Source organism: Somniosus microcephalus, unplaced genomic scaffold (genome assembly GCF_052327205.1).
Source record: "Somniosus microcephalus isolate GS21.2 unplaced genomic scaffold, FLI_Smic_1.0 unresolved_chr1, whole genome shotgun sequence".
NCBI classification, from domain to species: domain Eukaryota; kingdom Metazoa; phylum Chordata; class Chondrichthyes; order Squaliformes; family Somniosidae; genus Somniosus; species Somniosus microcephalus.
The window spans coordinates 60480542-60624720 of NW_028225179.1; the positions used below are offsets into that span (position 1 = coordinate 60480542).

Here is a 144179-nt window from a genome sequence, read left to right on the forward strand (position 1 = left end):
CAGTATTCCAGGTGCGGCCTCACCAATACCTTGTACAACTGCAGCAATACCTCCCTGTTTTTATATTCCAACCCCCTAGCAATAAAAGCCAACATTCCATTGGCCTTCTTAATCACTTGCTGCACCTGCATACTAACTTTTTGAGTTTCGTGCACCAGGACCCCCAGATCCCTTTGTACTACAGTACTTTCCAGTTTCTTGCCATTAAGATAATAACTTGCTCTATGATTTTTCCTGCCAAAGTGCATAACCTCACACTTTCCAGTATTGTATTCCATCTGCCAAATCTCTGCCCACTTACTTAGCCTGTCTATGTCCCTTTGCAGGTTTTTTATGTCCTCCTCACTCACTACTTTCCGTCCCATCTTTGTATCATCTGCAAAATTTGATATGTTACACTCGGTCCCCTCCTCCAAATCATTAATATAGATTGTAAAGAGTTGGGGACCCAGCACTGACCCCTGCGGAACACCACTAGTTACTGGTTGCCAATCTGAGAACGAACCATTTATCCCAACTCTCTGCTTTCTGTTAGAGAGCCAATCCTCCACCCACGCCAGAATATTACCCCCAATCCCGTGATTTTTTATCTTGAGCAATAATCTTTTGTGTGGCACCTTGTCAAATGCCTTTTGGAAGTCTAAATACACTACGTCCACTGGTTCCCCTTTATCCACCCTGTATGTTACTTCCTCAAAAAACTCAAGCAAATTTGTTAAACATGACTTCCCCTTCATGAAACCATGCTGAGTTTGCCCTATTAAATTATGTTTATCCAAATGTCCCGTTACTGTCTCCTTAATAATGGACTCTAACATTTTACCAACCACAGATGTTAGGCTAACAGGTCTATAGTTTCCAGCCTTCTGCCTACTACCCTTTTTAAATAAGGGTGTTACATTAGCAGTTTTCCAATCTGCCGGGACCTTTGCTGAGTCCAGTGAGTTTTGGAAAATTATTACCAATGCATCCACAATCCCTACCGCTACTTCCCTCAAGACCCTAGGATGCAAGCCATCAGGTCCAGGGGATTTATCCGCCTTGAGTCCCATTATTTTACCAAGTACCACTTCCTTAGTGATTTTAATTGTATTTAGTTCCTCCCCCCCCTAGAGCCCCCTGTTTGTCCAGTGTTGGGATATTCTTAGTGTCCTCTACTGTAAAGACTGATACAAAATAATTGTTCAGTGTTTTTGCCATCTCCATGTTTCCCACCATTAATTTCCCGGTCTCATCCTCTAAGGGACCAACATTTATTTCAGACGCAGCAACAAACCCATGAGTTTGTTTGCTGTTTCCCAGCTCCCGGATTGAGTGAGGCCGGGACAGCAGCGAATTTCAGTCCACCTGTCCGGCCCCTTTCTCTCAAAGCGCCCGCTGCCGGCGGAAAGCAGCGATTGCAGCCTCAGAGAGCATAAACTGCCCATCGCCGCGAAACAAAATATCACTGAAGCAGAGGAGGGCAGAGATTTTCATCTGCAGCGTGTATGTGAGGATGGTCGAGGTTGATATCGATCGACTCATTGTTGTTGAAACCGCTGAAATTGAATCTTTCTCCGGCACTTGTTTCAGGTTTACGTATGAAAAGTGCCCTCGAGGTGCAATCGAAAAATTTGGAGACGCGGTGTAGTGGGACAAGTTAAAGGATCAGCATCGTTAATGTCGAGAACAAATTAAACAGTAGCTCAAGCTGATGAGCATTGCATTGGTGAAAATGCCGGACGGAGATTTAGAGTAAGCGAAAGTGGGAAGGGCTGTACTGCAATTTTAACACTTCTCCAAGCACATTCCGGGCAAGTCATCGACAGTAAAAAGAGGGCTTGGAACGGGAATGTAACTGCGGGCACACGTGACAGAGCATTTTTATTGGGAATGTAAAACTGCTGTCTCCAATACTCTGACTACCTGAATCAGACAAATGCAATGGACAATACATGATAAATCCATTTTATTTTTGATAACCAGTTGATTCAGTCTGCATTCTAGACAGAATGTCTCTTACGTCTAGGGGTATGAATCTCGCTTTGGTGATTGTAGATTGAAATTTGCGACCGGTCTCGCGTGAGCCCCGTTTTAATGTCGACTTCTAACATTGGACTTGCGCTCAAAACTTGTTCTAATCCGCGTAACTAATAATCGGTCAGGACCCGAATCATTCTCCAACAATCTCCAGCGGCTTTGGAGGAAGGTCAATGCAAATTGCCATGTAAATATCATGGCTTTTAAGACAAACTATTAAAGTGTTTTTTAGCAATCTAACACTGTGATGGTTGTAACTATGTTTGGGTGTGTCCAGGTTGGATACTAATGTATTTGTGGGTTGCTATTGTGTTAGATGTAAATGCTTTTGCACCTCTGTTCGTTATAAATATAATTAGATTTATTTGTATTATTTATGACTGTATTGGGTGGGGGAATCTGTGACAGTTATAAATGTATTTCTGAGCGCTGCCAAATGTCCAGTCCGACCCCATTCTACCTTTTCATTTTCCCCACGTGTCATTCGGCATAACATCTGGTACATCCGGAATTAAGTTTTTCTTTTATTGATAGTTAGAAAATGTGAAGCTTAGAAAGTAATAACTCTGCGTCCATCAGCCTCTCTGATACCCCCTGAGCACCCGTTACCCTGTCTGATAGGCCCTGAGCGTCTCTTCCCCTATCTGGCATCTCTTGAGCATGCCTTATGCCTCTGACACATCAGGAACGTCTCTTACCATGTCTGATAGATCCATAGCATCTCTTACTCTGTCTGATACATTCGGAGCGTCCCTTACCCTGTCTGGTACATCCGGACCGTCCCTTACCCTGTCTGATGTATCCGAAGCGTCTCTTACCCTATCTGGTAATTCCCGAGCGTCCCTTACCCTATCCAATCCATCCGGACCGTCCCTTACCCTGTCTGATGTATCCGAAGAATACCTTACCCTGTCTGGTACCTCTGGGGCGTCCCTTACCCTGTCTGGTATATCCAGAGCGTCCTTTACCCTATCTGGTAAATCCCGAGCGTCCCTTACCCTATCCAATCCATCCGGACCGTCCCTTACCCTGTCTGGTACTACCGGAGCGTCCCTTGACCTGTCTGATCCATCCGGAGCGTCCGTTACCTTGTCTGGTACATCCGGAGCTTCCCTTGCCCTGTCTGATCCATCCAGAGCGTCCGTTACCTTGTCTGGTACATCCAGAGTCTCACTTACCCTGTCTGACCCATCCAGAGCGTCGCTTACCCTGTCTGGCACATCCGCAAAATCCCTTACCCTGTCTGCCACATCCGGAGCATCACTTACCTTGTCTGTTAGTTGCTGAGCGCTGCCTATCCTGCCTGATCCATCTGGAGCGTCCCTTACCCTGTCTGGAATATCCGGATCGACCCTTACCCTGTCTGGTACTTCCAGAGCGTCCCTTTCCCTGTCTGGAAAATCCGGAGCATCCCTTACCCTGTCTGAACCACGCACAGCATCCCTTACCTGGCCTGATCCATCCGGAGCGTCCCTTACCCTGTCTGACCCAGCCGGAGCGTCTCTTAACCTGTCTGCTGCATGCGGAGCGTCCCTTACCCTGTCTGCTAGATGCGGAGGGTCCCTTACTCTGTCTGCTACATCCGGAGCGTCCCTTACCCTGTCTGGTCCATCCGGAGCGTCCCTTACCCTTTCTGCTACATCCGGAGCGTCTGTTACACTGTCTGCTACATCCCGAGCGTCCTGTACCCTGTCTGCTACATCCCGAGCGTCCTTTACACTGTCTGCTACATCCGGAGCGTCTCTTACCCTGTCTGATGCATCCGGAGCGTCCCTTACCCTGTCTGATCCATCCAGAGTGGCCCTTAAACTGTCTGCTACATCCGTAGCGTCCCTTACACTGTCTGCTACATCCGGAGCGTCCCTTAACCTATCTGCTACATCAGGAGCGTCAGTTACCCTGACTGATCCATCCAGAGCGGCCCTTAAACTGTCTGCTACACCCGTAGCGTCCCTTACAGTGTCTGCTACATCCGGAGCGTCCCTTAACCTATCTGCTACATCAGGAGCGTCAGTTACACTGTCTGCCACATCCGGAGCGTCCCTTACCCTTTCTGCTACATCCCGAGCGTCCCTTACCCTGTCTGCTACAGCCGGAGCGTCAGTTACACTGTCTGCTACATCCGGAGCGTCCCTTACCCTGTCTGCTACACCCGGAGCATCCCTTACCCTGTCAGATCCATGCGGATGGTCTCTTACTCTCTTTGTTCCCTCCTACGAGTCCGTTATACTGTTTGATTACCATTTTGCCAAAATTGCATATTTCTCCCCTCATTTGCAGCTATGAACCACTTCCCGTCGCTCACGCTCATCAACTGTTCAGGGAAAAGTGCCAACTACCAGGTAAACAAAATCCAGTTCTTCAGTTAGCCTCCCCAGTTCACTTGATTTCCCAAGGACATTTCGTGTAAAATCGAGCTGCTTTGGTTCCAACCGTCGGCCCTGCTTTCGCAGCGCTTGTCTGTCGGGCGGTCCCGCAGGTCTAAATGTATCGACTGGTTTCAAATCACCAATTCAGTTTGGTGCGAATGGGACATGTAACAGGTTTTTAAGCACCATCATCCCTTTTGTCTCTGAATCCCTCCTGCCTTCCATCCTATCACAGACCTTCCCTTTTGTTCTTTCCTCTCCTCCCCCATTTCCTTGCCCCGACACTTGGTTAAAAACCTGTTACATCTCCAGCTTTTTCCAGTTCTGACTTAGGGTAATCGACCTGAAACGTTAACTCAGTTTCTCTCTCCACAGATGCTCCCTGAGCTGCAATGTATTTCGCGTTGCACTTCTAGTTAATGGTTGAAAAAGTCATTCAAAGTTTTTGGGTTCCATTTCCACCAGAGTCGCTGTTCAGTCCGATTTCGGTGATGAACGTTTGCAGCAAAACCACAACTCGTTCATTTGCGTCCTTCAAGGAATGGGAATCGGCAGCGAGGTCGCTTGAATTGTGAATAATTAAAATGTCAGCTTCAGTCTGCTCACCTCCTTGAAATGTTTGCTTTATTCCTCGTGTGTTGTGTCGACAAACCCTGTGCATTCTGCCCTCTGGAGCTCAAACATTCTCTGGAGAAACGTCAATCGTGCCTTCTGTAAAGAAATCATTTGAGCCGGGGAACCTCTCCCATATCAATCAATGAAATCCTCTAACTGCGGAGCCTGTGTCCAGGAGAACAAGGGGTTGACCATTTAGGACTGAGATGAGGAGAAATGTCTTCACTCAGAAGGTGGTGAATTTTTGGAATTCTCTATCCCAGAGGGCTGTGGAGGCTCATTCTTTGAGTCTGTTCAAGACAGAGAGCGATAGATTTTTGAATATTAAGGGAATCAAGTGATCTGGGGATAGTGCAGGAAAGTGGAGATGAGGTAGAAGATTAGCCATGATCTTATTGAATTGCGGAGCAAGCTAAAGGGTCCAAATGGCCTACTCCTGCTCCTATTTCTTATGTTCTTATGTACTTAAGTGAGAATCAAAACCCCGAGACCAACGAGCCGCTGGAAACGAAGCCGTAAGATTTCGCTGCCACGCACAGCTTTCAGACCGCTTCAGGCCATCCAATCCCGCTTTCTAATACAATGTTCAACGATATCAAGTGATACACGAAATATTTCAAGTCAACAATATTAGCCCCACTTCACCAGATTCGTCTTGAAAGTCCATTTTTAACTTTTCTGAATTACTTCCCCTGCCGTCTCAGTCAGTATTTCTTTCTCTACCCTTTTCTGCTGGTGTTGCAGGTTAGATCAGCCTCGGCCGTTCAAGGAAACCTGAGAAGTCCATCAGGGTAAAGCACAGAGAGACTAAGAAACAGAGACAGGGAGAGAGATGGAATCTATTGGTACGATTCTCGCGCAGAAAATTTCGATGTTTCAAATGCGAGAGACGAAGTTTCAAATCCCGGATGAGCCCCTCGCTTTTTAGTCAAAATCAACAATTCCCTCGGCTTGGCGATATTGCAGAAAACTTAAAATAAAAACTGCCACAAATACTGTGCAGAGCCTGTGTCCAGTTTATATCCAGAAACCCGCGATTTTATTATTAAAAGCGGGAATTCAGTCCCAAATGTGCCGAAACTGTGAGGTAAATATGTAAATCCATTTATTTCCAGAAGCCTGCTCCACATTTTCCACATTGTCAATCTGGGAGCGCGGGCAGGACATCTCTTGAAGCCCGCCGCTCACCCACAAAGCAGCACAAACTCACGGGTTCAAAAATCACCTTATTTTAGCCTCTTTACCAAAAATCCACCGTTTCTAAGCAGTGCCGTGTGTGACTTTATTGTGGTCAGAACAGAATTGCAGCAAATAATATGTGTCGCCGTGATCGTACAGTAGTTAGTACTCTCTGTTGTGGCCGCAGCAACCTCGGTTCGGAATCCGAATCATGGCACAGCTTGATTTATATCTCCTGTTCTCTGCGGCACCTGCTGATGGAACATCCCTTAATCAAAACGTTAACTTTTACTAAATGAAGAAAATATTTACTGATAGCGTTACGCACAAAACGTGGGATATGGGACAAAATAACCAGCACAAGCACGGTCGACCACATGGTTTCCTTATGCACTGTAAGTTTCTGCGTAGTTTTTGATGAGGTAACAGAGAGGGTTGATGAGGGCAATGAGGTTGATGTGCTGTACATGGACTTCCAAATAGTGCCACATAAAAGGCTTGCCAGCAAAGTTAAAGACCATGGTTAAAAGGGTCAGTGGCTGCATGGATACGGAATTGGCTAAGTGACAGTGAAACAGGGAGTAGTGGTGAATGGCTGTTTTTCAGACTGGAGGAAGGTACACAGTTGTGTTCCCCAGAGGTCGGGACTAGGACCACTGATTTTCTCGATATATAGTAATGACTTGGACTTGGGTGTACAGGGCACAATTTCAAAATTTGCAAATTACTTTCCCTGACTGAAATGCGAGAGATCCCAGACGAGCTTCTGGCTTTTTGGTCAAACATCACCAATTCCTTCCGCTTGGCGACATTGGAGAAGTCTTGAAATAATAACTGCCCAAAAATACTGTGCAGAGCCTGTGTCTAGTATATAACAAGAAACCCGCGATTTTATTATTAAAAGCGGTGATTCAGTCCCTGATGTGCCGAAACTGTGAGGTAAATATGTAAATCCGTTTGTTTCCAGAAGCCTGCTCCACATTTTCCACATTGTCAATCTGGGAGAGCGAGCAGGACATCTCTACAAGTCTGCCGCTCACCCACAAAGCAGCACAAACTCACGGATTCAGAAACAACTCATAGATGGAGAATCAAAGATAAGCGACAGCAGAGGGACTGGCAATTCCTGTAACCCAGGGAAAATGCTTTGGCTCCGTGGGTTAGTTGGTTAAAGTGCCTGTTTATAAACAGACGTTTCTGGCATGGACTCCCAGCTTTGTTGTATAGTTTGTGATATTAAGCAACAAAATAACACTGTATCTGGAAATCACGCTGACCAGAGCATGGAAATAACAATTTTAATAAAATTACCAGCATTTTTTTGAAATGATTGGTTTAAACCTTGGATCTGAGGAGAGCTCTTCGACCTGAAACATTAACCCTGTGTTTCCGTCTCCACAGATGATCCCGGACCTGCGGAGTGTTTACAGCATTTTCTGAATAATTTCATTTCCAGACTCTGTAGTATTTAGCATTGTCCTTTAGCCTTGCATTATCAGAAACAAGACGGTGACTGGACAATTGAAGCTCTAGATCCGGTACGCGTTGGTGGTTCAGGGGCAAAATTCGCGCTTGCATTGTGGGAAACAAGGTTTCGACTCCCGGCCAATGCAAGTGTGAGCTTCTTACCAAAATACAACAGCAAACTACTGCGGATACTGGAATTCAGACTAAAGTACTTCGGTTAACATTTTAAATTCAAGAAGTTTCATGAAACGCAGTACAAAAAAGACATTTGTATCAAACTTTCCCTCATTCTGCTTGCAAGGAAAAGAGTAATAATTTGAGTTAAGCATCCGTGGGACAAACCTCAGGGAAACAGCTCCGAGCTTCCACAAGGAGGGAGACGCTGAGACCCGAGCGAGAAAGGAGAAGGATTGGGAGGAAGGATTTTGTTAAAGGCGGTTAGAGCCCGAAGCTGCGGTAATATTTTGGTGTTTGTGGTGGGTTTGCATGGTGTTCTGAATTCGGCACCCGTGGGACCATTTCAAAAGTCAGCTTCTCACATCGTTTCAGCGGTAGACAAAGCAGCACTGTCTAATATTCCGGGCAGAAGGTGTTTCAAGAAGATTGACGCTGAATGTAAGTTTATCCCAATTCAGGCGAGCTCATGGGTGCAGAAAGCAAAATGTAAAGGTCCTGCATTGCCCAGAATCGAACACGGGTGTAAGACGTCCAATGAAACACAGAGACGGACCCTTTAACTTTACTCAGTTGATTGGTTTTCAGTTGCTCCTGTGAAGCTCTGGGATTTCGAAAGAAAGGGTAAAAACGACATGTTTTTAATGGAAAGTATTTATGATTTCTACAATGTCGATTGGCTGTAAGAAGCTGAGTTTTGACTAAAATCTAGTGGGGTTTGGCCAGAATTTGAAGCTGGGACCTATCGCAATTCAGCTGTGATACGCCTAAAGTGATAATAATACCCCTAGACCAACGAGCCGCCGACCTATAAGTGTGATACTCATTAAGTACTGGGAATCTCAGATTCTGACGGTACTGAAGTAAGCTGTCTCTGAGAGTACTATCTAATTGGTCCCACTCTCCATAGACTTACAAGTGTTTTCCCTTTAAAGTATATATTGGTAACTTGAGACATGACATAAGCTAAATTAAGCAGGCTTTGGAGCAAAAGGTGAATTTGGACATAATGTTAAAAGTGAATGTGAAAAGAACCGAAGGTGTCAAAACTTTAACACAAACGACGAGGATGGGATTCGAACCCACGCGTGCAAAGCACAATGGATGAGCAGTCCATCGCCTTAACCACTCGGCCACCTCGTCTACCATCAGCTCTATCATTTAATACTCTTTGTATCCAAACAGAACTACTCTGCAAGAAAGTCCGCTTCACCAATTGACCTGCCCGTGCACCCAGATCTACAATGTTGAAAATGTACAATCAGCCCTGTAAGCAAAAGGCCGTCCGTTAATTCAGGTGAGGGACTGTCAAAAATGGTCGGTTTGATGTCAAATTCAGAACAGAGAAGAAAAAGTTTGCCGTCGTCAAGAAGTTGTGGGGAGGATTGTGAGCAAATCCAGCGCAACACCTCATATAAAGGAGTGGATTTAGGAAAAGATTGGTATATTTCGAATTATGCGAGCTGGGTTCGCATCTGCGCAGGGAAACCCAATGCTACTTCGAACACAACACCTTAACATAGAAAAATACTGCAGATGCTGGAAATCCGAAATAACAACAGAAAATGCTGGAAAAACTCAGCAGGCCAGCCAACATCCGTGGAGAGAAATTAGAGTCGACGTTTCGGGTGATCCCTTTTTCAAAACTGGAAAGGAAATTAAATAGATGGAAGGCAGGGCTGCGATAGAACAAAAGAAGTAAAGAGACATTAAGAAGTATTCAAAACCAGACGAGATGGTCATAGGACAGTGGAGACAAAAGACGGCTCAGATTAGGTGTGAAGTGTACTGGCAGGATGAGAGACAGCTGCCATGTGGGAAAGAGAAAAAAAGGAAACGGGGGGAAGGGAAAACCCAAAACAAAGGGGTGGAAAAAAATATAAGTAAAAATGTAATAGGGGCCGAGGTTATGATCTGAAATTATTGGACTCGATATTGTGCCTAATCGGAACTGAGGTGCTGTTGCTAGAGTTTACATTGAGCTTCCGTGGAACAATGCAAGAGGCCACGGACAGTGAGGTCCGAGTGGGAATGAAGCAGTGAATTAAAATGACAGGCGACCGGAAGCTCGGGGTCACCCTTATGGACTGAATGGAGATGTTCCGCAAAGCAGTCACCCAATCTGCGTTTCGTCTCCCCAATGTAGAGGAGACCGCATCGGGAGAAGCGAATACAGTATACTAGATTGCAAGAAGTACAAGTAAATTGCTGTTTCACCTGGACAGGGTGTTTGGGGCCCTGGACAGTGGGAAGGGGGGGAGGTATAGGTGCAGGTGTTACATCTCCTGCGCTTGCACAGGAAGGTGCCAGGTGAAGGGGAAGGTCTGTTGGGGGTGATAGAGGAGTGGACTAGGGTGTCTCGGAGGGAACAGTCCCTACAGAATGCTGAAAGTGGAGGGGAAGATGCGTTTGGTGGTGGGATCACTTTGGAGGTAGTGGAAATGGCGGAGGATGATCAGTTGAATGTAGAGGCTGGTGGGGTGAAAGGTGAGGACAAGGGAACCCTATCGTGGTTCCGGGAGGGAGGGGCAGGGGTGAGGGCAGAAGTGCGGGAGATTGAACGGACACGGTCGTCGCAGCTGAAATCGCATTCCTTTAAAAAAGACTAACACACAGAATGATCCGGGGCTGTGAGCTCACCCATTTTAAATAGGCACAGAAGGATCCGTGACTGACAACAATCCCGATTACGATTAGCAGCGACATCAGATGCTTTATCCATTAGGCCAAGGAAATTCCGTGTGCAATCCGGCTATTTTGCTTCTGAAGGCCGGCCCTGCTTTCGCAATGCTTGTCTGTCGAGCGGTTCCGCAGGTTTCAATGTATCGACTGGTTTGAAAGCACCAATTGAGATTGGTGCAAATGGGACATGTCCCCCCAGGAACAACGATTGTCACAGAGCAAACTTAAGTTTGCTGAAGTTAAGCAGTTGAAAGTGAATGTTAGGTTAAGGTAATCCCTCAGGAAAGTGGTAAAGAAATGGAAGGAGGAAAGAAAAGGAGGGCTATTGATTGTGGAAGGAAAAAAATGCTGGGAGAAGAAGTGGGTTTGAAATATGGAGCATCAAGCTCAGGCATGTGAGAGCGCGGGGTTTTGAAGGAGTAAATAGGTTTTCACCGCCAACAAATAATATTTGTTTCATGTAGTAATGATTGATTTCTTGTTGCTTTCTATCAGCAGGTGCCACAGAGACCAAAATATATAAAGCGAGTTATACCGTGACTGGGATTCCAACCGAGGTTGCTGCGGGTACAACACAGCGTACTGACCACTATATGAACACGGCACCACACACCAGCTGCTGTTCTTCTGCTCTGTCCACAGCAAAGTAACGCACGGCACCGCTTAGAAAAGATGGATTTTTGGAGAAGGCCAAAATCAGCACTGCCAGAAATTATGACAGCGGTGGAATTCGACCCATGTCCCATAGCAACTGGAGCCTTTATCCAGAGTGGGAACTAATGCAGCCGCAGTCACATTTAAAAGATTGTAGCCCTTTCACACGAGAATAAACTCACCCCTGGAGAGTCATAAAGAAGAAAAAAAAGGCCCCGCTGGGAGTCAAACCCAGGATCGCCTGTTTACTAGACAGGCGCTTTGACCAGCTAAGCCATGGAGCCAAACTAGGCCTCCGTGGCTCATCTCCACTCACTGATATCTATCAGCTACCAGTCACCGACTGCTGGAGTCTGAGGCTGTTTTGTATTTATCCATCTCTCTTGTCCGCCTTGTGTCCCAATGCTGTCTGTATCTCTCGCTGCGTTTATCTCAGTGTCAATCTGTGAGTTGATTCTAAATGAATACCTGTGTTTGTGCCTTACATTAAATAAATGAGGAGATCAGACAATTGTTCCTCTGACATTGGGGAACAAATGAGCCAACATTCATAACAAGATATTATTTATTGTGATGCAGCAAATACAATATTCCATCTTGAATGATTTAGGTTCAATTCTGTGCAAAAAGAAACTTTGACCCCAAACGCCTTTCACGACCACCGGACGTCTCAAAGCGCTTTACAGTCAATGACGTACTTTTGGAGTGTAGTCACTGTTGCAATGTGGGAAACGCCGCAGCCATATTGTGCACAGCAAGCTCCCACAAACAGCATTGTGATAATGACTAGATAATCTGTTTTTGTTATGTTGATTGAAGGATAAATATTGGAGAGGACACCTTGAATAACTCCCTTGCTCTTACTTCGAAATAGTACCATGGGATCTTTTACGTCCACCTGAGAGAGCTGGCGAGGCCTCGATTTAACGTCAGATCCAAAATACGGCACCTCCGACAGTGCAGCACTCGCTCAGCACTACACTGGAGGGGCATCCCTGGATTTATATGCTCTAGTCCCTGCAGGAAGAATCTGAACCCACGGCCTTCTGGCATCAGAGGCCAGTGTGCTACCCAGTGAGCCACAGCTGACACTAAGTAGGTAAAAGTGAATGTCAGATTAAGGGAAAACCGCAGGAAAGTGACAATGAAATGAAAGGAGGAAAGTGAACAAGGGCTAGTGGTTGTGGAAGGAAGAAAAATCTGGAAGAGGCGAGTGTGAAATATGGAGAATAAGTCACAGGTATATGAGAGCGTGGGGTTTTGAAGGAATAAATAGGTTTCACCACAAACAAGACAGAGTTCTTCTTTTAATAAATAATGATGATTCTCTGAGTTTTATTAGCAGGTGCTGCAAGGGACAGAAGATGTAAAGCAAGTAGTGCCGTGACTCGGATTCCACCCGAGGTTGCTGAAAACACAACGCAGAGTACTGACCACTATACGATCATGGAGCCACTGATTATGCTTCTACCAATTACTTTAATCCATGCCCCTGGTTATTGATCCTTCTGCTAAGGGAAATAGGTCATTCCTATCCACTCTATCTCGGCCCCTCATAACTTTATACCCCTCAATTAAGTCTCCCGTCAGCCCCCTCTGTTCCAAAAAATCAACTCCGCCTATCTAATATTTCCTCATTAACAAAAGAACCAGAGGGAAGAAGGGGACATTTTGTTTTACGTTGCGAGTTGTTATGCTCTGTAATGCTCCGCCTGAAAGGGTGATGGAAGCAGATTCAATAGTTACTTTGAAAAGGGAATTGGAGAAATGCTTGAAGAGGAAATGTTTGCAGGGTATGTTGGGAAAGAGCTGGGACTGATTGGATATCACTTTCAAGAGCACGATGGGCCAAATGGCCTCCTTCTGTGATGTATGATTCAATGTTTCTGTCAAAGGTTTGATGAAAGTATTCATGCGAATGAGGCGGATCAGTTGCCCGCTCAACTATCCTGCTTTATTTTTGTGCATTTGTGGCTGTGCAATTTCAACCTAATTGAAACGATTCAGAATTCGCTACCCAGGAAGCTCGGTGTTGTACTCTACTGCTGGCGCGGTGGCCAAGTGGTAAGGTGTCGGTCTCGTAAACCGAAAATTATGGGTTCGACACCCGTCCGTGCCTGGTAGAGGTTTCATCACCTTTAATGTGACATTTTTTAAACTTTTCTCCTGATGAACTCTATCAAAATCGTTCATAATTTTCAATATTACTATCAAATCTCTTCTTGGCAATCTCTGCTCTAAAGAGAAAAATCCCAGCTTCTCCAGTCTCTTCACATAAATGAAGTCCCTCACCCCTGGTACCATTCTAGTAAATCTATTCTGCACTCTCTCCAAGGCCTTGACTTTCTTCCTAAAGCGTGGTGCCCAAAATTGAAGACAATACTCCTTATGAGGCCTGACCAGTGTTTTTAAAGTTTTAGCATAACTTCCTTGCTTTTGAAATCTATTAATAAAGCCAAGGATCCCACATGCTTTTTAACAGCCTTCTCAACGTGTCCTGACCGCTTCACAGATCTCTGTACGCACACCCCATGTCTCCCTGTTCTTGCGTCCACTTTAAAATTGTACCATTAGGAGGCGGTTAACAAAATGCAGGGGAGAGCTTTCTGACCAGTTTCGGGGCCAGTGATCTCCAGAGGGAGCCGATTAAAGTCAATTATTGTTCACGTTAAATTTGTACCATTTAATTCATTTTGCCTCTCCTCATTATTCCTACCAAAATATATCACTTCACACTTCTCTGCGTTAAATTTCATCTGTCACGTGTCTGCCCATTTAACCACTCTGCATATGTCCTCCTGTAGTCTGTTATTATCGTCTTCACTGTTTACTACATTACCGTCTTTCGTACTTTTTGCAAAATTTGAAATTATGCCCTCTATACCAAAGTTCATTAATCTTCATCAAAAAGAGCAGCGGTCCTACTTTCGACCCCTGGGGAACACCACTCTAAACTTCCTTCCAGTCTGAGCATCCAAAACCTCTCCCTGCAAAAACTTCCTGACCTGCGGAGCAATTCAAATAGACAGAGTGAGAAGCGAAAGCAGAGAAATGTCAAAACTAAGATCGATAGATTGCTGTTAGGCAAGGTTATTAAATGTTACGGCAACAATGGAGCTGTTCAACAGACCTGTTAAGATTAAAGCGGAATGCTTTCGATCTTACTGCACCCCACCAGCGGGCCAATATTTCACACTTAAACCCTCGATCACAGCGAGGTAGCGCTGCCCGTCACACACGCACCTCAACAGTTTTGGGAAAAGCGCCAACCAGCATGAAAAAGAACCCCAGTTCTTCAGTTAACAGGCACTGTATCACAAGATTCCCCAAGGAAATTTCGTGAACAATCGGGTCCCTGTCCTTCCAAAGGCCCCGCTTTCGCATTGCTTGTTTGTCGAGCAGTCCCACAGTATCGACTAGTTTCAAGGTACTAATGTGCATTGGTGCGAATGGGACATGTGCTCTCAGGAACAGCGGTGGCAGCAGAGAAAATTTAACGCCGTAAGTAAAGGAAAGACTTACATTTATATAGCGCCTTTCACGACCACCGGACGTCTCAAAGCGCTTTACAGCCAATGAAGTACTTTCGGAGTGTAGTCACTGTTGCAATGTGGGACACGCCGCAGCCATATTGTGCAAAGCAAGCTCCCACAAACAGCATTATGATAATGACCAGATAATCTGTTTTTGTTATGTTGATTGAGGGATAAATATTGGATAGGACACCGGGAATAACTCCCCTGCTCTTACTTCGAAATAGTCCCATGGGATCTTTTAGGTCCACCTGAGAGAGCAGGCGGGGCCTCGATTTAACGTCACATCCAGAATACGGCGCCTCCGACAGTGCAGCACTCGCTCAGTACTGCACTGCAGGGACAGCCTGGATTTATATGCTCTAGTCCCTGCAGGAGAAATCTGAACCCACGGCCTTCTGGCTCAAAGGCCAGTGTGCTACCCACTGAGCCACAGCTGACACTAAGTAGGTAAAATTGAATGTCAGATTAAGGGAAAACCGCAGGAAAGTGACAATGAAATGAAAGGAGGAAAGTGAAGAAGGGCTAGTGGTTGTGGAAGGAGGAAAAAGCTGGAAGAGGCGAGTGTGAATTATGGAGAATAAGGCACAGGTATGTGAGAGCGTGGGGTTTTGAAGGAATAAATAGGTTTCACCACAAACAAGACAGATTTCTTCTTTTAATAAATAATGATGATTCTCTGAGTTTTATTAGCAGGTGCCGCAAGGGACAGAAGATGTAAAGCAAGTTGTGTGGTGACTCGGATTCCAACCGAGGTTGCTGCAAACACAACGCAGAGTACTGAGCACTATACGATCATGGAGCCACAGATCATCCTTCTACCAATTACTTTAATCCATGCCCCTGGTTATTGATCCTTCTGCTAAGGGAAATAGGTCCTTCCTATCCACTCTATCTGGGCCCCTCATAACTTTATACCCCTCAATTAAGTCTCCCATCAGCCCCCTCTGTTCCAAAAAATCAACTCCGCCTATCCAATATCTCCTCATTAACAAAAGAACCAGAGGGAAGATGGGGAGATTTTGTTTTACGTTGCGAGTTGTTATGATCTGTAATGCTCTGCCTGAAAGGGTGGTGGAAGCAGATTCAATAGTTACTTTGAAAAGGGAATTGGATAAATGCTTGAAGAGGAAATGTTTGCAGGGTATGTTGGGAAAGAGCTGGGACTGATTGGATATCGCTTTCAAGAGCACGATGGTCCAAATGGCCTCCTTCTGTGATGTATGATTCAATGTTTCTGTGAAAGATTTTATGAAAGTATTCATGCGAATGAGGCGGATCAGTTGCCAGCTCCACTATCCTGCTTTATTTTTGTGCATTTGTGGCTGTGCTATTTCAACCTAATTGAAACGATTCAGAGCTCGCTACCCAGGAAGCTCGACGCTGGGTTCTACTGATGGCGCGGTGGCCAAGTGGTAAGGCGTCGGTCTCGTATAGAGGCGACGAGATCTGTGGGTTCAACCCCCGTCCATCCCTGGAGAAGTTTCATCACCTTTAATATGTCATTTTTTCAACTTTTCTCCTGATGAACTCTATCAAAATCGTTCATAATTTTCAATATTACTATCAAATCTCTTCTTGGCAATCTCTGCTCTAAAGAGAAAAACCCCAGCTTCTCCAGTCTCTTCACATAAATGAAGTCCCTCACCCCTGGTACCATTCTAGTAAATCTATTCTGCACTCTCTCCAAGGCCTTGACTTTCTTCCTAAAGCGTGGTGCCCAGAATTAAAGACAATACTCCTTATGAGGCCTGACCAGTGTTTTTAAAGTTTTAGCATAACTTCCTTGCTTTTGGACTCTATTAATAAAGCCAAGGATCCCACATGCTTTTTAACAGCCTTCTCAACGTGTCCTGACCGCTTCACAGATCTGTGTACGCACACCCCATGTCTCCCTGTTCTTGCGTCCACTTTCAAATTGTACCATTAGGAGGCGGTTAATAAAATGCAGGGGAGAGCTTTCTGACCAGTTTCGGGGCCAGTGATCTCCAGAGGGAGCCGATTAATGTCAATAATTGTTCGCGTTAAATTTGTACCATTTAATTCATTTTGCCTCTCCTCATTCTTCCTACCAAAATATATCAATTCACACTTCTCTGCGTTAAATTTCATCTGTCACGTGTCTGCCCATTTAACCACTCTGCATATGTCCTCCTGTAGTCTGTTACTATCGTCTTCACTGTTTACTACATTACCGTCTTTCGTATTATTTGCAAAATTTGAAATTATGCCCTCTATACCCAAGTTCATTAATCTTCATCAAAAAGAGCAGCGGTCCTACTATCGACCCCTGGAGAGCACCACTCTAAACTTCCTTCCAGTCTGAGCATCCAAAACCTCTCCCTGCAAAAACTTCCTGACCTGCGGAGCAATTCAAATAGACAGAGTGAGAAGCGAAAGCAGAGAAATTTCAAAACTAAGATCGATAGCTTGTTGTTAGGCAAGGTTATTAAATGTTACGGCAACAATGTAGTTGTTCAACAGACCTGTTAAGATTAAAGCGGAACGCTTTCGATCTTACTGCACCCCACCAGCGGGCCAATATTTCACACTTAAACCCTCGATCACAGCGAGGTAGCGCTGCCCATCACACACGCACCTCAACAGTTTTGGGAAAAGCGCCAACCAGCATGAAAAAAAACCCCAGTTCTTCAGTTAACAGGCACTGTATCACAAGATTCCCCAAGGAAATTTCGTGAACAATCGGGTCCCTGTCCTTCCAAAGGCCCCGCTTTCGCATTGCTTGTCTGTCGAGCAGTCCCACAGTATCGACTAGTTTCAAGGTACTAATGTGCATTGGTGCGAATGGGACATGTGCTCTCAGGAACAGCGGTGGTAGCAGAGAAAATTTAACGCCGTAAGTAAAGGAAAGACTTACATTTATATAGCGCCTTTCACGACCACCGAACGTCTCAAAGCGCTTTACAGCCAATGAAGTACTTTTGGAGTGTAGTCACTGTTGCAATGTGGGACACGCCGCAGCCATATTGTGCACAGCAAGCTCCCGCAAACAGCATTGTGATAATGACCAGATAATCTGTTTTTGTTATGTTGATTGAGGGATAAATATTGGACAGGACAACGGGAACAACTCCCCTGCTCTTACTTCGAAATAGTCCCATGGGATCTTTTACATCCACCTGAGAGAGCAGGCGGGGCCTCGATTTAACGTCAGATCCAAAACACGGCACCTCCGACAGTGCAGCACTCGCTCAGCACTACACTGGAGGGGCAGCACTGGATTTATATGCTCTAGTCCCATGCGGGAGGAATCTGAACCCACGGCCGTCTGGCTCAGAGGCCAGTGTGCTACCCACTGAGCCACAGCTGACACTAAGTAGGTAAAAGTGAATGTCAGATTGAGGGAAAACCGCAGGAAAGTGACAATACAGCATGGTGGCATAGTGGTTAGCACTGTTGCCTCACAGCACCAGGGATGCGGGTTCGAAGCCGGCCTCGGGCGACTGTCTGTGTGGAGTTTGCACATTCTCCCCGTGTTTGCGTGGGTTTTCTCCGGGTGCTCTGGTTTCCTCCCACAGTCCAAAGATGTGCAGGTTAGGTTGATTGGCTATGATAAATTGACCCTCAGTGTTAGGGGGATTAAATGCATGGGGTTACGGAGATAGAGTGGGATAGGGGTTACAGGGATCGGGTGGGATATGTGTCGGTGCAGGCTCGATGGGCTGATAATGGCCTCTATCTGCACTCTGTGATTTCTGTGAAATGAAAGGAGGAAAGTGAAGAAGGGCTAGTGGTTGTGGAAGGAAGGAAAAGCAGGAAGAGGCGAGTGTTAATTATGGAGAATAAGGCACAGGTATGTGAGAGCGTGGGGTTTTGAAGGAATAAATAGGTTTCACCACAATCAAGCCAGATTTCTTCTTTTAATAAATAATGCTGATTCTCTGAGTTTTATTAGCAGGTGCCGCAAGAGACAGAAGATGTAAACCAAGTTGTGCCGTGGCTCGGATTCCACCGAGGTTGCTGCAAACACAACGCAGAGTACTGACCACTGTACGATCATGGAGCCACTGATTATGCTTCTACCAATTACTTTAATCCATGCCCCTGGTTATCGATCCTTCTGCTAAGGGAAATAGGTCCTTCCTATCCACTCTATCTCGGCCCCTCATAACTTTATACCCCTCAAAAATCAACTCCGCCTATCCAATATTTCCTCATTAGCCAACGAACCAGAGGGAAGATGCGGAGATTTTGTTTTACGTTGCGAGTTGCTATGATCTGTAATGCTCTGCCTGAAAGGGTGGTGGAAGCAGATTCAATAGTTACTTTGAAAAGGGAATTGGATAAATGCTTCAAGAGGAAATGTTTGCAGGGTATGTTGGGAAAGAGCTGGGATTAATTGGATATCGTTTTCAAGAGCACGATGGGCCAAATGGCCTCCTTCTTTGATGTATGATTCAATGTTTCTGTGAAAGGTTTTATGAAAGTATTCATGCGAATGAGGCGGATCAGTTGCCCGCGCCACCATCCAGCTTTATTTTTGTGCATTTGTGGCTGTGCTATTTCAACCTAATTGAAACGATTCAGAATTCGCTACCCAGGAAGCTCGAAGTTCAACCCTACTGATGGCGCGGTGGCCAAGTGCGTAAGGCGTCCGTTCTCGTAAACTCGAGCTAAATCATGGGTTCGATCCCCATCCGTACCTGCAGAGGTTTCATCACCTTTAATGTGAGATTTTTAAATTTTTCTCCTGATGAACTCTATCAAAATCGTTCATAATTTTCAATGTTACTATCAAATCTCTTCTTGGCAATCTCTGCTCTAAAGAGAAAAATCCCAGCTTCTCCAGTCTCTTCACATAAATGAAGTCCCTCACCCCTGGTACCATTCTAGTAAATCTATTCCGCACTCTCTCCAAGGCCTTGACTTTCTTCCTAAATCGTGGTGCCCAGATTTGAAGACAATACTCCTTATGAGGCCTGACCAGTGTTTTTAAAGTTTTAGCATAACTTCCTTGCTTTTGGACTCTATTAATAAAGCCAAGGATCCCACATGCTTTTTAACAGCCTTCTCAACGTGTCCTGACCGCTTCACAGATCTCTGTACGCACACCCCATGTCTCCCTGTTCTTGCGTCCACTTTAAAATTGTACCATTAGGAGGCGGTTAACAAAATGCAGGGGAGAGCTTTCTGACCAGTTTCGGGGCCAGTGATCTCCAGAGGGAGCCGATTAAAGTCAATTATTGTTCACGTTAAATTTGTACCATTTAATTCATTTTGCCTCTCCTCATTCTGCCTACCAAAATATATCACTTCACACTTCTCTGCGTTAAATTTCATCTGTCACGTGTCTGCCCATTTAACCAATCTGCATATGTCCTCCTGTAGTCTGTTACTATCGTCTTCACTGTTTACTACATTACCGTCTTTCGTATTATTTGCAAAATTTGAAATTATGCCCTTTATACCAAAGTTCATTAATCTTCATCAAAAAGAGCAGCGGTCCTACTTTCGACCCCTGGGGAGCACCACTCTAAACTTCCTTCCAGTCTGAGCATTTAAAACCTCTCCCTGCAAAAACCTCCTGACCTGCGGAGCAATTCAAATAGACAGAGTGAGAAGCGAAAGCAGAGACATTTCAAAGCTAAGATCGATAGATTGTTGTTAGGCAAGGTTTTTAAAGGTTACGGCAACAATGGAGTTGAGATACAGATCAGCCAAGACCGCATTGAATAGCGGAACATTTTCGAGGGGCTGAATGGTCTGCTCCTGTTCATGTGTACAGAGATCCACACAGACAAAACCAAACACAGCTGCACACGCACGCAGAAATGGATAGATAGAGAAACAGAGATGGAGAGACAGGCACAGAGACAGGGAATGAATCTGAGTCAGATAGAAAGATAGTGAGAGAGAGAGAGAGCGAGACGGCAGGGAGAGAAACAGAATACGAGGCAGAAATAGGGACAGAGAGAGACAGAGAAGGAGGAACAGACAGAGAGTTACACAGAGAGGGAGAAACGAAGAAACAGGCGCAGAGCTAGTGAGTCATTGGAGTGCATAGCATAGCATCTCAAATAGAACATTATAAAATGTTAGAAATAACTGCGAATGAGGATGAGATGCCATTATTCACCGTTTCCACAGTGCGCGTGCCTGCCTCTCTCTCAGGGGAACCCATCTAAGGAGGAGACCTTACAGCGAGCCTGTGGTCCCAGTGATTCCCCATAGTAACTCACCTCGGGACAGGCTGCGATTACATGTCGCTGTTCAGTTATAAAGAAGGAGGGACACCGTCTGATAGAGATTCAGACAGAGAAAGAGAGAAACAAACAGACAGAGACAGCGAGAGAGAGGGAGAGAGAAATAGAGAGGGAGGGGAGAGAGAGAGAGAGGGAAAGACAGGAAGAAGCTGTTGCGAATTTGCTGTAGTTTCCCAAGTCCAGGGCGGGGACACCAAGTTCTAACACAATTGGCGGTAAAGCGCTTTGGGGCGTTCTGAAGTCGGGAAAAGCGATAAAATACAAGTCCTTCCGTTGATCAATTTACAAACTGCAGGGGCTAACAATTAAATAGATTGACAAAGATGTCTATATCTCTCTCCCGGTCTGTCCCTCTCGCTCTCTCTCTCTCTCTCTCCCTCTCTCATACCCGCAGAATAGCGAATCACAGGGTCAAAGAAGGAAACAGATGTGTGTCTCTGTCCTGTTTCAAAACCGCAAAATGAAAGAATCCCGCGATGACGGCTCGGGCAGAATTGTTTCTGTGGGGAGTTTGACCTTCCGCCAGAGGTGGCGAGAGACAAGGACGCGAGGCTATTAAGAGGCTTCGTGAAAATAATTGCATTAAAGTCTGGAGCCTAAAGCAGGTGCGGATCTATGAAACTTTCAGACACTTTACATCGAATGTACAGCACAGCAAAAGGCCATTCGGCACAACTGGTCTCTGCCGGCGTTTATGCTGCACACGAGCCAACTCCCAGCCCACATCATCTAACTTTCAGCATATCCTTCTATTGCTGTCTCCCTCGTGTACTTATCTAACTCCCCCTGACATGCAGCAATGCTATTTACCTCAACTATTCCTTATAGTAACGCGTACTTTAAGTAAAGATCTATCTCCTGAACTCCCTATTGGATTTATTGGTGACTATCTTATATTGATGACTTCTAGCTTTACTTAGTGTGACACAAGAGCGTTCCAATCCCCGCCAGCGCCTGGAGACAGAGAAATCCGTCAGGAACAGCATTCACCGCCAGACTTGAAATCTTGCTCGGTTTAACTGCCTGTTGTCAGCAGACTGCAACACATCCAATGGTGAAAATGAGCGACAATATCTGGAAACAGTTGACAGGTCAGTGTGTTACAGAGCGGAACCAACAGTAGCTTAACTATCTTAATTATATCACACCTTTATCTTCTATATCCAAAAGAATACAAGCCTAGTCTGTGCCGCTGTTCTTGACCTTTCAGCCCCGGTATCATTCTGGTGAATCTGCGTTGCACCCGCTCCAAGTCCAATATATCATTCCTGAGGTGCGGTACCCAGAACTGGATGCAGTTTTCCAGATGTGGTCTAAGCAGAACTTTATACAACATAGGAACAGGAGTGGGCCATTTAGCCCCTCCTGTCTGTTCCGCCATTCAATGGGAGCATGGCTGATCTGCGACCTAACTCCATATACCCCCCTTCGGCCCATATCCCTTAATATCATTGGTGAACAAACATCTATCAATCTCAGATGTAAAATTAAAATTTGATCCAGCATCAATTGTCGTTTCTGGAAGAGAGTTCCAAATTTCTACCACCCATTGCGTGTAGAAGTGTTTCCTAATTGCACTCCTGAAAGACCTGGCTCTAATTTTTAGACTATACCCCCTAGTCCTCGACTGCCCAACCAGTGGAAATACTTTCTCTCTATCTATACAATCTGTTCCCCTTAATATCTTGAAAACTTCGATCAACTCTTGCCTTAACCATTAAATTATCAGGAATACAACCGTAATTCGTGTAATCACTCCTCCTAATTTAACCCTTGGAGTCCGGTTTTCATTCTGGTAAACCTACACTGCGCTCCCTCCAAGGCCAATATATGTGTAGCTTTCAAAAACTCTTGTAATAATTTGTCCGTGACTACACAAACCACTCTGGGTACAGGTATATTGTGTATAATAAAACAGGTTTATTAAGCATTAAACTTCCAGTCAAAAGAAGTAATACTCAACAAGAAGGTAGTCACAGTCTGTTCGTTGAACCCTGGTGTTCCTTCTGAGTGACTGTGACACGGTCTCCTGATGTATCTTGTTGTGTTCTGTTGACTAAAGCTCGCTTCTTTGGGTTCTTGCTGTGTTCTGTTGACTGAAGCTCGCTTCTTTGGGTTCTTGCTGTGTTCTGTTGACTGAAGCTTCTATCAATCTCTGGTTACCCTGTGCGCGCTACTTTCGGTGTTCAAAACCTGTATCTTTATACCCGTTTTCCTCTCGAATTGCCTACAGGGTAGTAACTAACCCTCTGACACCTGGTAAAATTATTGCTTCCCTCGTTAGTCATCTTATGACCTTGTTAATCCCACTAGGTCTCTTTCTGTGCACAACAAAGTACCCTTATCCTAGAAGTTCACTTTTCACAGAACATTTCTTAAAATGTTTTCTAAACAGTCTGTCCATCCTATAGCTTTACCAATTATAGCTCACTCGAAATGGAGAGCGAAGAAATTGACTCAGAGACTAAGGTCCTGAATTTAAACAAGGGGAATTATGATGCCATGAGACGGGAACTGAGTAGGTCTGATTGGACAACGTTCCTGAGAGGACTGGAGGTAGATAAACAATGGCAAACATTTAAAGATAGAATGACAAAATTGCAAAAATTGTTTATACCAATCTGGCATAAAAGGAAATCTAAAAAGGTGACTCAACCGTGGATAACAGGGGAAATTAGAGACAGCATAAAATCCAAAGATAGGGCGTATAAAATAGCCAAAAAAAGCGCCAGAGCGGAAGATTGGGAACAGTTTAAGATAGAGCAAAGGAGGGCAAAGGGCATGATCAAGAGGGGCAAAATAGCTTACGAAAACAAGCTGGCGGAAAATATAAAAACTAACTCCAAAAGCTTTTATAAATATATCAAAAGGAAAAGACTGGTGAAAACCAAAGTTGGTCCATTGCAGTCAGATACGGGGGAATATATAATGGGAAATAAGGAAATGGCAGATCAACTAAATGCATACTTTGGGTCAGTCTTTACGAAGGAAGACACAAAAAACCTCCCTGGGATATCGGGAAAAATAGGGACATTGGCAAAGGAGGAACTGACGCAAATCAATATCTCTAAGGATATGGTGTTAAGGAAGCTAAAGGGATTGAAGGTGGACAAATCCCCAGGGCCTGATAACATGCATCCTAGGGTACTGAAGGAGGTGGCCCTAGAGATAGCGGATGCACTAAGGATGATTTTTCAGAATTCATTAGACTCGGGAACAGTGCCGATGGATTGGAGGGTAGCTAACGTTACCCCACTATTCAAAAAGGGGGGTAGGGAAAAAGCAGGTAATTACAGACCTGTAAGCCTTACATCAGTTGTGGGCAAAATGCTGGAGTCCATCATTAAGGATGAAATAGCGGAGCACTTAGCAAATGGGGACAGGATAGGACAGAGTCAACATGGATTTACAAAGGGTAAATCGTGCTTGACTAATCTATTGGAATTTTTTGAGGGAGTAACTGGTAGAATAGATGGGGGAGAGCCAGTAGATGTGGTGTACCTGGACTTCCAAAAGGCCTTCGATAAGGTCCCACATAAAAGATTAGCATGGAAAATTGAGGCTCATGGGATAAAGGGGAAAGTTTTGGCGTGGATAGGGAACTGGCTGTCAGATAGAAAACAGAGAGTTGGAATAAACGGCTCATTTTCTGAATGGCAGGCAGTAACAAGTGGGGTACCACAGGGATCTGTCCTGGGCCCCCAGCTGTTCACAATTTACATTAATGACCTGGATCAGGGAGTCGGATGCAGCATTTCCAAATTTGCAGACGACACTAAACTAGGAGGTGGGGTGGGCTCAGAGGAAGAGACCAGGAAGCTCCAGAGCGATTTGGACAGACTGGGCGATTGGGCGGATAAATGGCAGATGCACTATAATGTGGACAAGTGCGAAGTTATCCACCTTGGGTGCAGGAACGGGAGGGCAAATTATTATTTAAATGGCAATAGATTGGGAGAGGGGGAAGTACAGAGAGACCTGGGTGTTCTTGTACACCAGTCACTGAAGGCGAGCATGCAGGTGCAACAGGCGGTCAAGAAGGCAAACGGTATGCTGGCCTTCATAGCAAAAGGGTTAGAATACAGGAACAGGGATACCTTGCTGCAGCTGTACAGGGCACTGGTGAGACCACACCTCGAGTACTGTGTACAGTTTTGGTCGCCTCATCTGAGGAAGGATGTTCTTGCCATGGAGGGGGTGCAGCGGCGATTCACCAGGCTGATACCAGGAATGGCGGGAATGACCTATGAGGAGAGACTATGTAGTTTAGGGATGTACACACTGGAGTTTAGAAGATTGAGAGGGGACCTCATAGAAGTGTATAAAATTCTGACAGGTCTAGACAGACTGGATGCAGAAGGAATGTTTCCCTTGGCGGGTGAGAACAGAACTAGAGGACATAATTTAAGGATAAGGGCTAAACCATTTAGGACAGAGATGAGGGGGAATTTCTTCACTCAGAGAGTGGTGAACCTGTGGAACTCATTGCCACAGAGGGCAGTGTACGCCAGCTCATTAAATATATTTAAGAGGGAATTAGATATATTTCTACGGGCAAAAGGGGTTAAGGGTTACGGAGAGAAGGCGGGGACGGGATACTGAATTAAAGGATCAGCCATGATCTCATTAAATGGCGGAGCAGGCACGAAGGGCCGAATGGCCTACTCCTGCTCCTATCTTCTATGTATCTATGTATCTATGAAGGGTGTCTCCAACTCGTATCTCGTTCTCTAGTTCTTGTCTCTTTAAGCATAATATTACTGAATTCCATGTCACCACCAGTCTCCATAAACTTAGCACTACATTCCATTACTTCAGTAATTGAAAACACAGCAGTTTCAGTCAGGTTTGCATAATTTTCCATCCTGCTTTTCTCTCAGCCATTCGCCATTTTATACAGATTTTTAGGCTTTGAACATACAATTTCACATATTATAGTTCTTAATAGTGTTTAATAAAACCTACAGAAACACCCTATCCTACATATGGTTACTGAGGTGTTGTATCTCAGAACTGCTCACAGTGCTCTTGCTGTGGTCCAAAACCTCACCCAATCGATCCAGCAAAGTCCTGCTCACTTGCTTGTGCTCAAAGTGAGACAGCTGCCCACAGAGTAGTCAAGTAACAACCTGATATAGTCATACTCAAAGAGTCCTACTCAAAGAATCACAACTTTCAGCCAACGTCCCAGACTCCTCCATCACCATCCCTGGGTATGTCCGGTCCCACCGGCAGGACAGACCCACCAGAGATGGGGGTCACATGTCCCATTCGTACCAATAGTCATTGGTGCAAGAATTGAGGCGATACATTTAGATCTACCTGACCACAAATTCTCCAATCACTGAACCTGCACCGTGTGTTTTACCTCCGCAATCATTATTGGGCTGGTTTTGTGATATTCAATTTGTCGTGTAACCACAAGTCTCATCGCATCAGTCATTACAATAATGTTACGCCTCTGATATTTAACTGTAATAGAAGATGTTGAGAACAGCACGAGTACGCTGCAGGATAATGAATATAAACAGCAGGAATATTGCACTAAAAGTAGAAAATGTTGGAAACACTCAGCAGGGCGGGCAGCATCTGTGGAGAGAGACACAGAGTTATCATTGCAGATCGATGAGCTTTCATCAGAACTGGAACAAGTTAGAAATGTAGCAGGTTTTAAGCAAATACAATGGCAGGCAAAAGGGGAGCGGAGGAAAGACCAAGGGGAAGTTCTGTGATAGGGTGGAAGGCAGGAAAGATTAAATGACAAAAGGGGTGATGGTGCAAGGCGTTAGGGGTGGTATTGGGAGAAGCAAAGAAACAAAAGATGGATCCACAGGAGGTATAAATGGCAACAGCAGAGTCATTACCAACAGCTGCTGTCCACAAAATGGGAACAGTGGATATGAACTGAAATTGATGAACTGAAATTGATGAACTGAAATTGAGTCCAGATGAAAAGATGAGATGCTGTTCCTCTAGCTTCCGTTGAGCTTTATTAGAACAGTGTAGGAGGCCGAGGACAGAAGATCAGAGTCACGCTTGTGGTCTGGATGAAGTTGTTCCACAAAGTGATCACCCAATCTGCGTTTGGTCCCCTGAATGTAGAGGAGACCATGGTGTGAGCAGCGAATACCAATTACTACATTGAAAGAATTATAAGGACTTTGCTGTTTCACCTGGAGCGAGTGTTTGGGGCCCTGGACAGAGGGAAGGGAGGAGGTCAAAGGGCAGGTGCTACATCTCCTGCGCATGCACGGGAAGGTGCCGTGGCAAGAATCAGCCTCAGCATCTGCTCCCTGTTCACTGGCTGTTGAAAGTTTAAATATATCCACCCAGAGGCAGCGTTAAATCTCCTGTATTGCCCAAGTGCTTCAATATATCAATATGACAATAATTGTGGTTAAAATACAGTGGGGCATTTAAAGCAGATTCTGGGCCAGTGGTTTCCACGGTGATCTTACCTGTGTCTCTCTTGCCTCTCTCTCCCCTTCCTCCCACACGCTGCCAGTTTTTAAACCTTGTTTTAAATCTGCTACTCTGGGCCAGTGCATTCCACAGTCTCACAACCCTTTCTACAAGTACCGTTTCAATTCTAAGTTTATTGATTCCGGGTATAGAAGATCCAAAGAAAAAGTCCTGCATTTATCTAGGATGTCCCAAAAAGCTTTATGGCCAGTGAAGCACTTTTGCAGGTGTAGCCACTGTTGTGATGGTGGAAACGCAGCAGCAAAATTGTGCACAGCAAGCTCCCACAAACAGATATGAACAGATATCCTGTTTTAGTGATATTGTTTCAGGGACAAATATTAACCAGGACACCAGGGATAATTACCCTGCTCTTTATCGAAAAAGTGTTTGCTGTGTAGGATTCGCAAAATTGAATTTCATATTATAAGGATCAATGGGCAGCAGAGGCCATGATTTTAAAGACTGTTTTGAAAGAAGCCCAGAAAAGGGGGGCATACAAAATGGCCGCCGTATCATGTGACCAGCTTATTGGGACACATTAAAATGGTTCCTGCACAACCTCAGACATCTATGTGGATTGAACCCATAGCAAGTTCTGGAAGCTGTTTTCGGAGAGAGAAAAAAAGCCAGACCCACAGGCATGTATATGGATTAGATGCTTGGAGGCAGAGGCCATCTAAATGTTGACCCAGACGAAAGAGACAATAACATATTCATGAGGACAACACCAAGGGCTCGGTAACAGGATCAGCATGAAATTAACAACAATGAAAGCCATTTCAAACCAGAGATAGGCCTGTTACCAGCCGCTTAAAATGATTTAAAATATAATAACTGCCCCGCTGTGCTCAAAGCCCACCAAAAGTTAAAACAAAGACTCACCTGATTTTGGGCGGGAAGTGAAGCCTCAGGAAGAAAGGTACAACTGAAGAGACTTTTCAGCAGTTGAGACAAGCAGAAGCACCGGATTGGAAGCGACACTCGAGGCAAGCTGAACAAGCAGCTTGGAGGACACGGCAGTGGGACACGACTCGACAGAGGCAACGACCCCAGGGACAGCTTGGATGAGTTGAGACACAGGACCAGGACGCAGAACCCCGGAACGCAGCTTGAGGAGGAAGACACAGCGGGGGAGAAGAAGTTGGAGGAAGCTTGAATCAACAAGCTCGGACAGTCACAAAGAGAGCGGAGAAAAAGGACAGTTTATAATCGGACAGTCGTTGCAGCCCCAGCAGCCTCGTTTTCAAAACCTTGCACTTCCTAGTGGGGTTAGTGAGCATGTTTCTGGCTCTTCACAATCAGATCTAGTTAGGTTTAATAAGTGGGTGGATTTAAGGGTACAATTAACATGAGTTGTTGTCCCTCGATGTTCCATGTGTTTCTTTATTTCATGATGATCTTTGTAGAGTATAAGATGCCTATATTTGCCTTAGTTAGTATAATGTCGTTATGATTTGTTTGTATTTGTTTTTCCCTCCCATGTACCGTACTCTTGTCTTTGTTGCATTTGATTTGATATTTTTCCATTTGCAATAAAATTTCATTTTTATTCATCAAACTTGGTCTACAAGAGTCTTCTCTGCATTGCAGTTCCTGTGCCTAAGTCCAGATTATAGAGTCTAAGGGGTGAGTGGGTCAAACCACTCAAAGTTTTACTGTGCAAGAGAGAGAGACCTCTAGAGAGAGAAACCTCAGGGAAACCTCTCGAGGAAAACCCCTTACAGAAAATGGCGAGCCAGGCAGGAGTCTGGCAGCAGGATTGCAATGTAGTAGATCCAAGTTTGAATGGTCGAAATGCAATGGATGAGAGGATAGCGGATTATGTTTTTGGGAAGGTAAACCTTACAAAACAGTGGATATCTGACCTATTAAGAGATAGACGCCCGCTAGACGCAGCCATCAAGTGGACAGAAAGCAAAGAGCACAAAAGATCTGGAGAAAAAGCGGTCTGGCTGATGTGCTACAAGAAGCAAGTCCAGCTTTTGGACCAAGTTGTTGTAGCACAGGTGGCCCAGATCAAAGGGTTATTAGCAGAAGTAGAGGAAAAGGTTGTGGGAGGAAAGAGACTGATTGCATCGCTCAACGCGCTGAATCAGGAACGCCACTTCGTAACCAATCGCCATGAGGCCAAGATAGATTACTTGGAGTGTCAGGTCACTGAGGCCAAGTCCAGTGAAGGAAGAATAAGAGACAGGTGTGTCCGCCTAGCTCAGCAGGTAAAGGCACAGGAGGTGAGTATTCTGGGAGCTAGAGCAGCGTACAAGATGGCCATCGAGGATAGGTCTGAGAACGCCGACCATAGCGCTTGCCAAAGGGAGCTAGAGGACCTGAGAACGGCCCTAGCGAAGGCAAACGGCTTGGTGTGTCTCATAAACCCACCAGCGAGCCATCTACAGTTAGCCAGGGAATCCAAAAGACCGATTCTGCGAGAGGCAGTTGGGGTACCAACCACCGAGCCCTCGGCACCTCCCAGCTATAATGAGTCTTGGGTTGCGGGGGAAGAATCGGTGGAGTTAGTTGAAGAGATTCCTGAGGTAGAGCAGCCCCAGGTAGTAGGGTCGAAGCCGGCACCGATGTGTCCCGCTCGACACTGGAGGCTCGGTCCGGATGACGCCAATGGCGATGACGGACCCCTCGTGAATCAGATCATAATGCCCCACAGCGCACAGCAGCTAAGGGCAATGATAAGCAACATCCCAAAACTCTCTGAGTCAGGAGATCCCTCCGTCCATTTTAGGGACGTGGAGCAGACCACAGCAGTTAATGACTGCGACGGGGTAGAGCAGTCCAGAATGCTGCTGTTCTCCCTGGACAGCTCGATCCTCCAGTGTCTCTCTGACGAGAGCAAGAGAGGGCACAGGGAGTATGAGGTTTTACGGGACGAGGTCCTGGAGGCTATGGGGGAAGATGATGGAAGTCCATTCCTCTGATTGGGTAGAACGGCACAGCTAGAGGGAGAGCCCCCACGGGCTTTCGCCGGAAGGTAGTGGCCAGTGTATTGGCGCAGCTGCCTGGGCGGACCGGCCCAGGACGGGCTGGAAGCTGGTCAAAGGGCTCATTGGCTCCGGTGCCTGGTCACCAGTTGCTTGCCACAGGTGAGGGAGCAGGCCAAAACATGGTTTGACCCCAATAACCCCTGCACAACTGAGGAGATAGTACTAGATCAGCTCACGATAGGTTACAGGAACAGCAGGAGTAAGGAAGTGCCTCCCCCGAAGGGAAAGGTGCATGAGGCAAAACCCGCAGCTCCAAGCAAGAAGGAATGGAGGCAGGAAGGGAATCACCCTGTCCAAGCCAAGCTCAATTGCTACGGGTGCGGGAAGGATGGACATTGGCGCAAGGACTGTAGAAATCCGTGGAAGGATAATAGAGGGAAATTTCCCGCAGTCCAAGTCCAAGCCCAGACCGCCGCCTCAGCACCAGCCCAAAACCAAACCGTAGCTCCTGCCCCAGCAGCAGGAGCAGGTGCAGTTGTGGATCCCGCTGTGATTGAATCGATTTTAGAGACAATGCGGTCTCTGATGATTTCGCAGGGGAAAATAGCTGTCACCACCGGCCTTGTCATTCCCGTAACCCCGACAGTTGTGCCCAATTGACTAGAGCCAGCGCAGCCTGTCGACCTGTGTTCTCTAGAAAGACATGCACAGGAAGAGACCTCCTGTAAATTGGAGGAATACCTGCGTTGCCAGGTTGCGGAGGCTAAGTTAGTTGAGCAGGTTTTAAGGGAGGAGAACGCCAGGTTAACAGCGAGGGCTGGCAGTTTAGAGGGTCAGCTAAGGGTTTTTAAAATGGTTCATGACCAGTGTAAACTGTTTAAGCCAGGTGCAAAAAACCAGCAGGGAAAGCCAGGTCTGAGAGTAAAAGCAATAAGCCTGAGGCAAGTAAAGAGTCACAGACCACACAAGCTGGCGTTGCAGCCTGCTTGAGGGGAGGAGCCATCCCGCCCACCTGGGAGGCTTCCCCGATGGCCTGGGACTCGGACGAGGAGGGACCCGAACAGCAAGGTCCCGCCCTCGACACGATTCTGGAGGAGGAGGAGTCGGAGGACGGAGGTTCCGCACTCGACTCGAGCTTGGGGGAGGTAGAAATTGGGGGCAGAGATCCTCCACCTGTAAGGACAGGTGGGGAGGAGCCGTCTGCCACAGACCCAATTCCCGAAGGGGCGGAGCCTGAGGGGAGGGAGCCGAAGCCCACAGTCGTGGAAGAGCCACGGGCTGTGAGAGCCAAAGTCCCACCCAAAGGTCCACTCACCAAGGGAGCCTGCCCAAATCCCAAAGGGGCGGAGCCTGAGGGAAGGGAGCCGAAGCCTACTGTCGTGGAAGAGCCACGGGCTGCGAGAGCTGAGGTCCCACCCGAAGGCCCACTCGCTAAGGGAGCCACGCCCAAAGTACCTTCTCGCAGGTCGGGCTGAACGCCTCAGCCTGTAAAGTCTTGGCCCGAGTCACCTACTCCCAGTAGACACCAACTTCAGAAATCATTAAGAAAGCACAGTCCCCGTTTTAACAGCAAAAGGCTGCGGGGAACCAGAGATATAGGTCACTGCAGCCCCACCACAGGGAGCGGTGAGCTGCAGTCCAATCAGGGATTAGGCAAGCCGCCCGGGGACGGGCGGCGCTGTACATAAGTTTAGTTTAAGTTTTAAGGTGATTCATTGTTTGTACACTGTAAAAAAGTCAAACGTTCGCAAAAGTATGAGAATAGAGGGGAATGGAGGGAGCATTTTGTGCGGGTAGAAGAAGAGACACCCGTTTAGATTTTGCTGCTCTGTATAAAGGTAAAGTTTCCCTCCCTCCTCTGCATTATTTTTTTTGATGTGTATTCATGTGTTTTTGGATATTTCTTTGTATTTCATTTTATTATTGAAGTTTATTAGACGTGATTATTATTATTTTATAATGTGTATGTACTAGGTGATGTAGGGGTATAAGGCCCCCCTCCATGCCTGGAAGTAAGTTGTAAGATTTTTTAACTCCAAGGTAATGCCATCTATAGATGCTTAATGTACACTAGATTTTTCTGAAATGGGAAATGCATGTGTCATGGGGTCATGGATAGGTAAACACTAGGGATGGTTAGATTGTGGAAGGACAGAAAATTTTGCTCACCCGGAATGATGATACTCCAAGCAAGTTACAGTATCATCAGGGGGGAGTGTAGGATTCGCAAAATTGGATTTCATATTAATAAGGATCAATGGGCAGAAGAGGCCATGATTTTAAAGGCTGTTTTAAAAGAAGCCCAGAAAAGGAGGCATACAAAATGGCCGCCGTATCATGTGACCAGCTTATTGGGACACTTTAAAATGGTTCCTGCACAACCTCAGACAACTATGTGGATTGAACCCATAGCAAGTTCTGGAAGCTGTTTTCGGAGAGAGAAAAAAAGCCAGACCCACAGGCATGCATATGGATTAGATGCTTGGCGACAGAGGCCATCTAAATGTTGACCCAGACGAAAGAGACAATAACATATTCATGAGGACAACACCAAGGGCTCGGTAACAGGATCAGCACGAAATTAACAACAATGAAAGCCATTTCAAACCAGAGATAGGCCTGTTACCAGCCGCTTAAAATGATTTTAAATATAATAACTGCCCCACTGTGCTCAAAGCCCACCAAAAGTTAAAACAAAGACTCACCTGATTTTGGGCGGGAAGTGAAGCCTCAGGAAGAAAGGTATAACTGAAGAGACTTTTCAGCAGTTGAGACAAGCAGAAGCACCGGGTTGGAAGCGTCACTCGAGGCAAGCTGAACAAGCAGCTTGGAGGACACGGCAGTGGGACACGACTCGACAGGGGCAACGACCCCAGTGACAGCTTGGGTGAGTTGAGACACAGGACCAGGACGCAGCACCCCGGAATGCAGCTTGAGGAGGAAGACACAGCGGGGAGAAGAAGTTGGAGGAAGCTTGAATCAACAAGCTTGGACAGTCACAAAGAGAGCGGAGAAAAAGGACAGTTTAAAATCGGACAGTCGTTGCAGCCCCAGCAACCTCGTTTTCAAAACCTTGCACTTCCTAGTGGGATTGGTGAGCATGTTTCTGGCCCTTCACAATCAGATCTAGTTAGGTTTAATAAGGGGGTGGATTTAAGGGTACAATTAACATGAGTTGTTGTCCCTCGATGTTCCATGTGTTTCTTTATTTCATGATGATCTTTGTAGAGTATAAGATGCCTATATTTGCCTTAGTTAGTATAATGTCGTTATGATTTGTTTGTATTTGTTTTTCCCTCCCATGTACCGTACTCTTGTCTTTGTTGCATTTGATTTGATATTTTTCCATTTGCAATAAAATTTCATTTTTATTCATCAAACTTGGTCTACAAGAGTCTTCTCTGCATTGCAGTTCCTGTGCCTAAGTCCAGATTATAGAATCTAAGGGGTGAGTGGGTCGAACCACTCAAAGTTTTACTGTGCAAGAGAGAGAGGCCTCTAGAGAGAGAAACCTCAGGGAAACCTCTCGAGGAAAACCCTTTACAGCTGTCCAACTGAGAGGCCAGACAGGGCCTTGGTTTTTCGTCTCATCCAAAAGACAGCATCTCCGATAGTGCAGCACTCCCTCAGTATTGCACTGAACTGTCAGCCTAGATTTTTGTGCTCATGTCTTGGAATAGTTAGTGGATTTCAGGAGAGGGGAGGAATCTCTCCCAAACTCCACCTTAAACTCCGCACAGACATGTCCCATAAACACTTCATTTTCTTTGCATGTATCTCTCTATCTCTCCCTAAATGTTTTTTTTCTCAATCTTTTTCCCCTGATGGACTTCGCAGGCTTCCTTGAATGGCCACTGCTGATCTAACCTGTAACACCAGCAGAAAACGGTAAAGAAACAAATAATGACTGAGGCGGCAGGGAAAGTAATTCAGAAAAGTACAGTGGAATGAATAAAATATTTCAAGTAGGTGCGCAGATTGAAGCTGGACTGTTCTTCAATCACAATTCAGGCGATCTCATTGACCATTCCCATTCTCCGAAGGGCATCAATGAACCAGTTGTGGGTTTGCTGCAAAATTTCACCACCGGAACCTGGTTATATAACGACTCTGGTGGGACTCGAACCCACAACCTTTGAATGACTTTCACCGAATACATTAACTAGAAGTCCAATGCGCTATCCATTGCGCCACAGAGCCGATGACAGATGATAGTTTCACATTACTCATTACACTGATAGTCATTGTCGTCAAGTACAGATTTATCTCCTAATCTCTCTGCTGCGCTACTTGTCGCTCTCACTTTCAATCTTCCTGCCTATCGCTTTGTCTCATTCTCAATATCTCGCTCTCAATCTCTCTCTCTCTCTCTGTGCCTTGCTGTGTGTCTCTGTGCCTTTCTCTGTCTCTCGGTCTCTCTCCCTGCTTTTGTCTCTCTTCCGCTCCCAGTAGGGTTGTAAACACTTCAACCCAAGTCTACAGATATGTGGTACTGGTCGGGAAGACTCAAGGCTTGGAGACACCGAGTGTCTGTAGGGGCAGAACAGCAGTTTAATCAAGTAATGCCCCGCAGCCACCATCACACAGCTCAGGTAAACTTCCTCATTTCTTGTCAGGACAGGATGAGCCTTCCCCAGTAGGGGCTGAGCTTCTCTGATTACAGGCAGTTTAGTGGGGAAATGGTCGGCAGTTGGAGCTCCGGTTTTGGAAAGGTTGACATATATCAGATGCTTCCACTTGTGGGGTGTCCAAAACTAGGGGTCATCAATACTCGATAGTCACTGACAAATCCAATAGGCAATTCAGAATAAACTTCTTTCCTGAGAGAGTGGTTAGAATATGGAACTGGCGGCCACGTGGAGCGTTTGAGACAAATAGATGCATTTCAGGGGAAGCTGGATACACACAGGAGGGAGACCGGAACAGAAGGTTCTGCTGATCGGAGGAGATGAAGCAGCTCGGGAGGAGGCTGGTGTGGAGCAGAAACACCGACACACACCAGTTGGGCCCAATGGTCTGTTTGTGTTTTGTAAAAGTCAGCGTCATTCTACGTAATTCCCGCCTTCTGTTTGGCTTGGTTCTTTGAGGGAATGGGAATATCGACAATGTTGGAAATGTAGATTCAGCTTCTGTCAGCAAACTTCAGCGGAAGAGCAGCTCCCGCCACTGGATGCAGAGATACCGGAGAGACTGAGGACTCTGGGGGAGGGATGTCCGCGTGTTGCACAGACTCGGAACATTAGGAACAGCTATCGCCCAGTGTGTAAAACGGCCACGGACCGACTCGACCCTGCAAATTAATCGGGTAAGATTACGCGCAGCAGCGAAGATCAGTTGCCTTCTCCACTAGGTTGGGCGGGAGCTGCTAGCTTGAGAAATAGCAGTGGAGAGAATGCTGAGCAATTTCAGGGTCAGCGCTCTGAGAAAAGAGAGGATTAAATAACAAAAAGCAGATTTAGAACTTCTGAACAGATCCGCCGCGAGCAGGGTCCGAGCCTCAGTTAAACAAACCCCGGGACTTTCGAATCCAACATCTTAACCACTCGGCCGACGTATCTGAAATCGCCTCCCTTTTAAACAAACCCAGAATGATCCGGGACTGAATCACTTTTGTTCATGTTTCTGTCCTGGGACAAACAAGTGGATTGCAGCTGTCAATCATAACATGGTTTGGAGGGAACTTCCTGCATTAATCAAACCACCAACAGCCTCCAGCTGTCAATTAACTCTCCCCATCAGAGAGAGAGAGACAGAGAGAGAGACTGTCAGAGAGGTTCCTGCATCCAGCCCTGAGCCTGTTACACTCACCAGCTACTCACTCACACCCCGCTGTCAGAAACACTGAACATTTTTACCAAGACTCTTCAAATACAGTCTATAAAATGAGAAAAGATCAAAGTTCGTCAAAATTCGATTGAATGGAACAACGTTAATAAACTTTCCACCGTCACTCGGTTACCATTTTCGGCATTCCTTCAATCGGTAGAATAAATTATCGGCTGTTAGAATTTTCTTCACTGGGTTGAATAATTTTTATGTGAGGAATGTTCCAGCGTCATAAACCAGGGGAACGCGCCGACCGAGCTGTGCCTTGATCGCTTCTGGGCAGTCGGACAGTTCGCCCTTCATTCTGCTCTGATTCACTTTCCCAAAGCGGATCGACAGATCCTCAAATCTGCTGACTGGGTTTTCTGTTTTTGGTTGCTTTCGATTTGTCCCGCTCCCGACTGGCAATGTATTCCAGACCTCGGAGCAACCCTCCTCCTTGCATCGTGTCCCAGCCTCGATTGAAAGCGGCCCACAGCAACCCCAACCTCGTCACCTGCCCGCTGACAGACACACGGCGGTCACACTCTGCTTCAGTGAGATTAATGTCCAGAGCGGGTTCAAGGTCGAATGCAATCGCGAGCAGAGCAGATCACTTGAGAGCGAAACAACTTTGCCTTTTGTACCTGTCTTCTAAAGTCTTCACTGCTGCACTCAGACAGTTCATTAGGACGATAATGTATCCCAATAAGTTGATCCCAATTCAGCCGATCTCAGGGGTGCATAATGAAAAATGTGAAGGTCCTGCATTGGCTGGAATCAAACGCGGGTCTAACACGGCAGGCAGAAAGCTTCACCTGAACCAGGCAATGCCCGCACAGACCCGCGCTGCAGGTGTCCAGTTAGAAACGTGTCTGAAAGGACATGCAGTCTGACAGAGCTCCTGTGATGATCTGACCCAGTCTGATCTACAGCCGCAGCACCGGCTGCTTCCAGCTGCGATCACCGAATGTTTAAGGCGTTCGCCGTGAATTTGAGTGGGATATTTCTGCGCAGATGCGAATCCTGCCCCCAACGCTGCTGGTTCAAGCTCTCTTCCTGAACCGGTCTGAAAGGATGGCTGATCAGCTGTGGGAGGCGGTGCGGTCCGTCATTACTGTCAGTTAGACTGCATGTGTCCAGAGTGAAACCTGTCTGGACGCCCAGCAGACTGACTTTAGTTTGACCATCTTTTTAATTTGTTTTCCAAGAGTTGCCCTGAGCACGTGATGCGTTTCCTTCTGGAGAGCAGTTCGCCAATCCAGCTCCGAGGGAAAGTGCGTTGTGACTGAGTCACTTGTGTAACAGGAAGTGTCGATTCGGCAGTTTCCCTTCCTGAAGGACATTCATCAACAAGCTGAGGTTTTGCTGTAAAATCACCCGGTTGAGCCCCGGAATTCAAGGAGCCCTGACCTGAAACAGGACTCGAACCCACAACCTCTCAATGCTGCATCTTGATTCATTCATTCATTGTTCACAGATCCAATGAGACCTCCAGTGCGCCACAAAGCCGATTACATCACAAAGCCTTTTCAGTTACCCGGCTGGTTGGTTTTCACGTTGCTCCCGTGACGCTCGGACAATGTGGGGAAATCAGCGCAAAATCTGCTTTTCCCCTATTTAAAGGAATGTTGTTTTCTACAGTGTCGATAAGCTGTGAGAAGGTGAGTTTTTACTAACAATAAATGGAGCTCGGGTGGGATTTGAACACGAGACCTCCCACATTTACATCTAGAAAATATCCCAAACCAAAAGTCACACCCCTTAACCAACGAGGCGCCAACAAAGCAACTTGCCCCCCATGAAGCTTTACAATCTCAGAATCTGTCATTCCTGAAGAAAGCCATTCAACCCATCGTGCCTGCGCTGGCTCTCTGAAAGAGCTGTCCAATTAGTCCCACACCCCATAGTAGTACAAATGTTTCCCTCTTGAAGTATATATCAGTAATTTGAGACATGACATTAGCTGAGTGCAGCATGTTTCGGAGCAAAAGGTGAAATTGGACCTGACGTTTAAGATGATTGATATCAGACCAGAGGCGACAGGAGGAAACTCAGCGAGTTGTTGTGACCTGCAATGCACTGCCTGAAAGGGTGGTTGAAACAGATTCAATAGCAGCTTTAAGAAGAGCATTGGCTAAATACCCGAATGGAAATCATTTACAGATCTATGGGGAAAGAGCAGATGAGAGGGAATAATTGTGCAGGTCTTTCATAGACCAGTACAGGCACGATGGACCGAATGACCTCGTTCTGTGCTGTATTCCTGGCCCGCCTCACATCTTCCACCCTCCGTAAACTTCAGGTCTTCCCAAACTACTAACTCGCACCTGGTCCCCTTCACACATCACCCCTGAGCTCGCTGACTTACATTGGCTTCCGGTTAAGAGATGCCTCGATTTTAAAACGTTCATCCTTGTTTTCAAGTCCCTCCACAGCCTCGCCCCTCACTATCTCTGTAACCTCTTCCAGCCCCTCAACCCTCCGAGATCACTGCGCTCCTCCAATTCTGGCCTCTTGCGCCTCCCCAATTTAATCGCTTCACCATTGGCGGCCGTGCTTTCAGCTGCCTCGGCCCTAAAATCTGGAAATCCCTCCCTAAACCTCTCCGCCTCTCCCCCTCTCTCTCCTCCTTCAAGACGCTCCTTAAAACCCTCCTCTTTGACCAACCTTTTGGCCATCTGCCCTAATATCTCCTTATGTGGCTCGGTATCAAATGTTGTTTGAAAACGCTCCTGTGAAGCGACTTGGGTCATTTTACTCAGTTAAAGGCCCTACATAAATGCAAGTTGTTGTTGTATTATTGTATAATTCTATGACGAGGCTCTGTGTGGTTTTACTTTTAATCTCTTTACTCTTTAGGGTAATCAGAGGCAAGATGAACCAAGGCTTTAAACCTTTCTAATAATTGGTTTGATGAACATTATTACACAACTTTTACAGACAGAGATTCGGACAACATTTAAGTGAATTCTGCAGCTCGAAACTCATAACGGACAATTTTTCTGCTTCGGGAGACGGGGAGGTTTATTATTTATAAAAACTGAAAATACTGTAAATACTCAGCAGGTCAGGCAGCATCTGTGGAGAGTGAAACAGAGTTAACGATTTAGGTCGATGACCTTTCGTCAGAACACATTTCCTGAGCTGCCGAGAGTTTCCAGCATTTTCTGTTTTTATTTCCGATTTCCCGCATCCGCAGTATTTTGCTTTTGTCTGAGGTCAGTTATTTGTCAAACGTTTCAGCGGCTCAGGAAAGTGTCCCTGGAGCAGACTGAGCAGCATTCCCTGTGTCTCCGAGTTTCAGAGACAGATTCTAATGTGAAATAAAATCAAAATGCTTGTAATATTCAGCAGGTCTGTCCATCACAGGACTGTTCGGGATTCGATTCCCGATACAGTGACTCGTCTTTTAGAGACATCGAGAGAGAACAGGAACACAGGACAGAACAAACGGAGGACGGGATTCCAGTTCCGCTCCCGCAAGCTATTACTGAAAAAAACCACCAGGAAACAGGAACATAGAAACATAGAAGATAGGAGCAGGAGTAGACCATTTGGCCCCTCGAGCCTGCTCCGCCATTCAATGCGATCATGGCTGATCATCCAAATTCAGTACCCGGTCCCTGCTTTCTCCCCATTCCCCTTGATCCCTTTAGCCTTAAGAAATATATCCAAATCATTTCTGAATATATTTAATGCATTGGCCTCTACTGCCTTCTGTGGTAGAGAATTCCACAGGTTCACCACTCTCTGGGTGAAGAAATTCCTCTTCATTTCTGTCCTAAATGGCCTACCCCTTATCCTTAGACTGTGACCCCTGGTTCTGGTCTCCCCAACCATCGGGAACATCCTTCCTGCATCTAGTCTGTCCAGTCCTGTCAGAATTTTATAAGTTTCAATGAGATCCCCTCTCATTCTTCTAAACTCCAGCGAGTACAAGCCCAATCGAGCCAATCTCTCCCCATACATCATTCCTGCCATCCCAGGTATCAGCCTGGTGAATCTTTGCTGAACTCCTTCCATGGCAAGAACATCCTTCCTCAGATAAGGCGACCAAAACTGCAAACAATACTCAAGATGTGGTCTCACCAAGGCCCTGTACAACTGCAGCAAGACATCCTTGTTCCTGTACTCAAACCCTCTCGCTACAAAGGCCAACATGCCATTTGCCTTCTTAACTGCCTGTTGCACCTGCATGCTTACCTTCAGCGACTGGTGCACAAGGACACCCAGATCTCGTTGCACTTCCCCCTCTCCCAATCTATTGCCATTCAGATAATAATCTGCCTTCCTGTTTTTGCCACCAAAGTGGATAACCTCGCATTTATCCACGTTATATTGCATCTGCCATGCTTTTGGCCAATCACCCAACCTGTCCAAATCATCCTGGAGTTTCTTGGCATCCTCCTCACAGCACACAAGCCCACCCAGCTTTGTGTTGTCAGCAAATTTGAAGATATTACATCTACTTCCCTTGTCTAGATCATTAATATATATTGTGAATAGCTGGGGCCCAAGGACCGATTCCTGCGGTACCCCACTAGCCACTGCTTGCCATTCGGAAAAAGACCCATTTATTCCAACTCTTTGCTTTCTGTCTGCCAAGCAGTTCTCTATCCAAGTCAATACCTTGCCCCCAATCCCACGTGCCTTAACTTTACACGCTAATCTCTTATGCGGGACTTTATCAAAAGTCTTCTGAAAGTCCAAATACATCACATCCACTGGTTCTCCCTTATCTATTTTACCAGTTACATCCTCAAAAAATTCCAGTAGATTAGTCAAGCACGATTTACCTTTTGTAAATCCATGTTGACTTTGTCCAATCCTGTCACTGTTTTCCAAGTGCCCTGCTATTACATCTTTTATAATGGACTCTAGCATTTTCCCCACTAACGATTTCAGGCTTACTGGTCTATAATTGCCCATTTTCTCTCTACCACCTTTTTTGAATAGTGGGGTAACATTAGCTACCCACCAATCCACGGGTACTGTTCCAGATTCCATCGAATGCTGGAAGATGATCAGCATAGTATCAACTATTTCTAGGGCCACTTCCTTAAGTACCCTAGGATGTAGATTATCAGGTCCTGGGGATTTATCAGCCTTCAATCCCATCAAACTCCCTAACACCATTTCCCTACAAATACTGATTTTTTTCAGTTCCACCCTTTCATCAGACCCTAAGTTCCCCGACATCTCTTGGAGGTTATTTGTGTCCTCCTTTGTGAAGACCGAACCAAAATATGTATTTAATTGGTCTGTCATTTCTTTGTTCCCCATTATAAAATCTCCTGATTCTGACTGCAAGGGACCTACGCTTGACTTCACCAATCTTTTTCTCTTCACATATCTATAAAAGCTTTTACAGTCAGTTTTTATGTTCCCTGAAAGCTTACTCTCATATTCTATTTTCCCTTTCTTAATTAATCCCTTTGTCCTCCTTTGTTGAATCCTAAACTGCTCCCAATCCTCAGGTTTACTGCATTTTCTGGCCAATTTATAAGTCCTCTCCTTGGATCTTATGCTATCCCTAATTTCCCTTGTTAGCCACGGTTGAGTCACCTTTTTTGTTTTATTATTATGCCAAACTGGGATGAACATTTTCTGTAGTTCATCCATTCGGTCTTTGAATGTTTGCTATTGCCTATCCACCGTCAACCCTTTGAGTGACATTCCCCAATCAATCCTACCCAACTCGTGCCTCAGACCATTGTAGTTTCCTTTATTTAAATTTAGGACCCTAGTCTCTGAGTCGACTATTTCATACCCCATCTTAATCAAGAATTCCATCATATTATGATCGCTCTGACCCAAGGGGCCTCGTACACCAAAATTGCTAATTAATGCTTTCTCGTTGCATAATACCCAGTCTAAGATGGCCTGATCTCTGGTTGGTTCCTCGACATATTGGTCCAGGAAACCATCCCTTAAACACTCCAGGAATTCCTCCTCCACAGTATTATTACTAATTTGGTTAGCCCAATCTATATGTAGATTAAAGTTACCCATGATGAATGCTGTGCCCTTATTGCATGCTTCGCTAATTTCCCTTTTAATGGTTGATTTCTCCGGATTTAAATGGTCGGGATTGAAACAAAGGAGTTCTCCCCTGTTCCCATACACCCCTCGAAGAATTGGGCTCTTGTAAAATGCGGGAAATACAGGAGGGTCAGGATTGCTGAAATCTCTGTGGCAGTTACTGACCCCTGGGTTGGAATATTTTCCAGCCCGGGAGATTGTTAGCAGTGAAATAAATCTTGGGCTGGAAACAGAACTGGAGTTCATTTCAGTTCCTGCACATTAACTTTTAGTAACAGAGGATATTGAAGACCTCGAGTCTGCCCAGTGAACCTAAACCCACAATGCCCAGAGTCAGTGACCCTGTACTCTCAATGTCCATGGTCATTGAGACAAAACCCACAATGCTCAGGGGCAGTGACCCTGCACCCACAATGTCCAGGGTCAGTGACCCTGTACCCACACTGCCAAAGGTAAGTGTCCCTATACCCATAATGCCCAGGGTCAGTAACTCTGTACCCACAATGCCCAGGGTCAGTGACCCTGTACCCATAATGCCCAGGGCCAGTGACTCTGCACCCACAATGCCCAAGGTCAGTGTCCCTGTAACCACAAAGCCTAGGATCAGTGACTCGGTACCCACAATGCCCAGGTTCAGTTACCCTGTACCCAGAATGCCCAGGGTCAGTGACTCTGTACCCACAATGCCCAACGTCAGTAATCCTGTACCCATAATGCCCAGGCCCAGTGTAACTGTACCCAAAATGCGCAGGGACAGTGACCATGTACCCATAATGCCCAGGTTCTGTGACTCTGTACCCGCAATGCCCAGGGTCAGTCACCCTGTACCCACAATGCCCAGGGACAGTGAACCTGTACGCACAATGTCCAGGTTCAGTGACTCTGTACCCACAATGCCCAGGGACAGTGAACCTGTACGCACAATGTCCAGGTTCAGTGACCCTGTAACCACAATGCCCATGGTCAGTGAACGTGTACCTACAATGCCCAGTGTCACTGATGCTAAACCCACAATGCACATGGGCAGTGACCATGTACCCACAATGCTCAGGATCTGTGACCCTGTACCCACAATTCCCATGGTCAATGACCCTGTACCCACAATGCCAAGCGTCAGTCACCCTGTACCTACAATGCTGCGGGTCAGTGAAACTGTACCCACAATGCCCAGGATCAGTGACACGGCACCCACAGTGCCCAGGGTCAGTGACCCTGTTCCCACAATGCCCATGGTCTGTGATTCTGTACCCACAATGCCCAGGGTCAGTGACCCTGTACCCACAGTGCTCATGGTCAGTGAACCTGTACCCACAATACCCAGGGCCAGTGACACTGTATCCACAATGGCTAGTGTCAGTGACTCTGTAACCACAATGCCCATGGTCAGTGACTCTGTACCTACAATGCCCTTGGTAAGTAAACCAACATAGAAACATAGAAATATAGAAGATAGGAGCAGGAGAGGGCCATTCGGTCACTCGAGCCTGCTCCATCATTTAATGAGATCATGGCTGATCATCTAAATTCAGTACCCTGTCCATCCTATCTCCCCATTTCTCTTGATTCCTTTAGCCTTAAGAAATATATCTAACGCCTTCTTCAATATATTTAATGAATTGGCCTCAACTGCCTTCTATGGTAGAGAATTCCATCGGTTCACCACTCTCTGGGTGAATAAATTCCTCCTCATCTCAGTCCTAAATGGCTTACCCCTTATCCTTAGATTGTGACCCCTGGTTCTGGACTCCCCCACCATTGGAACATCCTTCCTGCATCTAGTCTGTCTAGTCCTGTTAGAATTTTATAAGTTTCAATGAGATCACCTCTCATCTTCTAAACTCTCACGAATATAAGCTTAATCGACCCAATCTCTCCTCATACATCATTGCTGCCATCCCAGGTATCAGTCTGGTGAATCTTCGCTGCACTCTCTCCATGGCAAGAACATCCTTCCTCAGGTAAGGCGACGAAAACTGCACACAATTTTCAAGGTTTGGTCTCACCAAGGCCCTGTACAACTGCAGCAAGACATCCTTGCTCTTGTACTGGAAACCTCTCGCTATGAAGGCCAACATACCATTTGCCTTCTTAACTGCCTGCTGCACCTTCAGCAACTGGAGCACAAGGACACCCAGGTCTCGTTGCCCTTCCCCTTTTCCCAATCTATTGCCATTCAGATAATAATCTGTCTTCCTATTTTTGCCACCGAAGTGGATAACCTCACATTTATCCACATTATACTGCATCTGCCCAATCACCGAACCTTTCCAAATCATACTGGAGTTTCTCTGCATCCTCCTCACAGCACACACGCCACCCAGATTTGTATCTCTGTACCTACAATGCCCAGCGTTAGTGACACTGTACCCACAATGCCCATGGTCAGTGACCCTGTTCTCACAATATCAAGGGTCAGTGATTCTAAACCCATAATGCCCAGGGTCAGTGACCCTGTACCCACAATGCCCAGTGTCTGTGTTTCTATACCCACAATGCCCAGGGTCAGTGACCTATACCCCCAATTCAGGATTAGGTACCGATTACCCACAATTCCCAGTGTCAGTGACCCTGTACCCACAATGCCCCGGGTCTGTGATTCTATACCCACAATGCCCAGGGTCAGTGACATATACCCACAATGCAGGGTCTGTGACATATTACCCACAATTCCCAGTATCAGCAACCCTTTATGCATAATGCCCAAGGTCAATGACCTTATTCCCAAAATGTCCAAGCTCAGTGACCCTATACACACAGTGCCCAAGGTCAGTGCCCTTACCCACAATGCCAAGGGTCAATGATCCTCTACCCACAATACCCAGGGCCAGTGACCTTGAACCCACAATCCCGTCTCCTACTGGTCACCTCGGAGATGAACTCCTTTGACCAATTGGCTTTGCTGTCTGTCTGTGATGTTGGTTCAGTGACCAGAAACGCCTCAGCCCAGGCTGGGGGACAGAAGGTACCAGATATTAGGGCCCGAATTACAGCAGGGCACAATTATTCACACTCGGCCTCTCGCTCCATGTCTCGCTCACGCGGTGAGGTACTGAGCCCAACACACAGAGCAGGAGATCCCAGGCTGCATGCCTGATCTATGCTGTGTTAGCTGCCCTCTCTCGCCTGGTGTAGTTCTGAGCCCCACACACTTATGCAGGAAGATCCCAGGCTCCATCCCTGGCCTGTGCTGTGTGAGCTGCCCTCTCTCACCCGATTGTCTACTGAGCCCCACACACTTATGCAGGAAGGTCCCAGCATCCATGCCCGGCCTGTGCTGAGTGAGCTGCACTCTCTCAAACTTTGTGGTACTGAGCTGCACACACGGAGTAGGAGAATCCAAGGCTCCATGACCGACCTGTGCTGAGTGAGCTGCCCCCTCTCACTGGGTGTGGTACTGAGCTGCACACACGGAGTAGGAGAATCCAAGGCTCCATGACCGACCTGTGCTGAGTGAGCTGCCCTCTCTCACTGGGTGTGGTACTGAGCCCCACACACAGAGCAGATAGATCCCAGGCTCCATGCCCGGCCTGTGTCCATTGGGCTGACCTCTCTCACCCGCTGAAAGGGGCTGGGCTCTCAGGCTGACACCAGGTGGTTTGAAGAGTTGCTACAACGCCGCCACTGGCAGGAGCGGTGATCTGCGGCGTGACTTCTTTAAATAGGAAGCTCCCATTGGAAACCCTGAGCCTGGGATTTACACCCGGGCCATGCAGGGATTTCCGGCTCCAAACTCTTTTCAACTCTCCGGAGTTCCCCCCCGCCCCCGCCACTGGATTAGGAGCTGGGTCCAGGGGGCAGGACATTGCCTACCGCTGCCGCCTAACACTGATCCACGACTAGCAGCTCACTGAGGCGGCCTTGCGGCCAATCTGAACGGCCGATATGTAAACAACAGCTGTCTCAGCCAATCACGTGAAACGCGATAGACCAATCATAGTGGGGTTTTACACAGTGCACCTTTCCACGGATTTGTGATGGACTGCTCTCTCAACCAGTCGCTGAGTGCCGCGCTATGACCAACCGGAGCACTAATGTAAGAAGTCACACAACACCAGGCTATAGTCCAACAGCTTTATTTGAAATCACAAGCTTTCGGAGCGCTGCTCCTTTCACCTGACGAAGGAGCAGCGATCCGAAAGCTTGTGATTTCAAATAAAGCTGTTGGACTATAACCTGGTGTTGTGTGACTTCTTACATTTGTCCACCCCAGTCCAACTCCGGCATCTCCACACCATCGGAGCACAGCCGGGCTGTTTCTCTCCGCCCAGCGACATTGCGTCATTCTGCTCCCAGCGTCATTGCGTCATTCCGCTGTGACAGATAGTGGAGTCCCGCTACTGGGTGCCGGAACCAATGAGAGAGCGGAGGCAGGACAGCGCTCTTAAAGCGGAGCTGTGCTTAGAACTACAATTGTTCAACTATATTTCGGTGATGGTTGTGAAAGCAGGAACCGGACTGCGGAAAGTCGGAGGGTGAAAGAGAAGACGAACGGGGGAAAGTTGAAGGGGTAAATAAATGGAGGGAAGGGGGAAGAAATAAAGAAACAGAGAGGTCTAGGGGGGGAATTCCATTGCTTAGGGGCTTGGCAGATGTTGGTACGGCTGCCAATGGTGGACCGATGAAAATCGAGGATGCGCAAGGGGCCATAATTAGAGTAGCGCAGAGATCTCGAAGTATTGTAGGTCTGGAGGCGGTTACAGAGATAGGGAGGGGCGAGGCCATGAAGAGATTTGAAAACAAGGATGAGAATTTTAAAATGAAGGGATCTGGACCGGGAGCCGATGTAGGTCAGCGAGCACAGGGGTGATGGGTGAACGGGATTTGGTGCGAGTTGGGACACGGGCAGCAGAGTTTCAGATGAGCTAAAGTTCATGGAGGATGGAAATTGGGAGGCTGGCCAGGAGAGCACTGGAACAGTCGAGACTAGGGGTGACAAAGGCATGGATGAGGTTGCAGCAGCGAATGCGGGTTACAGCAGTAGACGAGCTGAAGCAGGGGCAGAGTTGGGCGATGTTACATAGCTGGAAATAGGCGGTCTTGGTGATGGAGTGGATATGTGGTCGGAAGATCATCTCAGTGTCAAATGGGATACCAACGTTGTGAACGGTATTGTTCAGCCTCAGACAGGGACCAGGGAGAGGGAACGGAGTGTGTGGTTGGGACTGAAGAAAATGGCTTCGGTCTTCCCAATATTTAGTTGGACAAAATGTCTGCCTCATACAGTACTGGATGTCGGACAAGCAGTGTGACAATTTAGAGACAGTGGAGGGGTCGAGGGAAGTGGTGGAGAGGTAGAGCTGGGTGTCATCAGTGTACACGTGGAAACTGTTGCTGTGTTTTCAGATGGTGTCGCTGAGTGGCAGCATGATGATGAGAAATATGAGGGGGCCAAGGATAGATCCTTAGGGGACAGAGAGGTAACAGTGTGGGGGCAGGAATAGAAGCCATTGCAGGCGATTCTCTGGTTATGGTTAGATAGATAAGAATGGAACCAGGTGAGTGCAGCCACACTCGGCTGGATGACGGAGGAGAGCCGTTGGAGGAGGATGGAGTGGTCAACCATGTCAAAGGCTGCAGACAGGTCGAGAAGGATGAGGAGGGGTAGTTTTACATGGACAGTCATATATGTCATTTGTGACTTAAATATGGGCCATTAAGATGCTCCTCAAAACCTGCCTCTTTGAACAAGCTTCTGGTCACCTGTTCTAATATCTCAGTATGTGGCTTGGTGTTAAATTTTGTTTGATAATCGCTCCTGTGATGCATTTTTGATGTTTTACTACATTAAAGGTGCTATATAAATGCAAGCTGATGTTGTTGATAGGTATGTATACCAATGCAAGAGTTCAATTAAGTATCCACAGCATAACGTTTTATATGTATATACTTCAAATCAGCATTTATATAACTTAAAACATTGAGTATGAACAAATTGGCCTATCCATAACTCACAACATTAGAAATATAAATCCAAGCTACATGTATATAATCTAAGGCATAACATTAAACAGTGGATGAATAATTTTAAACCCTGTATCTATTAAAGCAGCTTGTGCCTATTTAAAGTAGCTTTCTTGTAATTGAAAGCTGCCCCATTTACACACCATATCCATCATTTCAACCAGCATGTGCCTATCGATCAATATCATCGCATTTCAAAATACTTGTTCCTGTGCTTCTTCCTCTTTATATGCCCAGGTTCAAGGTCACGGGACACTGACCGGTTCAATTGGAAAAGGATAGAACGGATGACTTTAAAATGGGGATTCAATCTTCACTCCCTCCAATAACAGGGAGATGATGAGAATTGTTTTTTATACAGCGGGTTAATATGATCTGGAATACACTATCTGAAAGGGCTGTGGAAGTAGATTCAATAGCAACTTACAAAAGGGAATTGGATAAATACTTGAAAGGGGAGAAACTTGCATGGCTCTGAAGAAATAACAGGGGAGTGGGACTAATTGGAGAGCTCTTTCAAAGAACCGGCACAGACACGATGGGCCGAATAGCCTCCTCCTGTGCTGTATCATTCTTGGAAGAGGTGTAATACTCCCTGCTACCAGGAGGTGGCACTATTACATAAAACATCCCCTCACACCCTGGAGGCCTGTTGCTGAAATGCAGCCAGCATTGACCCTCCCCATTTAACAGTAACTCTGGTAACATTACTGATTAATTTACATTGAGCTCCCCTTTCTTTCTCCCCCCTCACCCTCCGCAGGTACAGACTATCGTGGAGGGTCGGGATCCACAGACCCAGGCTGCATCACTGGAACCTCACCCCAAGGGTCTGATCTCCTGTGTCAGCCCAGACACTCAGTGTCAGCACCTACCAGCAGGGAGCACTGCTGACCAGGAGTGATAGAAAGAGACAGAGAGGGAGACAGAGAGAGAGTGGAGGAGTGAGAGACATAAAAACAGAGACAGATAAAGACAGAGAAAGAGACAGAGGAGAGAGATAGAGAGAAACTGGCAGACTACCTCACGACCATCAGAGACACAAAACAGAGACAGACCCTCACCAGGTACAGACTAAGCGACCACCAACTGGAAATTGAAAAAGGCAGATACAAGAAATCCTGGCAGCCTAGAGAGAATAGAATATGCGATCAATGTCTGGCTGGCGAGGTTGAAACAGAAATGCATTTCCTCCTAAAATGCGAAAAATTCAACACATCAAGAAACATATTATTCAACAAGCTAAGCCAAACAACCCCAGATTTCAAGGAATTGGATGATCTGTCAAAATTGAGATTAGTCCTAGGAGAAGGAGACAGACCATACCTTGGGGCCAAATATGTAACAACATGTCACAACCTGAGGACTGTTTAAAATTAAGACTGTTTAAAATTAATATTGAACGTACCAAATGAAGTACAAAGACTGTTTAAAATTAATATTGTTTAAAAGTAATATTGTATGTACCCAACAAATGTCAAATCGATTGACACCTACAGAATGTTGGAAAACTGTACCTTTTTGCTATGTAAGCTTTGGCAATATGGTTCTCTGTAAACTTTCATGCCAATAAAGCATTTTAATTGGAATTGGAATTGGAATTGGAGAGAAACAGAGACGGGGAGAGAGACCGAGGCAGTGAGTCAGAAAGAGAGAAATCAAGAGAATGTGAAAGAGAGTGAGACAGAGTGACATAAGGGGAGAGAAGAGAGAGAAACAAAGAGTTGGAGCAGAGATAGAATCAGAGAGCTGAGAGAGATGAGGGAGAGATAGTGGCAGAGACTTAGAGAGAGTGACAGAGGGTGGCAAAGACAGACAGTGATAGAGAAACAGGGTGAGAACAAAATAAGAGCAAGATAATGACGCAGATACAGAAGGAAAGAGACGAAGGGAGAGACAGAGGCAAGAGGGAGAGAAAGATAGACAAGATGAAGGGACAGAGGGACATTGGGATAATGAGAGAGAGACAAGATGGAGGGACAGAAGGATAGTGAGAGAGACAGAGACAAGAGGGAGAGAGAGAGGGAGAGTCAGAGATACACAAAGAGACACCGAGAAACAGAGATAGAGATCAGAGTGAGATGGAAGAAAGGGAGAGAGATGGGCAGAAAGACAGTGAGACAAACAGTAACAGTTACAGAAAAAGAGACAGAGACAGAGAAGGAATGCGAGAGGAAAATATAGAAAGGAGACAGAAAGGGGGAAGAAAGACAGAGATAAAGTGAGACAGAGAAAGAGAGTAAAGCAGAGGGACAGACAATGAGAGTGAGAGGGAAATATAAAGAGAGTGAGAAAGAGACAGAATGTAAGAAAGAGACAGTGAGAGAAAAGAGAGAAGGGGAGCAAGACAGAGAACAGAGAGAGAAACAGAGCGAGAGAAAGAATCACAGCAGAGAGAGAAAGGCAGGGAGAGATACAGAAAGAAATACAGAAGGAAAAAGAGCGAGAGACTGATGGGGTGAAAAATAGAGACAGATAGAAAGAGACACAGACAAGATGGAAAGAGCGAGGGATAGTGACAGAGAGACGGAGATTGGCGGGAGACAAAAAAAGAGAAACAGACACAGAAAGACAGAGATAGAGGACAGAGAAAGAATGAGTGGGTGAGAGAAAGGTGGGACAGAGAGAGAGAGGGGCAGGAAGAGAGAAAGTGAGATAGCTAAAGAGGGTGGTGAGAATGTGGAACTCGCTACCACAGGGAGTGGTTGAAGCGAATAGTATCGGTGTATTTAAGCGGAGGGTAGATAAGCCGATGAGAGAGAAGGGAATAGCGGGTTATGTTGATAGAGTTAGATGAGGAACAGCGGGAGGAGGCTCGAGTGCAGCATAAATGCCAGCACGGCTGGTTGGGTCGAATGGCCTGTTTCTGTGCTGTGTATCCTATGTAGAGAAAGTGAGACAGTGAGAGAGAGAGAGAGAGAGAGAGAGAAAAAGAGAAAAAGAGAGAAAGAAAGAGAGCTGTAGAGATTGATGTCGTTGGCCAGTCCCAGTAATAAATAGCACTCGGGGATGAAATGTACATTATAATGGTGCATTACTTGTGGCCATTCTCAAGTGAAAATCCACAAACTCTATCGGCGTCTTGGCTTTTCTCAGGAGTGATCGCACGTTGACAATGAACAAGCCCAATTTGAGGGCTGACCTGGGCCGCAATTTGTGGATTAAATCATTTTCTGAGTCACCTAATTATTTCTCTGCGAGGTTTCAAAATCATCAAAGTAGCACTTTCATGTGCAGTTTTTAAAGGTTGTATCAATGACTTTATCCTTGATTGGGCCTTATACCATGGTTATAATCGCCAGTGGAAGCAGAGTCGATCTCTCATTTGCCATTATAAGAATGAATTGAGACCATTTGGAATAAACAGACAGCACTTTTCAAAGTGGCTCGTGAACCTGCATCATGTTGGTTAGCCTGTTAATAAGTGTTGTTATTTAGTCAGTGTGCAAACGACATGAGTTTTTATACAATAAATGCCAGGAGGAATTTTAATGGTAGCTGTGGTGAACACAATTCATTTTATTTGTGCGGCAATGTTCCCTCTAATTATTTTTATGTGCGCAGTCCCTTTAAATTTGCCATTTCTCTTCCAGCGGCAGGAGCTGGTGAGCGGCCTGCACGTGGCCGCGCACCTTCGGGGGAACATTGGTGTGCGGCCCTCAACAGCTCAACAAAACTTGTTAACCGGCGCTCCAGCCCAAATAATAGCCCACCCCTGCTCTACACTGTCCCATCAAACACTCCCAGGGCAGGTATAGCACGGGTTAGATACAGAGTAAAGCTCCCTCTACACTGTCCCATCAAACACTCCCAGGGCAGGTATAGCACAGGTTAGATACAGAGTAAAGCTCCCTCTACACTGTCCCATCAAAGACTCCCAGGGCAGGTACAGTACACGTTAGATAGAGAGTAAAGCTCCCACTGCACTGTCCCCTCAGTCTGTGGGTCTGATGCAAAGTATGTCCACTTCCAATCTGCCTGAAGAAACCCATTCAACTGAGATATTCTGAACCCTGAACGGTCAGAGTGCTGACACTCGGGGCACCTGTCTTATTTGAGTAACTTTCGGAATGTGTTATTAGACACTTGCAGAGATTGCCTGCAGCGGTTTCCTCTTCCCATTTCCTGCAATTCCCAAATCTTCTCCCAGCCGCATTCCACCCCGAACCCCTTGTCCTCGGACACACTGATCATAAAGAGAAACAAGACACAGATGTGAAGCTGTGAACAATGCAGTAAGTTTTATTTATGAATGCAGCCCATTACTCTGACAGCAGTAATACAGGGTCAGGGGTTACAGGACCTAAACAATCAAACAGAGCCTGCTTCGCGTGAAGGAAGGTTTCATTCAGTGAGAACGTGGAGAGCTCGGGCTGGTGGGAATCCATCACTGGATCATTCAGTGTGGCGATACGCAGCATTGCCGAGGGAAGCAGATCATTATTGGGAAAGGCACCTCGCCTGTCCTACAGCTGCCCGCACGACACACTCCTCCAAGCTTGCTGCAGAACACTAAAATCCAAAATGAAGAATGAATTGATTGATGGTCCTGTACACAGAGGGAGGGAGAACAATGACGAAACATGAAGCTGAGTCTGTCAGTGTTACTAAGACTGACTCTGGACCACACATGAAACTTAACTCTTTTATACTTAATGAAACTCCACACCGCTCCCCCTCCCCCAACCTGTACAGACTCACTCTTTGTCCTGAAGGGCAGCCCATGGGGATTTCCTCAGAATGGAGCCCACCACACCTGCTATCTGAGACCAGAGACACAGAGGAAAGATCTGACATTGATGGATAACCTTTCCCGGCACCAGAAGGGCCCAAAGAGTTTCACAGACCATGGATTGTTTCTGAAGTGCCGACACTGTTTTGTAGGAAACGCGGCAGCCAATTAGCTCACAGCAAAGTCCCACAAACAGCAAATGAGATTGGACAGGATGGGGAGTCTCTGCTCATGTTGGTTGAGAGAGTGATGTCGGTCCAAGACACCGGGAAAACTCCCAGCTCTTCAAATAATGTCACCAGATGTTTCCTGCCCCATGGACAGGTAGACAGGGTCTCTGTTTAACGTTTCATCCACAACATGACACCTCCAACAGTGCAGCACTCCCCCAGTGCTGGGCTGTATGTACTGGACTGGGGCGTCAACCCACAACTTGTTCACTCAACTCCCAACTGGGCCAAACCGACACCCAGCTACTGACAATTGATCATTTCACCGCTTGCCTCCTCTACTTAGTCCGTGTGAAGGCTGCATAATTATTCCAATTAAATAAACCGGCTTTGAAACCATTTTGATCCCATTCCCTGCCCTCATGTTATGAAAACCCGACTCATGTCTAGGGACCGGTTCCACAGGCACCTCCAGCATCGCTCCCAATTCACCATTCTTCATCTGAGACTGGACAGTGAGTGTGGGGGAAAGGGACTGAAGGATCTCCCGCTCCTGTCCTCACAGGGTCCGCACTCGCACACTTTGCAGCGGGTAGCAGTGATCGGGAGCAACAACTGGGAGTTTCCCCTCCGCAGTACCTGGGTACTGAGGCCAATTACAGAATCTCCCAACCGGGTCAATGCTCTGGCTGAGATCCGCCCACTCGGCACCGGCCAGTAATTTGTGCTTTTATTGCTGGTCTGTTTGGATCAGCAAACACCCGCCATTCCCTCGACCCACTGAGGTACCCGCTGAACAATCGGGCGATTTACCTGAGGAAATGGTTCAGATTAAATTATTCAGACTTTCTTACAATCTCACAATAACCTTCACTCAAGCAATCAAACCATGACGTTCAAACAGAGAATACAATAGTTTAAAAAATAAAGCTGCCTGAACACTGGCTGCTGGAAGATCGGAGAAAATTACTTTGTCTAAGTGACCTGCGTTGAGAAGTTATAGCAGGGCTGGACTGAGTCAGCAGCAGGAATCCAACAACCAAGAGCAGAACTTTCAGCATCTTCTGCAGAATTCCTCAGTCAGGTTCAGGCGGCTGGAGTGGAAATGTTCTGAATCCAGACTCAGAATTTGCTGCATTTATAATCACACACACGGGGAGTGGCTCTGCTCTCTGGAGATATCCTGGGAAAAGGCATTTCCTTTCTGTGCGACGTGGATCAGTTGGCAGCTGGACCCAGTTGGCAGTTCTCTGTCTTTCAGAAGGCAAGGCTATGTGTTTGGGCCCAACTCCAGGTCTTAACGCATGAGCTCAGCTGTCATGATGCGTCAGGTACAGGAACAGGACATTTAACCCATTAAAAGTTCTCAGTATTATCATGCAATCATAGAAGTTTACGGCGCAGAAGGACACCATTCAGTACACTGTGTCCACGTCGGCTAAGAAAGAGCCATCCAGCCTAATCTCACTTTCCAGCTCTTGGTCTGAGGCCTTGTAGGTTACGGCACTTTATGTACATATCCAAGTACTTTTTAAATGTGATGAGGGTTTCTGCCTCTACCACCCTTTCAGGCAGTGAGTTGAAGACCCCAACCGCCCTCTGGGTTAAAAAAGTTCTCAGCTCCCCTCGAATTCTTATACCAATTACTTTAAATCTATGCCCCCTGGTTATTGACCATTCTGCTAAGAGAAATAGGTCCTTCCTATCCACTTTATCTAGGGCCCTCATAATTTTACACACCTCAATTAAATCTTCCCACAGCCTCCTCTGTTCCAACGTAAACAGCCCCAGCCTATCCAATCTTTCCTCATAGCTAAAATTATCCAGTCCTGGCAATATCCTCGTAAATCTCCTCTGTACCCTCTCTAGTGCAATCACATATTTCCTGTAATGTGACGACCAGAAATGCACGCAGTACTCTAGCTGTGGCCCAACTACTGTTTTATACAGTTCAAGCAGAACCCCCCTGCTCTCATATTGTCTGCCACGGCTAAAAGGAAAGTATCCCGTATGCCTTCTTAACGACCTTATCTGCTTGACCTGCCACCTTCAGGGATCTGTGGACATGCGCTCCAAGGACTTTCTGCTGCTCTACACTTCAGTATCCCACCATTTATTGATTATTCCCTTGCCTTGTTAAACCTCCCCAAATGCATTAGCTCACACTTCTCCAGAGTGATTTCCATTTCCCACTCTTCTGTCCTCCAGACCAATCCATTAATATCTTCCTGCTCTCTACAGCTTTCTTCCTCTCTATCAACCACACGGCCAATTTTTGTATCATCTGCAAACATCGGAATCATGCCTCTACATTGAATTCTAAATCATTGATATATACCACAAAAAACAAGGGACCCAGTACTGAGCCCTGTGGACCTCCACTGGAAACAGCTTCCAATCACAAAAACACCCGTCGACCATTACCTTTTGTTTCCTGCCTCTGAGCCAATTTTGGATCCAACTTGCCACTTTCCCTTCGATCCCATGGGCTTTTGCTTTTCTAACCGGTCTGCTTGTCAAAAACCTTGCTAAAAGCTCGATCTCCATATCTCTGATGCAATGGATGTCTATTACCAATCTGCCTGAAGAAAACGTTCAAGTGAGATATCTTGAACCCCGAACGGTCAGAGTGCTGACACTCTGGGACACCTGTCTATTCTCAGTACCTTTCTGAATGTGTTATTAGGCACTTACAGGTTCCCTGCAGCGGTTTTCTCTTCCCATTTCCTGCGATTTCCAAATCTTCTCCCAGCCTCATTCCACCACTGAATCCCTTGCCCTCGGACAGACTGATCCTAAAGAGAAACAAGACACGGATGTGAAGCTGTGATCAATGCAGTAAGTTTTATTTCTGAGTGCAGCCCATTATTCTGACAGCAGTAACACAGGGTCAGGGTTTACAGGACCCAAACAATCAAACAGAATCTGCTTCCCGTGAAGGAAGCTTTCATTCAGTGAGAACGTGGAGAGCTCGGGCTGGTGGGAATCCATCACTGGATCTTTCACTGTTTCGGTTTGCAACCTCCGAACCCACCGGGGAAGGATAATGGGGCAGACAGATACGTAGGGCGAAGTGGAGCAGCCGCCAGGACTGGTAAACTATTCCAAATAGAGATTCAGTTGCTGAGGGTTTGCAGGAGTTGTTTGCTGCTGTTAAATACCAGAATCAAATGAATCAGCTTGCAACAAATGAAACAGAAAATTCAGCACTTTCTACAGAGGTGAATGGCCCAGACACATTGGTACTGAATAGTATTTAGAAAGGAATAGACCAAGGGGAAGGGGGATCACAGCACACACCATACACACACAGACAGTAAACACAGACACACACATAAAAAAATGCAGAGACACACCCACAGAAACACAGACTCACACACAGGCCTTTAAACACAGACGTATAAAGAGCCAAACAGATCAACTGACAGACAGGCACACATTTGCAGACACATACACGGGTCTCTAAATGGTGAGAAGTTAGGAATTGTAGATGAAGAGTGAGATTTAGGACTCCAACAACAGAAATCACTAAAAGCTAGTGGATAGGTATACAAACTAATTTAAAATGCTAATGGGGTATGTTGGCCTTTATCTCGAGAGCTGGAATTCAAAGGGGATGAAGTGATGCTTCAGCTGGACAGAGCTCTGGTTAGACCGCACCTGGAGAACTGCATTCAGTTCTGGGCACCGCATCTCAGGAAGGATATATTGGCCTTGGAGTGGATGCAGCGCACATTCACCAGGCTGACACCGGAGCTAAAAGGGCTCAATAATTACGAGGACAGGTTGCAGACACGAGATAAGTATTCCCCTATATGTAAGGGATTAACTGGTGATATAATTGTGTTTAAGATCATAGAATCAAAGAATAGTACAGCACACAAGGAGGCCATTCGGCCCATGAATTCTGTGCCAGCTCTTTCGAAGAGCAAGCCAGTCAGTCCCATTCCCCGCTCTTTCCCCATATCCCTGCATTTTTTTCTCCCTTCAAGTATTTATCCAATTGCCTTTTGAAAGCTACTATTGAATCTGTGTCCAGCACCCCATCAGGCAGTGCATTCCAAATCCTAACCACTCGTTGCATAAACAAGTTTTTCCTCAAGTCGCCTCTGGTTCTTTTGCCAATCACCTTAAATCTGTGCCCTGTCGTTATCGACCCTTCAGAGATTGGAAACAGTTTCTCTGTATTTACTCTATCTGAACCCTTCATGATTTTAAACACCTCTATCAAATCTCCTCTTCACCTTCTCTGCTCGAAGGAGGACAACCTCAGCTTCTTCAGTCTGTCCGTGTAACTGTAATCCTTCAACCCTGGAACCATTCTAGTAAATCTCTTCTGTACCCTCTCCACAACCTTCACACCCTTCCTAAAGTGTGTTGCCCAGAATTGGACACAATACTCCAGCTGAGGCCAAACTAGTGTTTTATATTGGTTCAGCATAACTTCCTGACTGTTGTACTCTACGCCTCTAATTATAAAGCCCAGGATCCCATATGCTTTATTATCTGCTTTGTTAACCTGTCCTGCCCCCAAAGATTTGTGCACAAAAACCTCCAGGTCTCTCTGTTCTTGCACCCCCTTTAAATTTGTACCATTTAGCTTGGATTGTCCCTCCTCATTCCTCCTACCAAACTGTATAACCTCAGACTTTCTGCGTTGAATTTCACCTGCCATGTGCTGCCCAATCCACCAGCCTGTCTATGTCTTCCTGATGTCTATTACTATCTTCCTCACTGTGTTCTACACTTCTAAGTTTAGAGTCAGCTGGAAGTGTCAACATTGTGCCCTGCACCCCCAAGTCCAAGTCATTAATGTATATCAAAGACAGCAGTTGTCCCAGTACTGAACCCTGCGGGACACCACTGTATACCTCCCTCCAGTCTGAAAAACAGCCATTCACCACATCTCTGTTCACTATCCCTGCTGCTACTGCCCCTTTTATCCCACGGGCTTCAGTTTTGCTAACAAGCCTTTTACATGGTACTTCATCAAAGGACTTTATAAAGTCCATATACACAGCATCAACTGAACTGCCCTCATCCACCCTGTTACCTCGTTAGAAAACTCAATCCAGTCAGTCAAAATTTTAGAATGAAACTATTCCATCTAGTGGGGGAGTCCAGAACAAGAGGGCATAACCTTTACATTGAGAATAGTCAATTCAGGGGGTGAGGTCAGGAAGCACGTCTTCACACAAAGCCTGGTGGAAATCTTGAACTGTCACCCAAAAAAGCTGCTGAGGCTGGGGGTCATTTGAATAGTTGTAAACGAACATTGATAGATTATTATTAGGCAAGAGTGTTGTGTCTATACCTACACAGACACAAACAGACATCCAGACACAAATACACACACACAAAACACACAGACACTCTTACACAGACATTCAGACAGACACAGAAACACACAAATTACAGACAGACACACAGACTGAGCAGGAGGGAGAGGGTTACGGTTGTAGGTGGATGGAAATCAGTGTCAGAGATTTTAAACAGGATTCTGAAGGCACTTGTTCAGCACGTAACAGCTAGTCTGCTGATTTAGGACATCTCACCTTCCCAATAGTTTTTTTTTACTTTTATCCCAACCTCTTCCTATTTGCTTTTGTCATCCTCTCCTTTATTCACTGAAGTAGCCAAATTACTATTATACCTTAGTTTGTATGTTAGAATATGTATAATTTAGTTTGTATGTTAGAATATGTATAATGCAGCACCAATGTACAAGGTGGAGATAATAGGTTAATCCCTACCCTGAGTTAAGCGATATAGGAGGACTGTATATTGCATTTACCCAGCTAAGTTTTAAAACATAATTAAGTGACTTCAAATGCTGAGATTTTAAACTGCAGAACAACTCATGGGAAGATTAAGGAGGATGTCTGTTTGGCCAGGTGAGACAACACATATGCGAGATAACGCACCTAAGAATTCGTTTATTGTAAATCACAACAGGGTTCCATTCTTCAAAGTATGGTGGGGCTAATCAGAGTGTGCTCGCTTTGCAGAGGTAACCCGAGACGAGGCCACAGTCTGTGCTTTGCACGCCTTAACAAGGACTGTTATCTTAAAACATGTAACACGCAAAACCACCTGGCTACGGGCAAATGGATGGTTGTAGAGCAATTAAGATGAGGCCCCACAGCCAGGAGGTGACGGGACCAACCGATAACAGAAAATGTGGGATTTGTGGGTGGCAGATGATGAAATGTCACAGTTTATAATTGCCATTTAGCTATAACTCTGTATATGCTGAATAGCTTTATCCCCGCCCCTAGGGAGGGGGGTTTGATTTTTGTATAATTGTGATTGTTGCTAGGGAATATTGTGATTGTTGCTAGGGAATCGGTGGAGTCGGATCTGAGAGGGGTCTCAGAAGGTTCGCCCCAGGCCTGTGAATAAAGACCGTTTTGAACCATTCTTCACTCGAAGTCTGTCATCTGCACCAAAGCTAAGCGTCGACTTTGTATATCACTTAGTCCGCTGAGGGGGGAAAGGGTTAAGTGTTGACCTGGCACAACACCTGGTCCACTTTTCACGATACAACAACTGGCGTCACGAACAGGATCACAGACTCTGACCGGTCGACAGGGACGACAAGCTAAGAAGGGTGAGTACGTTTTAAATTAACACCCATAAATTAGAAAGCTCAGAACGTACTGTGAGATCCGGTAAGGCTGTGATTAAAAGAACTAAAGTTGGCAGAGACAGACTCGAGAAAGGGGCTGCGGTCTAGTGAGCTGGGAGGCAGCGAATCCTCAGAGCCGTTGAGACAGCAAGGCCTCTAGGATAAAGAGGTAGATAAGTGGGCGAGAAAGACCTACGAGTGAGCCGGGAGATGGCAAAGCCTCTAGAGCAGAGAGGCAGATAAGTGGGCTATAAAGATGTACGAGGAAGCCGGGAGGCGGCAAACCAAATCCTCAGAGCCGTTAAGACGGCAAGGCCTCTAGGGTAAAGAGGTGGTTAAGTGGGCGGTAACTCCTACGAATAGTGGATCCTTGGGAGTCACGGGGTGACCAACACGGACATGTGTGGTTGCCTATCCTAAACGCCTAGCCTGAGCCCGAATTAAGAGGACGTAGTCCCACGTGACAGCCAGGACCAAGTAGGTGTAGGGAACGAAACACCACAGGATCGTGACCCCGTGATGAGTGAGTGTGTGCAAAATAAGTGTGTGTGAGTGAGTGAGTGACAGGGTAATATAAGAACCATTGAGAAGTAAGTCGGAAGCTATATAGAATGCCTAAAAAGGATGCAGAGATAAAGAAGAAAAAAAATCTAATTTGCAGGCTAACCAATTTGAAAACTCAGCAAAGGAAGAAAAAAAACAAACAGGGATTTGGAAAGCTAGGGGAAGCTGTTGAGTCACCGATTTAAAAAGGAAAAAAGGTAAACTTAAAGCTTTACCAACATGAAAGTTATTAACATCTGTACCGAGACAAATAAAACACAAGATTTGCTTGAGTGAAAGGAACCTTAAAAGTATGCTGGATTTCAGGTTGTATGAAATTGTGTGTTAAAGTGTGAAGGTTTTCCTGACTATGAATATTTAAGAGGTTACAACATTACTTTGTCTGACAGTCCGTCCTTAAAAAAAAAAGAAACGTCTGCTGTGTGTTTTAGCTCCACCAACTTCTCTAAAAAAAAAAAAGAAGCATTTAAAACCCTTTTGTCTTGTCTTGGATTTTGGAAGTTTTAAGAATGTGCGAATAAGATTGTGGCCCCAGAATGAAAAAACCTACTACAATTTAAGTTAAGCTGAGAAGAGCAACAAAAAGTTTGTTTAGCAAAAGATTAAGTTTCAGTCTAAGATTTAACCTTGGAGTTATGAGGTAAATTAACCTATTAAAACCAGACTTTCATTGTGGCCACAGTGAATTTCTGGTTGGTGTAAATTGGTGCAGTCCGAATTGAATAAGATAACTCCACTCCGCAAGAACGTCCGGTAGTGGCAGGTCCCTCTACAATATTTAATTAACTACGGTACTGGGAGCCCTACAGAATGCGGGACTAAAGTTAAACCCTAGAAAGGTACAGGTAGGGAAGGACGAAGAAATCTACCTAGGATACCTAATGACACAAGGGAAGAGACAAATGCCCAAAAACAGATGGGAGGGGCATTAGGACTGGCTGCATGCTTTGATTACTTACAAGCAGCTAGAAATGGCAGCAGGAAGGGACAGCGCCAGAGAGGGGAAGGGGATCCAAGGATGTTTGTTAACGCATTGATAGGGGGCCGGCAGTGCAAAATGTTAATAGACACAGGAGCCACAATCTCTTTGACAGACTTACCCTTGCCCCGAACAAAACTTTCAATTAATGTAACAGGAATCGGTGGACGAAAAATCAGGGCTTACAAGAGCGAAACAGTTTTACTAGAAATAGGATGTTGTGACAGAGCCACCAAGGGACTCTGAACAACTGTACATAATTCCCTTTAACAATCTGTTAGCTACAGTCTGAACCTGTATCCTTCTTTGTATTGTTGGAATGTTTGGAGCGCGGGCCCTTTAAGAGCAAGCTCCAACGTGATGACGTCATGCCGTCGATCACGTGATCCCCGAACGGAACGTGATGACGTCATCCGTCGGGCTGGGCAGACAGTCCTCGTGGAATCTTGATAGTGAAAAGACCTGTATCTGAAGTTCTCCTGCTGCTGTTTGTTTTTACCCAGTTAACTTAACATTAAACATCGTTGGTTTAATTACCCGAGTCAAACTCAGTCTTTTAGATTAGGAATAAGTGCATTCCTACATTGGTGACCCCGAAGTCTGCGGACAGCATTCGCAGAAGAACAATGGAAGCCAACTCTGTTGCAATGAAGCTGCCACAGTTCTGGGAGCAACAGGCGACCTCCTGGTTTGTCCAAGCCGAAGCCCAGTTCGCACTCCGGAACGTTGTTGCGGATGAGACCCGTTACCTTTACGTGGTCTCTGCACTCGACAGCTCCACGGCATCACGGATCATCACTCTGCTAGAGAACCCACCGGCCGCCCGCAAGTATGAGACACTCAGGTCTTCAGCCTCACTAAGTCTGAGCGCGCCCACAAGCTGCTCGCTATGCCCGGGCTCGGGGACTCCAAACCATCCAAGTTAATGAGCCAGATGCTGGTGCTCCTGGGCGCCGAACTGGAATGCTTCCTCTTTAGGGAGTTATTCCTCAGCCAGTTACCGGAGCCAGTTCAAGCTGCGTTGGCCCGGTCAGAAGTCACTGATTGCGTAGATCTAGCTGCCGAAGCGGACAAGGTTTTTGCAGTCACACAGCAGTGCTGCGCAGCCACGAGGCGTCCCACCCCCACGGACACCGCCCCAGCCCCATAACCTACAGGCTTGTGCTTTTACCACGCCCGTTTTGGCGCGAAAGCAAGATGTTGCCGCCCTCCCTGCAGCTTCTCGCCCAAAAAAAACAACCGCAAATCTACAGCCACCCTGCCAAAAGCAGACCAGCTCTAATGGGCACCCCGCAGCTGCGATGGCGATCGGAGGGTCTGGAAAGCTTCTTTTCATCACCGACTCCCTATCAGGGCGGCGATTCCTATATGACACCGGGGCGCAGTGTAGCATCCTACCCGCATCAGCTCTGGATATACAAGTTGGGAGACACGGCCTTCCCCTCGAGGCGGCTAATGGCGGGGCTATTCGAACCTTTGGTAAACGCCGAGTCCAGGTGTGCTTCGGCGCTCAACGGTTTGAATGGGAATTCATCACGGCCAAGATCTCTCAGGCCATCCTCGGCGCAGATTTCCTGTGCGCCAACAGTCTTCTAGTGGATGTCAGGAACAGGCGGTTGGTAAATGCGGCCACGTTTCACTGTATTCCTTGCCACCGCAGTAGCGCCATGTCGCGCACCGTCTCCTGTGTGTTTCCAACGCCGAAAGAGTTCACTCGTCTGTTAGCAAATTTTCCAGACCTGTCCAGGCCCACTTTTTCTTCAGCAGTCATAAAACATGGTGTCGAACGCCACATCACCACTACCGCCCCCCCCGGGCTCGGCACCTCGAACCGGTTAAACTCGCGGCTGCAAAGGTGGAGTTCGCTGCAATGGAACGGCTTGGGATTATTCGCAGATCCAATAGTCCCTGGTCTTCACCTCTTCACATTGTCCCGAAACCTGGCGGCGGATGGCGGCCATGCGGCGACTACCGACGCCTGAATGACGCCACTACTCCTGATCGTTACCCGATCCCTCATATTCAGGATTTTTCCGCCCACTTGGCGGGTAATTCCATATTTTCCAAAGTTGACCTTGTTCGTGGTTATCACCAGGTTCCTGTGCACCCGCAGGATGTCCCGAAAACTGCCGTTATCACGCCATTCGGCCTTTTTTGAATTTCTTCGGATGCCGTTTGGTCTGAAGAATGCCGCGCAGGCTTTCCAACGCTTGATGGACTCTGTACTTCGGGACCTCAACTTTGTATTCGTCTACCTCGACGATATTCTCATCGCCAGTACCAACAAGGAGGAACACGTTGGTCATCTGCGCACTATTTCGTCGCCTCAGCCAACACGGCCTGATCATCAACCCGGCCAAGTGCCAGTTCGGCCTACAACAGATCGATTTCTTGGGACACCGCGTAACATCAGAGGGCGCAATTCTTTGCACACCAAGGTGGAAGCATTAACAGCTTTTCCTCAACCGCAGACGGTTAAGGCCCTGCAGGAATTTCTGGGCATGGTAAATTTCTATCACTGGTTCGTTCCTAAAGCAGCCATGTTAATGCAGCCCTTATAAGAGTCCCTCAAAGGCAAGTCGGGTAAAGACCCCATAAGCTGGACGGGTGAAATGGACCGCGCCTTCAAACACACCAAAAGCGCTTTAGCCAATGCGACCATGCTGGCACACCCGCTGCCAGGAGCCACCATCGCCCTTACTACAGATGCTTCAGACTACGCCATTGGCGCAGTGCAGGAAGAGTGGGTGAATGGAACGTGGCAGCCCCTAGCATTTTTCAGCCGCCAAATGCGGCGAAACGAGCGAGCCTACAGTACCTTCGGCCGGGAGTTGCTGGCTCTTTTCCTGGCCATCCACCATTTCCGGTTTTTGTTAGAAGGACGTCCCTTCACCGCGTTTGTAGACGATAAACCATTAATGTTCGCCATGGCCAAGACCGCCGAACCGTGGTCAGCTCATCAACGACGTGACTTGACGTTCATTTCCGAATTTACTACCGACATCCAACACGTAGCTGGTAAAGACAACTTGGTGGCAGACTGCCTCTCCCGCGCGACCGTTCACGCTGTCCAGCTCGGCATCGACTATGCCCTCATGGCCGCCGATCAAGCCTCTGACCCTGAAGTGCAAGTTTTCCGCACCGGCAGCTCTAGCTTCCAGCCGGCTGACATCGAATTTCACACGGCAGGAACTACGCTGCTTTGTGATGTCTCCATCGGTACTCCTCGCCCTATAGTGCCGGGCGCCTGGCACCGTAAAGTCTTCGACGCCATACATGGCTTGTCACATCCTGGCATGAAGGCCTCGCAAAGGTTAATGTCATCCAAAATCGTCTGAAAAGGAATGGACAAAGACGTCCGCGACTGGGCCAACACTTGTGTCGTTTGCCAAAAGGCCAAGGTGCAATGTCACGTCAAAGCCCCTTTGGCCACTTTTGCAGTACCAGAACGACGGTTTGCCCAATTAAACGTAGACCTCGTTGGGCCTTTTCCACCGTCGCAGGGGTTTACGCACATCCTCACCATGGTGGACCGCACCACTAGATGGCCAGAAGCGGTTCCCCTTTCTTCCACTTCAGCAGACGTGGCCAGAGCTTTCATCTCTTCTTGGGTCGCCCGTTTCGGTGTACCAGCGGACATCTCTTCAGACCGTGGACCACAGCTCTCGAGCTTGGGAACGCTCTGGCTAATGTTCTCAGCATCAAACTTCACCGTACCACAGTTTATCATCCGCAGGCGAACGGTCTGTGTGAGCGCTTTCACAGGTCGCTCAAAGCAGCACTGAGGGCCAGTCTCCAAGGTGCAGGATGGGTAGACAAGCTACCGTGGGTCAAGTTGGGTCTTCACACAGCACCCAAGGAGGATCTTCGTTCGTCTTCGGCCGAGTTAGTCTACGGTCAGCCGCTCCGCGTGCCAGAAGATTTTCTTCCAATTCCTTCAGAGCCATGATCCGCAGCCGATCAACTCATCAGCCACCAGGAGACAGCCAAGTTTTTCACGCCGGTGCCAAATTCTCACCATGGTTTCCAAACTTCCCGCGTTCCAGCAGATCTAAAGAACGCTGAATATTTCTTCATCCGGCACGACTGTTCTGTCCTCCTCACGACTATGATTCGACAGACAGTTAAACCATCACCAAACAGGAGGCGTTGTTACTTTTAATCCAGTTTAATGACACAGGGTGAAACTACAAAGAGAGCAAGAAATTACAACATCAAATAAGGCCGATTGGTATTACAATCACGATCTGAATACACAAAATAAACCTAGGATAGTAGAATGAAACGTTACCACTATAACTCAACGGTTCTATTACAATTTGAGGTAAATCTGATACAACAATCAAAGGTCTAACACATGAATGCCAGGGGAAAGACTAATAGCCAGCCACATGGAAACTCCACAAAGTGCAATATTTTAACTCATCTGGCCGCAAATATCAAGAAATGGTGACATAGATCAAACATAAAGACATCTGATAAAAAGCTACTTACAGACAATGCCAATCAAAGGGGGAAACTGGAAAGGATGGCGTAAGATGCTGCAGAATCACCAGCCATGATTTCTGGCTCCCTCGTGATTGTGTTTTACTTTCACTTTCTCATCATGTCACATGACATAAATCAACAATAAGGAGGCAAGTAGTAAAAACACTAGGGGGAGACAAAACACAATACTAAAAGTCTCATAAGGGACATAACACTCCCCGTCTGGTATCTCTAAGATGCCACATAATAGAGAAAATACAACTTATCAGGGAGCAACCGTCTGGTCATCCTTGGAGAGAAGAAGCACAATCTCTGTGATTGGCCTGTAGAAGAGCTTTGTCCCATCACCGATTGGGATCCTGACCTCTACCTTCCGAACTCTACCACCTTTGCTGGGGAAAACCTTTGAGATGATCCCCATCGGCCATTCACTTCTTTTGTTCTGACTGTCCTTCATTAAAACTATGTTCCCCGTCTGGATGTTGGTCTTTGATGACTGCCATTTGCTACGTGCTTGGAGAGTTGACAGGTACTCGCGTCGCCAACGGCTCCAGAAGGTGTTGGCCAGACTCTGTACCTGCTTCCACTGACGTCTGTAGAGGTCCTTGCTGCCGAACTCTCCTGGAGGTGTAGGAATGGCTTCTCCTTTCTGAGTGAGGAGGGTGGCCGGCGTCAGGATGAGTGGGAACTCTGCATCTGATGACGGAGTGACGAGTGGTCTTGCATTGTTGATGGCTACCACTTCAGCCATGAATGTGGTGAGGACTTCATGAGTGAGTCTGGAAAATCCATGTTCCAGAAGCATTGCATCCAATATGCGGCGTGTGATGCCGATCATTCGTTCCCATGAACCTCCCATATGTGAGGAATGTGGCGGATTGAAGATCCAGGTGCAACCTTGGTCTGCGAGGTATCTCTTAACAGTGTTGTCATCGTTAGAAGAAGGAATGTCGAGCTCCTTGCAGGCTCCGATGAAGTTGGTACCACAGTCAGATCAAAGCTGCTTGGCCGGTCCACGTATGGAGAAGAATGACACTTCTGTGACTTTCTGCTGGGGACGACACAGGAATTCAGGTCCTATAAGCCATGTGGTATCCCTTAAGCGAGCTGCAGTGACAGATCTGGTGGCGTGATCTGCTGGATTCAGGTGAGTAGGCACGTAGTGCCATTGTTCAGGTTGTGTTGACCTTCTGCTGCGTTGGACTCTGTTATTGACGTACACATAAAACCTTCTAGTCTGGTTGCATATGTAGCCCAGCACCACCTTACTGTCTGTGTAGAACTGGATAGAGTCAGGCTTGAGATCAATCTCGGAGGTGATCAGTTCTGCCATCTCTACAGCCAGAACAGCAGCACAGCGCTCCAGTCGTGGAATGCTGTGTTCGGGACGTGGTGTTAACCTTGCCTTGCCGAGGAGGAAGCCTGCTTCACAATCTCCATTGGGGTTTGTGACCTTGAGGTAGGCAACTGCAGCTATGGCATTGTTTGAAGCATCAGAAAAGACACATATTTCTTTGTGTTGAGCTTCAGAGGGAGAGATGAGAGTATAGGGTCTTGGAATTTGAAGCTTTGAGGTCTTGGAGAGAGTTTCTCCAAGTGTGCCAAGATCCCTCCTTTTCTCGAGGTAGTGGTGAATCCCAATCGTTTGTGTCTGCCGTGAGGTCTCTAAGCAGAGCCTTTCCTTGGATGATGACTGGTGCCACAAACCTAAGGGGGTCGAACAGGCCATTCACTGTAGAAAGGACACCACGACGAGTGAAGGGCTTTTCGCTGTCTTCAACTTGGAAAGTAAAGGTATCCGTATTCAGGTCCCAACTGAGCCCAAGGCTGCGCTGTAGAGGAGGTAAGTCAACTCCAAGGTCCAGGTCCTTTAGGTCATTGGCGTGGTCTTCTGAGGCAAAGGCTTTCTGCATGAATGAAATGAAGTGGTCCTTTGTATCCGGCTTTCTTTCCAGCGTGCGGCGGAGAGATGAGTCGATTGAGTGCCTGTCCTCGGTTGTTAGGAAGCCGTTGTCTTGGAGTTCTGAACGGTAGAGGAGCGACCCAGCTATTGCTACTGTCCATGAAGACCTCTTCATCCATGTTCTTTATAAGGAGTTTGTCCTCAATGGAGGGAGCTAACTTGTCATCGTCACTCGTCCCTTTGAAGACTGCCTGGCCAAGACGAGCCCCTTGCTTTCCGTGTTCTGGTTGCTCAGTAGGATCATGAGAGAGAGAGCTTGGAACCTGTATGCCGTATCTTTCTTTCACTTGAAAGCTGTTGGGGCATGGATCAAAGAGTGAGGGGCGACCATTCTCCAGCACATTTGTATGGAATGTGTTCACTTTGGCAGGTCTGTGAGCGTTTCCCAGACAAACATCACCGTTGATGACCCACCCTAGGTCGAGTCTCTGAGCATAAGGTGAGTCGTGTGGACTATATCTATTCACGTACCTTGTGGATTCTCAATATGTCTCTGCCTAGTAGAAGCAGGATGGGAGCTTGAGGGTTCAACGGTGGAATCTGGTAAGCCACTGGTTTGAGATGAGCATGATGAAGAGCTGCTTCAGGTGTAGGGATCTCTGGCCTGTTATTAGGCACCTGGTTACACTCTATTAGTGTGGGCAGAGGCAGGCTCGTCTTTCCATCAAGGGTCTCCACTACGAAACCACTGGCCCTTCTTCCTGATGTCTCCACTAGGCCGGCACAAGTTTTCAAGTGAATATGGGGAGCTGTTTCCTTCTATGTTAAAGTGGTCAAAGAACTGAGACTTGGCGAGTGATCTGTTACTCTGATCATCCAGGATGGCGTATATCTTTATGGCTTTCTCTTGCTGTCCTTCAGAGTAGACCGTCACAAGACAGATTTTGGAACAGGATTTGCCGCTGATGTGTGCTCCGCAGACCTTGGTGCAATGTGAGGCTACTTCAGGTGTCAGAATGTCTTCCTCTTCCTCCCCGCCGTGCTCTGCTGCGGCGGTAGAGGCCGTTGAGACCCAGGGGGCTGGACCTGGGTGGAGTGCTGTGTTGTGGCCTTCGCTATTGCATTCTGCACATTTGACGGCCGTGATACAGTCCCGTGCCAGGTGAGTTGAAGAGGAACAGCATTTATAACAGATGCCACGTTCCTTTAAGAACGATTTGCGATCCTCCAAAGTCCGTTCTCTGAAGCTCCGACACCTCCTGAGCGGGTGCGGCTTGTTGTGAATGGGGCATCGCTTGACGGGTCGTCCGTTTTCCCATCTGCATCGTCGCTGGAGGAGGTGGTGGACAGTGACATTTCAGTTTTATGAACTGACACTGGAGTTCTCTGGTTGTAGCTTGTAGCAGACTGTGCTGTCTTCGATGGCCCAGGGCTTTGAGTGGAGAAGAAGCTTGGGTCGTTTCATATTTTAGCCTGCTGGCAGATAAACTTGGCAAAAAAGGAGAAAGGTGGGAAGGGAACGTTGTGATCTTCCTTATACTTTGATCCCCGAGTTATCCATCTTTCCTGCAAGTTGAATGGTAACTTTTCAACAATGGGATTTATCCCATGTGCCGTGTCAAGGTACAGAAGACCTGGCAGACATCCCTCAGTTTTGGCTGAGTCAATTTCCATTAGGACGTCACCTAACTCTCTGAGCTTCAGGCGGTCTCGACTGAGGATCTTGGGAAAGTTCTCCAGCTTCTCAAACAGTGCATTCTCAACCACCTCCGGGGAGCCATAGCTCTCGTCCAGACGATCCCATATCATCTTCAACCCCTTTTCCGGGAGGTTAATGTGCACAGCTCGAATTCTCTTGGCGTGCTCAGAGGATTCCTTACCCAGCCATTTAGCGAGTAGGTCGATTTCTTCGCTTGCTGACAGGTCGAACCCTCTTACGGTGTTCCGAAAAGTAGACCTCCATGCTCTGTAGTCTTCAGGTTGGTCGTTGAACTGTAGCAACACGGTGGTGATGAGTTCACGACGTGCGAAGAACCTCACGAAATCTGACATGCCTTGGGTCTGTTCGTAGTGAGGTAGAGCAGCTGGACTGTGATACGTCTGCAGATATTGTGAACGATAATGATGGGTTAGCCTTTGGTCTTCTGGTTGGAACTTGTGTTCATCCTCTTCCACAGTGTTTTTGTTGAGCTCACAACGGCACCGAGATGCATGGCCAGACTCCTCCTGTTCGTGTATTAACTCGGGAACAGGCTCTATGTCAGGCATTGAAGAGTTAACAGTTTGTGACCTGGAGTGGTTTTGTATGTATTCTGTGGTGCGTTGCACTGGATCTTGGTGAGGGAGATGAAGGTTAAGGTTGCTGCCTGTTGCTTCACCTTCAACAGCTGCTTCAAGGACATCTGCCTCTGCTAGAGCTGCTGCTGCCTCTTTTTACATAAGAACATAAGAAATAGGAGCAGGAATAGGCCAATCGGCCCCTCGAGCCTGCTCCGCCATTCAATAAGATCATGGCTGATCTGATCCTAACCGCCAATCTACTATCACAGAACCATCTCCTGAATCTAACAGAATTAGACACACGAACTAGGAGCAGGATCAGGCTACATGGCCCCTGGGCCCGCTCCGCTACCCACAGGGCCATGAAAGATCTGAACCTAGACTCATGTCCGAATTCCTGCCCGCTCCCCATAACCCTTTATTCCCTTTACTTCTAGGAAACTGTCTATTTCTGTTTTAAATTTATGTAATGATGTAGCTTCTACAGCTTTTTGGGGCAGCATATTCCATGGACCTACCACCCTCTGAGTTAAGTAGTTCCTCCTCATCTCAGTTTTGAAAGAGCAGCCCCTTATTCTAAGACTATGCCCCCTAGTTCTAGTTTCACCCATCATCGGGAACATCCTCCCCGCATCCACCTGATCCAACCCCTTCACAATCTTATATGTTTCAATAAGATCGCCTCTCATTCTTCTGAACTCCAATGAGTAGAGTCCCAATCTACTCAACCTCTCCTCATATGTCCATCCCCTCATCCCTGGGATTAACCGAGTGAACCTTCTTTGTACTGACTCGAGAGCAAGTATGTCTTTTCTTAAGTATGAACACCAAAACTGTATGCAGTATTCCAGGTGCGGTCTCACCAACACCTTGTACAACTGAAGCAATACCTCCCTATTTTTATATTCTATCCCCATAGCAATGAAAGCCAACATTCCATTGGCCTTCTTAATCACTTGCTGCACCTGCATACTAACCTTTTGAGTTTCGTGCACCAGGGCCCCCTGATCCCTTTGTACTTCAGTACTTTCCAATTTCTTGCCATTCAGATAATAACTTGCTCTACGATTTTTCCTGCCAAAGTGCATAACCTCACACTTTCCAGTATTGTATTCCATCTGCCAAATCTCTGCCCACTTACTTAGCCTGTCTATGTCCCCTTGCAGGTTTTTTATGTCCTCCTCACTCACTACTTTCCCTCCCATCTTAGTATCATCTGCAAATTTTGATATGTTACACTCGGTCCCCTCCTCCAAATCGTTAATATGGATTGCAAAGAGTTGCGGACCCAGCACTGACCCCTGTGGAACACCACTAGTTACTGATTGCCAGTCCGAGAATGAACCATTTATCCCAACTCTCTGCCTTCTGTTAGATAGCCAATCCTCTATGCATGCCAGAATATTACCCCCAATCCCGTGATTTTTTATCTTAAGCAATAATCTTGTGTGGCACCTTGTCAAATGCCTTTTGGATGTCTAAATACACTACGTCCACTGGTTCCCCTTTATCCACCCTATATGTTACTTCCTCAAAGAATTCCAGCAAATTTGTCAAACATGACTTCCCCTTCATAAAACCATGCTGACTTTGTCCTATTAAATTATGATTATCCAAATGTCCTGTTACTGTCTCCTTAATAATGGACTCCAATATTTTACCTACCACAGATGTTAGGCTAACTGGTCTATAGTTTCCAGCCATCTGTCTACTGCCCTTTTTAAATAAGGGCGTTACATTAGCAGTTTTCCAGTCTGCCGGGACCTTTGCTGAATCCAGGGAGTTTTGGAAAATTATTACCAATGCATCCACAATCCCAACCGCCACTTCCCTCAAGACCCTAGGATGTAAGACATCAGGTCCAGGTGATTTATCCGCTTTGAGTCCCATTATTTTACCGAGTACCACTTCCTTTGTGATTTTGATCGTGTTTAGCACCTCCCCGCTATAGCCCCCTGTTTGTCCAGTGTTGGGATATTCTTAGTGTCCTCTACTGTAAAGACTGATACAAAATATTCATTCAGTGTTTTTGCCATCTCCATATTTCCCACCATTAATTTCCCGGTCTCATCCTCTAAGGGACCAACATTTACTTTAGCCACCCTTTTTCTTTTTATATAACTATAAAAACTCTTACTATCTGTTTTTATATTTTTTGCTAATTTACTTTCATAATCTATCTTCCCTTTCTTAATCATTTTGTTATTTTTTGCTGTCTTTTAAAGTTTTCCCAATCCTCTATCCTCCCACTAGATTTGGCTACCTTATATGCTCTTGTTTTTAGTCGAATACTATCCTTAATTTCTTTACTTAGCCACGGATGGCTGTCTTTTCTTTTACACCCCTTTCTTCTCAGTGGAATATATATTTTTTGGAAGTTGTAAAATAACTCCTTAAATGTACACCACTGATCATGTATCGTCTTACCCTTTAAACTATTTCCCAATCCACTCTACTCAATATCGCTCTGATACCTTCATAGAGTTGAGCGGATTTCCATATCCAATACGGCTAATGTTGCTTCAATACGTGCCTTTTCCATTTTTATGTCCATTTCCCTTTGAGCAAAGGATATCTTTGCTTTGGCTGCTTCGGCCTTGGCTCTGGCCATCGCTGCTGCTGCACCAGTAACAGACCTACTTGAATGCCTGGAGGAGCCAGAACAGTGAGATCTGGTCTCCTCTGCTTGTTTCAATGCTGACTGTTCCTCCATTTCAGCTTTTGTGACTGGTGTCTGGAATGTGTGGCTTCGGAGATGCATTGAATCGTGTTGGTGTCGAGTGTCTGTACCTTTAGTAGATTCGCCCATGGGAAAGGTGTCTTTTCACTGGATTAAAAGTAACAACGCCTCCTGTTTGGTGATGAGGGTTTAGCGGTCTGTCGAATCATAGTCGTGAGGAGGACAGAACAGTGACCCCTCACGACTATGATTCGACAGACAGTTAAACCCTCATCACCAAACAGGAGGCGTTTTTACTTTTAATCCAGTTTAATGACACAGGGTGAAACTACAAAGAGAGCAAGAAATTACAACATCAAATAAGGCCGATTGGTATTACAATCACGATCTGAATACACAAAATAAACCTAGGATAGTAGAATGAAACGTTACCACTATAACTCAACGGTTCTATTACAATTTGAGGTAAATCTGATACAACAATCAAAGGTCTAACACATGAATGCCAGGGGAAAGACTAATAGCCAGCCACATGGAAACTCCACAAAGTGCAATATTTTAACTCATCTGGCCGCAAATATCAAGAAATGGTGACATAGATCAAACATAAAGACATCTGATAAAAAGCTACTTACAGACAATGCCAATCAAAGGGGGAAACTGGAAAGGATAGCGTAAGATGCTGCAGAATCACCAGCCATGATTTCTGGCTCCCTCGTGGTTGTGTTTTACTTTCACTTTCTCATCATGTCACATGACATAAATCAACAATAAGGAGGTAAGTAGTAAAAACACTAGGGGGAGACAAAACACAATACTAAAAGTCTCATAAGGGACATAACAACGACGCTCATCGAGACCCCCTCAAGGCCCCTTACACCGGTCCTTTTCGTGTGCTTGAACCAGGAGACAAAAGCTTCCTGGTGGATCTCGGGGGTAAACGGGACCATGTGTCCATTGATCGCCTGAAACCGGCTCACCTCAACCTCGACCGCCCTGTCGAGACCGCGCAACCGCCAAGACGTGGTCGTCCGCCTGCTGTTGTCACGGCAGAACAAGCACAACCACCAGTCAGCTCGCCCGCCATCCCACAACTTCCACTCCAGGAGTACCGAAGTCGCTCTGACAGGCTTGTGCGACCTCCTCGCCGGTTGACTTTTTCTGTTAAAGACAATTCTGGGGGGGGGGGGGGGGGGGGCGCATGTGGCAGAGCCACCAAGGGACTCTGAACAACTGTACATAATTCCCTTTAACAATCTGTTAGCTACAGTCCGAACCTGTATCCTTCTTTGTATTGTTGGAATGTATGGAGCGAGGGCCCTTCAAGAGCAAGCTCCAACGCGATGACATCATGCCGTCGATCACGTGATCCCCGAACGGCGGGAGGAACGTGATGACGTCATGACGTCGACCGTCGGGCTGGGCAGCCAGTCCTCGTGGAATCTTGATAGTGAAAAGACCTGTATCTGAAGTTCTCCTGCTGCTGTTTGTTTTTACCCAGTTAACTTAACATTAAACATCGTTGGTTTAATTACCCGAGTCAAACTCAGTCTTTTAGATTAGGAATAAGTGCATTCCTACAATGTATAATACCTACACAGTTGTGTGTATGCGAGAATACCGAAGGAACAATCCTAGGGATAGACATACTGCGAGAAGTAGGAGCTTTAGTCGCCCCTAAAGCGAATGAAGTGCACTGGCCACCAGATTATAAGTCAAGCAAACAGACATCCTCCTTACAGGCAGCCCCGGGAAACAAAGCAGATCAGGTAGGGGCAATTAAAGTTATCGACCCAGAATGGGATAAGAAGGGACCATGGGCAATCCCATGCAAAGAGTATATTGGGGTGTGGGCAACACATAAACATGATTGTGGTTTAGTCCAACCCCCCCCTGGTGAAAATACCAGGGCCAATGCATCGCCCACATAAACAATATCCTGTAAAGGAGGAAGCCAAAGCAGCAGTACGGGACATAGTGCTGGAATTAACCAAACAGGGAATCTTACGAGAAACTATATCTGAAACGAATTCCCCGGTATGGCCAGTAAGGAAACCAGATGCATCGTTTCGACTGACAATAGATTATACCGAACTAAATAAGGTGACCCCAAAGGAATACCCAAGAGTAGCAAGCCCTGCTACAATTTTTAATGGACTAAAGCCTGAACACAAAATTTTTACAGTATTAGACATTGCGAACGGATTCTGGTCCATACCATTGGACAAAGAATTGCAAGAGAAATTTGCTTTCACACTAGATGGGAAACAATATACTTGGACGAGGATCCCTCAAGGGTTCCATAATAGTCCAGCTATATTCCACCGACACATGGCCAAGGCCCTGGAGGAAGTAGAATTAGAGGAGGACGGCAGCACTGTGTTGCAGTATGTCGACGATCTACTGATAGCTTCCACAAGCACTCAGGGGCATGTTAAAGCCTTGTCTAAAATTCTGAAAGCTCTTCGGGATGCAGGCTTTAAAGTAAACCCCACCAAAGCTCAAGTAGGGAGATCAGAGGTAACCTATCTGGGATATAACATCAGCATGGGCAAGAGAGCCATGCCAGAGGATCAAAAGTGGGCTATAAACGATACGCCCAAACCTGTGAATATAAGGGGAGTGTGACAAGTAATGGGACTATTTAATTATAGCAGAAATTTTATTGAAGGATTCTCACAACTAGCTGCACCTCTCTATGAATTGACCAAAGGGGGAAAAGCTGCAGACGAACCCATTGAATGGACAGAGTTACTGGCGGATGCCTTCACTAAATTAAAACAGGCACTGACTGCCGCACCAGCCTTAGGATTACCCGATATGGGGAGGCCATATCCATATCTTCTGCCACAATCACAGGGGACATTACAGTGCAATGGTAGCACAAAAGCATGGGGATTACATGAGACCTGTGGCCTACTATTCGACACGAAGATCCCTGATAGTCGCCGGTATGCCAAGATGCGTTGCCGCGATTGATTGCGCACAGTGGGCAAAGTGAGTGAACCTGTAGTAATGGCAGGGGATATTGTGTTACATACACAACACACCCTAGTGGAATTGTTAAACACCGGACGATTAAAAACCGTCTCAAACCGCCGGAAGGCTGCTTGAGAGGCTGTCCTGTTACCTAAAGATAAATCCATACAGATAGTTAGAGATATGAGCCAGAACCCCGCAGTTATGATGGGAATGGAGGGAGAGGAACACTGTTGCACCAGTGAATAAGAATCAAAATATGTAGACAGAATCAGGGAATTGCCTTTGACACAGGCAGACCTAGAGCTATATGTGGACAGGTTCCATAAATATGTTAACGGAACACCACGAACAGGTTGGGCCGTGGTGACCGGAGATGGCACCGTCCAGAGGGAAGGAAGATTGCCAGGGGGTAGTTCAGCACAGGTTGCCGAGTTAACAGCATTGACAGAAGCATTAAAATTGGCAACAGGATAACGGGTGGATATCTATACCGATAGTCGCTATGCCTTTGTACATGATTATATGGCAGCTTGGAGTAGAAGGGGGTATATTGCCTCAGGTGGCAAACCCATACAGCATGAGGAATTAGTAAAGGAATTGGTAGCTGCCTCAGGGTTACCCACTGAAACAGCTGTAGTGAAGGTAAAAGCCCACCAGAGGGGGAACTCCCCCACAGAAAGGGGAAACAGAGCCGCCGATCGTGCAGCCAGAAAAGTGGTAGAGCAACAGATTGCAGCAGCAAACAAGAGCAACACAGAACCAGAAACACAGATAGACATAACTGCATTGCCAGAAGATATAGATATATCCAAATTACATACGGAAGTATCCCAGGAGGAGAAACAGCTATGGGAACGAGGGGTAGCAGGAGAAAGGATGGGGGAATATGGAGGAAAGAGCAGCAGATATGTGCACCAGGCTGTATACAACAGGAATTAATGAAAATGTACCATGGTAGGCAACACACAGGTATATCCAATATGTTAAACAACCTCCAGCGATGCTGGTGGTGGCCCGGAATGAAACAAGCTGTGGACAGATTCTGTAGACACTGCCCCATATGTGCGCAGTATAACATAGGGAAACCTGTCAAGGTAAAGTGGGGACATCAGCCGAGACCAAGAGGCCCATGGGAGAAGTTGCAGATAGACTTTACTGGACCTCTACCGAAATCAAAGGGAAAATGTACGGTTTGGTAATAATAGATCAATTTACTAGATGGGTTGAAGCATTCGCCACTAGAGATTGCACGGCAACAACCGTAGCACGAATAATGGCAGAGGAGGTCGTACCACGATGGGGGGTCCCGCTGCAAATTGATTCAGACCAGGGAACACATTTTACAGGGAAGGTTATAAAGGAAACATGCGCATTATTAGGTATCAGACAAAGGTTCCACATACCATACCACCCTCAGAGTTCAGGGATGGTGGAAAGGATGAACCGGACTTTGAAATTATCCTTAGCTAAAGCAATAGAAGACACGGGGAAGGGATGGGCAGAGTTACTCCCGAGTATACTGATGAGACTTAGAGCAACTCCGAATAGAACCACGGGGCTGACACCTTTCGATCTAATGACCGGACGAGCAATGACACTGCCGGAAGGAGTCACTACCGGGGGTGAGGATGTAGAGCCCCTGAAGGATAGAATTAGGAGATTTATTAAACAATTGTGTACGCAATTACACGCTCTCAGACATGAGGCCAAAGACCAACAGATTATACGGGATCTAGAACAGGTTGCACAGGACGACCAGGAGGTCCCAGCTGTAGGTAGCAAGGTGATGGCAAAAATAATACCAGCCAAACCAGGGCTAGCACCCAGATGGTCAGGGCCTTACGTAGTATTAATGAACAGTGACACATGCACTTGTATAGATGAGTCCGGAACAGGTAAAGGAAGGTGGAAGCACTGGACTCAGTTAAAAATATATAACAAAGACAATGAGTAAGCCAGAGATGGTGCCTTTTGAGGAGAGTGAGGAGTATGCTAGAAGGTATAAAGAATGGGAAGGGGAGTTTCTACATATATTAATGCGAGGGCTGTGCGGGATGTTAATATTATACGTCGTGGTTTGCATCTTCAAGTATATCTGGAGAGAAAGCCACAGACCAAGAAATGAACAAGATGTACAGCAATTTGAACTGATAGAATTATTCTATTCTTATCCGTTCTAATTGGCTGGTGATGACCAGCCCCCTTTTTGTAATTACAGGAACACTGGACATCCGGAATGAGGTGCAGCGTCCTCGCCTTGATTCTAGGGATGAACATAAGTATTGCCGTTGTCGAGGGGGATTAGTAATAAGGAAAACACAAGGTGAGGTGTACTTTAGTGTAACCCATAGAATTATTAAGGTTGCCATTAATATGAGTACTCTAGAGATATCCGCGATGTGTAACAATCATACAAAACAAATATGGAACATCTTGTGGGTAAAACAATTAGAGGGGCCACAGGGAAAATCTCTCTTACAAAGACGTAAGAAACGGGGAGTATTGGAAATGGCCGGAGCAGGGTATGCGGCCGGGTTAGCAACAGTTAATAGGTTGGACATAGAAGGAGTAGAGGAACTAAAGAAGTTACTAAAACAAACCACTGGAAATAGCCAGCAATTGGCACTGGCAGGAAAACAAACAATAATGCAATTGTTGGGGGTGGAAGAGGTCGTAGCCCCCCATGCAGAAACAATCAATACAATTATTGATCGACTTGACAATGCTTCTGGCCAAACCCATAAGGAACTAGTATGTGCCATGTATAGTCAAATGCTCAGCATAACATGAGGCAAATAAATAATGGACAGATCCCTGACTGGATTACTAATGAGGATCTGGAACCTTGGATTGACACAAATAAAAGCCTATGTAAGGGGCGTAAAATGGGACAAGTATACCGGGCAGGCAATTGTCTGGCCCCATGGACTAAGGTGATTGGCTTTGTACCAGCAAACCCACAACTCCCAGAAGAGGGACAGCCCCTATACGACGTGATTAACATAGGAGAGATACAAAGGGAAAGTTGGGTTAAATATCATGATGTCCCTACCAAGGCACTTTGGGAAGGGGATGAAGATAATAAACAGAAGAATGGAACCTTAAGGGGGGTGGTAATGGACGGGTGCCACCACAAGGGAAGGACATGGGCGTGCACACACACCACCCCCCCCCCCCCCCCCCCCCCCCCCCACTGAGGGAGACACATCCGAGTGCGGATTCACAAAAACCACCAATTGCACCCTTGAGGTACACCCAAGGGGGATACACCGGACAAGGGTAGCACCAAGGAACAACGGGACATTTTGTGTCACCACAACTGAACAGAAATATGAATATCAAGATATGATTCGTCCCATTCCCCAACCAAACTTTTGTTTTGATCCAAAGATATCTACACAGATAGGACATCAATATATACACCCACCAAGTCCACAGGAAACAAAAACATGGTCACTTGATAGTATGGTACTTAATAAAGAGGTTGAAGCTTATGTCATGCCAGAGCCCAAGGCAATTCCTAAGTTAGAGGAAGAGGAGGGTTGGAAGAAATTACGGCAGGAAACAAAGGAAATTTTAAAGTATTATCATAAAATAGAGGAAGACTTAAAGAAACAACAAAAAGACATTGGTACAACATTAGCGGAAACTCCTTGGTACAATAAGATCTGGAATTGGGGGCTAAATGTCGATATACACCCCTGGATCAGGATCATGTCACACGTGCTGGTAGTTGTGCAAGGCGCCGTATTAATGATCATTTTGTTCTTACTTTGTGGATATTGCCGATGGCGAAAGAACCACAACCTCGCACAGGCCATAACCAAACGAATAATGAAGGAAGAAGAGAAAGAAACACTGTTGCTAACCACCAACAAGCAAGGGGTAGGGCGTGAGGAGAATCATTATGAAGACTGCGTTTAGGATTGCGGAAGTATGAGTATTAGACACCCTGGCTTGGTACCACTAGGGCGACGGTCCTCATAGCAAACAATCTTAAACTGCAGCATATGGGCCATATTGGGACAAAATGACCAATGGGCCATAAGGGGGGACTGAAGTAGCCAAATTACTATAGTTTGTATGTTAGAATATGTATAATGCAGCACCAATGTACAAGGTGGAGATAATGGGTTAATCCCTACCCTGAGTTAAACGATATAGAGGACTGTATATTGCATTTACCCAGCTAAGTTTTAAAACATAATTAAGTGACTTCAAATGCTGAGATTTTAAACTGCAGAACAACTCATGGGAAGATTAAGGAGGGTGTCCGTTTGGCCAGGCGAGACAACATATGCGAGATAACACACCTAAGAATTCGTTTATTGTAAATCACAACAGGGTTCCATTCTTCAAAGTATGGTGGGACTAATCAGAGTGTGCTTGCTTTGCAGAGGTAACCCGAAATGAGGCCAAAGTCTGTGCTTTGCACGCCTTAACGAGGACTGTTATCTTAAGAAAACATGTAACAAGCAAAACCACCTGGCTACGGGCAAATGGATGGTTGTAGAGCAATTAAGGTGAGGCCTCAGAGCCAGGAGGTGACGGGACCAGCCGATAACAGAAAATGTGGGATTTGTGGGCGGCAGAAGATGAAATGTCATTTAGCTATAACTCTGTAGATGCTGATAAGCTTTATCCCCGCCCCTAGGGAGGGGGGTTTGATTTTTGTATAATTGTGATTGCTGCTAGTGAATCGGTGGTCGGATCGGAGAGGGGTCTCAGAAGGTTCTCCCCAGGCCTGTGAATAAAGACTGTTTTGAACCATCCTTCACTCGAAGTCTGTCATCTGTACCAAAGCTAAGCGTCGACTTTGTATATCACTTAACCCTTTCCCCCTTAGAGCGGACGAAGTGTCGACCTGGCACAACACCGGGTCCACTTTTCAGGATACAACAGTCACTGTACGCCTTTTTCTTTAGTTTCAATTTTGCCCTCATCTCTTTATTCATTCCTGAAGTTTCATTATTGGCTAGTTTGTTCGTTTTTAGTGGAATATAATTCTCCTGAACTCTATTGATCATCTTTTTAAATATTTCCCGCTGCTATTCTCTTTGTTTGTCAATATTCTCTTCCAGTTTATCTTCAGTAGTTCCATTTACATCATCTCAAAATCAGATTTTTCCAATCAATTACTTTTGTTTTTTGCAATCATTATCTTAAACCTTTTCCCCTTTCCCTACCTCCTCTTGCCAGATTATTTGGTGCAGTTAAAATCTCCCATGATTATATGTATTTTACTCATTTTATCCCAGAGATGTCAGGGAACATAGGCCTAGAAATTCAGTGGGCCTTGCGCCCACTTAGCGCCTAAAGAGGTCTTTTGCGCCGGCGGGGTGGTAGCGCGGAAATTGAGTGCAGCGGTATTGGCGGCGGTAGCCGTTAGCGCTGCGCCGGGACCGATGACGTCATCGGTGTGTGCGGTGGCCCGTAACGCCCCGAAACCGCGCCGATCCCCATATTTATTTGCGCCCGTCTCCTCCGAAGCGGGCGCAAACAGCGAACAGAAAACGGGGCCGTCCTGCTGCCATAGTGGGGTGCTTTAAAGCTGAAGGTGCGGCCGGCCGCTTTTTCGGCGGCCGCCTGCCCGCACCTCCTTCCCCGGCCTCCTCCACCACCCCCCGCGGCATTGCCGGCTGGTTTCCGTGGAGCCCGGCACATCTCCGTTGTGCCGGGCTCTTTTGCCGGCATTCGCGATCGGGGCTCCAGCCGTTGCAGGCACCTCCCCCTTAAGAGGAGGAGCCCTGCAGTACCGCAGCCTGCCGCACCGGGTGGCGCTGCGGCAACTAGCGCGCCGATATTCAGTTGCAGCGCCCCAAACGGAGGCGGGCACACCCTGGTATAGCGCCCGCTTCCGAATTGGGGTGCAGAAGACGAATATACGGCGTGCGCTAATGCCTCCCCGCCCAGCGCTAACTTTTGGGCGCGAGCGAGCTGCCCGCGCCCAAGTGAATTTCTAGGCCATAGGGTCTAATGAGAGGGAGGAACTGAATGAAATCAGTATTTGTGGGGAAATGGTGTTAGGGAAATTGACGGGATTGAAGGCCGATAATTCCCCAGGGCCTGATAATCTACATCCTAGGGTACTTAAGGAAGTGGCCCTAGAAATAGTAGATGCATTGCTGGTCATCTTCCGAAATTCTAGAGACTCTGGAACAGTTCCCATGGATTGGAGGGTAGCTAATGTAACCCCACTATTTAAAAAAGGTGGTAGAGAGAAAACGTGGAATTATAGCCTGACATCGGTAGTGGGAAAAATGCTAGAGTCCATTGTAAAAGATGTAATAGCAGTGCACTTGGAAAACAGTGACAGGATCGGACAAAGTCAACGTGGATTTACAAAAGGTAAATCATGTTTGACTAATCTACTGGAATTTTTTGAGGATGTAACTGGTAGAATAGATAATGGCGAACCAGTGGATGTGGTGTATTTGGGCTTTCAGAAGGCTTTCAATAAGGTCCCGCATAAGAGATTAGCGTGCAAAGTTAAAGCACATGGGATTGGGGGTAAGGGATTGACTTGGATAGAGATCTGGTTGGCAGACAGGAAGCAAAGAGTTGGAATAAACGGGTCTTTTTCCGAGTGTCAGGCAGTGACTAGTGGGGTACCGCAGGGATCGGTGCTAGGACGCCAGCTATTCACAATATATATTAATGATCTAGAAGAGGGAACTTGATGTAATATCTCCAAGTTTGCAGATGACACAAAGCTGGGTGGGCGTGTGCGCTGTGAGGAGGATGCAGAGAAACTCCAGTATGATCTGGACAGGTTGGGTGATTGGGCAGATGCATGGCAGATGCAGTACAATGCGGATAAATGCAAGGTTATCCACTTTGGTGGCAAAAACAGGAAAACAGATTACCTGAACGGCAATAGACTGGGAAAAGGGGAAGTGCAACGAGACCTGGGTGTCCTTGTGCACCAGTCGCAGAAGGTAAGCATGCAGGTGCAGCAGGCGGTTAAGAAGGCAAATGGTATGTTGGTCTTCATAGCGAGAGTGTAAGAATTCGCAATAATTTACAGTTCTGAAGATTCATGTTTCTTGATTAAAGTATCCCTGGGCAATGTGCTTTTTAAATTTCCAGGGATAAAATGGCTGTCACACCACATGGCCGAATGACAAGAGAGGTTTGGAATGCAGCTTTCTGTGTCTGGAAGTAAGGTTCAATGAAGACAAAGGACATTGCTTTGTTTATAAAGCAATTGAATGCTATTAGCATTTGTTTGTATATCGAGTGGATACACCTAAACTGCAGAAGAGACTCTTTGTATCTTGAATGGGTTTCCAATCACCCAGTACTGGACTATAGAGCAGATGTATCTCCCTTTTGTTTCAGCAAAGGGAGCTCTGAAAATCACATTAACTCAATCTAACCACTTGGAGTTAGCCTATCACAGCTTTGGGGTTAATTTTGCACACAGCCCTTGTAAGGCAGGATGTGAGGGGCTCACCAGGTATAAAAAAGGCTGAGCAGCCAGCTCGCTCTCTTGACTTCCTGGTACCATAGGTGAGCTCCCTCTCTCTCTCTTCGCTGGACCACATGTCGACAGAGTTTCTGACTCCACACAAGGCAACCTAGCAGGAGTTAAGGGGGGGATGGTGATTTAAGGGAGTTGCTAAGATTGTTTAAATACATTGTAGCCATTGTATCCCTCGTTTTTGCCGTGTGTACCCCCTTGATATATAGTTTTACAATTTTACTGTGTTCGTGTGGGATAGTTTGATATTGTGATTGTAGTTTCTTTTAGTTAATAAAGCTTGATTTTTTTCTCTCATCCAAACCACGTGTTCCGTTTTAATATCATTAATTATAAGTTCCTCCACTCAGAACTAAATGAGGGGGAGCGATTAGAAACCGCTGTTTGTAAATTGGTTTTATTGGAATTGGTCTGATGTGCAGGCAAAGGCTGCAAGACCAGGAAAATTACTTTAAACCAGTTTAAACGAAACCCCCGAAATCCTTACAATGGCGAGCCAGGTAGGAGTGGAGGCAGTTTTTGATTTAATAAGTGGTCTGGATCTGGTGAAAGCATCCGCTCTTGTTTCTCTCGTTTTCAGTATGTGGGTAGCCCTGCGAATGTTAGCAGCAGCGTGTAGGCTCACCTATCGGGATATAGGTGGCTGGGTTAGGAAGGGTGTGATGGGAGAGCTGGAGGAGTTTAAAGAGGCCAGAGCTAGTGGTAGGAGGGTGCGGGAAGAGAATGCACGCCTCACACTAGAGGTCACGAAATGCCAGGCATTTATAGAGCGCCTTGTGCAGGAAGTCACAGAGGCGAGGGATAGTGAGATGAGACTGCGGGAAGAGAATGCCAGGTTTGGTGAAGCAGATCATGGCCCCTGTAGGTCAGAGATAGAAAGTCTTAACGTGGCTTTAAAGGCAGCAAGGGGAATGATTTGCATGATCAACCCGAAGGCAGGTCAGCTGGATTTTACTGGCAGCCCAAATCAAACCGCCCCACAGGCAACACCCAGGGAAAGGCTGGCTAGGGAATTAGAGATCCCAAGTCAGCAGCCCACAGCTCCGGGTTTTGAGGAGCTCTGGCAGCAAGGAGGGGTGGACAATGGGGTGGTAGGAGAACGCCAGCAGGTCCCGCTAGGCAGGCGGGAACCAGGACCAGTGTACCCCCTCCAACAACGGAGGTACGGTCAGCCCGTGAATAATAATGACCCAGGGGCTGTTCAGAATACCTATCTGGTCCCTTATGATACCCCACAGCTCAGGGGTATGGTGAAACATATTCCCATGCTCTCTGAAAAGGGAGACCCCTCACTGCACTTCCAACAAGTAGACCAGGCAGCCGGTGTTAACGGCTGTGATGATGAAGAGAAAGCCAGAATGTTGCTTTTCTCTGTGGATAGTAAGCTCTATCAGACCCTTTCGGCTGAGGCCAAGAGAGGAGAGAAGGGTTTTGAGGACCTGAAGGAGGAAATACTGGAAGCCATGGGTGCGAACGACGGCAATCCGTTCGATCGCGTAGGGAGAACCCTGCAGCAGGAAGGGGAGACTCCACAGGCATTTGCAGACAGGCTGTGGCCAGTCTACAACCGTGCATGTACAGGGGGACAAGATAGGGCACAGCTGAACCAGCAGCAGCAGACCCAATGGCTTCGTTGCCTGGTGTACAATTGCCTGCCCCAGATAAGAGCAAAGGCCAACGCATGGTTTGACCCCCGAGACCCCCTAGTAACCGAAGAGACTGTAATCCGGCAGCTCATGGTGACATTTAGGAATGGGAGGAATGGTGAGAGCCCCCAGCAGAAGGGTAAAGTCCACGAGGTTGAACCTGGGGCTCAGTATAAGAAAGAGTGGCACCAGGAGGGGAACAGTCCCTCCCAGGCTCGGTTAAATTGCTATGGGTGTGGGAAAGACGGTCACTGGAGAAAAGACTAAGAATTCCTGGAAGAATAGCAAGGGAAAGAATCCCCCAGCCCCAGCCCAAAGAGCAGAGACAGGAATCTCCCCCACCTCAGTCGAGTCGCTACTGGAAGCAATGCGGTCTCTCCTGACCAACCAGGGAAAGGTAGCAGCCATCAATGGTGCTGCAACCCCCTCGCCCACCTCTGCCTCCCCACAATGACTGGCCGGTATGCTGGTCAAAGAGAGTGCACGTGCAGGCACTTTCTGGGACCCATATGGGTCCGGGCCAGTGGCAGTGATGGGGCACAGAGAAATTCAGACAAATTGTACAAGGCAAGTTCAAGTTCACCACCTGTAAAGACAGGCACTGTGGCCTGTTTAAAGGGGCCAGCTTCCCAGCCCGCTTCTAGAGTGGTCCCCCCCATGATGTGGGACCCTGCGGGGGCAGAGATAGCAATCCCCCTTGCAGGAGACATAGGGAGGGAGCTGACACCAGGTTTTAAACATGGGGAGGAAAATTTCCAGCCACCAGCAGCGGGTGGTGAGAGCATACCTGCCCCCAGCACGGGAGTGGGCAGGAAAGAGCAGACAAACCCAAGAGAGAGATTTGCACTGGCAGGCTGCCAGGTACATTATACAGTGCGGGCTATTTGGACATGGGGGAGCAGGTTCCCAGCCAGCTGGGGCTGTGACCCAAGCTCAGGGTCCGCCAGCCAAAGTTTCCCCTGTAGAGACACCCCTCAGAAGGTCTCAGCGGGTGCCCCAGCCTAAGAAAGCATGGTCACCCACTTTACAGTGGAGTAGGGCGGTCTCCCGAGCCAGGGAAAAGCCAGAGAACAGAGGCCCCCACTCAACAGCCATAAGCTGCGAGGGACCAGAGACAGGAGGCAGTCCAGCTTCGCTGCAGTCAGCAGCAATCTGCGACAGTGCCAGAGATTAGACTGGCCGTCCGGAGACGGGCGGCATTTGTATTATAGCTATGTGTGTGTATATAGCGTGCTTTTAAGGTATTTTAAGTTTTGTTGATTTAACTAGTCTTAAGTTTAAGTTTAAAGAGTTTAAATTTACAGGTGTGCCAAATGTTTCTGTTTTGGTCCGAGGTCGAGGGACCCGACCATGTCTCCATCTAAGGCAGCAGGTCAGTGAGACCTGGCTGCATGTCCTTTTAAGTTTTTGCAGGAGATTGGAAAATGAAGCAGCCATGTTCGCCCAGCCCGAGCTGGACATCGAATGAAGATACAGAATGTTGGGGATCACCTCGCCACTGGACGAATCCAGGAGACCCCGCAGCGATCTTCGGGAAAATCCGGACAGAGTCTGGAGGAACTTGCCTACTCCTCCTACGGGGAGGAGATGGCCCCAGCTGGGTGGGGCATGGCCCCCAACCCAGCACTATCCTGACCGAAGTTCACGTGCGGGAGACCTCGCTGTTGAGGAGTCACGATGGGGAAGCGCGGGTGCCTGGTCATAGGGACGCGTTCCCCAGGGGTGGGTGGTGATGGCCCGGGAATGATTGTATAGAGGAGGGGGCGACCCAAGAGTCGCGTGGGTGCGGTCGGGGGAGGGAGGAACTCACCCGGGAGCCCACGGGCAAGAGGATAAGTGTGGCTGGGAAGGATGAGTGGGTGGCCGGATCAGTGTGGGGCCAGAGAGTGCCGCCACACAGGCACCCATCATTTTCTGCAGCCAGTCGAGGGAAGACGGGAGGGGGAGGGACTGGGAGTCATGAGATCCCATACTCCCCGGTCTCGGTCTGTGGAAGGTAATTTTAAACGTGAGGGGTACCCCGCCTCCACAAAAGGACAAGGGAACGGCTCGGGGCTGTCGGAGCAGGCTGGTCGCTAAATCCATTCTGCCTGTTTTAAAGTTTAAGCCGATCAAAGGGGGGTGGAAGGTACTTTTACTGCCCGAGTGGGAGGAGCAATACCCACTCGAATTTCGCGACCCATCATCGGCCCGTGATGATCGGGGTTCATAAGCATGTTGTTTAATGATTTTTTGTATTTTGTGTTGCAGCCCCAAGTTGAGCAGAGGCGTAGGACCCTCTCCGTGCTTGCGATAATTTTTGAGTACATTGTGTAACTAAGATTGCAACATTTTGTAATAACTTATGATAAAAAAAGGTGATGTGTAAACCCAAATTTACATGTATAATTTTACAAGCGTGTAGGGGTATGAGACCCCTTAGTGAAAACTGAAGTATCTGTAAGATGCCTACCGTACCATGGATTTTTTCTTGAATTTAAGGGGAATAGACGGGACGGGGATCAGTGGCAGATAGCTATTAGGTAAATACAGGGGATGGTTGTTTGTGGGGGGTCAGAAATTATTGCTCATTTCTTCAAGAGGATACTGCAAGCAAGCTGGAAGTATCCAAGGGCGGACTGTAAGAATTCGCAATAATTTACAGTTCTGAAGATTCATGTTTTTTGATTAAAGTATCCCTGGGCAATGTGCTTTTTAAATTTCCAGGGATAAAATGGCTGTCTCACCACATGGCCGAATGACAAAAGAGGTTTGGAATGCAGCTTTCTGTGTCTGGAAGTAAGGTTCAACGAAGACAAAGGACATTGCTTTGTTTATAAAGCAATTGAATGCTATTAGCATTTGTTTGTATATCGAGTGGATACACCTAAACTGCAGAAGAGACTCTTTGTATCTTGAATGGGTTTCCAATCACCCAGTACTGGACTATAGAGCAGGTGTATCTCCCTTTTGTTTCAGCAAAGGGAGCTTTGAAAATCACATTAACTCAATCTAACCACTTGGAGTTAGCCTATCACAGCTTTGGGGTTAATTTTGCACACAGCCCTTGTAAGGCAGGATGTGAGGGGCTCACCAGGTATAAAAAAGGCTGAGCAGCCAGCTCGCCCTCTTGACTTCCTGGTACCATAGGTGAGCTCCCTCTCTCTCTCTCTCTCTTTCTCCCTCTCTCTTCGCTGGACCACATGTCGACAGAGTTTATGACTCCACACAAGGCAACCTAGCAGGAGTTAAGGGGGGGGATGGTGATTTAAGGGAGTTGCTAAGATTGTTTAAATACATTGTAGCCATTGTATCCCTCGTTTTTGCCGTGTGTACCCCCTTGATATATAGTTTTACAATTTTACTGTGTTCGTGTGGGATAGTTTGATATTGTGATTGTAGTTTCTTTTAGTTAATAAAGCTTGATTTTTTTCTCTCATCCAAACCACTTGTTCCATTTTAATATCATTAATTATAAGTTCCTCCACTCAGAACTAAAGGAGGGGGAGCGATTAGAAACCGCTGTTTGTAAATTGGTTTTATTGGAATTGGTCTGATGCGCAGGCAAAGGCTGCAAGACCAGGAAAATTACTTTAAACCAGTTTAAAAGAAACCCCCGAAATCCTTACAAGAGGATTCGAGTACAGGAACAAGGATGTCTTGCTGCAGTTGTACAGGGCCTTGGTGAGACCACACCTTGAGTATTGTGTGCAGTTTTGGTCGCCTTATCTGAGGAAGGATGTTCTTGCCATGGAGGGAGTGCAGCGAAGATTCACCAGACTGAAACCTGGGGTGACAAGAATGACGTATGAGGAGAGATTGGGTCGATTGGGCTTATATTCGCTAAAGTTCAGAAGAATGAGAGGGGATCTCACTGAAACTTATAAAATTCTAACAGGACTAGACAGACTAGATGCAGGAAGGATGTTCCGATGACGGGGGAGTCCAGAACCAGGGGTCACAGTCTAAGGATAAGGGGTCAGCCATTTAGGACTGATGAGGAGGAATTTCTTCACCCAGAGTGTGGTGAACCTGTGGAATTCTCTACCACACAAGGCAGTTGAGGCCAATTCATTAAATATATTCAAGAAGGAGTTGGATATATTTCTTAAGGCTAAAGGGATCAAGGGATATGGGGAGAAAGCAGGAACAGAGTAATGAATTTGGATGATCAGCCATGATCTCATTAAATGGCGGAGCAGGCTCGAGGGGCCGAATGGCCTACTCCTGCTCCTATCTTCTATGTTTATAGATTTGCGGACATCTTTTCCCTCCAGTTTCCTTCCGCTGCTAGACGGTGTGTAGAATAACATTTTAGTGTTATTTTAACGTGACTGGGGTACCTGCTCCACCGAGACATGTGTCCTATATGGAAATTCCGCAGATCAGCAGGAATCGCTTCCCAATTCTTCAAAAATTTACAAAATGGCCAAACAGATTAAATTCAAGAAACAGGCTGTCAAAAATAAGAAACAAGACCCATTAGATTTACAGAGAGGAGCACATCGGAGGCATGTATACAAAGGGAGGCGGGATATGTAACTGGACGATGAAATGTAATAAAATGAGTTCAGGATTGGGGCTGGATGCGATGTGGAGGCAAGCTTCCCTCTAGATTAACAGCAAAATCTTGCAGGGCTCCAATCCCCAGGTGGGGTCTGTACATCGCGGACAGCTCATTTTAAAACTCGGGGTGTAGAAGCTGTGATCAGCTCATGCAATGTGTTCAAAGTACGGGTTGGGCTTGTGTTGTGTTGGGGCAGGCCTGTTACATCAGGAATATTGACAGAGAGAGAGAGAGAGAGAGAAAGGGAGAGAGACAGGGGCAGAGAGAGGGGAAACACAGAGGGGAGAAAGAGTGTGATAGTGTGAGAAAAGAAAGTGCGACAAAAAGGGGGAGACAGAGAAATGGGCAGAGAGGAAGCCAACTGTAAAATAAGTGATTAACACAGAGAGAGACTGAAAGGAAAAGAGGGAATGAGAGGGGAGAGAGAGAATGAGGCAGAAATAGAAAGAGGGAAAGATGAGATAGTGGCTGAGATGGCGAGCGAGAGAAGGGGGAGGAGAGAAGACAGAGGGTCGATACATGCAGAGAGAGGGGGACTGAGAGTGAGGCAGAAGGGACTGAGGCAGAGAAGAGAAAGGCAGAAAGCGTGAGACACAGCGAGGAAGAGAGATAGAGAGAAGAGAGAGAAAACGTGGCGAAGAGAGATAGAGACATTGAGAAAGAAATAGAGACGAGAGTGAGGCAGAGTAAGTTGAGGCAAAGAGAGAAATTAAATGAGGCAGATAGTGAAAGAGAAAAAACAAGATAGAGGATGGACGGGTTAGATTGAGTGTAAATCTCCCTCTACACTGTCCCATCAAACGATCTGTGGGTCTGATGCAATAGATGTCCATTTCCAATCTGCCTGAAGATACCGTTTCAAGTTAAACAGCTTAAACCCCAAACGGTCAGAGTGCAGACGCGCTGGGACACCCGTCTTATCTCAGTACCTTTCTGAATGTGTTATTAGACACGGAGAGATTCCCTGTGCCAGTTTCCTCTTCCCATTTCCTGCGATTCCCAAATCTTCTCCCAGTCTCATTTCATCCCCGGACACCTTGTCCTCCAGCACACTGATCCTAAAGAGAAACAAGACACGGATGTGAAGCTGTGATCAATGCAGTCAGTTTTATTTCTGAGTACAGCCCTTTATTCAGAGAGCAGTAATACAGGGTCAGGGGTTACGGGGCCTAAACAATCAAACAGAATCTGCTTCCCGTGAAGGAAGGTTTCATTCAGTGAGAACGTGGAGAGCTCGGGCTGGTGGGAATCCATCACTTGATCTTTCACTGTTTCGGTCTGCAACATCCAAACACACAGGGGAAGGATAGTGGGACACACAGATACGTAGGGTGAGTTGGAGCAGTCACCGGGACTGGTGAATGAATCCAAATAGAGATTCAGTTGCTGAGGGTTTGCAGGAGTTGTTTGTTGCTGTTAAATACCAGAATCAAATGAAACCGAATGCACCAATTTAAACAGAAAATACACACACCCCACACTTACTCTTACTGGCGAGATTTAGGGGTCAAAGTACTTAAATCAGTAAAAGCTCGTGGACAGGTACTAAAATAATTAAAGAGGCTAATGGAATGTTGGTACCTCAGCTGTAGAGAGCTCTGGAAAGGCCCCATCTGGAGAATTGCATTCAGTTCTGGGCCCCGCACCTCAGGAAGGATATACTGGCCTTGGAGAGAGTGCAGCACAGATAGACCAGAATGTAACCAGGGTACCAAGGGTTAAATTATTATTTGTTCCTGGGATGTGGGCATCGCTGGCAAGGTCAGCATTTATTGTCCATCCCTAATTGTCCTCGAGAAGATATTGCTGAGCCGCCTTCTTGAACCGCTGCAGTCCATGTGGTGAAGGTACTCCCACAGTGCTGTTAGGGAGGGAGTTCCAGGATTGTGTGAGGAGAGATTACATAAATTGGGCTTGTATTCCATGGAATATAGAAGGTTAAGGGGCGATTTCATTTGATTGAGGATTTTAGGATGTTAAAAGGAATTGTCAAGGTAGAGAGAGAGAAACTATTTCCACTGGTTGAGGAGTCTAGGTCAAGGGGACATAATCTCAAAATCAAAGCCAGGCCATTCAGGAAAGAAGTTTGGAAACACTACTTCACGCAAAGGGAGGTAAAAGTATGGAACTCTCCCACAAAAAGCAGTAGATGCTCGCGTAATTAATAATTTAATTCCCAGATCAATAGATTTTTGCCAGGCAAGGGTGGAGAAAGGATACAGAGCCAAGGCAGGTGGATGGAGTTATGATAGATCAGCCATGATCTCACTGAATGGGGGAACAGGCTCGAGGGGCTGAATAGCCGACTCCTGTTCCTACCTCCACTTTATAGTGTCAGCATCGAGCCCTCAAAGGCAGGTAAAATACTGAGCTCCCTCTTCATTACCTAGACATTACCACTGTTACTCTGTTCCCCTCCCCGCTCCATACCATTTCTGTTCCTGAATTTATAAACTTGAATACAGAAAATTAAGGATGCGATCATTGAGGTTTTATGATGATCGAGAGATACTATTTCATCTGGTGGGAGTGTCCAGAACAAGGGGCAAAAGCTTAAAGTTAAAGCTAGGCTGTTCAGGTGTGATGTCAGGAAGCACTTCTTCACACAAAGGGTAGTAGAAATCTGGAACTCTCCCCAAAAAGCTGTTCATGCTGGAGCTCAATTGAAAAATTCAAGCCTAAAATTGATATATTTTCATTAGCTAGGTTTCTGTTTATAGACACACACACCAGCACAAGAGACACATGCAGAAACACCTACACAGACATACCCACATATACACACACACATAAAAACACACGTATAGTGGGACACAGAAACACACGCTCGTAGAGACACAAACAGACTGAGCAGCAGAGAACGGGTTAAGGTTGTAGGTGGATTGAGATCAGTGACGGAGAGAGGTTTTAAACAGGATTTGAAGGCACTAACAGCCAGTCTGCCGATTTACAGCCCAGTGTGGTATAAATCTGACCTCTCACCAAGGACTGTGTTTGAACTCCCCACATTCATTGTACACAAGACCTTCAGATCGGATGGGGTGAAAGGTCAGAGTTTTGATGCTCTGTGACCCTCAGCCCCTTGCTGAAGATTGTTTCGAGTGCTGTACCATGTCTCTTCAGAATTCAGCGTAGAATTACATAGTATTTACAGCACAGAAACAGGCCATTCAGCCCAACAGGTCCAGCCGGTGTTTATGTTCCACACGAGCCTCCACCACCTTACTTTACCTCATCCTATCATCATATCCGTCTATATCTTTCTACCTCGTACTTATCCAGCTTCCCCTTAAAGGCACTCTGCGATTCACCTCAACTACTCCATGTGCCAGCAAGTTCTACATTCTAACCACTCTCTGGGTAAAGAGGTTTCTCCTGAGCTCCTTATTGGATTTATTGGTGACTATCTTATGTTTTTGACCCCCAGTTTTGGATTCCCCACAAGTGGCAACATCTTCATCATCTACCCTATCAAACCACTTCATAATTATACAGATCTCTAATAAATAACCCCTCGGACTTCACTTTTCTAGAGAAAAGAGCCCCAGCACGGTCAGTCATTCTGGATACTTAGAACCTCTCAGTTCTGGTATCATTCTCGTCAATCTTTGTTTCACCTTCTCCAGTGTCTCTCTATCCTTTTCATAATATGGAGACTACAACTGTACAGAGTGCACCAAGTGTGGTCTAACCAAGGCTCTAACAGAATCTACAAGTTGAACATAACTTCGCTGCTTTGCAATTCGATCTCTCTAGAAATGAACCCCAGTGCTGTGTTTACATTTTATACAGGTTTACCATCGATTCCTGGCTTTTGTACTCTACGCCTCGATTTATAAAGCCCAGGATCCCATTGGCTTTATTAACTACAATTGCTTTGTTAACCTGTCTTGCCACCAAAGATTTGTGCACAAACATCCCCCCAGGTCTGTGTTCGTGCACCCCTTTTAAAATTGTACCATTTCGCTTGCATTGTCTCTTCTCATTCTTCCTCCCAAACTGTATAACCTCATACTTTTCTGTGTTGTAATTCATCTGCCATGTGTCCGTCCAATCCACCAGCCTGTCTACATCCTCTTGAAGTCTATTACTAACTTCCTCACTGTTTTAAACACTTCCAAGTTGAGTCAGCCGCAAATTTCAAAATTGTGCCCTTTATCCTAATCCAGGTCATGAATATGTGTCAAAAACAGCAGTTATCCTGGTACTGATCCCTGGGGACCACCACTGAATACCTCCCCCTCCAGTCCAAAAAACAGCATTCACCACAACTCTCTGTTTTCTATCCCTTAGACAATTTTGTATCCCTGCTGCTGCTGCTTCTTTTATCCCACAGGCTTCAATTTTGCCAACAAGCCTATTACATGGTACTTCATGAAACACCTTTTTAAAGTCCATATACACAGCATCAACTGAACAGCCCTCATCCACCCTCGGTTACCTAGTCAAAAGCTTCAAATCAAGTCTGTCAAAATGACAGAGAAACTCTTTCCTCTAGTGGGGGAGTCCAGAACAAGAGGGCACAATATTTACATTATAAATAGTCCATTCAGGGGTGCGGTCAGGAAGCACGTCTTCACACAAAGCCCAGTGGAAATCTTGAACTGTCAAACGGCCTAGTTTGGCACAAATCTGACCTCTCACCAAGGACTGTGTTTGAAATCCCCACATTCATTTTACACAAGACCTTCAGATTGGTAGGGGTGAAAGGTCGGAGTTTTGACCCTCTGACACCCAGCCCCTTGCTGAAGATTGTTTCGAGTGCTGTACCATGTTGTTTCAGAATTCACCACAGAATTACATAACGGTAATCCAAGAGGTCTTCTTTAGGCATATTAACAGAAAAAGGGTCGTCAGAGGAGCGGTGGGGCCTATTGGGGACCAAAATGGAGAACTACTGGTGGAGGCAGAAGGCATGGCTGAGGTACTAAATGAGTACGTTGCATCGGCGTTAACTAAGGAAGAGGATTTGTCAAAGTTATGGTAAACGAGGAGATTGCTGGGATACTGGATGAGATAAAATAGATAAAGAGGACGTACCAGACAGGCTGGCGGTAATTAAAGTGAATAGGTCACCCGGTCCGGATGGGAAGCACCCGAGGTTACTGTGGGGAGTAAGGGTAGAAATTGCGTTGGTGCTGGCCACAATCTTCCAATCCTCCTTAGATTACAGGGGTGGTGCCAAAGGACTGGAGGATTGCAAATGTTACACCCTGGTTCAAACAAGGAGAGAAGGATAAACCTGGCAATTACAGGCCAGTCAGCTTAACCTTGGTGGTGGGAAAGCTTTTAGAACTCCCTGTGTGGTCTAACCAAGGTTCTATACATGTTTAAAATACCTGCTCTGCTTTGCAATTCTCTTACACTAGAAATGAACCCCAGTGCTTTGTCTGCATTTTCATGGCCTGGTTAACCTGCTTTTAATGATTTGTGCATCTGTCCCTCTGGATCCCTTTGCTCCTCTACCCCATTTAGACACTAACTTTACAAGGAGTATGTTTCCTTATTCCTCTTACCAAAATTGCAGCATCTCTCATCTATCTATATTGAAATTAATTTGCCATTTACACACCAACCTGCCAGTTTAATAACATCTTGTATTTTGTCACAGTGCTCCTCAGTATTAACTATACACCAGAATTTGGTGTCATCTGTAAATTTGGAAATTACACTAACTTTTCCCGAGTATATATAAAGGTGCCTCTGCTCTCTCGCTCTCTCCCCCTTGCTTCTTTTAGTATCGGGGTTTTATCCTCTAACTTTTGCTAGTTTATTAAAGAAACGTTGTAGTGGTAGGGGATAGTATCATTAGGGGGATAGAGTTCTTTGCAGCCGAGAGCGAGAGTCCCGAAGGCTGTGTTGCCTGCCCAGTGCCAGGGTTAAGGACATCTCCTCTGGGCTGGAGAGAAACTTGGAGTGGGAGGGGGAGGATCCAGTTGTCGTGGTCCATGTTGGTACCAACGACATAGATAGGACAAGGAAGGAGGTTCTGCTGAGGGAGTTTGAGCAGCTAGGGGTCAAATTAAAAAGCAGAACCACAAGGGTAATAATCTCTGGATTACTAACTGAGCCACATGCAAATTTGGCTAGGGTAAATAAAATTAGAGAGTTAAATGCGTGGCTCAAAGCCTGGTGTGGGAGAAATGGGTTTTGCTTCCTGGGACACTGGCATCAGTACTGGGACAGGAGAGAGCTGTTCCGTTGGGACGGACTTCACTTGGCAAGTGCTGGGACTAGAGCCCCGGCGAATCGAATAACTAGGGCTGTAGAGAGGGCTTTAAACTAATTAGTGGGGGGGGAGGTTTTAAGAGAGCGAAAAATAAAAATGACAGCGGAGAAGGCAATAGAGCAAGGTAGCAGTGGGGGAATTGAAAACCAGAGCGTGTAAGGAAGGGACAGAATGTATAATGATAAAGGTAAAGTAGTAAAAGGGGTAAAAGCAGGAATAAATGGTCAGAAAACATATTTGAAAGTTCTTTATCTGAATGCTCGCAGCATTCGTAACAAAATTGACGAGTTGATGGTATAAATAACTACACATGGGTATGATCTGGTGGCCATTACGGAAACATGGCTGCAAGATAATCATGACTGGTGTGGAAGTACAGTTTCTCACTTAGACACAAAATGGCTTCCTGGGCATAGAATAAAAAAACTGAAATGGCCGACAGCATGATTCACTAACCAGTCTCTAGGGAATAAGACAAGTTAGGAATGCTACATACGTACTCATCTATGATAAGCTTACAAAGAGCCTCATTCACCAAACAATTAGCCAAGGACATGATAAGGTAAACATCGGCCTACAGGTCCAGCTGGTATAGTGAGAGAACAGAACGAACAGAGGGATCCCATAATAAAGGATTAGTTAATCTTATCCCGAGGTATTTCTGTTTGCTATTCTAACGCAGCCCGGAATACGTTGTTTCAATAGTTCGCAAGGTCTGTGCCTTTGTAATCAGGTATGATTCCATACTATGTCATGTGGCATAGAAAGCTTGGTTTGTTTCTATACTGTATAAATATGAACTTCTTTATTTTTTTGAAGAGGTCTGATGTAGCCCTTGACTACATAACTCTTCCCTTGCAAGCAAATAAAGCCTGTCTATAACGATACTTTGTGTTTAAAGAGTCTTACTTGGGAGTCGAGACTTCGACAGTTCACTTGGAGGTTCCACCGAGATCGCTTGCTGCCTTTCGGTAAGTCACGGACAAGGACATCGTGAATCTCTAATGACACGGAGGCACGGTGGCATAGTGGTTAGCACTGTTGCCTCACAGCGCCAGGGACCCGGGTTCAAATCTGGCCTCGGGCGACTGTCTGTGTGGAGTTTGCACATTCTCCGTGTCTGCGTGGGTTTCCTCCGGGTGCTCCGGTTTCCTCCCACAGTCCAAAGATGTGCAGGTTAGGTTGATTTGGCTATGATAAATTGACCCTTAGTGTTAGGGGATTAAATACGTGGGGTACGGGGATAGGGTGGGATATGTGTCGGTGCAGGCTCGATGGGCCGAAATGGCCTCTATCTGCACTGTAGATTCTGTGATTCTGTGTGACAGATCCTGACTGGCCACAGTGATTTTTTCACATAAAAGGATTTCTCATTAGATATTAAGTTGGTGTGGTCTGTTTCTTCCGACGGGAGTACTGCGATCTAGTTAAGACTCATGTTTCAGACTGGAGTTGAATTCTGTAACTTTTGCTTCTTTTATTGTTGACCACTGAAGGGAGGAGAATACTGACAACTCAAGCCTTTAAAGAAAAAGTATCGGGCAAAGGCGGCAAAAGGAAAGTCGACAGGGCTGAGTCCCAGACAGATAAGGTACCGAGTTAAAACTGCAGTATCAAGGGTGGGTCCCTTGATCAAGGGGCTGAGTCCCGCGGCAGAAAGTATCGTTTGAGAATTGTTTTCCATTTTTGTTGACTATTGACCTCATTAAGACAGAAAACTCTCACATAAGGTATAAGTTAAACATTAAGGACTCAGCTTGTAGTGGCGTATAACGCAAACTGAGAATTGACTATTTGTTTAGTTTAAAGTATAAGATAAATGTCTGAATATTTGGTCTGTTTGCCTGTTTGGGCAGTTGCATTACTTGTCATTTCTTTGACTGTTGTCACTACGTGTTATTTTTCATCACTTATGGTCCTTTGGACAGTCAGTAATAGTCGTAAGGGGGCAAGGGGTGAAACTTGCGATCTAGAAGAAGAGAGCCTAGTTTAAAAAAAAACACCAAACAAACTAAGATGGGAGCTGCACAGAGCAAGATCCCAGAAAAGGGAACTCCCGCTTCTTATGTCTTTACCTACTATGGTCAGATATCTACAAATGATTTACCTAAGTGGGCTAAATGGACAAGGAAAGACAGACACCCTTTCCCCTTGGATGGTACATTCAATCTCGATAGAATCACGTGTCTAGAAAACTGCCTAGCAGGCAGAGACCCACGTAGAAGGGGTGCAAAGTCAGTAAATTGGTCTGCCTTCTCAGACTGGAAAAGGGAAGCAGAAAAACGTAAAGAGCGCAGCATATTAACTAGCAAAATTGAGAACAAAAATAAGAGAGATCTAATGAATAAATTGACTAAACAAGAAGAGATTACACTAATGCCTTTAAGACAAATTCCGAAGCCCACAGCCTCTCCTTGTGAATATCCTCCCATTCCCACAACTCATTCCAGTAATGACGAGGATGAGGGATGGTTCAGAAGACCAGCCCCGCCTCCTGACTACGAAGCACAACAACCAGCCGCAGCAGCTGCTGAACCACCTGACCCCGGTGCTGCAAGGCAGGAGAACAGACCCAACACTAGGTCTGTGACTGCCAGTCAATCAAACCAAGGAGGAGCTGAATGAATTAATGCTTTTCCACTCAGACGTTTCCCCAATGTCCACAATGCTGACGGAGCACCAGTCGCTGTCCACCGCTCATGGACAGCTGGTGAGCTTAGGACAATAATTCATGAATTACCCGATCCCACAGAGAACTTAGAAAAGGCAATTAATGAGCTTAAAAGTATTATCTGCCACCAGCCCACCATTGTGGATGTTGACCAGCTATTTAGAGCTTGGTTAAAAGATACCAAATACCGCCTTTTGACAGAAGGCGCAGGCGTGGATAGGTTTCAGCTTTTCGAAAACCATAGAACAAATCAAGGCTGGAATCCAGAAACCTTACCTGATGATGCATTCTGGACTGAATTATATAGAGTAATGCATGTCAAATTCCCTAAAAGGATGAATTGGACAAAGATAATTGAGACAACTCAGAAAAGGGATGAAGACGTTGAGGATTATATGGAAAGAATGGAAGCGGTTATGGGACAGCATTCGGGTATGACAAAAGAAAATGATCAAATCCCTTTAATTAATGCCCTTGTAAACGGCCTCAGGACAGAACTTAAGGAACCGTTGACTTTAGTTTGCCTTGACTGGAGACATAAAACCATTCCTGAATTAGAACATAAGAACATAAGAAATAGGAGCAGGAGTAGGCCAATCGGCCCCTCGAGCCTGCTCCACCATTCAATAAGATCATGGCTGATCTGATCCTAACCTCAAATCTTCTATCACTCTGCATCCACCCGAACCCATGTGATCTCCCGGGAGAGGCGAAAAACCAGATAAAGACCCAATGGCCAATTTGGGAGAAAAAAATCTGGGAAATTCCTCTCCGACCCATCTAGGCGATCGAAATTCTTCCAGGAGATCACTCTGTCCCTATATTTTCTACAGTACTTACCTTCTGTAAAGGCGATCTCCACCCCAGCCAGGAACAGGAATAAAACCATCTCCTGAAATCTAACAGAATTAGAACACAGTAGGAGCAGAACAAGGCTACACGGCCCCTGGGCCCACTCCACTACCCACAGGGCCATGACCATTCCGAACCCAGACTCATGTCCAATTTCCTGCCCGCTCCCCGTAACCCTTAATTCCCTTTACTTCTAGGAAACTATCTATTTCTGTTTTAAATTTATTTAATGATGTAGCTTCCACAGCTTTCTGGGGCAGCAAATTCCACAAACCTACCACCCTCTGAGTGAAGAAGTTTCTCCTCATCTCAGTTTTGAATGAGCAGCCCCTTATTTTAAGATTATGCCCCCTAGTTCTAGTTTCACCCATCATTGGGAACATCCTCACCGAATTGACACAAATCTTGAAAGGAATACAGGAAAGGAATAAAGATCAAAAGAATAAAGTTTCTTTGTTAATGGAGCAAACAGCTTCTCCAGCCCCGACCGCCCAGACTACTATTTACTACCAGGGTCAGAACAGGGGACGAGGTAGAGGGTATAACAGAGGTAGATTCAGAGGCAGGGGTAGAGGTGGTGGTGGCAGGGGCCAGTGGAACGGAGGAGGAAATACAAGCACATGTTTTAATTGTGGTCTGATTGGCCACTGGAAAGCCAATTGCCCTTACCCAAAACCGCACAACCAAGGTTGGGAAGGTACACCCGACAATATGAATACCCAAGCCCAGTTTCACAATCGTCCACAGGCAAATTTCACAACAGGAAATCCCTGGGAAACTCAAAATACGGGAGGTGGGAACTAAACATACAAGGGTATTTGACAATTAGGAAGGACAGACAGGAAGGAAAGGGAGGTGGGGTTGCTATGTTAATCAAGGATGGGATCACTGCAATAGTCAGAAATGATATTGGGTCAAAGGGTCAGGATAGTGAAATAGTTTGGGTGGAGAGAAGGAATAAGAAGGGGAAAAACTTAGTCTATAGGCCTCCTAACAGTGGCAACTCTGTTGGTCGGAGTATAAATCAGGAAATAGTTGGGGCTTGTAATAAGGGAACAGCTATAATCATAGGGGATTTTAACTTTCATATTGACTGGACTAATCAAATTGGGCATGGCAGCCTTGAGGAAGAGTTCATTGAGTGTATTAGGGATGGGTTCCTTGAGCAGTATGTAACTGAACCAACCAGGGGGCGGGCAATCTTAGATCTGGTCCTGTGTAATGAAACAGGATTAATAAAAAATGTCCTAGTAAAGGATCCCCTTGGAATGAGTGACCATAATATGGTTGAATTCCAAATTCAGTTTGAGGGTGAGAGAGTTGGATCTCAAACCAGCATACTGAGCTTAAATAAAGGAGCCTATGAAGGTATGAGAGTAGAATTGACTAAAGTGGACTGGGAAAACAGATTAAAGTGTAAGACGGTACAAGAGCAGTGGTCGACATTCAATGAGATATTTCACATCTTTCAAGTTAAATATATTCCACTGAGGAAAAAGGGGAGTAAAAGAAAAAAGACAGCCATCCGTGGCTTAGTAAAGTAATAAAGGATAGTATCCGACTGAAAACAAGGGCATATAAAGTAGCCAAATCTACTGGGAGGATAGAAGATTGGGAAGCATTTAAAAGTCAGCAAACAATAACTAAAAGATTAAATTAAGAAAGGGAAGATTATGAAAGTAAACTAGCAAAAAATATAAAAACAGATAGCAAGAGTTTCTACAGCTATATAAAAAGAAAAAGGGTGGCTAAAGTGAACGTTGGTCCCTTAAGAGGATGGGACCGGGAAACTAGTGGTGGGGAACATGGAGATGACAAAGACGCTGAACAAATAGTTTGTATCAGTCTTTACAGTAGAGGACACTAAAAATATCCCAACACTGGACAAACAGGGGGCAAGGTGGGGCGGGGGGGAGAAGCTAAAGACGATTAAAATCACTAAGGAGAAGGTACTCAGTAAAATAATGGGACTTAAGGCGGATAAATCCCCCGGACCTGATGGCCTACACCCTAGGGTCTTGAGAGAAGTGGCGGTAGGGATTGTGGATGCATTGGTGATTATTTTCCAGAACTCCCTGGACTCAGGAAAGGTCCCGGCAGATTGGAAAACTGCTAATGTAACACCCTTATTTAAGAAGGGAAGTAGACAAAAAGCTGGAAACTACAGACCAGTTAGCCTAACATCTGTGGTTGGCAAAATGTTAGAGTCCATTATTAAGGAAACAGTAACAGAGCATTTGGATAAACATAATTTAATAGGACAGAGTCAGCATGGTTTTATGAAGGGGAAGTCATGTTTGACAAATTTGCTCGAATTCTTTGAGGATGTAACATACAGGGTGGATAAAGGGGAACCAGTGGATGTAGTGTATTTGGACTTCCAAAAGGCATTTGACAAGGTTCCACACAAAAGATTACTGATCAAGATAACAAACCACGGGGTTGGGGGTAATATACTGGCATGGGTGGAGGATTGGCTATCTAACAGAAAACAAAGAGTTGGGATAAATGGTTCATTCTCGGGCTGGCAATCAGTAACTAGTGGTGTTCCGCAGGGGTCAGTGCTGGGACCCCAACTCTTTACAATCTATATTAACGATTTGGAGGAAGGGACCGAGTGCAACATATCCAAGTTTGCCGACGATACAAAGATGGGAGGGAAAGCAATGAGTGAGGAGGACATAAAAAACCTGCAAAAGGACATAGACAGGCTAAGTAAGTGGGCAGAGATTTGGCAGATGCAATATAATGTTGGAAAGTGTGAGGTTATGCACTTTGGCAGAAAAAATCTAAGAGCAAGTTATTATCTAAATGGAGAGAAACTGCAAAGTGCTACAGTACAAAGGGATCTGGGGGTCCTGGTGCATGAAACACAAAAAGTTAGTATGCAGGTGCAGCAGGTGATCAGGAAGGCCAATGGAATCGTGACTTTTATTGCAAGGGGGATGGAGTATAAAAACAGGGAAGTCTTGCTGCAGTTACACAGGGTATTGGCGAGGCCACACCTGGAATACTGCGTGCAGTTTTGGTTTCCATATTTAAGAAAAGATATACTTGCTCTCGAGGCGGCTCAGAGAAGGTTCACTCGGTTGATTCCGGAGATGAGGGGGTTGACGTTTGAGGAAAGGTTGAGTAGGTTGGGACTCTACTCATTGGAGTTCAGAAGAAAGAGAGGCGATCTTATCGAATCATATAAGATTGTGAGGGGGCTTGATCGGGTGGATGCGGGGAGGATGTTTCCACTGATGGGTGAGACTAGAACTAGGGGGCATAATCTAAGAATAAGGGGCTGCGCTTTCAAAACTGAGATGAGGAGAAACTTCTTCACTCAGAGGGTAGTAAATCTATGGAATTTGCTTCCCCAGAGAGCTGTGGAAGCTGCAACATTAAATAAATTTAAAATGGAGAGACAGACAGTTTCCTAGCAGATAAGGGAATTAGGGGTTACGGGGAGAGGACAGGGGAGTGGACGTAAGTCTAGATTCGGATCAGCCATGATCCTATTGAATGGCGGAGCAGGCCCGAGGGGCCGTATAGCCTACTCCTGCTCCTACTTCTTATGTTCTTATTATGTTATGATCTCTCTTCTCATCCCTTCTTCCAATGTCATGTTCACCTTTTTCATCTACCTAGTAAAAACTGAGGCGAAGTAACTGTACAATATTTCTGAAACAGAAACAAAAAATGCTGGAAATACTCAGCCAGTCAGGCGCTGCAAATACTCAGGTCAGGCTTTTGTATCCAATATTTCTGCCATTTCGCTGTCATTACCTGTTGGTTTATCTTGTGATCCTTTAGTGGCTCTGTCCCTATCCTGAATTTCCTATTATTTATGTGCCTGTACAATACTTTACTATTTATTTTTATATTCCTTGATAATGTAATTTTGCAGTTCCTTTTCATCTTCCTAATTGTTTTTCTTATTCTTTCCCAGCTTCTTCCAATTACCTTTTGTCATCCTCTCCTTTATTTTCACTATACTCAGCATTTTTCTTCAGTATCCATTTTACCCTCATCTCTTTATTCAGCCCTGGTGTTTTATTATTGGCTAGTTTGTTCTTGTTTTGTAGTGGAATATAATTCTCCTGAACTCTACTGATCACCTTTTTAAATATTTCCCACTGCTGTTCTCTCTGTGTCTCTTCTGTTCCATGTTTATCTTCCCTATTTCCATTGTCATCACCTCAAAATCAGCTTTTTCACAATCTTATTACTACTCCTGTCTTTCTCAATCATTATTATGTTGTGATCGATAGTGTAGATTTTCATCTAAGCTTACTTCTCTTAACCGCTCTGGTTCATTTCCCATTATAGATCCGTCAGTGATTGCTCTCTCGTTGGGCTTCTTACGTACTGGGTAAGAAAGGAGTCCTGAACACACTGTAAATACTCCATTCCCTTTTCCGCTTTCCCTACCTCTTCTCGACAGATCACTTGGTGTAGTTAAAATCTCCCATGACCAGGATACGTATTTTACACTTTTTATAGTTTTGCTGACATAGTTTCCTTCCACTGCTAGGCGGTCTCTACAATAACAAGTTTAGCATTAATTCAACATGACCGAGAGCTCTGCTCCCCCGAATCATCTGTGTCCTATATGGAAATACACGCAGATCAGCAGGAATCGCTTGTCAATTGCTCTAAAATTTCAGATAAAATTACGAAATAACCACTCTGCTTCAATTACAGAGACAGGGGGGAGGGAGAGAGAGAGAGAGAGGGTACACTGTACAGTGTAGAACTGTCCCATCAACCACTCCCGGGGCGGGCGGAGAGGACAAGAGTCCGGCCGCTGTGCTGAGCCTGGATCAAACTGCTTCAGTCCCAGCTGGAGTCTGGGGGCCGAGTCTGGGCCCTGCACTTTAGGGAGGATGAGGGTCCGGCTCACTCTCAGCCCCGCTTATCCCCTCCCCGACTGCGCCCGCAGCGACTCAGTCCCGGGACACTCACCCTCAGCCGCCGAGGCTGCGGGTCCAGGCGGTGACGATCCTCCGGCCAATCCATTCCGGCTCCCCTCTCTCGGAGTCACCACTTCACTTTCCGCCATTTTGTTTTCCTTCAATAACCGCCTTCATCCGGGGACCCGGGACATGCGCAGTGCGGCCTCAGAGCGCGCTCAGCATCAGTGTTATCCGCCGCTGCTATTGGCTGAAGACAGCTGATTGACAGCGCAACCATCAATCGGGGCACGGCGCAGCGACCCACGCCCCGCCCAATTTCGCTGTCGGAGGCGGGGTACTCTTTTTGGTTGGTGCTTAAACAAATTGACTGTAAATTAACAGAAGTTCAAATAAAACTTAAACAAAGCAAATCAAAATCGCATTGTCCGGGTTGATGATGCACTCCAGTCCCCGCGGCGCCCACTCGGAGGCGGGGTAGTGTTGCTCCGGATTTAAATCTCGCGGCCGTTAAACCGCCTCAGCGGCAGTGACGTCATGTACCCGGCAACGCGGGCTTTGTGACGTCAATAACCCGGCAACGGGGTCTGTGTGACGTCAGTAACCTGGCACCAGGTGCAGGGAGGGCACTGACCCCACAGGATGGCCGTGCACACAGTAACACCACCTGAAAATCATCGCACCGTTCACAGCGGGGAGAAACCCTACTGTTGGGGTCGCTAGAAATCAACAGGCTCTGAGACTTTTGTTGCAGAAAAGGCAAGTGTGTTACTTTATTCACTCTCCATGAGGACTGAGGGTCTCAGCCTCGTTGCAGGGCTATGACTTCATCACGCTACCGACGCATGACGTCATCACGCTACCGACGCTCTTAAAGGGACCCTGCCCCGATAACCCAACCCAGTACGTACATATAACAACATTGGCTATACGTTGTGAATTGTGTTATTGTCCCTATGTGGTCTCCGCCACATACGTCCCCCCAGAATTCACTAGCACTGGCAATGTCAGTCGTTGGGGGGGCGGATCACATGGTCGGAATGGCTCCTCAATTCCGGGGCGGGGACCGGGGGGGTCGGAGGAGGAGGAGGGACCTCGGGCGCTCGGTGGTGGACTGAGGGTGCAGAAACCGGAGGTCCGCCCTGCCTAGGGGGCTGTGCCAACTCAACGGCTCGGTCCAGATCCAGGTGAGCCATGGAAATGCAGTCCGGCTTACCGCTGACATCCACTACGAAGGTCTTGTACCCGGTTTCCAGGACGTGGAATGGTCCATCGTAGGGTGGTTGAAGAGGTCCCCGGTGGGTGTCGTGGCGGACGAAAACGTACTCCGCCGCACGAAGGTTGAGCGGAACGTGGGACTGCGGGAGGCCGTGCTGCGATGTGGGCACCGGTGCGAAAACCTTGGCATTGTCCAGAAAGTCGGACCAATGCCGGGCTCCGGACCAAGGTTCGTTGCGTTGCGGACGAAATCCCCGGGAATCCGCAACGGCTGTCTGTAGACGAGCTCGGTGGACGAGGACTGGAGGTCCTCCTTGGGGGCGGTCCTGAGTCCCAGCATGACCCACGGGAGTCTGTCGATCCAACTGTCGTCCCGGAGTCTGGCCCGGAGCACGGCTTTCATGGAGCGATGAAACCATTCGCACAGTCCGTTAGCCTGATGGTGGTATGCTGTGGTGTGGTGGAGTCTCAAGCCAAGGCCTCGGGCGACAGCGTTCCAGAGCTCTGACGTGAACTGTGGCCCCCGGTCAGAGGAAATGTCAGATGGAGCGCCGAACCGGGCAACCCAAGTGCTGATGAATGCCCGAGCCACATCGGCGGACGTCGTTGAAGACAGCGGGATGGCTTCCGGCCATCAGTTGGTACTGTCGACTATTGTGAGGAGGTGGATGAACCCGCGGGAGGGTGGCAGGGGTCCCTCCAGGTCCACGATAACATGGTCGAACCGTCTCTCGGGCACCGTGAAAGGCGCCAACGGGGCCTTAGTACGGCGATGCACTTTCGAGCGTTGGCTTACCACGCATGTGCTGGCCCAGTCACGAACGTCTTTCCTGAGCCCGTGCCAGATGAACTTAGCCGCCACCAGCTTCTGTGATGGCTTCCTGCCCGGGTGGGAAAGATTATGGACGGCGTCAACAACTTGTCGTCTCCACTCGTCGGGGACGACGGGATGTGGCTGCCCAACGGAGACGTCGCACAGGAGTGTGGTGCTGGCATCGTCGAACGCGATGTCCGCTAGTTGAAGGCCCGTGACCGCCGTCCTGCAGGCCTGGACGTCCGCATCGGACTCCTGGTCGGCCGCCATGCAGGTGTAGTCGATGTCGAGGTGTACGGCGCTGGCGACGGCTCGGGAGAGACAGTCGGCGATGGGGTTGTCTTTCCCAGCCACATGCTGGATGTCCATTGTAAACTCTGAGATGAAGGCCAGCTGGTGTTGCTGACGGGCCGACCACGGCTCGGAAGCTTTGGCCATGGCGAAGGTCAACGGTTTGTGGTCCAGGAATGCTGTGAACGGGCGAGCCTCCAGTAGGAAAGGGAAGTGTCGGATGGCGAGGTAGAGGCCAAGAAGCTCGCGATCGAAGGTGCTGTACTTCCGCTCGTTGGGGCGGAGCTGCTGGCTGAAGAAGGCGAGCGGCTGCCAGGTGCCGTTGACCCACTGTTCGTGGACGGCGCCGACCGCATAGTCCGAGGCGTCGGTGGTGAGAGCGATCGGCGCATCAGGTAACGGATGCGCCAGCATGGTCACGTTAGCCAGGGCCCTTTTCGTGTCCATGAATGAATTGGCCATCTCCTCGGACCAGTCGACGGCGAGCTTGTCGGGCTTGCCTTTGAGAGCCTCGTAAAGGGGCCACATAAGCTGGGCTGCTCGGGGAACGAAGCGATGGTAAAAGTTCACCATGCCCAAAAACTCCTGCAGGGCTTTCACGGTGAGGGGTCGCGGGAAGTCCACCACGGCCTCCACTTTCGATGGCAGTGGCACCGCCCCGTCCTTTGTGATGTGGTGCCTGAGAAAGTCAATCGAGGACAGCCCGAACTGGCACTTGGCCGGGTTGACGATTAGGCCGTGCTGGCTGAGGCGTTGGAAGAGAGTCCGAAGATGCGACACATGCTCCGTCCTGGAGGCGCTGGCGATGAGGATGTCATCCAGGTGTACGAACAGGAATGTCAGGTCCCGTAACACGGTGTCCATTAGGCGTTGAAAAGCCTGGGCGGTGTTTTTGAGGCCGAATGGCATGCGGAGGAATTTGAACAGCCCGAACGGGGTGATCACCGCGGTTTTCGGGACGTCCTGCGGCCGGACAGGGACCTGGTGGTAACCCCGGACGAGGTCCACTTTCGAGAATACCACTTTCCCAGCCAGGCGGGCGGAAAAGTCCTGGATATGTGGAATCGGGTAGCGGTCGGGGGTCGTAGCATCGTTGAGGCGCCGGTAATCGCCGCACGGGCGCCACCCACCACCTGGTTTCGGAGCGATGTAGAGGGGCGAGGCCCACGGACTGTTCAACTGGCGGATGATGCCGAGGCGCTCCATGGTGTCGAACTCCGCTTTAGCGATGGCGAGTTTCCCCGGGTTGAGGCGCCGAGCGCGGGCGTAGACGGGCGGACCGGTGGTCGAGATGTGGTGTCCTACCCCGTGTTTGGTGGCGGCGGACGAGAACGTGGGCTTCTTGAGGTCCGGGAACTCGGCGAGGAGGCGGGAAAACTCGTCGGAGGCCGAGAGTGCGCTGGACAACTTCGTCGTGCTGGACCCGCTGAGGGAACACGGGAGCGAGCTGAAAGACTCAGCATTGATGAGACGTCGGTTCTTAATGTCCACCAAAAGGTAATTGGTGCAGAGGAAGTCAGCGCCGAGAAGGGTGGTGGACACTTTTGCCGTGACAAAGTCCCAGGTGAACCGCTGCCCGCCAAAACAAAGCGCCACGCTCCGTTTCCCGAAGGTGCGGATGGAACTGCCATTGGCGGCTTCAAGGATGGGGCCTTGGTTCCCCCCTTGCATGTCTATGGTTGTTGCGGGCAGGACGCTCACCTGGGCACCCATGTCGCAAAGAAAATGACGTCCGGCGTTGGTGTCCATAATAAATAACAAACTGCCCGAACGGCCGACAGCCATAGCGGCCGATGAGTGGTCTTTCGTTTGTTTCGATGCGGGAAAACTGCACGGGGGCCGGCACTTCCTGGCTTTGGGGCCGAACTGCCCGTGGTAGAAGTATCCAAAGCAGTATACCTGGTTGAAAGGGGGATGGCCACAGGGGTCCCCTGCACTACCTGCCTGCTTCTATTGTTCCGCCTGGTGGTCACCCATTTCCCTTCTGCCTTTGCAGCCCTACCCTGCGGTGTGACCAACTCACTGTACGAGTAATTCGCAACCCTCTCAGCATCGTGAATGCTCCACAACCCATCCACCCACAGCTCCAGCGCCCCAAGACGGCCCGTTAGTAGCTGCAGCTGGATGCATTTCTGGCACACGTGTTGGTCAGGGACACTGGCAGCGTCCCTGAATTCCCACATAGAGCAAGAGGAGCATATCATGGGGCTGGGCTCTCCTGGCATGACCTACCCCTTTAATCAATTTAAATTAAATTAATTCAATACCACCAGTAGAGTAAGCCTTACCTGGTCTCTGGAGCCCTTTGTAGGCCCGCTCTACCGCTGAAGCACCCGCCGAAGCTCTGAGGCCTTGCCTCACCTAACTCCCTGACTCACCCAACTCTCAGCACTCTGTTGAAAACCGCACTCAGTGCAAAATCGCACTTCAAAGCCTGTTTTTATAGGCCCTGAAACAAAGACTTGCTGAGCCCAGCTACAGGAGAACCAGGTTAACCAGATTACTCCAGTTTCCCTTGTTAACTGCCTTCAGCTGCTCTGAGTTGTAAGACTTGTTTATCCCTTTTTAACCCTGCTTAAAGCTGGGAAATTTAGATTTTAAACAGTAAACAGTACACAGTAAATGTGAAACAAACAAAAGTTTGATTTCAGCAACCAGTTAAGACTCCCTGACTCACCCAACTCTCAGCACTCTGTTGAAAACCGCACTTTTTTTGTTATGTTGATTAAGGAATAAATAATATCCAGGATGATTGACGACCCAGTCTTAATCAGCTTGCAGACTGTCATTTACGTAAATAATGATGGAGACTGGGAATGACATAAAATTGACACCTACCCGCACTGATCTCAAGATCCTTACTCGTGAGGGAGGCCATTCAGCCCATTCTAATTCCGCCCTCCAGAACAGCCCTAGTCTTCACCCCATTGCTTAATTCAGTTGTTTGCTAAATCATTCCAGGACTTTCATCACCACCGCTCTGCCTGGAGTCCATTCTAAGTGTTGATCATTCTCCTGATATCAGTCCGAGAGAGATCACTTTTACTTCTGAGCTTGTTCCGCCTTGTTCTTTCTCCCACAAAGTAACTTGAACTAGTATTCCACACAAGTTACTAACTTGTATCTCTGTAATACTATGTCACAGATGCCGCTGTTCTCGCCTGAAATGTACAAGGTGTCGATTTTAATTCCCAGCGGGTAGAGATAAAATCCCTCCCCCGTCTATGTTTGTTCTACATGATCGGCGTGAGTCTGGTACTGCTGCCCCCTCCTTTGGCCGCTGTGCAGTATTGCACCACCTGGTACTGCTGCTCCCTCCTCTGGCCGCTGTGCAGTATTGCGCCACCTGGTACTGCTGCTCCCTCCTCTGGCCGCTGTGCAGTATTGCACCACCTGGTACTGCTGCTCCCTCCTCTGGCCGCTGTGCAGTATTGCACCAATTCAATTCAATTCAATTCAAATCGCTTTATTGGCATGATGATGACAAGGTACATCTTATGTTGCCAAAACATCGAAAAACATTTATGGTTGAACACATAAACGCAGATCTATCCATACAGTGTATAAACAGATATATCCCTGAGTGTATAAATATACATTCATATAATTTGTATATACTCTTTTCTTAGATGTAATGGTTGTCCCTCTGTTTATGGCAAGCTGTAACATAGTGTGCCGCTAAGGTTACACAATTTCTCTGTTCCCCTAGTAGGTATGGGAGTTTTTGGTCGTCATTCAAATTTCTGAATTCAGGGCATATTTTTGTGAATTTTGGGTAGAAATTCTCCCTTATGCCCTGATATTTTCCACAAGCTGTGAGGAAGTGCATCTCTGTCTCCACCACCCCCTGACTGCAGTGAGAGCATATCCTGTCCTCTCTTGGCAGCCAGGTCTGTCTGTGTCTGCCTTTTTCGATGGTCAGGCTATGCTCACTAAGTCTGTACATAGTCAAGGTTTTTCTCAATTTGCTATCTTTTACCGTGGTCAGGTATTCAGCCATGTTGTATTGTCTGTTTAGGGCCAAGTAGCAATTGAGTTTGTTTTGGGTTTTTGTTGTTTCTGCCCAATATGACAGATATTTTTCCTTTTGCTTAGTGACAATTGTGTTGGGTCAAATTCTCTGTGCTACGATGTCACTGTCCTGGGGCTGGTTATTGTTAGTAGTGACTTCACTGAGTCCCAGGACTAGTTGACTGAGGGTGTTCTTCTTTATGGTCCTCTCTTGGCATTTCAGGCCTTCGTAATGATAGCAGTGGGGGTTGCTCATTTTTAGGTGTTTCCAAAATTTGGTGGCTTTTTTTTGGATAGTAATTATTAATGGATATTGGCCTAGTTCTGCCCTGCATGCATTGTTTACGGTTTTCCTTTGAGTCCGGAGGACACTTTTACAGAATTCTGCATGTAGGATCTCAATTGGGTGTTTGTCCCATTTTGCAAATTCTTGTTGTGTTAGTGGTCCCCACACCTCACTGCCATAGAGTGCAATTGGTTCAATTACTGATTTGAAAATTTTGAGCCAAATGCTAATTGGGATTTCTATTTGGATTGATTTTTTAATGGCATAGAAAGCCCTTCTTGCTTTCTCTTTCAGTTCATTCACAGCCAGATGAAAATTTCCTGTAGAACTGATTTTTAAGCCCAAGTATGTGTAGTTAGTGGTTTGTTCAATTTTAGTTGTTCCTAATGTGAAATTTATTCTGGGTCCCTGATGTCTGGATCTTTGCTGGAACACAAGGACTTTGGTTTTTTGGGGGTTTATTGTCAGGGCCCAGGTCTGACAGTACGACTCTAGCAGATCCAGGTTCTGCTGTAGACCCTCCTTAGTTGGTGACAGCAGAACCAGGTCATCTGCATAGAGGAGAAATTTAACCTTGGATTCATATAGGGTGAGGCCGGGTGCTGTAGATTGTTCAAGTAGTTTTGCCAATTCATTTATGTAAATACTAGCTGAAGTGCCCGGCGTTGCCGAGGCTTTTTCGAGGGCATGTTGTTGTTGGAAGAGAGAGAGAGAGCGACTGGGGGGAAGAGAGAGAGCGACTGGGGGGAAGAAAGAGAGCGACTGGGGGGAAGAGAGAGAGCGACTGGGGGGAAGAGAGAGAGCGACTGGGGGGAAGAGAGAGAGCGACTGGGGGGAAGAGAGAGAGCGACTGGGGGGAAGAGAGAGAGCGACTGGGGGGAAGAGAGAGAGCGACTGGGGGGAAGAGAGAGAGCGACTGGGGGGAAGAGAGAGAGCGACTGGGGGAAGAGAGAGAGCGACTGGGGGAAGAGAGGGAGGGGAGGGGGGAGGGGAGGGGGGAGGGGAGCGGGGAGGGGGGAGGGGAGCGGGGAGGGGGAGAGGGGAGAGGGGGAGGGGGAGGGGAGGGGGGAAGGGAGGGCGGGGAGGGGAGGGAGGGCGGGGGGAAGGGAGGGGGGAAAGGGAGGGGGGAGGGGGGAGGGCGGGGGGGGAAAGGGCGGGTGGGAGAAGGGAGGGCGGTGGGGAGGGAGGGCGGGGGGCCCCCCGAGGGTCGCGGTCGCGCCCCCCCGAGGGTCGCCCCCCCCCCCGAGGGTCGCCCCCCCAAGGGTCGCGCCTCCCCCCCGAGGGTCGCGCCCCCCCCCACCCGAGGGTCGTGCCCCCCCCACCCGAGGGTCGCGCCCCCCCCACCCCCGCCCGAGGGTCGCGCCCCCCCCCCGAGGTGAAGACCGCCGATTGCGCGTGCAGCAGGAGCTGAGACGCGGCATCTCTGGCTCGGCTGGCGGGCCCGGTTGCCAGGGTAACCGTGACGCTGACCAAGCCCTGCCCCCGGGCCGAGCCAGGGAGAGAGAGACGCCGCGTCTCAGCTGCTCCTGCTGCGCGCGCGGCCCCCCCCCCAGGGTCGCGGCCCCCCCCCACGAGGGTCGCGGCCCCCCTGAGGGTCGCGACCACCTCCCCCGCCCCCCCCCCCCGCCCGAGGTGAAGACCGCCGATTGCGGCTGTGCGAGAAGGCTGGCCGGGGTTGCCAGGGTAACGCTTGACGCTCAGGAAGCCCCGCCCCTCGGCCGAGCCAGAGAGAGATGCCGCGTCTCAGCTCCTGCTGCGCGCGCACCCTAGCGGCGCTGGGCTGAGGCTCGGCCCTCCAGCCTTCGAGTGGGGCCGGGAGGTGCCTAGCTCGGGCGTGGTTTTGGAGGAGACGCCGAGGCTTCTAGGCCTACCTGGAAAAACGGGGAAAGGTAGGAAAATTAATGAGATTAGATAAGTTAATTACTTTCTAAATCATTTTTTTAAAAAACAATATGTGTTTTAAAAGCAACGTTTTTTTTTAAGACGCAGAAAGCGGGAAAAAGAAAGGAAAAGTTTGGAATCAAGATGGCGGCGACTCACCTCGGTTCAGAAGGATAAGGCCCGGCCACACGCGCACCGATTGGCCCGGCGGCACACGCCAGCAACCCGGCGTACGATTGGTCGAGCTCGAGGTCACTCTGTCGCTAATGAGCGGATAATGAGATGCTAATGAGCGGAACGTTGAAGGTTTTTGGGATACCGCGGGCGGGATTTTAGCCCGGCCGAAACGTAAATACGCTTAAAACCGTCTCGGAAGCGTAAGCTTTCTTTGGAGGTAACGCGCGCGTAGGTACGCCCTGTAACTTTCCAGCGCATAGCCCGACAGACGCACAGGCGTTGACAGACAGAATGACAGACAGAATGACAGAATGACAGACAGACACACCGACCGATTTATATATATGGGTTAAATTAAAGAGTGTCGGTGAGATGGGCGAGCCCTGCTGCTCCCTCCTCTGGCCGCTGTGCAGTATTGCACCACCTGGTACTGCTGCTCCCTCCTCTGGCCGCTGTGCAGTATTGCACCACCTGGTCCTGCTGCTCCCTCCTCTGGCCGCTGTGTAGTATTGCACCACCTGGTGATGCTGCTCCCTCCTCTGGCCGCGGCAGGGTGTTGCACCAGCTGCGCCCTCTGCTGGCTGCTGCGCAGTACTGCTGTGTATGGTTCACCCTTGTGCAACTTCGACCTCCTCTGCTTCTAGCTGTGTCAGAACTGGAAGAGACGGAAGGGTGGAGTTGCTTCGGAGCGAGCCGAGTTGTCAGAATAGAAGGACTAACAGGAAGATTTCTTGATGCAATCTGCCGACAGATAATGTAGGGTAAAGTAGGATGAGAAGGAAGACAACAGAATACAGGAACATAATAACAGGAGTCGTTCATTCAGCCATTCGAGCATTCGCCAATTAGATCATGACTGATCTGCAGTTCTCTTCCATTTTCCTGCCTTTGCTCCATATAACTTGATTCCCTTACCGAACAACACCGTGTAGATCTCAGTCTTGGAAGCAACAATTGACCCCCAGCATCCACAGCCTTTTGGGATAGAGAGTTCTGGATTTCTACATAACTTTGAGAGCAAAGCTGCTTTCGGATTTAATTCTAAATGGCCCGGCTCCAATTCTGAGGTAATGACCCTTTTCAGTGATTCCCCAACCAGAGGAATGTTTTATCTCTACATACGCTAATAATCCATTTAACATGTTAAACACCACAATCAGATCAATCCTCAATCTTTTAAACGCAAGGGAGCAGAAGGCAACTTTATACAATCAATCTTCATAATTTAACGCTGTAAGTCTCGCTGTTAATCTGGGAAATCTGCGCTGCACAACTCCAAGTCCAATTCATCCTTCCTGCATGCCGTGCCCAGAACAGAACACAATACTCCAGATGTGGTCCAACAAGAACTTTGTAAACTGGAGAATATCTTCCTCCTCTTTAGTATTTCAGCCCTCTTGAGGTAAAGGCCAACCTGTTTTGGAAAGTGTGCAGAGGAAAACCATTGGACTAATTCCCAGTATAAAGCAGTTTAATTGTCAAGATCGGCTGAACGAGTTGCGTGTCGACACTTTACAGATGCCTAGACTGAGGGTTGATCTGATCGATATTTATAAGATGATGAAGAGTAGATTTTGTTCCAGTTCACAATTTGTTCCAATTAAATATTTGAGGGAGGACCAGGGGTGACAATTTTAAGTTGCATAAGGCCAGATCTTGATCAGACGTCTGGAGGTGGTTCCATTCCCAGAGAATAGTGGAACTCTGGAACAATCTGCCGGCTCGGGCAGTGGACACCGATTCGCTGAATTTCTTCCAGCGAGAGCTGGACCTGTTTCTGGCTGCGGCAGATTCACCTCGTACAACAGCTCGGTACTGCGAGGAATACAGGGCCAGGGTGATTTCCTGGGCTAATTCCACTCACCTAGATGGGTCAGAGAGGAATTGTCACCGAATAGAAACCGAGATGGAATGGACACAAGCTGTCTGAAAGGCCGGCTGATGGGGTGTTGATGGCAGATAAATTCTATACTGGCTGAACGGCTATGTTCCCACTGGCTCGTTGTTTTGGTGGTGTGATTGTCGCTAAAGGGTTTCACTGATTGATGTGTGAGAGGTCTCATGTACAAATCCCGGACAAGCGCAATATGTTCCCATTTGTAGTGAAAAACCATCAGTTTATGGCGCAGCGCAACCCACCTCGCCTCGTGCTTGCTGCAACATTTGTGTAATAATGACGTACGCCTTTAATGCATCATTATTATGATTCGAGTACCAGCAATGTCAGGCTCCATAATCATAATTGATCATAAGCTGCCATTCAGCGATTCTGGTTTGTCTAAAGTTAGACTCAAAATTAAAAATTCTTTGTTCGCTTTGGGTTTCAATAGCCTCCCACGTCCCTATAATGTCCGATTCTCCCAGTTATTCACACAGAAATAGTTGCCCTACCAATCTAGATCAGCAGATAGAGGGGTGATGGGTGAACCAGATTTGGTGCGAGTTTGAACACGGGCAGCCAGGGTGACCACAGTTTTACGGAGGCCGGCCAGTCGCGCATTGGAACAGTCAAGTCTGTTGTGTTCTGTTCTGGGCACCGCACGCAGGAAGGATATATTGGCCTTGGAGTGGTGCAGCACATATTTATCAGATCAATACCGAGGCTTACAGAGATAAATTATGAGGATTAATTGTGTAAACTTGGCTTCTGTTCCCATGAATTTAGAAGACTGATAGGTGATCTGATTATGGTGTTTAAATTGTTATAAGTTTTAATAGTGTAGATATTAACTACTTCCTCTGCCTGGGGAATCAAGCCAAAGGGGAAAAATATTAAAATTAGAGACGCTCCATTCAAAAGTCAAATCCGAAAGCATCTATTCACATAAAGGTTTGTAGGAATCTGGAACTCCCTCCACAGTAAGTGGGTGCTGGGGGTCAATTGTTGCTTCCTGTACTGAGACCGACATATTGTTGTTAGGTAAGGGGGTCAAATTATATGGAGCAACGGCAGAAAACTGTAGGTGAGATGCAGATCAGCCATGATCTAATTGAATGTCCGGGCAGATAGAGGGCTGAATGGAATACTCCCGTTCTTAAGTTCCTGAATTCTGTTCTCTTCCTTCTCAGTTAATTTCACCCTACATTAGCTGGCCGCAGACTGGATCAACAAATGCTCCGGCAACTTCTTCTATTCTGGAATGTCCGCTTCTCACGAAGCAACTCCACCCTTCCATCTCCTTTTCCAGTTGTGACAAAGGTAGAAGCAGAGGAGGTCGAAGTTGTACCAGGTTCAACGATACACTGCAGTACTGCCCTGCGCAGCAGCCTGCAATACTACACAGCGGCCAGAGGAGGGAGCAGCAGTACCAGGTGGTGCAATACTACACAGCGGCCAGAGGAGGGAGCAGCAGTACCAGGTGGTGCAATACTACACAGCGGCCAGAGGAGGTAAAGGGCGGGAGGTTTAGAGGGGATTTGAGAAAGAACTTTTTCACCCAGAGGGTGGTTGGAGTCTGGAACTCACTGCCTAAAAGGGTTGTGGAGGCAGGAACCCTCACAACATTTAAGAAGCATTTGGATGAGCACTTGAAATGCCAAAGCATACAAGGCTACGGACCAAATGCTGGAATATGGGATTAGATTAGACAGGGCTTGATGGCCAGCGCGGACATGATGGGCCGAAGGGCCTCTATCCGTGCTATATAACTCTATGACTCTATGAGGGAGCAGCAGTTCCAGGTGGTGCAATACTACACAACGACCAGAGGAGGGAGCAGCAGTACCAGGTGGTGCAATACTACACAGCGGCCAGAGGAGGGAGCAGCAGTACCCGGTGGTGCAGTACTGCACAGCGGCCAGAGGAGGGAGCAGCAGTACCAGGTGGTGCAGTACTGCACAGCGGCCAGAGGAGGGAGCAGCAGTACCAGAAATATGCCGATCCTGTAAAACATATATACACGGGGGCAGGGATTTCACCAGTACCTGCTGGGAGTTAAATTCGACATTTAGACACCTCAGCCTAGAACGGAGGCATCTGCGACATGGCATTACAGAGATATACAAGAAAGAAACTCGTGTGGCATACTAGTTTAAATTACATAGTGGGAGAAAGAACAAGGTGGAACAGGCTCAAAAGTAAAAGTGATCACTTTAGGACAGATATCAGGATAATGATCAACAATTAGAATGGACTCCAGGCAGAGTGGAGGTAGTGAAAACTCGAAATTATTTCGGAAACAACTGGATTATGCAATGGGGTGAAGATTAGGGTTGTTCTGGAGGGCTGAATTAGAATGGGCTGAATGGCCTTCCTCAAGGGTAAGGATCTGTGATCAGTGCGAGCAGGTGTGAAAACGGTTTCCTTCGAAGTGTCAATCATCATTTACCTGAACGACTGTCTACAAACTGAATAAGACTGGGACATCAATCATCCTGGGCAATATTTATTCCTCTAATCAACATAACAAAAACACATTATCTGGTCAATTTCACGTTGCTGTTTCTGGGAGCTGGTTGTGTGGTAAATGACTACCGCATTGCCTACTTAACAACAGCGCTGTACAAAAGTACTTAATTTGCTGTAAAGGCCTTTGGGACGTCCGGTGGTGGTGAAAGGCGGTTTATATACGTAGAAGTCTTATATCTGCTTCAGTGAGATGAAAGTCAAGAACGAGTTAAGATCGAATTCAAATTCCAGCAAAACTCGCTCACATAAGTTGGCTTAAATCCCGAATATTTGCCCTCACCCTCATCGAAAAGCGCTTTAGATTCACGTGGATTGATTTGGGAACATCTCCTCCATATTTACAAAAGATTCAACGGCAGTTCAAGGTCAAAATGAGGGCTCGTCCGTGATTTGAACCGAGGGCCTCTCGCATATTTCAGCCAAGACAACCCGAAACGTGAACTTCTGACCAAATGTCAGCTCCATCAAACAGATTTTTCACACGGAGTGATATAATCGATCTCAGCACAGGCATTAATCCTGGGATTTTCCTGTTCGGTGTGGCTCAGACCCACACTATGTGAGGCCAGCTATCTCAGCACAGGCCGGGGATAGAATCTTAGCTCTTTCAGGTCTGTGGGGCTCATAGCACAACTCGTGGGATGAACATTTTATAAACACTGCAGTATATTTCGCTCCTTGCCCAACACTGTGAGGCAGTTTCTGCGGGTATAAATGGTGTAATTTATTGAATGGTCTCTTTGCTCATGAAGAGGTTTGAAGTTAGATTAGTGGCTTACCTGACTAGCTGGCTGATGTAATAAAGGAAAAGTCTGGCAGGCAAAAACAGTTGCAAAAAGCATGCTACACGATGATTGGGGAGTAAAAGAAGGCAAGTAGGCCATACACTGAACAATAGGCTGCCAAGATGTGATTTGCGAAGATGTGGTTAAGTGTATGTAAATTGGATAGAACAATGGCAGGTGTTGAAACAGACCAATTGAGATAAACAAGATGTGTATTGTGGAGATGTGATTAAGTGTATGTGACTTGGACAATTAATTGGCCAAGTCCCGAAGATGTGAAGGAAGCAAAATGTAAGGTTGTATATAAGCCAACTGCTCAAATGTAAACAATAGACGCCTGTCTCAACTCAGAGTGAGAGGGCCTCTCCCTGCACGTGCTTGAATAAAGATCATTTGGAACGAGTATACGCTCATCTCTGTCTGATTTGGGCAGAGAGAAATCCCACACCAATCACACGGGGCGGCAGACGGGGATCCATGGGCAGAGGGTTTGGGATGCATTCTGTTTCCCGCCCCCTTCTGGATTGAAAAGAATAAAGAATGAATGAGAGAGAGAGAAGCAAAGTGGGAGAAGGAATGATGGAAGAACTTTTTCATGAGCGTGATTAAAAGTGGCTGCAAACACAAGATAATATGAAGATATCATCAGCAGAACATTAACATAACCTGAGCTCCGAGATCTGGTGGGGTCCCATTCCCCCGAAGTGAGGAATGAGCAGCAGGGACAATTCCATCTGGCGGTAGTTTTTCCACCATGAGGATGACACAAAATTCGACATTCTGTGAGTCAGAAAGTTTTCAGTTGGACGAGGTTAGATCTAAATTTCGCTGGTTCTACCCCGGCTGCAAAGTGGTTTGATTTTGTGTCTCCTTTTTAAGTGGAGAGAATCAAAGGGGAGATTTGCAGATCCTGACCCCGCGCCTCTTAGACTAATGGGAGTGACACCATATCTGACATTCAGCTGGAAAACGGAGCCCTGCTCATCTGGTGTTTAGATTGAATGTATCTTCTCAGAGTCTTGTCTTAATGCAACGTTCACTGTCTGGAAATGTCTGGTTGAGAATGTTGTCCTGTTATATTAATGGAGCGGAGAAGCAGATGCAATGAGCTATTCAAACGAGAGGATTGGAAGAGTGGGAAGGGGGAATGGGCGAAGAGACAGTTGGAGCGAGAGGGGAAGCAAGCCGGCCGCAGTTGATAGAGCAGAATGAGTGAAGGTCAGAAAAGCAGAACAGTCTGTAAACAAAGAGAAAGTAAAACCAGCCAGTGTTTAGACAAGTGAGGACCAGCCAGTGTGGAGACAAGGGAGGCCCAGCCAGTGTGGAGACAAGGGAGGATCAGCCATTGTGGAGACAAGTGATGATCAGCCAATGTGGAGACAAATGAGGATCAGCCACTTTGGAGACTAGTGAGGACCAGCCAGTGTGGACACAAGTGAGGAACAGCCAGTGTGGAGACAAGTGAGGAGCAGCCACTGTGGAGACAAGTGACGATCAGCCAGTACGGAGACAAGTGAGGATCAGCCAGTCTGGAGACAAGTGAGGATCAGCCAGTCTGGAGACAAGCGAGGATTACCCAGTGTGGAGACAAGTGAAGATCAGCCAGTGTGGAGACAAGTGACGATCAGCCAGTGCGGAGACAAGTGAGGATCAGCCAGTGTGGAGACAAGTGACGGTCAGCCAGCGTGCAGACAAGTGAGGACCAGCCAGTGTGGAGACAAGTGAGGACCAGCCAGTGTGGAGACAAGTGAGGACCAGCCACTGTGGAGACAAGTGACGATCAGCCAGTCTGGAGACAAGTGAGGATTACCCAGTGTGGAGACAAGTGAAGATCAGCCAGTGTGGAGACAAGTGACGATCAGCCAGTGTGGAGACAAGTGAGGATTACACAGTGTGGGGACAAGTGAAGATCAGCCAGTGTGGAGACAAGTGACGATCAGCCAGTGTGGAGACAAGTGAGGATCAGCCAGTCTGGAGACAAGTGAGGATCACCCAGTGTGGAGACAAGTGAAGACCAGCCAGTGTGGAGACAAGTGAAGATCAGCCAGTGTGGAGACAAGTGGGTATCAGCCAGTGTGGAGACAAGTGAGGATCAACCAGTGTGAAGACAAGTGAGGACCAGCTCGTGTGGAGACCAGTGACGATCAGCCAGTGTGGAGACAAGTGAGGATCAACCACTGTCGAGACAAGTGAGGATCAGCCAGTGTGGAGACAAGTGAGGATCAGCCAGTGTGGGGACAAGTGAGGATCAGCCAGTGTGGAGACAAGAAAGGACCAGCCAGTGTGGAGACAAGTGAGGACCAGCCAGTGTGGAGACAAGTGAGGATCAGCCAGTGTGGAGACAAGTGAGGATCAACCACTGTGGAGACAAGTGAGGAACAGCCAGTGTGGAGACAAGTGAGGATCAGCCAGTGTGGAGACGAGTGAGGATCAGCCAGTGTGTAGACAAGTGAGGATCAGCCAGTGTGGAGACAAGTGAGGATCAGTGAGTGTGGCGACAAGTGAGGATCAGCCAGTGTGGAGACGAGTGAGGATCAGCCAGTGTGTAGACAAGTGAGGACCAGCCAGTGTAGAGACAAGTGAGGATCAGCCAGTGTGGAGACAAGTGAGGATCAGCCAGTGTGTAGACAAGTGAGGACCAGCCAGTGTAGAGACAAGTGAGGATCAGCCAGTGTGGAGACAAGTGAGGATCAGCCAGTGTGGAGACAAGTGAGGATCAGCCAGTGTGGAGACAAGTGAGGATCAGCCAGTGTGGAGACAAGTGAGGATCAGCCAGTGTGTAGACAAGTGAGGACCAGCCAGTGTGGAGACAAGTGAGGATCAGCCAGTGTGGAGACAAGTGAGGATCAGCCAGTGTGGAGACAAGTGAGGACCAGCCAGTGTGGAGACAAGTGAGGATCAACCACTGTGGAGACAAGTGAGGATCAGCCAGTGTGTACACAAGTGAGGATCATCCAGTGTGGAGACAAGTGAGGATCAGCAACTGTGGAGACAAGTGAGGATCAGCCAGTGTGTACACAAGTGAGGATCAGCCAGTGTGTAGACAAGTGAGGATCAGCCAGTGTGGAGACAAGTGAGGATCAGCCAGTATGGAGACAAGTGAGGACCAGCCACTGTGGAGACAAGTGACGATCAACCAGTGTGGAGACAAGTGACGATCAACCAGTGTGTAGACAAGTGAGGATCAGCCAGTGTGTAGACAAGTGAGGATCAACCAGTGTGGAGACAAGTGAGGGTCAGCCAGTGTGGAGACACGTGAGGATCAGCCAGTGTGGAGACAAGTGAGGATCAGCCAGTGTGGAGACAAGTGAGGATCAACCAGTGTGGAGACAAGTGAGGAACAGCCAGTGTGGAGACAAGTGAAGATCAGCCAGTGTGGAGACAAGTGAGGATCAACCATTGTAAAGACAAGTGAGGATCATCCAGTGTGCAGACAAGTGATGACCAGCCAGTGTGGAGACAAGTGAGGATCAGCCAGTGTGGAGACAAGTGAGGGCCAGCCAGTGTGGAGACAAGTGAGGATCAACCAGTGTGTAGACAAGTGAAGATCAGCCAGTGTGGAGCCAAGTGAGGGTCAGCCAGTGTGGAGACAAGTGAGGACCAGCCAGTGTGGAGAAAAGTGAGGACCAGCCAGTATGGAGACAAGTGAGGACCAGCCACTGTGGAGACAAGTGACGATCAACCAGTGTGGAGACAAGTGAGGATCAACCAGTGTGTAGACAAGTGAGGATCAGCCAGTGTGGAGACAAGTGAGGATCAGCCAGTGTGGAGACAAGTGAGGATCATCCAGTGTGCAGACAAGTGATGACCAGCCAGTGTGGAGACAAGTGAGGATCAGCCAGTGTGGAGACAAGTGAGGATCAGCCAGTGTGGAGACAAGTGAGGATCAACCACTGTGGAGACAAGTGAGGATCAGCCAGTGTGTAGACAAGTGAGAATTAGCCAGTGTGGAGACAAGTGAGGATCAGCCAGTGTGGAGACAAGTGAGGATCAACCAGTGTGTAGACAAGTGAGGATCAGCCAGTGTGGAGACAAGTGAGGATCAGCCAGTGTGGAGACAAGTGAGGATCAGCCAGTGTGGAGACAAGTGAGGATCAACCAGTGTGTAGACAAGTGAGGATCAACCAGTGTGGAGACAAGTGAAGACCAGCCAGTGTGGAGACAAGTGAGGATCAACCAGTGTGCAGACAAGTGAGGATCAGCCAGTGTGCAGACAAGTGAGGACCAGCCAGTGTGGAGACAAGTGAGGATCAGCCAGTGTGGAGACAAGTGAGGACCAGCCAGTGTGGAGACAAGTGAGGATCAGCCAGTGTGGAGACAAGTGAGGATCGACCAGTGTGGAGACAAGTGAGGAACAGCCAGTGTGGAGACAAGTGAGGATCAGCCAGTGTGGAGACAAGTGAGGATCAACCAGTGTAAAGAAAAGTGAGGATCAGCCAGTGTGCAGACAAATGAGGACCAGCCAGTGTGGAGACAAGTGAGGATCAGCCAGTGTGGAGACAAGTGAGGATCAACCAGTGTGGAGACAAGTGAGGATCAACCAGTGTGTAGACAAGTGAGGATCAGCCAGTGTGGAGACAAGTGAGGATCAGCCAGTGTGGAGACAAGTGAGGATCAGCCAGTGTGGAGACAAGTGAGGATCAGCCAGTGTGGAGACAAGTGAGGATCAGCCAGTGTGTAGACAAGCGAGGATCAGCCAGTGTGGAGACAAGTGAGGATCAGCCAGTGTGGTGACAAGTGAGGATCAACCAGTATGGAGACAAGTGAGGATCAGCCAGTGTGGAGACAAGTGAGTATGAGTGAGTGTGGAGACAAGTGAGGATCAACCAGTGTGGAGACAAGTGAGGACCAGCCAGTGTGGAGACAAGTGAGGATCAACCAGTGTGGAGACAAGTGAGGAACAGCCAGTGTGGAGACAAGTGAGGATGAGTGAGTGTGGAGACAAGTGAGGATCAACCAGTGTAAAGACAAGTGAGGATTAGCCAGTGTGCAGACAGGTGAGGACCACCCAGTGTGGAGACAAGTGAGGACCAGCCAGTGTGGAGACAAGTGAGGATCAGCCAGTGTGGAGACAAGTGAGGATCAACCAGTGTGGAGACAAGTGAGGATCAACCAGTGTGGAGACAAGTGAGGATCAGCCAGTGTGGAGACAAGTGAGGATCAGCCAGTGTGGAGGCAAGTGAGGATCAGCCAGTGTGGAGACAAATGAGGATCAGCCAGTGTGGAGACAAGTGAGGATCAGTGAGTGTGGAGACAAATGAGGATCAACAGTGTGGAGACAAGTGAGGATCAGCCAGTGTGGAGACAAGTGAGGATCAGCCAGTGTGGAGACAAGTGAGGACCTGCCAGTGTGGAGACAAGTGAGGATCAGCCAGTGTGGAGACAAGTGAGAATCAACCAGTGTGGAGACAAGTGAGGAACAGCCAGTGTGGAGACAAGTGAGGACCAGCCAGTGTGGAGACAAGTGAGAATCAACCAGTGTGGAGACAAGTGAGGAACAGCCAGTGTGGAGACAAGTGAGGATCAGCCAGTGTGGAGACAAGTGAGGATCAGCCAGTGTGGAGACAAGTGAGGATCAACCAGTGTGGAGACAAGTGAGGATCAACCAGTGTGTAGACAAGTGAGGATCAGCCAGTGTGGAGACAAGTGAGGATCAGCCAGTGTGGAGACAAGTGAGGATCAGCCAGTGTGGAGACAAGTGAGGATCAGCCAGTGTGGAGACAAGTGAGGATCAATCAGTGTGCAGACAAGTGAGGAACAGCCAGTGTGGAGACAAGTGAGGATCAGCCAGTGTGGAGACAAGTGAGTATCAACCAGTGTAAAGACAAGTGAGGATCAGCCAGTGTGCAGACAAGTGAGGATCAGTGAGTGTGGAGACAAGTGAGGATCAGCCAGTGTGGAGACAAGTGAGGATCAGTGAGTGTGGAGACAAGTGAGGATCAGTGAGTGTGGCGACAAGTGAGGATCAACCAGTGTGGAGACAAGTGAGGATCAACCAGTGTGGAGACAAGTGAGGACCAGCCAGTGCGGAGACAAGTGAGGATCAGCTAGTGTGGAGACAAGTGTGGATCAGCCTGTGTGGAGACAAGTGTGGATCAACCACTGTGGAGACAAGTGAGGATCAGTGAGTGTGGAGACAAGGGAGGATCAGCCAGTGTGGAGACAAGTGATGATCAGCCAGTGTGGAGACAAGTGAGGATCAACCAGTGTGGAGACAAGTGAGGATCAACCAGTGTGGAGACAAGTGAGGACCAGCCAGTGTGGAGACAAGTGAGGATCAGCCAGTGTGGAGACAAGTGAGGATCAGCCGGTGTGGAGACAAGTGAAGATCAACCACTGTGGAGACAAGTGAGGATCAGCCAGTGTGGAGGCAAGCGAATGAATGGCAGACTAGTCCAGTTGTTTAGAGTGTGGTGTCGGTAATGTCAGTGTTTAGTTTTCGATCCCACTTTGCATCAACAACAATTGCGACAAGTTTATGTTCAGACAATCATACAAAACAGAAGGAGAATAATTGTCCCATGGTGCCTGTGCTGGCTCCTTGGTAGAGTTTTCCAACTAGTTCTACTTCCCTGCTCTTTCCTATAGACATGTAACTTTTCCCTTCCAGTGTTTATCCAATTCCCTTTAGAAAGTTACTGTTGAATCTGCTTCCACCATCCTTTCAGGCAGGACATTCTAGATCAAAATAACTCATTTTGTGAAAACAATGGTCCCTTATGTCACCTCAAGTTCTATTACCGATCAGCTTCAATCTGTCTTCTCTGGTCACCAACCCTTCTGCCACTGGAAACCGTTTCTCCTTATTTACGATGTCAAAGGTTGCACAGGCAGAAAGGGAAGGGTTGACCAACAGACAGAGTAGTAGGCGCAGGCAGGTAGTGCAGGAGTCCCCTGTGGACAGCCCCCTCTCAAACAGATATACCACTTTGAATACTGTTGAGGGGGATGGCTTATCAGAAGAAGGCAGCAGCAGCAAGATTCCTGGCACCAGGGGTGGCTCTGCTGCACAGCACGAGAGGAAAAAGAGGGGTAGAGCTATAGTAATAGGGGATTCTATTGTAAGGGGAATAGATAGGCGTTTCTGCGGCCGCAAACGAGACTCCAGGATGGTGTGTTGCCTCTCTGAAGGGTCAAGGATGTCTCAGAGCAGCTGCAGAATATGTTGGAAGGGGAGGGTGAACAGCCAGTTGTCATCGTGCATATAGGTATCAACAATATAGGTAAGAACCGGGATGAGGTCATAAAAGCTGAATATAGGGAGTTAGGAGGTAAATAAAAAAAACAGGACCTCAAAAGTAGTAATCTCAGGATTGCTACCAGTGCCACGTGCTAGTCAGAGTAGAAATAGAAGGATACTTCAGATGAATACGTGGCTAGAGGAATGGTGCCAGGGGGAGGGATTCAAGTTCCTGGGACATTGGAACCAGTTCTGGGGGAGGTGGGACCAGTTCAAACCGGACGGTCTGCACCTGGGCAGGGCTGGAACCGATGTCCTAGGGGGAGTGTTTGCTAGTGCTGTGAGGGAGGGTTTAAACTAAAATGGCAGGGGGTTGGGAACCTGAGCAGGGAGACAGAGGAAAGGGAAACAAGGATAAAAGCAAAAGATAGGAAGGAGAAAAACAAAAGTGGCAGTCAGAGAAATCAACGGTTTAATTCAAACATGGCCACAGTAAATAATAATTCTAATAGGTCTAGGAGCATTAAAAAAACAAGCCTGAATGCTTTGTGTCTTAATGCAAGGAGCATTCGTAATAAGGTGGATGAATTAGCTGTGCAAATAGAGGTAAACGAATATGATTTGATTGGGATTACAGAAACGGGGCTCAAGGATGGCCAAGGCTGGGAACGCAACATCCAGGGGTATTCAATATTCAGCAAAGCTATGCAAAAAGGAAAGGGAGCTGGGGTAGCATTGCTGGTTAAAGAAGGGATTAACACTATTGTAAGGAAGGATATTAGCTCTGATGATGTGGAATCTGTATGGGTAGAACTGAGAAATACCACGGGGCAGAAAAGATTAGTGGGAGTGGTATATAGACCTCCATACAGTAATGCGGAGGTTGTGGATGGCATTAAAAGGGAAATTAGAGAAGCTTGCAATAAGGGCACAGCAGTCATCATGGGTGACTTAATCTACATACAGATTGGGCTAACCAAATTAGCAACATTACTGTGAAGGAGGAACTCCTGGAGTGTTTACGGGATGGTTTCCTGGACCTTTAAACTATTTGGGCAAAGCCAGATTTTTGGTGGACAATCAGTCCTGACACAGTTACATGGGGATAAGCAACGACCGGTAGCTTTCTTTAGTATTCAGTTGGATCCAGTGGCAAGAGGATTACACAACACCTTACCTCCGCCAGAGCCACTAAATACGAAGTTGAATTGTCGTCAAATCTGAGACTGATAATCAAAAGATGCACCACTCTAAACCCAGCTACATTATTGCCAACAGAAGAAGATGGAGGTCCACATTCATGTGAAGAAGTTACGCAATCAGTTTCGAAACCTCGTATCGATCTAACGGATGTTCCCCTGTCCAGCCCAGACTTGTTTATTGAAGGACATTGTGACTCGCTTTGGGATACCAGCAAAATTGTCAAGTGACAATGGGTCCCACTTTATGGGGACAGTGATTAAGGAACTATGCAAAGCCTTACAGATTAACCAGCACCTTCATTGCAGTTGTCATCCACAGTCGGCTGGACTAGTGGAAAGATACAATGGGATACTAAAAAAAAAAATAATAAGCTTGCAAAGCTGTGTAAAGAAACTGGACTTAAATGGGTTGAATTGTTGCCCATAGCTTTAATGACAATGCGGTCTGCTACCAACAGAACTACAGGATTGTCACCTTACGAGATCGTCATGGGAAGACCACAGAGATTGCCCTTTTTGGCACATTTAACAGCTAAACAAATGGACATTCATAAAATGGAGGAAGATATGTTAAGTTATTGCATTGCACTAACCAAATGCATTTCTAGTTTCCATCAACAGGTAAAGGAAGCCCAGGTCGACCCCGCTGAAGGAAAGTGCCATACTTTCGAGCCAGGAGATAACGTCTACATAAAAATCTTCAAGCGAAAGAATGGCCTTCAACACAGATTTGAGGGACCCTTCCAAGTACTCCTGACCACAAACACCGCTGTAAAAGTAAAGGAGCGACCAACATGGATACACGCGTCCCATTGTAAGAAGGCATCAGTTGGAGACGGTACACTGCCAAGATGAACTGAATTGGACTCTAATAAGACTGTTCCATTTGTTAACGATAATTGAAACTGCCATATGGATTTACCCAGATCCCCTGAAGGGCAAACCATGCACCGAAGAATGTGTACTTTTAAACAGTAATCTCTTTTATATTATATGCTATAATGAGACTATGAAGGTTCAGCTTCAGGATCACACTATGCAGGTACCCCCATCTCAACCCCTGAGTCTTAGGATTAGGCAGAATAAGATAGTAGAAGAAGATAGTGGACAGAAACTTGATAAGTTATGGGTCACATGTCCCGATACTGTGTCACCAAGTAAAAGAATTGTGAATGAAGGAGTTATCTGTAGTGGTAATCCAAAGGGAGGACTGGCCCTGACGGCCAGGCCAATGTTTTGTAACAATCCAGTTACACAGCCCTTTATTTCAACATTAGCCACTCAGAAAAGAAAACTTAATAGGACAGATAAGAAACAGGGAAGAAGAGGAAGAAGGCTGTTAAACAAGCATGGCTATACATGAGTTATTTGTATGCCAAAAGACAGAACCTTACTAAATGCTGGATATGCAGTCACATCCCTATACATGCAGAGGGTGGAGTACCCCTACGGCCCATTCCCCTTGGAATGAAGGAGATGGTAGGGTGGTTATTACAATCTAATACTACCTGGAACAATGAGGATGCCTCTGATACAGTGTCCCAAAATAGTTTGAATCCAGATCCACTGGAAGATGAGTGGAAGGGAGCAGGATATAACCCCATGAAATTCGAAGGATGGTTTCATCCCCAATATGACAATCAAAGAAATCCAGAAAGTTTAATAGCCACCTCAAGGGTGGCGTTAAAAAAAAAATACAAAAGGAAAGGTCTGCCTGGTAAACAACGATGGGGAAGGATTGATGGTCGGATGGAGCAAGTGCAAATGTAATTACACTTTGGCCAAAACCACTACTAAACCACCAGGTGCAGTTGAATGGCCCTACTCAGGACAATGGAACCTATCCACAATACAACATTTTTGAAATGGAATTTGCCAAGTTAGGACAGATAGAAATTCCATAGATTTGTCCTTAAGAAGGACAAAAGGGGGGAATGTGGAAATATAGAATATCATACATATAGTTTTGTGTCCGTCTTGCAAAGTATGATGGGATAGTTGACATGGGTTAAAAGTTTAAGTATTGAAATAGTTGATGCAAGACTGTTGGAACACGGCAAGAACAGAATGTGCTAGGTACCAAAACCGCTCCCGAGGTGCAGCCTGCAGATAAGAGAAACTGAAGAATGCAAGAGAGGCGGGAGTGTTAGTTTGTGGTAACAGTTGTCTTTGTGTATGTGGCGATAATTAACTTATGAACGTACAGGAATGGGACAAGATGTTCTATTCATTGTTCTTGTGCATGAAACGGTTTGATGTATGATAATGATGTGTCAATCAGGAGTTGTTTACTTCACTGTATAAATATAGAGTCCGAATGCGTGCTTGTTGGAGTTGTTGCCTCAGCCATTGACTGAGACACGCTTCCCTTGTGCAAGTAAAACATTAAAGTGTTACTTTTCTGACGGAACCCGCTGTCTAGAGTCTTATTTGGAGTCGAGATTTCGACAGTGATCCCATGCGCTAACTGCTCTTGTCCTTCTAGGAGGTACAGGTCGCGGTTTTGGGAGTTGTTGTGGAAGAATCTTTGGCACTTGTGTAGCGTGATTGCTGCTTTCCATGTATCAGCCCAAGGCTGAATGTTGTCCAGGTCTTCCTGCATGCAGGCCAGGATTGCTTCATTACCTGAGGAGTTAAGAATGGAACTGAACACTGTGCCATCATCAGTGAACATCCCCACTTCTGACATTATGATGGAGGGAAGGCCATCGATGAAGCAGGTGAATATTAACTCCTGAAGTGATGTCCTGCGGCTAACATGATTGGTCTCCAACAACAACAACCAACTTCCTTTATGCTAGGTATGTCTCCAGCAGTGGAAATCCTGCCACCCCCCTGACCCCCCAAGATTCCAGTTACTTCAATTTTACTTGGGCTCCTTGATGCAACATTCAGTCTATTGCAATTTCGATGCCAAGAGCAATCACTCTCACCTCACATTCAGAGTTCAGCTCCTTTGTCCATGTTAGGATCAAGGCTGTAATGAGCACTGGAGCCTAGTGGTCCTGTAGGGACACAAAGTGAGCATTGGTGAGTAATTGGAAAATCCTAAGGTCGTGAAAAGCGCTATAGTAATGCAAGTTCATTTTTACTACTTAAAAACTACGAACACTTGTGTGATATTTATTTGTAGGAACAGATGATCATCGATCTTAAACCTGAACCCTACCTTCCTCGCCCCACATACCCTGCCAGGGTGTCCCAGCATGGTCCATTTTTAACCGATGATATTTAAAAAAAATGGTTCCTTCTATATTTATTAACGACTTAGAAAACACAATAGAGAGCCGTATATCCAAGTTTGACGATGATGTAAAGATTGATGGTACAGTAAGTAGATGGCAGCATATAATTACAAAGATATATTGGTAGGTTAAGTGAATGGGCGAAACAGTGGCTGATGGATTTCAATGCAGGTGTGCGGGTATCCATTTTAGACAAAAAAAGGTAGGATCCGAGTATTAATTACATGGTGCACAGCTCGGAACAGTGGAGTTCCAAAGTGATGTCGGGTCCATGTACAGATACCACTAACATGTAGCAGTCAGGTACAGAAATAATCAAATGTTTGGCTTTATAGCTAGGGGGCTAGAATATAAAGGAGAGGAAGTTATTCTACAGCTATACAGAGATTTGGTTAGACCACATCTGGAGTTCTGTGTACAATTCTGGACACATCCCGTTAGAAAGGATAGACTGGCCTTGGAGGGAGTGCAGTGCACCTTCACCAGAACATTACCATCGCCCCAAGGATTAAAGTATGAGGAGAGATTTACTCCCTGGAATATAGAACGTTGTGGGGATTTGATTGAGGTTTTTAAGATTTTGAAACGAATTGATAAGGTAGATGGAGAGAAACCTTTTTTCGCCATTGGTGGCGGAGTCTAGGACAAGGGGACATAATTGTACAATCAGAGGCAGGCCATTCGGGAAAGAAGTTAGGAAACATTTGTTCACGTAAAGGTTGGCAGCAGTGTGGAACTCTCTCCCACAAAATAGCAGTATATCCCAGCTCAACTAATAATGTAAATCTGAGATAGGTAGGTTTTTGATAGACACGGGTTAAAATGATGTGGAGCCAATGCAGATAGATGGAGTTAAGACACAGCTCAGATAGGAATTCAATGAATGGCGAACAGGTTCAAGGGGCTGAATGGGCTCCTTCTGTTCCTATGTTCAGTCAATAGGCAGGACACATATTGTAAATGAACAAACGCTGTCTTGAAGGGTGAATTATAAATATGACACCATCCCTTACAGGGATTATAAACCTCTTACGCGTTTTCATACCAGAAAGAGTTTTAGGTTTCACATTGCACCCCGTTGACCAAGAGGGGGATTCGAAACCACGTCAATTGGGATTTTAAGTCCAAAGCCTTAACCACTCGGCCATTCTGGTGACAGGAGTGCTGGCGCGCAGTGCTTGAAAATTTGACAAATCCCTTGCAGACTCTAACTTTAGGTTCCACCGCAGAGCAAACTGCATGTCAGCATAATCTGAAAGTGTGAGAGGATAAAGCCATTGTTTAAAACTATGGGCCGTGAAAAGCTGAACTGCAAAAGCACAGCAGCTGGGCAAGTAATGCATTGAACTGACCGTGCATAACTAGACAAGAAATCCCTCAGATTTCAGCCCACAGAACATGTAACCCTCCTGTCAACACCAAACACCTTTGAAGGAATAACGTTAAAATGCACGTCAAACACCCAGGATCAGCAAGCTCAAACTGAACCAGTGCTTAAAGGGTTAACTCATAACGTGCAGAGTAAAATGATGTGGGGGGGGCGATGGAGAGAGTGACGGAGAGAAAGTAATAGTTGGACGGATAAACAGAGACCCAATTAGAAAAGCTTACAGAAAGTGACTGAGACTGAGTGAGACATACAGAGAGACTGACACAAGGAAATAAATACAGCAACAGAGAGAAATAGAGCGAATCATAGAGCGAGAAAAAGAGAAACATCACATTAAAGGTGAGAAAGTCGCTGCTGGCACGGACGGGAATTAAAGCCGTGACCTGAGATTTACCGGTGAAAACACAAGCTCACTGAGGTAGAGGATTGTTGCATCATAGAACCATAGAATGACGTACTTCCCCCACAGCCCTGCACATTGTTCGTCATCAAGTATTTATCCAATTCCCTTCTGAAAGTGACTATTGGATCAGCGATCGGATCTGTTTCCACCAACAGTTCAGACAGTGAATTCCAGATCATAGCTTCCTCTGAGTAATAAAACAATCTCATCCTCTGAGTAATAAAACAATCTCATCCTCTGAGTAATAAAACAATCTCATCTCTCCTCGCGTTCTTTTGCCAATTAAATTAATAATTTAAATCTGAGATCGGTAGATTTTTGTTAGACAAGGTTAGGAAAGGATTTGGAGTCAAAGCAGGTGGGTGAAGTTAAGATCCCGGTCAGACATGATCTCACTGATTGGCGGTACAGGCTCGAAGGGCTGAATGGCGCACTCCTGTTATTATTTTCTGTCAATCGGTGGAGCACCTGTTGTAAATGACTGGAAGTGTGAAAGATAAATATTGAAATTTCCTTTCCAATGATTACAATACTTTAACAAGTTATCATAATAGACAACATCTACCAATAGTGGTGCTCGAAGCAACGTATATTTAATTGTCACTCGAATCCTTTAACCACTCAGCCATCCTGTTGATATGAACAGCGACCTGCCCTTGTATACAGTTCAACAAATTCCTTTCACATCAAAATATCAATCCATTAATAATGCCAATGATTTGAAAGCTGCTATGGAAAATAGTGAACGAGGCCCAACCAGAGTGGACCTGCGAGAGAGCAGCTGAGGATTTTCAAAAACCGGCGGCAGTTGGGGAGCGGCGGCTGATTCAGTGAACGAGGCCTGACCAGAGCGGACCTGCGAGAGAGCAGCTGAGGATTTTCAAAAACCGGCGGCAGTTGGGGAGCGGCGGCTGATTCAACGAACGAGGCCTGACCAATTCAGCAGCAGGGGACAGAGGTAAAAAGTAATCAGTGTGACGTCACCAGGAAGCAGGTAAGTGATTGGTTGGTGAGTATTTCTTTTTTTTAAACTTTAATTCTGGTTTATAGTTTTTAAGGTCTCTCTAGTGTAGCAGGGGCTCTTGGTAAACCAGTTAACTGTAGTGTAATTAGTGGGATTGATTGATTACATTTAAATTCAATTAATTAAAGGGTAAGTCATGGCAGGACAGCCGGGCCCCGTGATCTGCTCCTCCTGCGATATGTGGGAACTCAGGGACACTTCCTGTGTCCCTGACAACTACATGTGCAGGAAGTGCATCCAGATGCAGCTAATGACAGACTGCATTTCGGCACTGGAGCTGCGATTGGATACATACTGGAGCATTCACGATGCTCAGGACATCGTGAATAGCACATTTACGGAGTTGGACACACCGCAGGTACAGGTTGGACAGGAAGAAAGTGAACGGGTGACCAACAGGCAGAGTACTAGGTGCAGGCAGGTAGTGCAGGGTCCCCTGTGGCCATCCCCCTCTCCAACAGATACACCACTTTGAATAATGTTGAGGGGGATGGCTTATCAGAAGAAGGCAGCAGCAGCCAACTTTCTGGCACCAGGGGTGGCTCTGCTGCACAGAATGGAAGGAAAAAGAGGGGTAGAGCTATAGTAATAGGGATTCAAATGTAAGGGGACTAGATAGGTGTTTCTGCGGCTGCAAACAAGACTCTAGGATGGTGTGTTGCCTCCCTGGTGCAGGGGTCAAGGACGTCTCCGAGCGGCTGCAGAACATCTTGGAAGGGGAGGGTGAACAGCCAGTTGTCGTGGTGCATATAGGCACCAACAATATAGGTAAAAAGCGGGATGAGGCCCTAAAAGCGGAATATAGGGAGTTAGGAGATAAATTAAAAAAACAGGACCTCAAAGGTAGTAATCTCAGGATTGCGACCAGTGCCATGTGCTAGTCAGAGTAGAAATAGAAGGATACTTCAGATGAATACATGGCTAGAGGAATGGTGCCAGGGGGAAGGATTCAAGTTCCTCGGACATTGGAACCAGTTCTGGGGGAGGTGGGACCAGTTCAAACCGGACAGTTTGCAGCTGGGCAGGGCTGGAACCGATGCCCTAGGGGGAGTGTTTGCTAGTGCTGTGGGGGAGGGTTTAAACTAAGATGGCAGGGGGTTGGGAACCTAAGCAGGGAGACAGAGGAAAGGGAAACAAGGATAAAAGCAAAAGATAGGAAGGAGAAAAACAAAAGTGGCAGTCAGAGAAATCAACAGTTTAAATCAAACATGGCCACAGTAAATAATAATTCTAATAGGTCTAAGAGCGTTAAAAAAACAAGCCTGAAGGCTTTGTGTCTTAATGCGAGGAGCATTTGTAATAAGGTGTATGAATTGGCTGCGCAAATAGAAGTAAAAAAATACGATTTGGTTGGGATTACGGAAACGTGGCTCAAGGAAGGCCAGGACTGGGAACTCAACATCCAGGGGTATTCGATATTCAGGAAAGATAGGCAAAAAGGAAAGGGAGGTGGGGTAGCATTACTGGTTAAAGAAGGGATTAACACAATTGTAATGAAGGATATTAGCTCTGATGAGGTGGAATCTGTATGGGTAGAATTGAGAAATACTAAGGGGAACAAAACGTTACTGGGAAGTGGTTCATAGACCTCCAAACAGTAAGGCGGAGGTTGGGGATGGCATTAAAAGGGAAATTAAAGAAGCGTGCAATAAGGGCACAGCAGTCATCATGGGTGACTTTAATCTACATATAGATTGGGCCAACCAAATTAGTAACAATACTGTGGAGGAGGAATTCCTGGAGTGTTTACGGGATGGTTCCCTGGACCAATATGTCGAGGAACCAACCAGAGATCAGGCCATCTTAGACTGGGTATTATGTAACGAGAAAGGATTAATTAGCAATCTTGTTGTACGAGGCCCCTTGGGTCGGAGCGATCATAATATGATCGAATTCTTCATTAAGATGGAGAATGAAGTAGTTGACTTGGAGACTAGGGTCCTCAATTTAAATAAAGGAAACTACGATGGTCTGAGGAACGGGTTGGGTAGGATTGATTGGGGAATGGCACTCAAAGGGTTGACAGTGGATAGGCAATGGCAAACATTCAAACACCGAATGGATGTACTACAGAATTTGTTCATCCCAGTTTGGCATAAAAATAAAACAAAAAAGGTGACCCAACCGTGGCTAACAAGGGAAATTAGGGATAGCATAAGGTCCAAGGAGGGGGCATATAAATTGGCCAGAAAAAGCAATAATCCTGAGGATTGGGAGCAGTTTCGGATTCAACAAAGGAGGACAAAGGGATTAATTAAGAAAGGGAAAATAGAATATGAGAGTAAGCTTTCAGGGAACATAAAAACTGACTGTAAAAGCTTTTATAGATATGTGAAGAGAAAATGTTTCGTGAAGTCAAGCGTAGGTCCCTTGCAGTCAGAATCGGGGGAATTTATAATGGGGAACAGAGAAATGGCAGACCAACTAAATACATATTTTGGTTCTGTCTTCACAAAGGAGGACACAAATAACCTCCCAGAGATGCCGGGGAACATAGGGTCTGATGAAAGGGTGGAACTGAAAGAAATCAGTATTTGTAGGGCAATGGTGTTAGGAAAACTGATGGGATTGAAGGCCGATAAATCCCCAGGGCCTGATAATCTACATCCCAGGGTACTTAAGGAAGTGGCCCTAGAAATAGTAGATGCATTGCTGGTCATCTTCCAGAACTCGATAGACTCTGGAATGGTACCCATGGATTGGCGGGTAGCTAATGTTACCCCACTGCTCAAAAAAGGTAGTAGAGAAAAAGCAGGGAATTATAGACCAGTAAGCTTGACATCTGTCGTGGGGACAATGCTATAGTACATTATAAAAGATGTAATAGCAGAGCACTTGGAAAGCAGTGACTGGATCGGACAAAGTCAACATGGATTTACAAAAGGTAAATCATGCTTGACTAATCTACTGGAATTTTTGAGGATGTAGCTGGTAAAATAGATAAGGGAGAACCAGTGGATATGGTGTATTTGGACATTCAGAAGGCTTTCGATAAGGTCCCGCATAAGAGATTAGCGTGCAAAATTAAGGCACATGCGATTGGGGGCAAGGTATTGACTTGGATAGAGAACTGGTTGGCGGACAGAAAGCAAAGAGTTGGAATAAACGGGTCATTTTCTGAGTGGCAGGCAGTGACTAGTGGGGTACCGCAAGGATTGGTCCTAGGACCCCAGCTGTTCACAATATATATTAATGATCTGGATGAGGGAATTGGATGTAATATCTCCAAATTTGCAGACGACACAAAGCTGGGTGGGAGGGTATGCTGTGCGGAGGATGTCATGAAACTCCAGTACGATTTGGACAGGTTGGGTGATTGGGCAGAAACATGGCAAATGCACTATAATGTGGATAAATGTGAGGTTATCCACTTTGGTGGCAAAAACAGGAAGGCAGATTATTAATTGAATGGCAATAGATTGGGAGAAGGGGAAGTGCAAAGAGACCTGGGTGTTCTTGTGTACCAGTCGCTGAAGGTAAGCATGCAGGTGCAGCAGGCGGTTAAGAAGGCAAATGGTATGTTGGCCTTTGTAGCAAGAGGGTTCGAGCACAAGAACAAGGATGTCTTGCTGCAGTTGTACAGGGCCTTGGTGAGACCACACCTTGAGTATTGTGTGCAGTTTTGGTCGCCTTACCTGAGGAAGGACGTTCTTGCCTTGGAAGGAGTGCAGCGAAGATTCACCAGGCTGATAGCTGGGATGGCAGGAATGACGTATGAGGAGAGATTGTGTCAATTGGGCTTATACTCACTGGAATTTAGAAGATTGAGAGGGGATCTCATCGAAACCTATAAAATTCTGTCAGGCCTGGACAGACTAGATGCAGGAAGGATGTTTCTGATGGCTGGGGAGTCCAGAACCAGGGGTCATAGTCTAAGGATAAGGGGTAAGCCATTTAAGACTGAAATGAGGAGGAATTTCTTCACCCAGAGAGTGGTGAACCTGTGGAATTCTCTGCCACAGAGGGCGGTGGAAGCCAGTTCATTAAGTATATTCAAGAAAGAGTTGGATATATTTCTTAAGGCTAAAGGGATCAAGGGATATGGGGAGAAGGCAGGGACAGGGTACTGAATTTGGACGATAGCAAAATACTGCAGATGTTGGAAATCCGAAATGACAACAGAAAATGCTGGAAAAACTCAGCAGGTCAGGCAACATCCGTGGAGAGAAATTTGAGTTGACGTTTCGGGTTTGACCCTTCTTCAAAACTGGAGAGAAAAGGAACTGGATCGAAGGCAGGGCTGCGATCGGACAAAAGAATAAAAGAACCAAAAGAAGTAAAAGAGATTAGAAGCTAGACGAGATCGTAATAGGCTGGGATTAGGTGTAAAGTGTACTGGCAGGGCAAAAGATAGCTGCCAGGTGTGAGAGAGAAACAAAAGGAAAGGGGGGGGGGAGGAAAGGAGTGGAAAAATATAAGTAAAAATGAAATAGGGGCCGAGGTTATGATCTGAAATTGTTGAACTCGATATTGAGACTGGAAGGCTGCAGAGTGCCTAATCAGAAGATGAGGTGCTGTTCCTCGAGTTTACGTTGAGCTTCCGTGGAACAGTACAAGAGGCCAAGGACAGTGAGGTCGGAGTGGGAATGGAGCGGTGAATTGAAATGACAGGCGACCGGAAGCTCGGGGTCCCCCTTACGGACTGAACGGAGGTGTTCCGCAAAGCGGTCACCCAATCTGCGTTTGGTCTCCCCAATGTAGAGGAGACCGCATCGTGAGCAGCGAATACAGTATACTAGATTGCGAGAAGTACAAGTAAATCGCTGTTTCACCTGGAAGGGGTGTTTGGGGCCCTGGACAGTGGGGAGGGGGGAGGTATAGGGGCAGGTGTTACACCTCCTCCGCTTGCACGGGAAGGTGCCAGGCGAAGGGGAAGGGCTGTTTGGGGTGATAGAGGAGTGGACTAGGGTGTCTCGGAGAGAGCGGTCCCTGCGGAATGCTGAAAGGGGAGGGGAGGGGAAGATACGTTTGGTGGTGGGATCACTTTGGAGGTAGCGGAAATGCCGGAGGATGATCCGTTGAATGTGGAGGCTGGTGGGGTGAAAGGTGAGGACAAGGGGAACCCTATCGTGGTTCCGGGAGGGAGGGGCAGGGGTGAGGGCAGAGGTGCGGGAGATAGAACTGACACGGTCGAGGGCAGTGTCCACCACGGTAGAGGGGAATCCTCGGTTGCGGAAAAAGGAAGACATGTCTGAAGCACTGGTGTGGAAGGTGGCATCGTCGGAGCAGATACGGCGGAGGCGGAGAAACTGGGAGAATGGAATAGAGTCCTTACAGGAAGCGGGGTGGGAGGAAGTGTAGTCCAGGTAGCTGTGGGAGTCAGTGGGCTTGTAGTAAATATTGCTCGATAACCTATCCCCAGAGATGGAGACGGAGAAGTCGAGGAAGGGAAGGGAAGAGTCAGAGATGGACCATGTGAAGGTGAGGGAAGGGTGGAAATTGGAGGCAAAGTGAATGAAATTGTCAAGTTCGGGGCGAGAGCAGGAAACGGCACCGATACAGTCATCAATGTATCGGAAAAAGAGGTGAGGGAGGGGACCCGAGTAGGACTGGAACAAAGATTGTTCCACATAGCCCACAAAAAGGCAGGCATAGCTAGGACCCATGCGGGTACCCATGGCAACGCCTTTGATTTGGAGGAAATGAGTGGAGTTAAAGGAGAAGTTGTTCAATGTGAGAACAAGTTCAGCCAGGCGGAGGAGGGTCGTGGTGGATGGGGACTGGTCGGGCCTCTGTTCAAGGAAGAAGCGGAGTGCCCTCAGGCCATCCGGGTGGGGGATGGAGGTGTAGAGGGATTGTACGTCCATGGTGAAAAGGAAGCGGTTGGGGCCAGGAAACTGGAAACTGTTAAAGTGGCGGAGGGCGTCCGAAGAGTCGCGGATGTAGGTGGGAAGAGACTGGACAAGGGGAGAAAAGATAGAGTCAAGATAGGAAGAGATAAGTTCCGTAGGGCAAGAACAGGCTGAAACGATGGGTCTACCAGGGCAGTCCTGTTTGTGGATCTTGGGAAGGAGGTAGAAGCGGGCTGTGCGGGGTTGGGGAACTATGAGGTTGGTGGCAGCGGGGGGAAGATCTCCAGAGGAGATGAGGTCAGTGACAGTCTTGGAAACGGTGGTTTGATGTTCGGTAGTGGGGTCATGGTCCAGGTGGAGGTAGGAGGAGGTGTCGGAGAGTTGGCGTTCAGCTTCCGCCTACCTCCACCTGGACCATGACCCCACTACCGAACATCAAACCACCGTTTCCAAGACTGTCACTGACCTCATCTCCTCTGGAGATCTTCCCCCCGCTGCCACCAACCTCATAGTTCCCCAACCCCGCACAGCCCGCTTCTACCTCCTTCCCAAGATCCACAAACAGGACTGCCCTGGTAGACCCATCGTTTCAGCCTGTTCTTGCCCTACGGAACTTATCTCTTCCTATCTTGACTCTATCTTTTCTCCCCTTGTCCAGTCTCTTCCCACCTACCTCCGCGACTCTTCGGACGCCCTCCGCCACTTTAACAGTTTCCAGTTTCCTGGCCCCAACCGCTTCCTTTTCACCATGGACGTACAATCCCTCTACACCTCCATCCCCCACCCGGATGGCCTGAGGGCACTCCGCTTCTTCCTTGAACAGAGGCCCGACCAGTCCCCATCCACCACGACCCTCCTCCGCCTGGCTGAACTTGTTCTCACATTGAACAACTTCTCCTTTAACTCCACTCATTTCCTCCAAATCAAAGGCATTGCCATGGGTACCCGCATGGGTCCTAGCTATGCCTGCCTTTTCGTTGGCTATGTGGAACAATCTTTGTTCCAGTCCTACTCGGGTCCCCTCCCTCACCTCTTTTTCCGATACATTGATGACTGTATCGGTGCCGTTTCCTGCTCTCGCCCCGAACTTGACAATTTCATTCACTTTGCCTCCAATTTCCACCCTTCCCTCACCTTCACATGGTCCATCTCTGACTCTTCCCTTCCCTTCCTCGACTTCTCCGTCTCCATCTCTGGGGATAGGTTATCGAGCAATATTTACTACAAGCCCACTGACTCCCACAGCTACCTGGACTACACTTCCTCCCACCCCGCTTCCTGTAAGGACTCTATTCCATTCTCCCAGTTTCTCCGCCTCCGCCGTATCTGCTCCGACGATGCCACCTTCCACACCAGTGCTTCAGACATGTCTTCCTTTTTCCGCAACCGAGGATTCCCCTCTACCGTGGTGGACACTGCCCTCGACCGTGTCAGTTCTATCTCCCGCACCTCTGCCCTCACCCCTGCCCCTCCCTCCCGGAACCACGATAGGGTTCCCCTTGTCCTCACCTTTCACCCCACCAGCCTCCACATTCAACGGATCATCCTCCGGCATTTCCGCTACCTCCAAAGTGATCCCACCACCAAACGTATCTTCCCCTCCCCTCCCCTTTCAGCATTCCGCAGGGACCGCTCTCTCCGAGACACCCTAGTCCACTCCTCTATCACCCCAAACAGCCCTTCCCCTTCGCCTGGCACCTTCCCGTGCAAGCGGAGGAGGTGTAACACCTGCCCCTATACCTCCCCCCTCCCCACTGTCCAGGGCCCCAAACACCCCTTCCAGGTGAAACAGCGATTTACTTGTACTTCTCGCAATCTAGTATACTGTATTCGCTGCTCACGGTGCGGTCTCCTCTACATTGGGGAGACCAAACGCAGATTGGGTGACCGCTTTGCGGAACACCTCCGTTCAGTCCGTAAGGGGGACCCCGAGCTTCCGGTCGCCTGTCATTTCAATTCACCGCTCCATTCCCACTCGGACCTCACCGTCCTTGGCCTCTTGTACTGTTCCACGGAAGCTCAACGTAAACTCGAGGAACAGCACCTCATCTTCCGATTAGGCACTCTGCAGCCTTCCGGTCTCAATATCGAGTTCAACAATTTCAGATCATAACCTCGGCCCCTATTTCATTTTTACTTATATTTTTCCACTCCTTTCCTCCCCCCCCCCTTTCCTTTTGTTTCTCTCTCACACCTGGCAGCTATCTTTTGCCCTGCCAGTACACTTTACACCTAATCCCAGCCTATTACCATCTCGTCTAGCTTCTAATCTCTTTTACTTCTTTTGGTTCTTTTATTCTTTTGTCCGATCGCAGCCCTGCCTTCGATCCAGTTCCTTTTCTCTCCAGTTTTGAAGAAGGGTCAAACCCGAAACGTCAACTCAAATTTCTCTCCACGGATGTTGCCTGACCTGCTGAGTTTTTCCAGCATTTTCTGTTGTCATACTGAATTTGGATGATCAGCCATGATCTCATTGAATGGCGGAGCAGGCTTGAAGGGCCGAATGGCCTACTCCTGCTCCTATCTTCTATGTTTCTATAGTTACATCAGTTAATTTCCAGTTTCCTGGTCCTCACCGTATGCTTTTCACTGTGAACGTCCAATCCCTCTACACCTCCACCCCCCACCAGTACGGCTGGATGACCCTCCGCTTCTTCCTTGAACGGAAGCAATCACACTCAACATCCATTACCACCCTCCACAGCCTGGCTGAACTTGTATTGAACCTACATTGAACTACTTCTCCTTTGAATCCACTCACTTCAACCAAATAAGCCCAGCTGCTCCCAAAGCTAACTTGAGGGCACTTCCTCCCACCTTGCTTCCTGTAAGGACTCTATTCCTTTTTCCCAGTTCCTCAGTCCCCGTCGCATCTCTTCTGACCATACTTTTTCCTCAACCGGGGAATCCCCTGCACTATGGTTGACAGGACCCTCGACCATGCCCGTTCTATTTCCCGCACTTCTGCTCTCACCCCTCCCCTCCCACCCAGAACCACTTTAGAATTACTTGTCCTCACCTTTCACCCCACCAGCCTCCACATTCAACAGATCATCCTCCCCCATTTCTGCCACCTCCAGCGTGATATCACCATCAAACACATCTTCCCATCCCCTCCCCTATCAGCATTATGAAGGGACTGCTCCCTCCGCGACACCCTGGACCACTCCTCAATTACCCCCACCAACCCTTCCTCTTCCCACAGCACCTTCCCGTGCAAGCACAGGAGATGCAGCACCTGCCCTTTTACCTCCTCCCTTCCCACCGTCCAGGGACCCAAACACAGCTTCCAGGTGAAACAGCGATTTACTTGGACTTCTTGCAATTTAGTAAACTGTATTCGCCGCAGACTCCTCTACATTGGGGAGACCAAACACAGATTGGGTGATCGCTTTGTGGAATTACCACAATTCAGTCCGCAAGCGTGACCCTGAGCTTCCGGTCGCTGGTCATTTTAACTCTCCGCCCCACTCTCACTCTGACCTCTCTGTCCTTGGCTTCCTACACTGTTCTACTGAAGCTCAATGGAAGCTCGAGGAACAGCACCTCATTTTTCGAATAGGCACTTTACAGCCTTCCGGACTCAACACTGAGTTCAGCAATTTCAGATTCCAAACTCTGCTCCCATTTTTTACCGACAGCCGTTGTTGGTAATGATTCTGCTGTTCCCTTTCACACTTCCTGGAGACGCATATTTTTTTCTTTACGTTTCCCATTCCCATACTCTTTCCCTTTTGCCATGTCATCACTCCTGCCTTCCACCCTGTCACACATCTTCCCTTTTGTTCTTTCCTCCCCGCCCCCTTTTCCTGCTCACATCTCTAACTTTTCCAGTTCTGATGAAATGTCATCGACCTGAAACGTTAACTCTGTTTCTCTCTCTACTAAAGCTGCCTGACCTGCTGAGTTTGTCCAGCAATTTCAGTTTGTATTTCAGATTTCCAGCATCCGCAGTATTTCGCTTTAGAAAAAGTAACATCAGTGCTATGGAGGTGAGGCTGGGTTATCAAGCGGTAATGCGTCGCTCCTGTGTGGCGAAAAGTGCGGGTTCAACCCTCGTCCCTGTCTTCATAAAAGTGCCTTGTTGACCTCCTGTTGTTCCGAGCAGCCCATCATGATCTCGGATTGTAATAATTCAGCAGGTCCACCGAACCGTGAGTTTGAAGATCCATTGAATGTTCCTGAGCCCGTTGATTTTCCCAATCTTTTGCTAAATGTCTTTACCTGAAGTCTCCTGCTCAAGAACATTACTATTGGTTTCCCAGAGGACTAAAAAAACCACACCGAGGCAGAGAATTGAGCATCCGAGAGTGACACAGAACTGAATGAGGCTATTCGGCCCCTCAGGTCTGTGCCGGCTTTGTGAAAGATCTGTCCAATTAGAGTCACTGCCCTGCACTTCCACAGAGCCCTGCAATTTTTTTCCATCAAGCATTTTTCCAATTCACTTTTGAAAGTTACCATTGAATCTGCTTCGATCTCCCATGTTGATATAATAATACAAACCTAAGTGAAAGGGTGCTGGAATAGTTGGACCACTGAATCATCTTAAAGCATTCTAACATAAATCATCTTAAATCATTCAAACATTTCCCACCTTTAGACCCAGAATTTGAGCAATCACTCTGAGCCAATTAACTTTCTTTCTGTCTTTACCATTGATCTGCTTGGAGTTTGGATTACTGTTACATTGATGTCAGCACTGCGAACATGTCCGCACGGCTCCAACGGTTCCCTAGGTCTTATTTGATTGGTTGATCATTATTCCTGAGTGCCCCCGCACTGCTGACCCGGCTTCTTGTTTTTCCTCTTCAATTGTGTAAGACTTTGTCTAAGCAATATGTAAACAATGAAGACCGGGTCCAGTGGACGGCATTGGAAAATAACTAACAGTTGTGAAATAATTCTGACCAACGGGTGTATCGAGATGTTATTGACCTGTTCCCAACGTGATTTCCTTCCCACCCCCTCTCTCTCTGTTAGCAGGTTTTCATTTTCCTGCCGTAGTTGGTGCAGGTGTTTTACTGAGATATCACTTCGTTCTATAATCTCTTTTAGTTTTAGTGTCGTGTGTGGGATGGTGGTGGGGCGTCCAGCGGATATCCAAATCCAATCAATATTTTGTCAGTGTCTGAGAGCACATCACCGTGCACTTTGATGTTAGTAACATCATGCTTGGTTACTGGTATCAGGATCTCATGATCTATCTTGGTGACCTGGGTCGATTCAAAGCAGAAAGAGGAGTGGGTGACAGGGGAGGTGCGGGCTCTGTACTCACAGAGGCTGCGGCCGTAGTGACACAATAGCGTCCCTGTGTGACACAACTAGCATTAGTTTATCTCTGGTGCCAGCTTGTTCCAGACATGGTGCAATTTGGAGTTTATTTATTCCAAACAAAACCCCCATACTGTTTCATTAACTTCACTCAGGTGATATCGACACATCCTTTGATTAAGGAACATCCTGCCATGTCTGGCGCTGTCCTTCCTTCATTTATTTGCACCACGTACGTTGGGAAGGGCTGATATTCCTGATGCAATTTCTCCTCCAATATCCGAACTGATTCTACTGACCATACTTTTATGGATCCATGGGGCGCTTTCATTGTCAGGGCAGGAATGATCCCTCCCAGACCATTAAGTTTACCATGGCACGGGTGAGACGTAGCCCAGACTCTGGCCAACCTCCTGAGTTCATAATGGAAAGCGTGACATCGACACCTTCCATTCTGCCAGCTGTTTATTTGTCACAAAGTTGGGGATTAGGCTGTTCTTGATATCACCCAATCCCTGTTGTATGGGGGAAAGAAGGAATACCCCATACATGCTACAAGCAACTCCCTTTGAGGCGTCACTTTAGCCTGAGCATCCACTTGGATGGTGCACTAATTCTGTCCTGCAATTTATGTTCATTGCACACTCGGTCCATCACTGAGAACAACACCTGTCTAATCTCCCCTCCCTGATCCTCGAACATCTGGTTCACCTTTAGCAACATTCCTTTAAGCTGCTGTTGCATCTTTTCCTCACTTTCAGCCAAGGAATCAATGGCCAACTTATTGCATCTGGCAGTGCCGCCCAGCTCAATACCCAACCAGTGCTCCCCCCACAGCTACAATACCCAACAACTGCTTCCACCACAGCTACAATACCCAACCACTGCTCCCACCACAGCTACAATACCCAACCACTGCTCCCACCACAGCTACAATAC

General features: G+C 47.1%; 1 long non-coding RNA gene and 3 other non-coding genes across 4 annotated transcripts; 1 reads left to right on the forward strand and 3 right to left on the reverse strand.

The window, feature by feature from the left end:
* Positions 1-8884: 8884 nt before the first annotated feature.
* Positions 8885-8966, reverse strand: trnas-gcu (transfer RNA serine (anticodon GCU)). Its single transcript has one exon. It is a non-coding gene; the product is annotated as a tRNA-Ser (tRNA).
* Positions 8967-13206: 4240 nt separating this feature from the next.
* Positions 13207-13278, forward strand: trnat-cgu (transfer RNA threonine (anticodon CGU)). The gene has a single exon. It is a non-coding gene; the product is annotated as a tRNA-Thr (tRNA).
* A 21144-nt stretch (positions 13279-34422) lies between these two features.
* trnar-ucu (transfer RNA arginine (anticodon UCU)) lies at positions 34423-34517 on the reverse strand. Its single transcript has 2 exons — positions 34481-34517; positions 34423-34458 (listed from the first exon to the last, which is right to left on the reverse strand). It is a non-coding gene; the product is annotated as a tRNA-Arg (tRNA).
* Positions 34518-52344: 17827 nt separating this feature from the next.
* LOC147095382 (uncharacterized) lies at positions 52345-104086 on the reverse strand. The gene is made up of 4 exons (XR_015074791.1): positions 103912-104086; positions 90139-90267; positions 55725-55825; positions 52345-52640 (listed from the first exon to the last, which is right to left on the reverse strand). It is a non-coding gene; the product is annotated as an uncharacterized LOC147095382 (long non-coding RNA).
* Between the last annotated feature and the right edge of the window lie 40093 nt (positions 104087-144179).